The sequence below is a fragment of the Salvelinus sp. IW2-2015 genome, linkage group LG18 (assembly GCF_002910315.2).
Source record: "Salvelinus sp. IW2-2015 linkage group LG18, ASM291031v2, whole genome shotgun sequence".
Taxonomy (NCBI): Eukaryota; Metazoa; Chordata; class Actinopteri; order Salmoniformes; family Salmonidae; genus Salvelinus; species Salvelinus sp. IW2-2015.
In genome coordinates this window covers 5,053,938-5,160,111 of record NC_036858.1, presented here as the reverse complement: position 1 = coordinate 5,160,111, position 106,174 = coordinate 5,053,938, and the positions used below count along the sequence as shown (strand labels likewise).

General features: G+C 41.7%; 6 protein-coding genes across 20 annotated transcripts in view; 2 read left to right on the top strand and 4 right to left on the bottom strand.

Moving 5' to 3' along the window:
* Positions 1-4,113: 4,113 nt before the first annotated feature.
* On the bottom strand, positions 4,114-16,386 carry ptenb (phosphatase and tensin homolog B). 6 transcript variants are annotated; one of them, XM_024008872.2, is given in 10 exon segments: positions 4,114-4,354; positions 4,740-5,000; positions 5,252-5,418; positions 5,799-5,867; positions 10,314-10,455; positions 11,032-11,270; positions 11,398-11,441; positions 12,192-12,236; positions 13,079-13,163; positions 15,635-16,386. In XM_024008872.2, coding segments are annotated over 10 exon segments (1,317 nt in total). In that variant the 5' UTR covers positions 15,714-16,386; the 3' UTR covers positions 4,114-4,168.
* A 1,111-nt stretch (positions 16,387-17,497) lies between these two features.
* atad1b (ATPase family AAA domain containing 1b) lies at positions 17,498-28,280 on the top strand. 3 transcript variants are annotated; one of them, XM_024007587.2, is made up of 10 exons: positions 17,498-17,597; positions 18,324-18,509; positions 18,649-18,747; positions 21,347-21,467; positions 21,606-21,806; positions 21,939-22,045; positions 22,262-22,351; positions 25,935-25,985; positions 26,065-26,201; positions 27,000-28,280. In XM_024007587.2, exons 2-10 carry the CDS (start codon positions 18,336-18,338, stop codon positions 27,115-27,117), a joined length of 1,098 nt encoding a protein of 365 aa, XP_023863355.1. In that variant the 5' UTR covers positions 17,498-17,597; positions 18,324-18,335; the 3' UTR covers positions 27,118-28,280. The 3 variants fall into 3 exon arrangements, with proteins under 3 accessions (XP_023863355.1, XP_023863358.1, XP_023863357.1); XM_024007589.2 differs by lacking the exon at positions 17,498-17,597 and adding an exon at positions 17,615-17,922; XM_024007590.2 differs by lacking the exon at positions 25,935-25,985.
* Positions 28,271-39,919, bottom strand: papss2b (3'-phosphoadenosine 5'-phosphosulfate synthase 2b). 2 transcript variants are annotated; one of them, XM_024007576.2, is made up of 12 exons: positions 39,696-39,919; positions 37,911-38,075; positions 37,573-37,808; positions 37,170-37,308; positions 36,813-36,931; positions 36,552-36,665; positions 36,321-36,432; positions 35,873-36,078; positions 35,625-35,760; positions 35,185-35,453; positions 29,066-29,295; positions 28,271-28,880 (listed from the first exon to the last, which is right to left on the bottom strand). In XM_024007576.2, exons 2-12 carry the CDS (start codon positions 38,062-38,064, stop codon positions 28,739-28,741), a joined length of 1,857 nt encoding a protein of 618 aa, XP_023863344.1. In that variant the 5' UTR covers positions 38,065-38,075; positions 39,696-39,919; the 3' UTR covers positions 28,271-28,738. The 2 variants fall into 2 exon arrangements, with proteins under 2 accessions (XP_023863344.1, XP_023863345.1); XM_024007577.2 differs by having other exon boundaries at positions 37,911-38,025.
* LOC111977849 (phosphatidylcholine:ceramide cholinephosphotransferase 1) lies at positions 39,320-89,383 on the top strand. Of its 4 annotated transcripts, none has more exons than XM_024007586.2 (6): positions 39,320-39,401; positions 84,494-85,331; positions 85,492-85,609; positions 87,253-87,406; positions 87,592-87,758; positions 87,899-89,383. In XM_024007586.2, exons 2-6 carry the CDS (start codon positions 84,721-84,723, stop codon positions 88,076-88,078), a joined length of 1,230 nt encoding a protein of 409 aa, XP_023863354.1. In that variant the 5' UTR covers positions 39,320-39,401; positions 84,494-84,720; the 3' UTR covers positions 88,079-89,383. The 4 variants fall into 4 exon arrangements, with proteins under 4 accessions (XP_023863354.1, XP_023863352.1, XP_023863353.1 ...); XM_024007584.2 differs by lacking the exon at positions 39,320-39,401 and adding an exon at positions 49,112-49,340; XM_024007585.1 differs by lacking the exon at positions 39,320-39,401 and adding an exon at positions 49,901-50,162.
* On the bottom strand, positions 40,169-48,948 carry minpp1b (multiple inositol-polyphosphate phosphatase 1b). 4 transcript variants are annotated; one of them, XM_024007580.3, is made up of 5 exons: positions 48,858-48,948; positions 46,433-46,627; positions 46,209-46,306; positions 45,967-46,097; positions 40,169-43,144 (listed from the first exon to the last, which is right to left on the bottom strand). In XM_024007580.3, exons 2-5 carry the CDS (start codon positions 46,590-46,592, stop codon positions 42,775-42,777), a joined length of 759 nt encoding a protein of 252 aa, XP_023863348.1. In that variant the 5' UTR covers positions 46,593-46,627; positions 48,858-48,948; the 3' UTR covers positions 40,169-42,774. The 4 variants fall into 4 exon arrangements, with proteins under 4 accessions (XP_023863348.1, XP_023863349.1, XP_023863350.1 ...); XM_024007581.3 differs by having other exon boundaries at positions 48,864-48,948; XM_024007582.3 differs by lacking the exon at positions 48,858-48,948 and adding an exon at positions 47,208-47,297.
* Positions 89,384-98,918: 9,535 nt separating the features above from the next.
* Positions 98,919-106,174, bottom strand: part of LOC111977563 (APOBEC1 complementation factor) — a 12,379-nt gene continuing 5,123 nt past the window's right edge. The window contains exons 7-11 of the mRNA XM_024007040.2: positions 103,718-103,997; positions 102,885-103,096; positions 102,443-102,579; positions 101,941-102,077; positions 98,919-101,673 (exon numbers count right to left, since the gene is read on the bottom strand). Coding sequence (XP_023862808.1) covers positions 101,522-101,673; positions 101,941-102,077; positions 102,443-102,579; positions 102,885-103,096; positions 103,718-103,997 — 918 coding nt within the window. The 3' untranslated portion in view covers positions 98,919-101,521. The remainder of the gene's footprint in view (positions 101,674-101,940; positions 102,078-102,442; positions 102,580-102,884; positions 103,097-103,717; positions 103,998-106,174) is intronic.

The following is a 106,174-nucleotide window of genomic DNA, read 5'->3' as shown; positions in this document are numbered from 1 at the left end:
TGTACTTTTTTTATTTTTTTAATCACACGATGCACACTGACTTGTCATTATTAAACAGTTATCGTCCTTTTTTTTTTTTTTTTTTTACTACTAAACATAGAAGCGATTCACATGTGTTGATGTTGGGGTGGTGCTGGAGATGAATATGAAGCATTCAGAAATGTCTCTTAAACATAAGCTCCTAATAGTGAGGCCATTGAATAGATTCATACATTTAAGCTGCTGAACATTCAGAATAGTAAGCAAATGGATACAGATAGTATATTTTTTTGCCCGATAGTTTACCTGCAGAGAGTCTTTACCAGAAAACACGAATACGTCAAATATTCTAAGATAATGGGCAGTTTACACATACAATAACAAACAGACATCTGATTTGTATGAGCATAATTATAACCTGTACACGTCTTTCCATACATCGTGGGTTGTGTATTCTCAGTGCATAGCATTACACACAGAGCAACTGTTGCACAGCTAAATAGTATCCGAACAGGCTGAAATGGAATAAGGCTGTTTTTTTTGTTGTTTTTTTTAGACTGAAAATAGAGTGAGTTAACATACCTTTGCACAAAATTAAACCCAGGGAGAAAAAAAAAAAAAATGGCCAGTGGTGGGAGTCAGGCGGCTAGCCACTTTTGCAGGTAAAGCCTATTTTGATTTATTGCACCCCTTCCATCTACATGCATGACATGTCCTACAACAGTATTTAACAAGCACTTTTTTATTTTATTTATTTTTCTCAATAGTAAACAAGAGGCACTTTGTGGCAACCACAGACAGGCATCATAACATATTGCACAAATCAGCTAAAAACTAGTGACATGAATCTTACACACTGGCACCTTTAAGATGATTTTAATTCTTTTTAGAGCTGAAACTTAAGTTTTGATGCTGCCCGTGAACTCCACACAGGTTTTAGCCCGTGCCATATAAAAAAGGTTCCCGTAGGTTTCCCCTTTACTATATTTGTACTTTATGTTAAGGTACTGTGGAAAATGTTTTTCAAGTGGGGCTACAGATGTCTAGAGGATGGCTTATAGCCTTAACTTGAAGTAACTGTCCAGTGTTTCCAGATTTCTATGAATGATGTCCTATAATTAAATTACAATGAGTGAAATACTTGTCCTTACAAAAATGGGTAATTAAGCATGTTAAAAAGTAGCTTTTCTGTGTTGGAATGGTGTGGGCGTACCTCAACAGAATGGTGTGGGCATATACCGGTCATTAAAAATATCAAATGCAAGTAGACAGCTGATTGGCCAGCTCAGCCAATAAGACAGGATGACATTCTCTATGAGGAAAAGGCAAGCATTTTTTAAACAGTCTAAGACAAGTTTTAGGTGTTGAGTATTTTTTTCCTCCAATGTATGCTTTTGCCACAAATGAGTATAAGACGAGTCAACATTATATGGATAGGAGTTAACTTTTTAAAAAGTTTGAATTTCACTGGACAGTAACTTTAAAATAAGCTCGTTAACAGGGATGCCCTTGAATAGATTCATACATTTAAGCTGCTGAACATCCAGAATAGTAAGCATATGATCCAGATCTACTAATCGGGCTAAAAAATAAATACTACCTGCAGAGTGTCTTTAACAGAATACTGTCAAATAGTTTATTCATGGGGATGCATGGATACAAGATTAAGGTACAACTATCCATATTATTCCACCTTCTTTCACTGATTGCAAGGCATTTGTTTTACGGAGGGGGAGGGGGAAATACTGTGGACCACTGACTGAAACCCTGCAAAAACCTGTAACAGTGCAAAAGTCTAGTACAATATGTTGCTCTATTAATAGTAGCTTTAAATAAGTACTTTAACTATCAAGTCAGTGCTTGGGCAGAATGGTAGATTTCAAAGCAATAGCAGAGTAAGCTTTGTCAACTTCAAGTAAGGCAAAGAATATCTCCCATAGGCCCCACCTTAAAGAACAAAGAAAAAAACTAACAAAAAGAAATAATTATCAAGCTTACTTTTGGCAGGTTTTCAGTGATGTCATAAAATGTAAACAAAAAAAGAGAATTCTAGATGAAGTGTTCCTGGGTTGGCTAGGGTACACTTTACGATGAAGAAAAACAGACAAAAGAACAGACAGACACCTAGGGAAAGTAGTCTAAAAACAAGGCGAGATGAAACGGCATGTGCGATGGATTGTTGAAAAGAGGGAAGCCTTAATGTCAAGAGTACAGGAAAAGGCAGCTTACATCACTACCCTCAGTGCAGATTCCTGGGTCTGGCCCGTGGCATGCCACAGGCCAGGTGTTACAAAAAATTTGGCATGCTGAAAATAAATGATACATATTTAAATATTCGCATATATAGGGCTCTGTATATTTCATGAGCAAGCACAAGACTTTGTAAAATCTGTAGCTGCGCTAATTTCATTCCCCAACGGAATGAAACCTGTTTTTGAAAAGGAGAAGAARGGAAAAACGCAACAAAAAGGGAAATAACCCCAACCAGTTAGGGACAGCAACTGCAGAAAAATGCACGTGGGAGTGCACATTAAAAAGTTCTCACACAGAAGTAGTGTATGCCACTGAAGCTACTTGCACCATAGGATAGGTACAGATTCTTGGCTCCGTTGTTGGATCGTAAGCATGCAGCTTGGCAGTTTAAGCACCTTTTGTTGGATGTACAAGTGATCCGGATCTTATTGGACCAAATACGATAAGGCTGCAAAACAAGTCATTCAAGGAGTAAAAGATCTGATGTCTCAAGAGGGGYAAAAAAACCTAAAGAGCACCTAAGTTCACATATTATCCACTCCTGGGTTGATCAAAACCTGCATTAAACACCCCTGGATCGGTTCAGACAAAGCTRAACATTCAATCCCACTCTGTCGCCTCGGTCTCTTACCAAGCGTCACCTCTATTGGCCTTACTGAACAGGTGTCAAGACTAGGTCAGCATCACCACTTCTGGTGTGTCCATGCACATACTAAGATGACAAAAAGTGCAGTTTGTCGAAAAACTTTCTAGAGACTGAGGGGACACCGACCTAGACGCACTAATGCAGGTTTGGATACATGCTGTAGTACGGCATGTCATAACGTACACATTTGGAACAGATTACCCCTCTATAAGCACATTACACACTGAAAATGAATTCAAAACATGATACCATTGTCCTCTGTGATGATTGCCAAAACTGTATCCGGTTACTGTTAAAAGGGGGGGGGGGGGGCGTGACGCCATGTACTGTATCATAAAACACAAGGCCATTCTAAATGGCTTGCCAAAAGACTYAAGTTATACCTGCAGATACCATGAAAATAAAGGATTCCATTTTTGACCTCCTGGCTAAATAAAATCAGCTTTAGAAATCAATTTTTTTGTTGTTGAAAAACATGGTATACAATTTATTAAACAACGATTCCAATAACATGCACACCGTTTGTCGTTTAACTATAGTGTTCACGTTATTGCAACACTGGCTTCCCTGCCGTTTTGTGTTCTATTTACCTTAACATAAAAACATCAACAATACATGGGACACTGGGTTTCTGCATACCTTGAACAGACATGATAGAAGGTATGGACATTGGTTAGATGTCATGTAGCTTAATAATTATAATAATAATCACAATAATAATCATAAGTCGACTGGAGAAATTCTAACATGCAGTTTACACTGCACAAACTCATGTGAGACCACCTGCAAAAAGCACAAGAAGCATTCACAGTAGACAGGATGGAAGGGGTGGTATGTGGGGTGGTAGGGSCATGGTGGAGGGCAACGAATGAAGTGGGAGAAAGTGACAGAAGCACTGGCCTTGGTTTCCACAGGAGATGGAGCAGTGAAATTTATGATTTCCAATAAGCCTTTCCAATACCAGATCTCACATCTCCTGATAGCYGAAATCTTCTTCTATAGTCTTTGACACAAAAAGGTATAACACTACAGCTACTGAACCTTTTCCCACTCAACAACGGTGTCAATACTTTCCGGATGAACGAGCGGGGAAGGGGCAAAACATTTCAAAAGAACAAAGAAAACTTGGTCAGCATTGTTCRTAAAATTGGTGGCATATTCCGTGACGCAAATGTCCTGCTGCTGTAGGTTGGTGCGGAAAAAGGTACTTGCTTTTCAGTTTATATTCAAGTTCCTTTTTTTCCCCTCTGAAAGGTTTTTTAATTAATTTTTTTACTTCCCATAAAAACCTCACACTTTCGTTATTTGCGTGTGTTGATCTTCGTCAAACGGTTCYTTCTCCGGGTCAGAGTCTGTGGTGTCAGAGTATCGGTAATGGTCCGCCTCGTTGTCACTAACGTCTGGCGTTAGCGAGGTGGAAGTGCTGGCCTCAGAGTTGAAGATATCCTCCACGGTCTTGGTAAAGTACAGCTTCACCTGGAGTTCCAGAGAAAACGTTATTGTCCACATACTGAAACACGGCCATGGATCTATACAAAGGGGAAACTACATTTTATCTGAGCGAAGCGGCGAGAGCATTTGGTCACACTATTTGGATAATCCATCTGTAGATGCTCTACAGATAGTATGACCATCTGTTGATAAGCAACTGCTTGCTGATGTAACAGTTAGGTTTAGAATAAAGGTTAGGGTTAGTAGATAGTCTGTAGAGCATCTACAGTCTGTAGAGCATCTACAGACTAACTATTCAAATAAAGTGGTACCGCGCATTCATCTTGGCACAAAACAGTCAAATATTTCCCCAAATATTCAAAAAATATATATTTTTCCCCAACCCCCAATCAAAGAAAGTCTCATTCACCTGACTGACCTTGAAGTTGGGGGAGAAGTATCTGTTTGCTTTATCCTTGTTGGCCTTGTCCAGGTCGTTCTTCGTCAGTGAGAGGATCAGGTAATCCTTGTCGTTGTCCCCCGTTCCTCCCGTTTGGATTCCTGCCTGCTCCTTTGGTAACGTCGCCGTTGGTAACATCTCCGTTGGTAACGTCCCGTTCTCAACCTTCTCAAAGTTCTCCTCTGGTCCAGGGACAAAGAAGGTATTCACCCAAAAGTGAAACATCTTGTCCTGATGGAAAAATACATGGGGGGGGGTGAATAAAAGGCTAACTTAATAATAACTCAGTTAGTTACAAAGTTACAGTAACTCAGTTACAAAAGCAGTTACATCACCGCAACCGCGACACAGAATGTAGGCTATACTCCAATCAGAACTTGTGTGTTTAAGTTAAATCTCACCCMCCCTCATATTGAATCAGAATAGTCTACAATACCTAATTTAACGTGCATATAAAAATCAAGAACCACAAGGCCCATTACCTTCTTCATCATTTTATTCTGTTTGTGGAAGAACTCCACCTTGATGTCTCCGCACACGGGCAGCGGCTGGGGGAACTCGAAGAACACATACTTCTCCTCCTTCCGCGTGTTCACCGGGTTGGACGTGTGGATCTTTACCTTGAGCTGYTACACCACAAACTGAGGATCTGTGGGTGAGCACAAGTTAACACCAGTCACTCTCCTGGTGGGTGGAGAGACACAGTGACAACAACCAAGTACATATTATTTACATCTCGGTAAATTAGGAACGGAGGACAGAAAAGGGACAGAATTACATAGTACCACTGCCAGGAATATTAATTATAGAAAAGACGGTTACAGTAACATGCTATAAAGGGCCCTAAGAAGAGAAGAGTTGACCAAAACCAAGCTCATTTGAGGGAGTACTTCTGGTCTAGGATCAGTCCACAACGAAGTTTAACACCACCAACATAATCTACAACCTAGTTCAACAACACCACCTCCATCGACACAACCTCCTAGTCAACAGGTAAACATTGGATGAAAAGCTGATCATTATTATTACCCCAGTGCCAATTCCCTTTCCTGAAACCATGTGGAATCTGCTCGCTCTTGTTTTTAACGGAAGTGTCCCCTTAGAAAGAGAAAAGGAGATTAACACAGAGTCCTGCAGCAGCCCTGCCTGGATAGAGCTGGGTTATCAAGGCTATGTACAAACACACTGTAGCATATACATGTTTACAACCAGTCAAACAGATTCTAACTTACCATTTCAACATGCGGACAGCAACTTCCCGTTGTCAAGTTATTAGGACCTTAACCAGTATAACAATTATGGAACGGCCCTTTCWGCAATCATAATATTTATAGTAATGCATTTCCTAACATACAGGCCTTAATAAGCATCAACTAACATTTTCCTTCAAAAAAAGAAAACCGACAGAAAACAAACTTTGTCATCTACTACTACTAATTTTARGAGGGGCAGGGGCTTTGGCGTTGAAATTAAAACCACTTCAATACTTTGTGTGTTGTGCAATGGGAACACACCACATAGTGGTGTGTGTTTAGAATTGGGATAAAATAACAGGGATTGACATTAAAGCCAAAAAGGCACTTGCCACTCGGCAAGTCAAGAGTAGTTTTTGGTTGCCCGAAAATGTCAATTAGCCATTTACAAGCAGAAGTACCATATATTGCCTGCCTAACACCGACACATAAGGGACGAATCAGAAAAGACCAGTACTGGAATTATTTGACTTTAGCTTGTCATCAGTTTTATTATTTTTTAAATCTCAGTGCAGGCTCTACTTGCCAGAATGCCATAAATTGTCKATTTTCACTTAAACAATGGGTTGGAACCAGAAAGATGAGCTTTAAGCTACTGGCATTCTTTTCAGGTTGGATGTTTTCACCAGTTMTTTTTGTTTTTTTAATCACCTGCCCAATAGGCCAACCTCAGAAGGCTGCTCAGTTCACTTGCCCCAGGCAATAGGTCAACCGACAGAAATATGGAATAATGAAGTGAAGAGGTTAAATTCCAGACACAGCTGACAAGACACCCACGTGCACATGGCTGTTGTATTGTAAATATGGTGGTGGTGGAGTGGTGGCCTGAGGSGAACACACAGAATGTGTTTGGTAAGGTGTTATGAAATGTAATGTATTATTTGAAACTGTATGTAATGTTCTTATGTTGCTGGACCCCAGGAAAAGTAGCTTCTGCCTTGGCAGCAGCTAATGGAGATCCATAATAAATAAAWATACAAAAGAGCAGCCACTGATGACAATCACACAGAGTCGGGGGTTGTTATAGCATAGCAGGGCTTGAAACTGCCAGGGACCTCGCAACACGATAATATCACGACACTTAGGTGCTGACACGAGTTGTATTGCGATTGTCACGGTTCTATATGTATTGCGATTCGATACTGCGATTTGATGTTCCAAACATACTGCTCACTATGTCTCTGCTGCAGAGAGATGAGACCATGAGAAAATGTGTTTTGATCAGGGGTAATAAAAGTGCAGAAAACATGTTGGCTCACTATTTAAAAAGAAGATGGAGAACAAGRTATAGGATAAAAATTTAAAAAAGACTTTTGGCCAGTGTTTCCCCTGATTTATTTAGCAGCGGAGGGCTGCTGATGCTAAATCGTTGCCTTCACTCCCCAAAAATATGGTAAAACGTTCAATATAAACTTAAGGACGACTAAAAGCCAGATATAAAGTATCTAGAAAAGATAATGTAGCTATATATTTTAAAATCAGATCATCTTTAAGAACCACCAAAATAAAAAATAAACAGTCAGGGAAAATCTCAAATTCAAAAAACACTTGTTGACGCAGGTACAGRCAACTAGCGATAGCTAACAAAAAAATTATAATTATTGGAGTCAAAGTATCGATATAATATACACTGAACAAAAAAACGATTTTACTGAGTTACAGTTCATGAGGAAACCAGTCAATTGAAATAAATGAATTAGCCCCTAATCTATGGATTTAACATGACTGGGCAGGGGCTCAGCCATGGGTGGGCCTGGGAGGGCATAAGCCCACCCACTGGGGAGCCAGGCCAAGCCAATGATAATGAGTTTTCACCCACAAAAGGGTTTTATTACAGACAGAAATACGCCTCAGTTTCATCAGCTGTCCCAGTGGCTGGTCTCATTCTATCCCGCAGGTGAATAAGTCAGATGTGGAGGTCCTGGGCTGGTGTGGTTACACGTGGTTTGCGATTGTGAGGCCAGTTGGACGTACTGCCAAATTCTCTAAAATGACATTGGCTTATGGTAGAGGAATTAAAATTAAATTCTCTGGCAACAACTGTGGTAGACATTCCTGCAGTCAGCATGCCAATTGCACACTCCCTCAACACTTGAGACATCTGCACCATTGMGTTGTGAAACAAAACTGCACATTTTAGAGTGGCCTTTTATTGTCCACAGCACAAGGTGCACCTGTGTAATGATRATGCTGTTCAATCAGCTTCTTGATATGCCACACCTTTGTGTGTATCGAAKATTTCTGGGATATTTTAAGATCCCATGAAACATGGGACCAGCACTTTACATGTTGGATTTATATTTTTGTTGAGTATAATTACTAAATAATTGTGTGATATGCAATGTATTGTTTTTTACCCTCATCACTATTTGATAGGTCCATATAAGTKTTCTGGCAATCCAGCGAGGTACAGTTAAAGTCAGAAGTTTACATACACCTTAGCCAAATACATTTAAACTCAGTTTAACAATTCCTGAKATTTAATCCTAGTAAAAATTCCCTGTCTTAAGTCAGTTAGGATCACCACTTTATTTTAAGAATGTGAAATGTCAGAATAATAGTAGAGAGACTGATTTATTTCAGCTTGTATTTATTCACCARATTCCCAGTGGGTCAGAAGTCTACATACACTCAATTAATATTTGGTAGCATTGCCTTTAAATTGTTTAACTTGGGTCAAACGTTTCAGGTAGCCTTCCACAAGCGTCCCACAATAAATTGGGTGAATTTTGGCCCATTCCTCCTGACAGAGCTGGTGTAACTGAGTCAGGTTGGTAGGAATCCTTGCTCACACACGCTTTTTCAGTTCTGCCCACAAATTTTCTAGAGGATTGAGGTCAGGGCTTTGTGATGGCCACTCCAATACCTTGACTTTGTTGTCCTTAAGCCATTMTGCCACAACTTTGGAAGTATGCTTGGGGTCATTGCCCATTTGGAAGACCCATTTGCGACTAAGCTTTAACTTCCTGACTGATGTCTTGAGATGTTGCTTCAATATATCCACAATTTTCCTTCCTCATGATGCCATTTATTTTGTGAAGTGCACCAGTCTCTCCTGCATCAAAGCACCKCCACAACATGATGCTGCCACCCCCGTGCTTCACAGTTGGGATGGTGTTCTTCGGCTTGCAAGGCTCCCCCTTCTATTTTTGTTTCATCCCATGTTCTGGGATTGATTTGCACTTTTCGCACCAAAGTACGTTCATCTCTGAGACAGAACGCGTCTCCTTGAGTGGTATGACGGCTGCGTGGTCCCATGGTGTTTATACTTGCGTACTATTGTTTGTACAGATGAACGTGATACCTTCAGGCATTTGGAAATTGCTCCCAAGGATGAACCAGACTTGTGGAGGTCTACTAATTTTTGAGGTCTTGGCTGATTTCTTTTGATTTTCCCATGATGTCAAGCAAAGAGGCACTGAGTTTGAAYGTAGGCCTTGAAATACATCCACAGCTACACCTCCAATTGAGTCAAATGATGTCAATTAGCCTATCAGAAGCTTCTAAAACCATAACATAATTTTCTTGAATTTTCCAAGCTGTTTAAAGGCACAGTCAATTTAGTGTATGTAAACTTCTGACTCACTGGAATTGTGACACAGTGAAATAATCTGTCTGTAAACAATTGTTGGAAAAATTGCTTGTGTCATGCACAAAGTAGATGTCCTAACTGACTTGCCAAAACTACAATTTGTTAACTAGAAATTTGTGGAGTGGTTGAAAAACTAGTTTTAATGACTCCAATCTAAGTGCATGTAAACTTCCGACTTCAACTGTATATGCTGCCTTCAAACAACTGGGAACTCTGAAATGTCAGAGTACAGGAACTCGGGTAAAAAAAAAAAAAAGAGCCGATCGGAAACTTTCTAGAGCGCCGACTTTCTGACCTGAAGATCACGGACGTCATGATTTGACCTTGTCCGCCCCCCCAAGTTCCCAGCTGTCTTGAACGCACGAATAAACCCCTTATTCTCTGATTATACAGCCAAGTCAAATGACCAGTGAGCCAAACAAAATAATAGCAGGGAAACCACACAATTTTGACGAGCATAACCCTCATTACAAAACGGTACGTTCCACTGTAGTTAATGTCAGCTTTGCATGGAGAAAAGGGCAAAAGAACATGCAACATCAAGAAGCAAAGCTGTGCAGAGCAAAGCAGAGGACAGAGACAGGACAATGAACTGAAGCTCACATTGTGAAAGTGTGAAAGCCAGTAGCACACAAGCCCAAGGTCAGGAGGATACAGGAAAGAAACAGGATTGAGACCAATGACAAGGAAATCACTTACGACACGTTCCGCCACTGAACATGGGCACCGTCTCGAACACCATCTTGTGGAAGAGCAGAGCCACTGGTTTGTAATCCAGCTGGTTCTTGAGAAGGTGGCTATAGTAATAGACATAGCGCCTCTGGCTGGGGATTGTCACTCCCTGAATGGGAAAAGAGGAACTCTTAGAGAAACTGAAGTTTTTTTCTCCGTCTGTAGAAGACTTTTACAATTTGAAATATCAAATCACGATGACAAGCCTTTATAGGAGCCTCAAAACTGTTCAAGTTAGGAAGATAAGCCTTAACTCAAGCAACTATTCATAATGTATCCTTCAATTAAGACAATGATTAGAGATATACTAGGATCAACCACGACGACCAGGCCTATGGTGTGGAGTTGACGACTATCATCATAATCCTCCATTTAACCCTTATGTTACCAGCGASGTACGTTGAAAATGGTCTGGGGAAGAGTTACAGGGTTGAATGATCCAACTGGAAAATGTGGATGATCCGTTTCCAAGACAGTATGGCTGCGTTTACACATGCAGCCCAATTCTGATATTTTTTCCCACTGAACAATTGGTCTGTTGACCAATCACGTCAGATCTTTTCACATCAYATCTTTTTCAGAGTTGATCTGATTGGTCAAAAGACCATTTAGAGAACAAATATCATAATTGGGCTGCCTGTGTAAACGCAGCCTTAGAGGGCCAGACTGGAACAATAAAATGTACCTTCTTATCTCTGGTCCTGACTTCTCCATAGAAGTCCAAAGCTTCTTGTGCTTTGAGGAACTTGCCCCGGTGTAAGAGGTATGCACAGATCATGACACCCGTACGTCCCTTTCCAGCTTTACAGTGAATCGCCGCCACGTGATTGTCATCCTCACTTAACCACTGGTCAAGATCTTCGCAGAACGGTTTAATCAGCTCCAGCTGGGGGGGATTGTGATCCTCAAACGGATATTGTGCAACTGGAGAGAGACGGAGAGAGACTGAGCTCAGTTAGATAATGTCACACGTGGGTTTTTAGTGAAAGATTGATTCATTCAATGACAACCTGAACGAAAGTGATGTTTTCACTGCAATGTAATGTCTCACCTCTGCAATTGAATTTGGCTGTGTCATAATGTCGCTCAGCGCACCTATAAAGGGACAAACAAAAATGTTGCTGTAGTAGTGGACTACAAACGGGAGCATTCTTTCATTTGTACAATCGATCTGTCAGCATACAGATTATTTCAACAACCGCAACCTCATGAATTCCAAACAGATTCAGCCAACTGTTGAATAATATATCCATTGTTTTTACTGAGCTCTCTCTACTTCTCTCAATAGTTAAGATGATTGTTATCAATGAGAACCCTGTGGTCCTTAGTATCTTTGTAGCTCGCAGTTAAGTCAGTCAGTGCCAGTCTACTAGGTAATGACTTCATACTGAGTGAGGAAAAGATGGTTGTAAATTCCTTTTCCAGGGTAAAACTATACCAAACGGTTACCATGATATGATTGTTCTGAAACGTCATCACAATGCCTGGGCCCATCTACCAAGAACCACTGGGCCCTGTATTAAAAAAATGATCTGGATTTCACCTATCCGATAGGATTAGACGCCTAGAAATAGAATAGACAAATCATTGCTTGAATGGGGACTCCCGTTCTATGCATTTAATCCTATACGATAGGCGAAATCCYGATAGACAACTGGGCCCTGATGACTTAAGGCAAATAAGTGCTACTGTGGTTTACATTCTAAAACAGAAAGGCTTTTCCTCCTCCAGGGCTATATTCCACAGACATTTTCTGCATTACATCAGACAACTTTGCAGCACAGCAACCGCTGCTGACCATACTGCATATGCACAAGCAAAATAGACAGATACCAGGGTACTCACAGATTATAGATCTTGTAATGATTTTTGTGCTTAGAGTCCAGAAACCTGAGAGAGAGAAGAGGAGAATTACTTTTCCATCCAGAACACATTTTTAGCCAATTCTGATCCGACTTAACTTCCAACATTAAACGGCCCTCTAAATCATTAAAGGACCTCTAAATCACCATCTTCAAACAGAGCATAATGCCAGAATGGCACAGACAGGGGGGCAGACTGACAGCCTCTCAGACAAGCTAAATAATACAGTGTTACAACATTGACTATCAGTAGGGTGTTGGTCGCTCAGATTGGCGCACATATCTAAAAACAACAGCTTCTGGGAAATGAAAAAGGCATTTTTTTCTGTTAACATTTCCAAAAGCCCACACCTATGAGTCTACATCCTCAAATAAATGTTTTATTTGTCACATGCGCCGAATACAACAGGTGTAGACCTTACCCAACAATGCAGTTAAGAAAATAAGAGTAAAGAAAATATTTACTAAATAAACAAAAAGTGTAAACTTTTTCAGTGTAAACTTAAACGACTAAAACCATATAAAGTATGTAGAAAAAATAAATTGAACTATAACTTTCAATAAAATTATCTTTGAGAACATGCCATGGCAGAATGTGTAGAAACCCTGGAAATTAGCTTTTAAAATGCTAAAATATATCTCAGCTCCCTGGAGAAATTCTAAGATTTGTTGGAAATTGGCTTACATTACGGGGCCCTCTAAAATGTTCAGCCTCGCCAACTGCTCACATTGGGTTTGGTTAAGGTAGTTAGGACAAGTTAACTACCTGCTGTTTTCATAGTTTACCTTTTCCCCATTCCTTTACGTTCTAAGAAACCCCTCGTTTATTTGACAGGGACGTCGACATGCACATTTAGGAGAAGTACTTACCGTACTACATCATCAATGTTGTTTCTGTAGACACCCTCAAGTCTTTCAGCAGGAAAGCCCATAGCAATTATGTTCGGATAAATATCTGAGCGCAGGAGTCAAGGAAACCAGGAGGTTGGCTGCTTAAAGGTCAGAGACTAAAGAAAGGAATTACACACACCTAGACCAATACAACAACCCACATACAATGGGTATACAATACAAACAAACAGCTCTTTGATATGCCCAAACATAGATGGCTTATATCAAACATGCATTGCTTATCACGGCAGAGAAGTATGGACAACAGGACAGAGCCTGGGTAATATAGACCAGACKCCCCCACCCATCATCATTACCTCTTCGAAAGAAAAAGCATTACGTCACTCACATCATCAATACAGGTATAAACAAAGCTCAAGTTGCTCTAATTTGCGCATGCCTTTTCACTTGGGAAATATATCCAAGCACAAAAAAATGTATTTAAGCATACAAAGATTCCTTATTTGGTCAAATAATTCATCAGAATTTGCTACTACTATATGAAATGCATACAAAACATGATCTCTAAATTATTCTTCCATGTTTACTGTTCATTTACTGAAACCCAGGCCGTCTTGTCACACACTAACGTATCATGATAGTGTACTACTACATTTGAACTGGCATAAAAATCACAATGACGTCATGCTCCAAAAGTACCCGAGACTACTGCAATGACAAATGCACTGGTCAGCATGAGCAGAGCCTCACGATGCAACTGTTCCAATCAAATAAATCAATCAATGGACTGAATGGGATCAATTCAATTTTGCACAGAACATAGTTATCTCTTGGTTGGACCAAGTCTCTCTTGAAAATGAGATGTTATCTCAATGAGACTAACCTAGATAAAGGTTAAATAAAATAAGCCATTTTCCAGCAACACCATTTAGGAGAATCATTTTCATATTCGTAATAGCACAGTTAAGATCTGGTGGAGAGGRATTGTTGCCGATGTGAAATCTCATCACTATTTTAAAGCCAAACCCTAGAAATGGAGAGGAATCATTACATAACAGGAACAACCATGGCTACACTGCCTTCCCGAACACTACCACAATGACCGACACAATGACTGGCACAATAGTTCTCTCACATCTAAATATGTTTGATGGAACAAGGTGATTTAGCTATAATCCCATGTTTCGCTCATACATTATCTAACTCAAAAAATACTTARGTTAGGCAAACCCAGTTCTGTTTTTTATTTGTATAAAATAAAATGCACAGCAATTCCTGAGATCACTGAACCTCAATCAAAGGGTCATAGCCACAGCAAAGAGAAGTTTACCAATTGAAGTGCAAGACATGACAACTAAACATGCCAATATTGTACAACAGTACTAAGCCACACTTCCTCCAATTATGCTCATAACCTTTAACTGGCTTTTATCTACGCATTCTACATGCACCTACACTTTCACCATTTGAWTGCATACCTTGCAAGGTTAGGTGACGCATTTCAGCTAACTTCTGAACAGTAATTTTGAGAATTCTCTTTTCCTGTCATTTGTCACTAAACACTATCCCCAACAATTGCTCAAATCAATACAAACATGCTGAGCTCATTAAGCTAGACGAAAAAAGTTAAAATATATGAAGACGACCAAACCAATGATTATGTTCATTCAAGCACATTGAAATTGGCACATTCCACTAACTAGATAGCGCTATTATAAATCGTATTAATAAGCTACCATTTCCTCACTCTGATAATGACTCAATGCTTGTAGGTCTTTGTCTGGCTAGAAGGAGGACTGATTGAGAATATAAAGTGAATCTAATCCATTATAGCTTGTTACATTATTATGTAGGCCAGAGGACCTTAATAATGCGTCGCAAAAAGGTTGATRTCTTTGTTCCCCATCCAGGGGAAGCTAACTATATATTAGCCAACTAACCGGTGACATTTTCAGTTGACATCAACCAAATAATTAAGACCTCAACTTATCAAGATCAATTTGCTAGACATAACGTTAACTACCACTACATTAGCCAGCTACGTTATCCATGATGTTGAATCTCTCGCTCAGTTATCATGATGATGATGATGATGATGGACGTGCAAACTACTAGCTAGCGAAGCTAACGTTATGCAAGCTATGAGATTTATCTAGTTATCAAAACTGCGTTTAGTTTCACAGGTCACACACCGTTCTCAAARACTGTAGCAATTTAGCAGAGTAGGTTAGCACAGAACCTGGTTGCTAATTGACCTAGCCAGGTAGTCAGCTAGTTGACCAACCAGTGACGAGTGAGCGAGCCAACCAACCAGACGTTCTGTCATTAGCTGCCTAGCTAGCTTTCACAGCRTGCTAACTATATATATWTTTTTTGAATTAATGCTCACTGACTTCTGTCTGACTAACTTTACTAACATTAGTTCACGTTAACTAGCTAATCTTCTTTTGTAGAAAGGTTAAGTTGGCAATCTAGGTATTATAGCTAGTTAGCAAGGTAACGTTAATAGAGACAGATGAACATGGAAATAAAAACTAGCCAGCTAATATTACGGCCATTCAACAAAAAGGATACAAGTCAAGTCCAAGTCAAACCCATCCTCCTGGTATCTCCTTTTGTTTCGGCTGACAATTTCCTTTATGATTGCAGCCATATCTGTCACAGGAGTCTTTAACGTTTTTATATTAAGATAAAGTATTGTTGTTGCCTTTGTATGAAATGCTGCCAATATTTCTCCCTCGCAATCCCGTTGGTGTCAAACGTTGACAGCTAACGTTAGTTAGCTAAGCTAGCCGTGCTAGCTAGAATAGCTTCTGCTGCTGCTGGGTCATAAAGGAGGGCCTCTCTCCGTTCCACCACAGGCCCGGCTTCCCAGATGCCACAATTTGACACAAAATCCTCCAGATGAATAGGTGATTAATTATCCAGCCCTCGAACCGTTGTATTTTAAGAGCGTACCAAGTATCTGATTTCGCCCAAGGCGCCGTGATTATGCCAGAAAAGCGGAGAGAAATCTCRCCGACGTTCRTTGCCCAGAATAGTGACTGTGACACACACTCGATCTCTGCACACACGTAGCTAGATATGGCTAGCGTATCTAGTTAGCATGTCAATTCTTCAACAACAAAAAAAGAACTCATCCGACAAAACGATCCACGTCGTCGGAACTAAAAAATATGACAGGAAAATTGACAGCCTCCACCTTAAACATAGCTAACAAATCTGTGTAATTATATTACTCGCCCGCACTTCTTCCCTGACACGTCCCTTTCCCTACTGACTCGTTTCTCTCGCTGCTCTCGCAAACTTCCATCATGGCTTCCGTTCCAATTGAGAAAGMCTACGATTGGACATAATGTTATGCCGCAGTGTAAAATAGTTCTTCAAAGACATCTATCCGGCGAAACGCGATTAGGACAACACGTAAAATAGTGCAGAATAAATTGACAAAGCAATACATTATATAATGAAATATGTATCTTTCATTGTATAATTGCATTTATAAGATATTATTTTCGTCGGTGGCGGAAGGACATGGGCACTGAACAGGGAACTAGCTTCTCTATTATAGTCACGTGTTTCTATAATTAGGGAAGTTTCCAATATTTAATTTAGGAATCATGACATTGACATGTATATAATCAAATCAGAGAATTTGCGTTGTGTAAGTATATACACTCGGTGTGCCTGATGCATTTTATGTATCCATTTTAAACAAGTCTCATGGCATGTCTAGATGTTGGATCAAATTGCAGGTGTATTTTTTWAATTMTACCTTTGTTTAAGTCACTCTTATTTTCAATGACTGCCTTGTTCAGTTGCAGAACGACAGATTTTTACCTTGTCAGCTCGAGGATTCGATCGTGCAACCTTCCGGTTACCAGTCCAAAGCRCTAACCACTAGGCTACCTGCCGTCACGACCTTGATGAGGAATCAATACATTGTTGTGTTTCCACTTTGCGTATAGACTATAAAACAAGAATGATAAATAAATAAACAGTACCTGTCACTATATGTTTCGATACTTGACAACTTCAAAGTTGTTGCACATTATGCAGTGTGTTGTAGCGTTTTCACTATGCATATAGACTAGGAAACAAAAATATACACAGTTGTTGCACATTATGCAGTGTCTGTCTTGGTACCTTGACTTTTCCTAACTTTTTACCCGGACAGGAGCTTGTGAGCCAGTAGTTGTGGTCACTGGACTAACGTTAGTTGTGTTAGGGCTCCACCTGTCAGATTTGCTTGGAACATGAAGCACAGAATCCTGACCTACACATTGAGTAACAAAAAAAGTAACGTTTTATGATGGAGAGTAGCTTATTTTGTACCATATGGGTTGTAGCCACATCATTAAATCCATAGTTTTACACGTGTTGTTCTTTACCTTGAAGAATCTTCGTTCAACGCTGTCCCATGCCACAGAAATATTGAGGAAATTATTTTACTGTTTCTATTCCAAAACGGTAGGGGGCATCTGTCAAGCAAATTGCGTCGAGCTTCACGTTACAAGAACAAGAGTGGAAGCGCTAGGTGAGTGTCACGACCAGTCCAGCAAACTGTGATGGTTAATTTGTTTTTGTAAATCATTTAYAAGTTCTAATTACAAATACATGGATCAATACAACACATTTCACAAGGTGTRCTGCTAGTGGGAATTTCTTTCTACAAAGTAACGACTGTAATTCAGGCACGAGGCTGCATGCTAACTGGAGGTCAAAGCTATCAAAATTAAGTCACGGTTTCGGTTTTGTAACATGCAAAGTGAAACTACTATCTAGCTAGTCTTTTCACAGTTTCGATGATTGTCAAACACTTTTTAGATATAMACTTAAAATAACACCAATTCCATCATCAGGTATGTAGGTCATATCATATTACTAGCTAGCTGACAACTGTCAAATGCTGTGTCAAGCAGGACGCAACAGTACAGAGATTTTTAGCCGGCATTGTTAGCTTGCCAGTGTTGTGACAGCTAACATGATGACATATGGCTAACTGCTAACAATATTTATAGGATGGACATGAACATGTYATCTTAGCTAGCTAAACAGGATTGAGTGTACATTTTTAAGAACTGATGTAATTTCTCAGCTAATGTCTAAGCCTATTTTCAATTAGGATTTTCTGAATTTAAGTGGAATTCACACATTGTTCTTGTTGGATAAGAGTGCAGCACTTGTATAGCAGCTAAGCTATGTTGTTCATTTTCAACTGTGATCAAGTTTTGAGAATGTCATTTTGTTTTCCATCCCCCAGTCATCTAAGAAGATGGGGTTGAAGGAGATTCCAACTGAAAGTATTGCCCAGCCCTTGGGCCGGAATGAAGTCTTTAGTTTACTCTTCCGACTGACCATATTTGGTGCAGTCACTTACTTCACCATAAAGTGGATGGTTGATGCCATTGATCCCACAAGGAAACAGAAAATGGAAGCACAGAAACAGGTGAAGTTTTCAATATACAGTAGCCAAGTTTGACCTGTTTGCTTCTGAGTGTTTTCTGTGGATATCTATCATGTTTGTTGGGACTGTATTGTACTGTACAAAGCTAGGTAGATGGCTATTGACAGGTGGGTTTTTTCAGGCAGAGAAACTCATGAAGCAGATCGGTGTGCAGAATGTCAAGCTCTCAGAGTATGAGATGAGCATTGCAGCACATCTGGTGGACCCGTTGACCATGCAGGTAAGAGAGCGGCTTCAATACACCATTGCTTGAACCCAACTATTACAAGCGTTGGTTTTTCCATTTATATTTTGTGGTTGGATGTTAGCACATTGGGTGCACCGGTTGGTGTCACCTCGTTAGTCAGTATGTGTTGAACCTGTGCTGGCTTGGCTTGTCATCTCGTTAGTCAGAAGGCGTTTCATCTGTGCTGGTACAGGGGATATTTGAGTGCGGGTGCTCCAGTTACCTTGAGAGATGTGGAGGGTTAACACCTTTAGTTGGCGCTCCCTCTATGATTTCTAAGAAACTGTCCTTTATCTGTTCTTCCCTGTTAGTTTTGCTCCACCTTTTGGTTTGATTCCTGTCTACGTTTGGGGTGGGTTTTAATTTTGTTTSCCTCTTCTTGGGCAAATTTAGTGGCRGCTCATGGTGGGTCTCTTGTAGGTCCCAGTTGGTGTTGTTAGTCAACTTTCAGTGGACAACATGACGAGTTTCTTTCAGATCCACTTCTAGAACCCCACCTGTTTCGTTTTGGTTGTCAGTAACTCTTTGTTAGTTCCCCCTTCTGTTTGAGTTACACTTTTTGGTGTCTTGCTGGGTAACAACATTCCAACAGAAACGAATATGAAGGAAACACTACATAAAGTGTCTTAAGGTTGTTGGAACAGCTTCAAAACAGCTTCAATGTGCCTTGGAATAGATTCTACAAGTGTCTGGAATGCTTTTGGAGGGATACACACCATTCTTCCACAAGAAATGCCAATTGTTTTTGGTGTTTTGTTAATGGTGGTGGAAAACACTGAGGCGCTGCTCCAGAATCTCCCTTAAGTGTTTAATTGGTTTGAGGTCTGTGACTGACGCACACACACCCTTTAAACCCCTGTGTGCCTTTGAGACCCCTCTTTCAAAGTCACAGATCTCTTCTAGCCATGGTAGCCAAAATAATGGGCAACTGGGCATTTTTATACATGACCCTATTAACTCAGGATCCACACCTACAGTGCATTTGGAAAGTATTCAGACCCCTTTTCCCACATTGTTATATTACAGCCTTATTAAAAAATGTATTACATTTCCCCCCCTCAATCTACACACACTACCCCATAATGACAAAGCAAAACCGTGTTTTTAGAAATTTCAGCAAATGTATTGAAGCACCTTTGGCAGCGATTACATCCTCGAGTCTTCTTGGGTATGACGCTACAAGCTTGGCACACCTGTATTTGGGGAGTTTCTCCAATTCTTCTCTGCAGATGCTCTCAAGCTCTGTCAGGTTGGATGGGGAGCGTCGCTGCACAGCTATTTTCAGGTATCTCCAGAGATGTTCAAGTCTGGGCTCTGGCTGGGCCACTCAAGGACATTGAGACTTGTCCCGAAGCCACTCCTGCATTGTCTTGYCTGTGTGCTTAGGTTTGTTGTCTTGGCTGTGTGCTTAGGTTTGTTGTCCTGTTGGAAGGGGAACCTTTGCCCCAGTCTGAGGTCCTGAGCGCTCTGGAGCAGGTTTTCATCAAGGATCTCTCTGTACTTTGCTCCACTCATCTTTCCCTCGATACTGACTAGTCTAAGTCCCTAACGCTGGAAAAACATCCCCACAGCATGATGCTGCCACCACTGTGGGGATGGTGCCAGGTTTCCTCCAGATGTGATGCTTGGCATTCAGGCCAAAGAGTTTAATCTTGGTTTCATCAGACCAGAGAATCTTGTTTCTCATGYTCTGAGAGTCTTTAGGTTCCTTTTGGCAAACTCCAAGCGGGCTGTCATGTGCCTTTTACAGAGGAGTGGCTTCCGTCTGGCCACTCTACCATAAAGGCCTGATTGGTGGAGTGCTGCACAGATGCGAGAACCTTCCAGAAGGACAACCATCTCCACAGAGGAACTCTYGAGCTCTGTCAGAGTGCCCATCGGGTTCTTGGTCACTTCCCTGACCAAGGCCCTTCTTCCCCGATTGCTCAGTTCGGCCGGGCGTCCAGCTCTAGGAAGAGTCTTGGTGGTTCCAAACTTCCATTTAAGAATGATGGAGGCCTTGGGGACCTTCAATGCTGCAGAAATGTTTTGGTACCCTTCCCCAGATCTGTGCCTCGACGCAATCCTGTCTCGGAGCTCTACGGTCAATTCCTTCGACCTCATGGATTGGTTTTTGCTCTGACATGCACTGTCAACTGTGGAACCTGATATAGACAGGTGTGTGCCTTTCCAAATCATGTCCAATCAATGGAATTACCACAATTACCACAGATGGACTCCAATCAAGTTGTAAAAACATCTCAAGGATGATCAATGGAAACAGGATGCAGCCTGAGCTCAATTTCGAGTCTCATAGCAAAGGGTTTGAATACTTATGTAATTTTTATAATTTGCCAAAATGTCAACCTGTTTTCGCTTTAATTTGTGTGTAGATTGAATATTTTATTTTTTTAATCCATTTTAGAATAAGGCTGTAACGTAAAACAAAATGTGGAAAAAGTTAAAGGGTCTGAATACTTTCCAAATGCACTGTATGTGGAAGCACRTGCTTACAATATACTTAATCCCTCATTTACTCAAGTGTTTCCTTTATTTTGGTAGTCACCTGTATGTCTGTTCTCCATAACTAACTGATGTGATGCTCTCTCTACAGATCACATGGAGTGATATTGCTGGCCTAGATGAAGTCATCACTGAGCTGAAAGACACTGTCATACTTCCKATCCAGAAGAGACACCTYTTCAAGGGATCCAGACTGCTTCAGCCACCAAAAGGTGAGTCTCTTGTTTTCATACAAGATTTGCTTATTGAGACTGGTGCAAAAGCCTAGATAGACACAATGCATATAAAGGTTCAACAGGACCGCCTTCAGTCTTTAGCCACTCCTCTTACCCCTGTCATTATGATAACAGGTGTGCTGCTGTACGGACCACCTGGCTGTGGGAAGACGCTGATCGCCAAAGCAACTGCCAAAGATGCTGGTTTCCGCTTCATCAACCTGCAGCCTTCCACCCTCACAGACAAGTGGTATGGAGAGTCCCAGAAACTGGCTTCTGCCGTCTTCTCTCTAGCCATTAAGCTTCAGCCCTCAATCATCTTCATAGATGAGATTGGTAAATGCTTATTTTACCATTATCTTTAACAGATGCTATACAGTGCTTTAAATCTTGTTTGGGTACTTCAGCTAAGCCAGTTATGTTGTCATCATCCCCGGCTCCAGTCGATCCTGTAATGTTCTGTTCCAGACTCTTTCCTCAGAAGCCGTTCCAGCTCTGATCACGAGGCCACAGCCATGATGAAGGCTCAGTTCATGAGCTTGTGGGATGGGCTTGAGACGGACTATAACTGCCAGGTGGGTCCATTATGAAGGAYAAGCAAAAAGGTGCGACAGGTCCGCACTCCAAAAGATGTTGCGTAAAGCTTATTAATTTCACTGCATCAGGGATAGCGTACACAGACGTTTCGGTTTTGCAGCATTTGTTGTGTTGGTAATTAAATACATTGATCATCATGTGACTCCTGTCTGGTTGAGTCTCTTTCAACTGCCTCTCACCTTTTCCTCATGTAGGTCATCATTATGGGGGCCACTAATCGTCCACAGGATCTCGACTCCGCCATTCTGAGGAGAATGCCCACAAGATTTCACGTAAATCAGCCTGTGAGTCTATTCACAAACTGTACACGTTTTTCAGTATATACACAGTACTATGAACATGGTTGTGACGGTCCTGGAATTTTGGATGATTGTAATTGGCCAGACAAATGACCACTGTCTCCGTAATAACTGTTCAAATAGCAAAATCTGGTCTTGGCTGCATGTGCTACCATAGAAATAGAATGAATAGAACAGATGTCGCCATTCAAGTCAATAATGGCATAATAGGTGGACTGGCCGCCATTGTGAGTGTACTCATAGGAGCAAAGCAGGAAGTGTACCCATCAATATGTGCTGTAATTTGTTGATTCAATTCAATTGGCATGACAAAAAATACATTACATTGCATGAGCCACATCAGTTTACATCATTGAAATGAACATTCTATATTACCATGGGAATTATTGCGTCACAATAGTAGGCAGCCATTGCGAGTGTACCCARGAGTAGGGCTGTGGCGGGCACGAAATTTCGTCAGTTGGTGATGGTCAAGAAAATAACCGTCTGTCTCACGGTGATTGACCGTTAATTAACAAACACATTTAGCATCTCCTGGCTTCCGCACACAGCCTACAAGCCACTGATGCAGACCTTTTGGAACAGTTCCCTTTTTTAAAAAGTCTAATAAATCCATGTAATATAGCCTACACCTTCCAAATAAATCCATTACTTATTTTAGACAAGTCTCAAAGAAGCATGATATGAAGAAAATGTAGTCTATTTCAGAAGAACAAAATGGCATACTCTGAGTTGTCTTGTTAGGTCCAGATCTGGCTATGCCATATGGCTCTGGGCTACACTAGTTCATTTAGCAGACAAGATTTGCTTAGAATTCCGTGGCATTATTTTYTAGTATGAAGAATACAATTGAACAAGCGAAATAAAATGRTAAGGATATTTTCTCCAAACGATTTGAGGGAGTGCGCACATGCAGCTATTCTGTGTTGAGCAGTTAACAAAGAAATAGGTATTCTTATATGCTTAATTGAGAGTTATTCATGTAACTTTAGTTGTTCTACAAACTTTGGGCAATATGTTTTGATTTTTAATACATTGTAAGGCTCTAATGACTAATGATTTGTAAAAAGTTGCTTGAAAGGCATGAGCTCTGCTTTGTTTTCTGTGCAGGCTTTGAACACTACATCAGTCACTCATTCACAATTTGACAAGCACTTGATAATGCCTAGAATTTCACGGCGGCATCCCGTTTGTGTGGCCGTAATGCACCCTAAAACAATCCATGCCTTTTGCGGCTAGTGGCTGTTGTGCCCTTCTCCTTGAGTGCTGCGCGCTCCATCACGTGATTGGGTCTTTCTCACAGGCTACAAGTGAAGACAGACACATCGGGGACGCAACTGCATGCATCCTTATCCAATTCTTAGGTGCATATTGAAGATATTGGATGAACTGTCCACATTTTACACTTCGTCAGCCAACAAGATGTAGGCCTAAKGAACAGAAAAAGCACTAGCCTATGTCAATCTACTATCCCCCATAGTATAGAAGTCGACCTATTCTGTACGAGAAATAAATATTCCAAACATAGTTGTGGGATGCAATAGATCCCAAATMAATACAACCACTAGCATAAAAAATWAAAWWAAYAAAATTACGCAATGTGGCTGATTCAACAGATCAGAAAGTTTAGCTTAATGTTGAGAAACAATTTCTTCACATAAGCGCAGCAATGTGCACACTGCAGTAGGCTAGAAGCGCGAATGTTCCCTTAGTGGAAAACACCATTATCAAAAGTGACCACAAATGTGATTATGCATGTAATGGTTCTATAATACAGGTGCATTTTTAAGGTGATCTTTATGGTATTTTTACGTCCGGTGAACAGGTCAGGATTCCATAGCCGCAGGCAGAATAGTTGAAACTGGAGCAGCAGCACGACCAGGTGGACTGGAGACAGCTAGGAGGTCAGGTAGTCCTGAGGTATGGGCTCAGGTCCTCCGAGAGGAGAGACAGAGAATTAGAGGGAGCATACTTAAATTCACACAGGATACCGGATAAGACAGGATAATTACACCAGATTTAACAGACTGACCCTAGCCCCCCCGACACACAAACTATTGCAGCATAGATACTGGAGGCTGAGACGAGGGGTTGGGAAGACACTGTGGCCCCGTCTGACAATACAAGGCAAACAGCCCCACACCACTAGAGGGATGTCTGTAAACCACCAACTTACTACCCTGAGACAAGGCTGAGTATAGCTCACGAAGATCTCCCCCATGGCACGAACCTATGGGTGTGCCAACCCGAACTGGAAGATCACGTCAGTGACTCAACCCACTCAAGTGAGGCACCGCTCTTAGGGWCGGAATGGAAGAGCACCAGTAAGACAGTGACTCAGCCCCTGTAATAGGGTCAGAGGCAGAGAATCCCAGTGAAGAGAAGGGGACCGGCCAGGGAGAGACAGCAAGGGCGGTTTGTCACTCCAGTGCCTTGCCGTTCACATTCGCACCCCTGGTCCAGACTACACTCAATCATAGAACCTACTGAAGAGATGAGTCTTCAGTAGAGACAAAAGTTGAGACKGAGTCTGCGTCTCTCACATGGACCATTCCATAAAAATTGAGCTCTATAGGAGAAAGCCCTGCCTCCAGCTGTTTGCTTAGAAKTTTTAGGGACATGACCAAATCGGAGAGATGGGTAGGAGTAAAACCTTGAAATCAGCCCTAGCCTTAACAGGAAGCTAGAGGCTAGCACTGGAGTAATATGATCACATCTTTTGGTTCTAGTCAAGATTCTAGCAGCCGTGTTTAGCACTAACTGAAGTTTATTTAGTGCTTTACCCGGGTAGCTGGAAAGTAGAGCATTGCAGTAGTGACAAAAGCATGGATTAGTTTTTCWGCATAATTTTTTGAWTTAAAGTTTCWGATTTTTGCAGTGTTACAAAGATGTATGCCAGTTAGGCTCTACACCCCTTGTTAAGCGGAGTAATGTGCTTAATTTTAAAAGTTATTTGGCTCCTTTAGTTGTGATACAAACCTGTTAAAACATATAGGCCTATGGGCTAGGCTAAATGAGGTGTGCGACTATGATTTTGAAATGGTCACAAAAAAGGCATTGTTTCTATTGCTGTGAAAATATATAATTAGGCTAATATTGTCACCTGTCAGAGTTTTCTTGATTTAATCTTGTTTTTACATATACTAAATAATATATGTGGTGGTAAAACAGTCACCACAACAGCCCTACCCGTGAGTTTACCAGTTCGATTGCCATGGTTAGAGGTGCCAAGCCCATTCTATTCATTGTTTGCTACAACACCTTGCTTGTTTCAGCAAGGGGCYACACAGTTTCATCATGTTGTTTAGAGTCCATGTTATCGCAGAAACGGACTCAACAGTACGAATGCCAGCCGTCCTGTCTTCAGTCAGCTGTTCGCCCTGTCCTCCCCAAAAATATATAGATATTATGACGGTTATTTACTTTTCATGACYGTCTTCATCCATAACCGTCAGTAACACGGTTATATGGTAATTGAGCCAGCCCTAACTATGGTTATTTATGCAGTACTATATGAGATTACCTGAAATGTATTACATTCCTGCTAAAAACTATTATTGTCTTGCAGAATTGCATGCAGAGGGAAGAAATCTTGAAACTCATATTGAAAAATGAAAATGTAAGTTTTACATGGTAATTWAATTACACAATTACACATTTGTCTGTGTTTCCACTAAACTTCCTCATGTATTTTCCAGGTGGATCCTAGTGTTGACTTTGTTGACATGGCGAAGGAAACTGACGGATTCTCAGGAAGTGATCTCCGAGAGATGTGTCGGGATGCTGCCCTGTTATGTGTGCGGGATTTTGTCCATAACACCCATGCCGATGAAAGGTACCACACCCCTCTGACTGCGTTTACTATAAGGAATTTGTGTCAATTCAAATCTGGTATCAGGACAAAATGTGATTCAGAGTCACCGAATATACTTTAAGTATTTTTATTAAACTCAAGCGATAAATGGTAAATGCAATTTTCGTATATACGGGTTCACTGTACCACCCCGCAGGGTAGAACAGGGAACTGGCAGGATGTAAGTAAACAGCTGTTCTTATACTGTGACAGACTAGTTCCAACCCGTRTGTTGGCCTATCACAGTAGAGGCTGAGCGTGGTTTAAACTCTGCTCAGCCTATCGCCGGCGCTCAGGCTAGTCCCAGCCTCTTGGCGCTCTTTGGTGTCCCGGCGCTGTTGCTGTGTAGATTACGCTCCCTCACCCCAGAGACTGAGGTCAGACAGCTCTGCAACATTGTCTGAGCTATTTGCACCTCTATACAAAGCACACTGTTCTCGCTCAAGGCTAACCACAGCTTCCCAGCACACTTATCTGGGGCTAACTGTTACTTCCAGCACACACACACAGACACCCAGGCGCCCAGGCCAACAGTTGCTAATATTCAATCACGTGATGTAGTATTGGGTTATAGTGCAATAAACACAAATCCTAACATTACACAGGCAGCCCAATTCTGCCCGTATAAACACATACTTCTTGAGACCTAACTTGATCTCCCAATACCAATGTCTTTACATTGGCTTTTCATATGAGCATTAGTAGTGATTAGTGATTTTCACACTATTAGAGTGTCTTCTGTAGTTACCAGCAAGATACTGACTTTGTCTTTGTCTCCAGGATCCAGGATCAAATCCGGTCCATCAATCAGGACGACATGCAGACTGCCAGGCAGAAGATGAGGAAGTCGAAGTCGGCAGACGGACAGACGGTTCTGATTCATTCTACTCTGGATTGAGTCTTAACATGCAAAGGAGAACTATTAAGCGCCTGGATATGCTTTCCTTATTATTTTCTATGTATGTAGAGTACTTACTGGTGGAGAGAACTTGAAGAGATATACATAAGTGTAATGTCTATCATAACATCACTTTGTAACGTCTTAGCTCATCATTTGTTATTTTAAGAACATTTAGTTCAATGCATTCAACATGAAATATTTCTGTCAAAATGCTATTTGTTATGTGGAAGTTAGGCGTTACATGATACTTATGTTGGCATTAGTGTCTTATGTATCTGGCCAATCAAGGTCTCACTGAAACTGGCTCTGAGACTGCAAAATATGGGCACAGCCATGGATCCTTTCAGGTTTGATAGTACATAATCACCTCCCTATTACTTATGACACACAGCAATATTGACTTAGCCTTGGGCTTTTATCTGAACATCACATGTTGCTTCTTTTGGTACTGTATGTTTAGGGCTGTTTTTCTTCAGGAAAGCTGTTTATCGAACTAGTGTAACATCTGTAATAAAATTTGCCACTGTCATCGTTCAACTATTAGCTAATTGTACATTGAGTGGTTCTCAGAATTATGAATTAGATCACAAGTTTTATCAGAACAATTCAACTCCTATTTGAAAGTGAATTATCACTGTGGATGTTGTGAAGAGAGCATGGTACCAGATGCAAAGATGTTTGAGTAAAGTGACATGGCCTTCCATTTCCTCATAGTAACTTACTGTAGATTTATTTACTTCAATATCATGAGCTGCTTATGTTAAGGTGTGTACTTCGGTTTTTAAAACTTCAATATATCAGGAAACCTGCATTGTGCTTTCAAGTCCTTTATGCCCAGGATTCATTTACAGTAGAATCTAATAACTGCTTTTGGTGATTGTCATGTCTTATAGTTTCTGTTTATCCCTTGTGATGACCAATGGTTGATTATTTCTACATGACAAACTTCCAGTATCTACCACATGCAACAGCCATTGCAATCTATTGAATGTGTGAGTGACAAGTTTTCTATGGATGTTTTGGGGGGTTGGGATTGGTGGAACTTTGGTTTAGGTAAAATGCTTGCTTTGCTTTTTATATTGACTAATTATTTTTTAGAATTTGTTTTACCCTGAATTCTGGGTATCTGCTAAAATAAATTACACCAATGTTGTTCGTAATCATTTATTTGCTTGAAACTTCTTGATATAAAAAGGCTAAATGCAGTATAAGAACATTTAGAAATTAGGTACCATGGCATCACTAGATAAATAGTTTCATTCATTACACAGGGATAGTTAAAACCCCTTCCACTCAACTACATAGTCTTCTCACAGCTTCAAAAACATACATTTTAAGTTACTAGCTTGGAAGTAAAGATACATAGGTAACAAAAGTGATCTGTTAAAACATTCATATTGATTTCTTCACAACTCTGACTCTTTTTTTTTACACTGCTTACAGATTTATTTTGACCCACACATCAAACTAGATCATTTCCGGTTTACATGATATTCAGTTTAGTAAAAAAAAAAAAAGCTCAGGCATGCATTTCATTAATGCCTAGATGTCTACAGTACTTGATATAAAATAGAGAAGCTTAAAATTGATGTGTCTGTTAGACCCAAGGTGTGCGTGTTCATTCGTCCTTCTGCAGGGAGCTATAGTACTCTGTGAGGACCTTCCAGGCCTTATTGGCCATGAAACCATCCGGGGGGTTCTCTCCGCTGCGTGCCATTCTCCTCATCTTGGTCCCAGATATGAACTCAAATTCCTGGTGTCTGGAAAGGAAGGTAAGACAAAGTGTGTGAAGCAGCTTGACTCAATCTCTCAGTTACTTTTTGACATTGTAGGGAAGTTTTTCCTCAGCCCTAGTTATTGCTTACAACCAGAGCCCAGAGATTTTCCTGGTCAGGCTACATAGTCCGGAAAAACGTATGGGCCAAAATATTAGCTGTCAATGTACCTCTCCTTATCATAGAAGTCCATAGATCTTTTAGTCTTGTTGTAGGCAGCCACTCTGAAGGGGATGATCTCTACAGAGGGGAGACCAGGGGCCATGGTGAGGACCTTGGCCCCGTGGGTGGGCTCATACAGGCTCTGCTTGGTCTCAGGGTGAGGCATGCCCGCAGGGTCGCGACCAACGATGTAGAAGTTGGCACCAGCTATCATTCGTGCCCGGCAGTGCCACTGTACCTAACGGGTAGAAAGACAAACACTTGTCTAGTGACTACAGATATGACCTGATTCTACTGAATAAAACAATGCTTAGAAATACATTTTATACAGAGATTAGTGTCCAGCAGTGGCAACCCATCATTCAGGGAAGTTGGGGCAAAATATATATATAATAATATACAGTACCAGTCAAAAGTTTGGACACACCTACTCATTCAAGATTTGTTATTTATTTTTACTATTTTCTACATTGTAGAATAATAGTGAAGACATCAAAACTATGAAATAACACATATGGAATCGTGTAGTAACCAAAAAAGTGTTTAACAAATCTAAATATATTTTCTATTTGAGATTCTTCAAAGTAGCCACCCTTTGTCTTGATGACAGCTTTGCACACTCTTGGGATTCTCTCAACCAGCTTCACGAGTCACCTGGAATGCGTTTCAAATAACAGGTGTGCCTTGTTAAAAGTAAATTTGTGGAATTTATTTCCTTATTAATGTGTTTGCGCAAATCAGTTGTGTTGTGACAAGGTATGGGTGGTATACAGAAGGTTGGTAAAAGACCAAGTCCATATTATGGCAAGAACAGCTCAAATAAGCAAAGAGAATCAAGAGTCCATCATTACTTTAAGACATTAAGGTCAGTCAATGGCGAAAATTAAAAAAAACATTGAAAGTTTCTTCAAGTGCAGTCGCAAAAACCATCATGCCCTATGATGAAACTGGCTCTCATGAGGACCGCCACAGGAAAGGAAGACTCAGAGTCACCTCTGCTGCAGAGGATAAGCTCATTATAGTTACCAGCCTCAGAAATTGCAGCCCAAATAAATGCTTCAGAGTTCAAGTAACATTTACATATTTATTTAGAATTCAAGGCACACTTAACCAGCATGGCTACCACAGCATTCTGCAGTGATACGCCATCCCATCTGGTTTGCGCTTAGTGGGACTATCATTTGTTTTTCAACAGGACAATGACCCAACACACCTCCAGTCTGTGTAAGGGCTATTTGATCAAGAAGAAGAGTGATGGAGTGCTGCTTAAGATCACCTGGCCCCCATAATCACCTGACCTCAACCCAATTGAGATGGTTTGGGATGAGTTGGACCGCAGAGTGAAGGAAAAGCGCTCAGCATGTGTGGGAACTCTTTCAAGACTGTTGGAAACGCATTCCAGGTGAAGCTTGTTGAGAGAATGCAAAGAGTGTGCAAAGCTGTCAAAGGCAAAGGGTGACTACTTTGAAGAATCTAAAATATATTTAGATATGTTTAACACTTTTTTTGGTTACTACATGATTCCATATGTGTTATTTCATAGTTTTGATGTCTTCACTATTATTCTACAATATAGAAAATAGTAAAAATAAAGAAAACCCCTTGAATGAATAGGTATCCAAACTTTTGACTGGTACTGTAAATATATATATTTGCTGTGCCTTTTTTGTATGTTATTTTGGCATTAATACGTGTCACATATCAGTTTGCAAACAATGTAAAAAAAAATATATGATTGAGTTTATAAACCCGCATACAAACCCGTACATCTGCAAGACAGAACAGCTGCCTCTGGTAAGACAAGGGGTGGCGGTCTGTGTCTATTCGTCAATAACAGCTGGTGTGCAAAATCTAATATTAAGGAAGTCTCAAGGTTTTGCTCGCCTGGATTAGAGTATCTCGTGATAACTATAGATAATAGTGTGGTCTACAGCTTATCTATATTTTTCGTAGCCGTCTATTTACCACCACAAACCGATGCTGGCACTAAGATTGCACTCAACGAGTTGTATACGGCCATAAGCAAACAAGAAAATGCTCCTCCAGTGGCGGTGCTCCTAGTGGCTGAAGACTAATGCAGGGAAACTTAAATCCGTTTTACCTCATTTCTACCATCATTTTACATGCAACTAGAGGAAAATAATCTCTAGACCACCTTTACTCCACACACAGAGACGCATACAAAGCTCTCCCTCGCCCTCCATTTGGCAAATCTGACCATAATTCTATCCTCCTGATTCCTGCTAACAAGCAAAAACTAAAACAGGAAGTACCAGTGAATCGCTCAATACGGAAGTGGTCAGATGACCAGATGCTAAGCTACAGGACTGTTTTGCTAGCACAGACTGGAATATGTTCCAGGACGCATCCGATGGCATTAAGGAGTATACCACATCAGGGGGGGGTTTACTTGGCTCATCACGCTCTAGTGGGCCGGTCGCCTGCAGGCCGAATTCGGTTGTCAGTTGAATGGTGTTTCCTCCGTCACATTGGTGCAGCTGGCTTCCGCGTTAATTGAGCGGGTGTTAAGGACGGCTTGGCGTGTCATGTTTCGGAGGATGTATGACTCGACCTTTGCCTCTCCCGAGCCCGTTGGTGGGATGCAGCGTTGAGACAAGATCGTAATCACGAAATTGGGGAGAAAAAGGTGGTCAAATAAATAAAAAATATTTAAAAATCCCGCTATGCCCTCCGACAAACCGTCAATACAGGTCTAAGATTGAATCCTACTAAACCGGCTCTGACGCTCGTCGGATGTGGCGGAGCTTGCAAACTATTAGGAACTACAAAGGGAAGCCAGTCGCGAGCTGCCCGGTGACACGAGCCTACCAGACGAGCTAAATTACTTCTATGTGCGTTTTGAGGCAAGAAACACTGAAGCATGCATGAGAGCATTAGCTGTTCCGGACGACTGTGTGATCACGCTCGCCGTAGCCGATGTGAGTATGACCTTTAACTTCTTATGGCTGCAGGGGCAGTATTGAGTAGCTTGGATGAAAGGTGCACAGAGGTGCCCAGAGTAAACGGCCTGCTCCTCAGTCATAGTTGCTAATATATGCATATTATTATTAGTATTGCATAGAAAACACTCAGTTTCTAAAACTGTTTGAATTATGTCTGTGAGTATAACAGAACTCATATGGCAGGAAAAACCTGAGAAAAAAATCCAAACAGGAAGTGGAAATTCTGAGGCTGGTGGATTTTCAACCAAGCTCCCATTGAAATCCCAGCGAGATATGGATGAGTTTTCACTTCCTACGGCTTCCACTAGATGTCAACAGTCTGTAGAACTTTGTCTGATGACTCTACTGTGAAGGGGGGCCGGATGAGAGGAGAATTAGTCACTACTGCCATGAGGTGACCATGCTTTGACCATGCGCGTTCACATAAGAGGGAGCTCCGTTCCATCGCTCATCTGAAGTCAATGTAATTCTCCGGTTGGAACGTTATTCAAGATTTATGTTAACAACATTCTAAAGATTGATTCAATACATCGTTTGACATGTTTCTACTGACTGTTACGGAACTTTTGGACATTTCGTCACGTTTTAGTGAACGCGCTTTGTGACTTTGGAATTGTTTACCAAACGCGCTAACCAAAGTAGCTAATTGGACATAAATAACGGACATTATCGAACAAATCAAGCATTCATTGTGGACCTGGGATTCCTGGGAGTGCATTCTGATGAAGATCAAAGGTAAGGGAATATTTATCATGTAATTTCTGGTTTCTGTTGACTCCAACATGGCGGCTAATTTGACTATAGTTCTGAGCGCCGTCTCAGATTATTGCATGGTTTGCTTTTTCCGTAAAGTTTTTTTGAAATCTGACACAGCGGTTGCATTAAGGAGAGGTATATCTATAATTCCATGTGTATAACTTGTATTATCATCTACATTTATGATGAGTATTTCTGTTTAATAAATGTGGCTATGCACTATCACTGGATGTTTTTGGAACTAGTGAACATAACACGCCAATGTAAACTCAGATTTTTTATATAAATATGAACTTTATCAAACAAAACATACATGTATTGTGTAACATGAAGTCCTATGAGTGTCATCTCARGAAGATCATCAAAGGTTAGTGATTAATTTTATCTCTATTTGTGCTTTTTGTGACTGCTATCTTTGGCTGGAAAAATGGCTGTGCTTATTCTGTGGCTTGGTGGTGACCTAACATAATCGTTTGTGGTGCTTTCGCTGAAAAGCATATTTGAAATCGGACACTTTGGTGGGATTAACAACAAGATTACCTTTAAAATGGTATGTCTGAGGAATTTTAATTATGAGATTTCTGTTGTTTTGAATTTGGCGCCCTGCACTTTCACTGGCTGTTGTCATATCATCCCGTTACCGGGATTGCAGCCATAAGAAGTTAAACAGGTCAAAATTCACAAGGCTGCAGGGCAAGACGGATTACCAGGACGTGTACTCCGAGAAATGCGCTGACTAACTGGCAAGTGTCTTCACTGACATTTTCAACCTGACCTTGGCCCGAGTCTGTAATACCTACATGTTTCAAGCAGACCACCATAGTCCCTGTGCCCAAGAACACCAAGGTCACCTACCTAAATGACTACTGACCCATAGCACTCAGGTCTGTAGCCATGAAGTGCTTTGAATGGCTGGTCATAGCTCACATCAACACCATCATCCCAGAAACCCTAGACCCACTCCAATTTGCATACCGCCCCAACGGATCCACAGATGACGCAATCTCTACTGCCCTTTCCCACCTGGACAAAACGAACACCTACATCAGACTGCTGTTTATTGACTACAGCTCAGTGTTCAACACCATATTGCCCTCAAAGCTCATCACTAATCTAAGGACCCTGGGACTAAACACCTCCCTCTGCAACTGGATCCTGGACTTCCTGATGGGGCGCCCCCAGGTGGTAAGGGTAGGCAACAACCCATCTGCCACGCTGATCCTCAACACGGGGCCCCTCAAGGGTGCGTGCTTAGTCCCCTCCTGTACTCATTGTTGACCATGACTTCTTGGTCAAGGACGACTCCAACACCATAATTGCGTTTGCCAACGACACAAAGGTAGTAAGCCTGATCACCGACAGCAATGAGACAGCCTGTAGGGAGGAAATCAGAGACCTTGCAGAGCAAAGGGGTTGGTAATCTTTTCTAGTTGCATAGTGATTGGCTCAGTGTTCTGTTATTCATTGGGACACTATGTTGTCGCAAAATCTTCGGGGAGAGATAGAAAGTTCAAGCCCCCTTGGGTGCTGCCATAGATTTACATTAGAAGTGCCCATCCAAGAAGGCTCAAGGTCATTGGTCACAGATAAAATTACGTCAAATCACGTGACATCTACCATAGCTTAGCTAGCAAACTAGACAACAAGTCATCATCATGAATCACATTGACAAATCCTTGTCATATGAAGAGAAATAAAACGTATAGGTGCTCATTGGACATAAACATTACACAACAAGTTGGAAATTGCAAATTCTTCCATGAGTGGTTTGGAAGGAATCAGTGGCTAACTGCAAGCATTGCAAAGCAATCACTATGTTGCTTCCCCTGCCTGCTATTCGGTGGAGAGGGTGTGTGGTCCAAGTCTGCGTTTAAGAGACTCTTTTCCAAGCTTTAAAAGGATAAACAGAAAAGTTTGAATACATTGGCCATGCTGTCAAGCCAGCATGAATTCTACCGCGTTCAAAACAACTGGAACTCGGAACCTGGAAATCTCAGACTTCAGTGAGTTCAAGACAACTGGGAACTCTGGGAAAAAATTAGCTCTGACTGGGAAAATAAGTTTTGAACGATCATCCAACTCGGAATTCCAAGTTGGGAACTCAGGCCTTTTTCTAGAGCTACGACCTGAAGATCACTGACGTTATTATTCGACCTTGTTTTTTCTGAGTTCCCAGTTGTCTTGAAAGCACCATAAATCCAGAGAATGCCAGACATTGATGACAAAGTTCCAGGACAAAACTTGAAGGACCGCCGCACCACCTTCCTGTTCAATTGAGCAAAGCACAACGTTGAGTCCAAAAAAAAGAAAAAGATTTACATTATAAAACCGCCACTTGTATCCAGTTAGATTTCACTTACACTGTTTGAACTATCTAAGATGTAGACCAGGGGGAGCCATTGCCCTACCTCAGTGGGTCCAGCATACATCATGGGGGAGGGGAATATGGCCACGATGGTGCTGGCTGGGTCCAGTACCCCCTCCTCCAGTACGGCAGCATGCTGTTTTATGCGCCAGTCCAGAGGCACGTCATCGTCTTTGGTCCAGCCTCCCAGCGGGTGAAGCAGCAGGACAGGGTTCTTGTAGCCTCGCTCCAGCAGCCGCCGCTTCGTGTCTTGCATCAGGAGGACGTGGCCATTGTGGATCGGGTTGCGAAGCTGGAAGGCGAAGATGGCGTCTGGGGGAACGCAAAAAAGGCGGTTCCTTATTAAGTGACTGCTAAGTCTTCTTCATCATCACTGTGTTTTTTCAGCGTTTGCCTTAAGTAGACATTAGCATACACAATGCAGCACTAAGAGAGACAGCGGACAGGAAGTGAGAATTAAACAGAATATAATAAGCTATTCACCTGCTTTAATTTCCTTGAACTTTTGCTTCAGTTCTCTTGGAGTGAAGCGGTATTGGTCCAGACCATCGTTCCATTTGATTTGCTCTAGCACCTCCAAATCTCCACCAACCAGCCAATCACCACCCTCCATAACCATCTGTGAGATTTTATTTTTTATTTTTAACATTTCTGATTTTTCATTCAAGTATGTTCTGTTGACAAGCAAGTTCATGATATTAACAGGGACAGTTCTAAAAGGCAATTCTAACCTTGATGTAAGGATGCTGAGGACATGTGGTTCCCCACTGCCTGGCACAACGCTCTTCCTTCCGATGTTCATAAAACTCAGGGTTGCGGAGAATTGCCACTCTGCAACCTTTGAACTCAAGTGCGAACGCTGCGCAGCCGTCCAGCTTCTCTTTGCTCTCTTTGGAAACGGGCAGGACGATCGGCACAGAGAGGTTGATGTTTCCACCTGCCAACCACATGTCATTCTATGTCACTGACAGAAAAGTCAACAGACCTCTGTTGGCTCATTGTGAGCGCTATTGACTTTATGTGAGGTAGACGTAGGTGTTGTTACATGTGCATAACATGTCAATAGAACATGACATTACAGACGAACATGGGCCCTATTAAGAACAATCCATTCAATTGATATGAGCATATGCTACATTAAACTGTGTCGTCTATGAAGTTATAAAATACCAGTATTACCATCCAGAAGAGTGTCGAAGTGCAGAACCTGCAGGAACTCCCTCTCCCTCATGAAGCCCTTGAGGGGACTGGCCCAGCCCTCTGCCAGCACCTGCACCCACTGGAGGTCCAGCTACAGGAAATACAGAACAAAACGTCAGTAGGGTGTGGTCCCATCAGGTGTTACCACTCAACATGAAGGGTCAGATTGTGTGTGTCAAACCCCAAAATGTGCATAGAAGGATTTGTTACCTTGGTGATGCTGACGGTAGGCAGTGTCTTGGCGTCGCTCAGTGCCAAGTCCAGCTTGTTCTCTGGCACAAAGAGCTCAGTCACTTCCTCTGTCACACCAGTGGGCACAATGTTCTACAAAACAAAAGGATCAATGTGATAGTACTTTAACAAGTCAATTTCCAACGACTAGGACATTTTCCTCACGGTAGAGATACAATGAGGAATACACCACAGACAGGCGAGGCCCAGCGAGGTCTCAGGGACCATAGATAGACTCACCTGTTCCTTAAGCAGCTCGACCACCTGCTGGATGCACTCATTCGCTGAGATCTCTCCAGTCTTCAGCACAAGATCAGGTGACTCAGGCTTCTCAAAAGGCGAATCAATGCCCGTAAAGCCTAAGGGGATGGGGTCAGGAAACCTGTTAAGGACTTTGTCAATCATTTACACTACTTTAGTGCGGAGTCAATATAGTGCTTTGGCTGTACATTATATAACCCCACTCTTTTTGCTTGTTTAACAGCATGTTAAGTAGTAGACTTTGAAGCCATGTGATCTATACTTGTAAATGTAGCTGTGTGTAATGTACTGTAACAGAACTGGAACACTGGAGGGCAGAGACAGTCTGATCAGTACCTTTAATCTCTCCAGCACGGGCCTTCTTGTAGAGGCCTTTGACATCCCTGCTCTCACACACCTCCAGGGGAGCGTCGACGAACACCTCGAAGAACGGCAGCCCAGATTGTACATGGATCTTTTTGGCTTCTTGCCGGTCCTATGCACAGGAGAAAGAGACTGGGTAGCAAAAATCAACATGTTTGCCATCTTGATTTTAATTCCATAACAAAAAAGAGGTTCTCAAAACCAAATACCAAAGGAAGTGAATGCAGTCAGACACAGTATAGCAGCTATACAGGCCAGAGATCGGATCAATCACAATGGATGACTTAGAGATGCTCCTTTAACAATTTTCCAATTGATTATTTTATAACAAGTAGAATTTGAACCGTGTATGTTTAACTGTCAATCACTCACTCACCTTAGTGAATGGAGAAATGAAGCTGGTGATGCAGACCAATCCTGCGTCTGCAAACAGCTTGGCCACCTCAGCGATGCGCCTGATGTTCTCCTCCCTGTCCACAGAGGTGAAGCCAAGGTTCCTGTTCAGCCCCTGTCTGATGTTATCCCCATCCAGGGAGTAGCAGGGAATACCATGGGACACCAAGTACTCCTCCAGTGCAAAGCCGACGGTTGTCTTTCCGGCACCTGACAAACCTTTAGTCCACAGTGACAGTTTGCAATACATCCATTATCCAACATAACTTATGTGAAACTCTGTGGTCTAGTATTGGAGAGATAAAGAGGGCATTTGCTTACCAGTGAGCCAGACAGTGCAACCTCTGAAGCCCTCTCTGGTGCCCACCACTTGGCCTCGTTTGGACCGGCTCACATGGTGAGCCTGGTACACGACATTAGTGGCCCTCTGAAGGTCCTGAAACCACAGAGACTGCACGATTGCACATCTGCACATTCCTAATTGAGCTATTAGCACAGGACAAAGAAATGCTGCCTTAGGGGTTTGCAACTGAACACAGTATTTTAGTCAGCTGAGAAACACTGAACTGTGCTGTAATTTGTAGTGATAGCTTGATAATGAGTGACTTGAGTCCTCTGCAAGACATGTATACTTTCCCATTTGTTTGAATGCCAAGCAAAACAATCCGTCTGAAAGCCATTCCTCTCAGTTTACAGCTCATCGGGTCATCATTAGAAGTAAAACCGCAGAGCAGTTCAATTCCCGTCCTGGAGAGTCGAAACACTTCTGGTTTTGGTTTCTACCTGGTAGTTAATTGCACTTACCTGGTGGCCCGGGTCTGAATCAGTCCCTGATTAGAAGGAGAGGATGAAAACCAGAAGTGTTTTGGCCTTCCAGGACTGACATTGAAGAGCCCTGTGTAAAAGGGATTCGACTACTGATCAGGCACATACAGATATTAGAAAGATATAAACCCTAACCCAGGGAAGCTTTAATTGTACAGATCATCTAGATACAACAAGGTATACTCATGTCACTCTAGCCTCTTCTAATAAGTCCTTGTCCAGCCTGCCTAATTGCATCTTTGTGGCTTCCCATACTGTGTGGTGTGTAGGCGGACCAGGTTGGTGGGGGCTGCAGAGGGACAGGGGGAAACAAACAGGCCTATTCATTCATACAGTCCTGCAGTGTGGCAGTCAGGCCCAATGCTCGCTGGTTGGAACCCCTCAAAGGCCAGGCTGTGCCTCTCCCAGGCCTGCCCAGACACGTGAGATCTGAGCTTCATTCATTAGTGACTCTCATAGTGGCTCACTGTTACTGTAGCCTCGCTCCAGCAGACCTAACTCCTCAATGAGCCCTTGTTGTTAGGGACATGGATAAACTTAATTAAAATCAGTCCAACTGGAACAACTTGGTTCATTGTTTAGAGAGGCCATAAGACAGATCCAAATGTATAGCCTAGATACCATCACTAAATATGTCACAAGCATTAATTACATCTCAGCTATTTGAAATTGTGAAGCACATCATACACTATCATATAGTAAGACTTATAATACATTCTATACAATAAACACGTTATTATACAATATCTATAGGCTATAAAATGCAAATACTGTAAAGAACATCGGTGGAATATTATATAATGTGGACGTATAATCTACCTATTGTTATAACTAGAAAAGCAATTGATTAGCCAAGAATCAGTTTTGCATTGCAGTGATTTCCCGAGAAGTGGTCAGTCAATCCACAGGTCTACTGAACCCCCAACGCTGATTTGTGGCTGAAACTGACTGGGTCACTTTCTTGTGTAGACCACTAACTAAAAACAGGTAAGAATGATTCTTCTATGCTATATTTTTCTATACACAACTGGTGAAAAATGGGAGGTAAGGTAATTGTGTTTAACATAGAACATTCCTACAGAACTTTCAGTTTAGAAATAATGCTAGCTATAGAATAACTTTCGACTCTGCTCCAATGTATCTCTTTCGGTGCCCTACATGTTTAGATAGAAAAAAAGTTATCAAATTTGATACACTGTCTGCCCCCCACCCAACAACCACAGATCCGAATGAAATAAGTAACGTAACATACCAAAAGTCAAACATAATGACATAGCCTACCGTTCTTTGTTTTTTGATCCCAGACATCGCCGCTTCTTCTGAAACGTTTTAGTTTGGTGACCTAATAATTTATATGTTGGTAACGATTAAGCTATATTCCCTTCTAAAAAAACGAGTTTGTGATTTATCGGAAATAAATCTGACGGGAGACGTCCAATGAAGATTTCTAATCCGACACGTAGCATATTCATAGCCCTGCCTTTTTCGTGCCCACTCAATTTCACAGAACGTCAGAGCCACGACATTATACTGGGTTGAGCTAAAGAACTGCAAAACCATGAAATCGGAGAAAGCATTAATGGCATTTGAAGATTTATGATATTTGAAGATAATCATTAAAAAAGCATATTTTAATTTACAAATAATCACTGTTTGTCATGGAACATTTGAACGTTATTTGACAATTTACTGATTTTGAAATGGGTTGCTAAATTTGTATTTGATACAGAATAAAATGTCAAAAGAAAACAAACTCAAGGCATTTACTTTAATCTGAAATATTTCAACGCAAATCATATGACAATGTAGAAAATAATCAAGTAAAGTAACCCCTAATTTAAAAACGTATTGTTCACAAAGCAGTCCCAATAATGTTTGAAACAAAAAAAAAAAGGCAAATTTTGGAATAAATGTTTCAAAAAATGAGTACAAATATAAAATCACAAATTACTCATATTATTGAGCAAAAAATATATATAATAACATTGCAAAGGGTCATTTTCAGCAAGGAAACCCAACGCATATACAGTGAGCTTCAACAGTATTGGGACAGTAGCAAGGTTTCCATCCAATTGAGACAGATTTTCATGAGAATATTCTAAAATCCACATAAAAACAAATAAACGCCTTTTCCCTCCAGATGTGTTTATCAAATTGACTTGTTGCAGATAAATGGCTGTGCGTGATGACGTGGTGCACATAAAACAAAATTGCTGTTAAATTGCCACGTACCAAATAAAAAAAACAACGTTAAAATGGGTTTCCGTCACATTTTCAACTCTACTGGTGGTTCTTACCAAAACAACGAGTTATTAGCGAGTGTAGCCAGTATTGGCACGTGCTGCACGGTGTTGGCTAGAACGCACTATAATTAACAAAATAGATCATTTTGTATTTGTCAAACAGTAGAGCATAGATTATCATGTCACCAGAATAAGACCCTCGATATTTATTTGAAAGGCGCATCAAGCTCATCGCCTTGCATTTTCATCACCCTGTGAAGTCCATAAAGTGTTCATCTGTAGCCTAATAAACTGCATGCTTTACCGAAGTTATAATGGGACGACCACACGACGTTGTCGCGTGACTCCCAAGTTAACTTCGATATGGTTATTATATCAATATTTGCGCATAAAAGCGTTTCCACCGACTTTTCTCGTATAAATKATTTTACCGGCACAAAAATATCCCACCTTGTCTAGGGTATTGTGTTTGGTCGACATTTGTTAAGTTTACCTAAAAATGTTGTTTCCATTAGGCCTGTCATTACATGTTTTATCCGACATGTGCTTTACTTGCATAAAAAGGTTGGATGGAAACCTGGTTAGTGACATGTTTTTATACAATGACTGAGGTTATAGTGGAGACTGTCATTTTTTATTTTCAGGGTATTTTTTTATTTATTTTAGAAATGACCATTTAGAAATTACAGCACTTTTTTAAAAACTTAGTCCCATTTTAGGAGACCAAAAGTATTGGCACAAATTCACTTATGTGTATTAAAGTAGTCAAAGGTTTAGTATTTGGTCTCATATTCCAAGCATGCAATGATCAAATCTTATTGGTCACATACACATGGTTAGCAGATGTTATTGCAAGTGTAGCAAAATGCTTGTGCAATGATTACATCAGGCTTGTGACTCTACAAACCTGTTGAATGCATTTGCTTTTTGGTTGTGTTTCAGATTATTTTGTGCCCAATAGAAATTAATGGTCAATTATGTATTGTGTCAATTTGGAGACAAATTTTATTGTAAATAAGAATAAAATGTTTGTAAACACTTCCACATTAATGTGGATGCTACCATGACAATGGATAGTCCTGAAAAATTATGAGTGAGACAGAAGCATAAATATCATACCCAAGACATCCTAACCTCACCATTACAATAAAACAGGGAAGGTTAGCATTTGTAGAAGTGTTTATGAACAATTTCTAAAATGGTTCACCTGATATGGATGAAAATACACTAATTAAAACCTGACAGTCCACACTAACCTCAGTCATTGAATCACTTCAAATCCCAAATGGTGTACAGAGCCCCCCCCCCCCCAAAAAGGTGCTGTAATTTCTAAACCCTTCACCTGATATGGATGAAAATACTGTCAAATTAAAGCTGACAGTCTGCACTTTAACCGCAATCATTGTATGAGTTAAAATCCAAAGTGCTGGAGAACAGAGCCAAAAACAACAAAAATGTCAACGTCCTAATACTTGAATAGCTCACTGTATCCAGTGGCAGACATACAATTCTATAAGGTGTTTCTTTCTGCTTTTGGAAAATGCATACTGTATGCCAACACAAAGGCACCTGAAAAATATGTTATAATATAAATCAATACAAAATTGTGAAATTACATAAATATAAAGCTCCCACGCCTCTTTTAGAGTGCTCAATGACGACCCTGGATTCTGACACTGGAAAAGAATGCAATCATAACTCATATGCTAAAGTCAGGTAGCCTAGTGGTTAGAGCGTTGGACTAGTAACCGAAAGGTTGGAAGATCGAATCCCCGAGCTGACAAGGTAAAAATCTGTCATTCTGCCCCTGAACAAGGCAGTTAACCGACTGTTCCTAGGCCGTCATTGAAAATAAGAATGTTCTTAACCGACTTGCCTAGTTAAATAAAAGGCCAAGAAAAAAAAAGTGACATCTAAAAAAAAAAGGGTGTACCTGTAAACACCATCTGTGAAACCTGTATATCTGTAAAACCTGACTTGAATACTTAAAAAAAGCTAGACCATTAACAAAGGAACTGCTTTGGCCAAAACCGTTAAAACCACTCTCTTGCATGACACAGACATTTGAATCCTCCAACCCCTTTAGAGAGAGCCCTTTACGTTCACATGCCCCAAACTCAAAACTCAGAGTTGGGACTGGACAGCTCGCACTCTTTTTCAAAATTGCAGCCTTGCAGCAGCTCTCTGTAGGTCTCTCTGACCATATCGTAGAGTGGAGCCTGGTGCATTATGTCAGGGAAGTTCTGAGGTGTCTCGTTGAGGAGGAACTGTAGCCGGAGTCCTTCGCTGCAGTCATACAGCACAAAGAGCAGGTTGGCTGCGTAAGGCACAATGCGGCTGGTACGGAAGGTGCGGCCATTTTGCACGTCAAAGTTGTCAGCAGTCAGGGCCGTCTCGTCTCTGAAGAAGCCCATGAGGGCCAACAGGGGCAGGAGGGTCTCGGCATGACCCACCTGGATGCTCACAGCCTCAGATACATGCCCAAACCTGAACGAAAAAAAGTGTGACAATCCACAGTTCAAAAATCATGATAATAACCAGCCACACGGGCTCCCGAGTAGCGCAGTGGTCTAAGGCACTGCGTCTCAGTGCAAGAGGTGACACTACAGTCCCTGGTTTGAATCCAGGCTGAATCACATCCGGCCTCGATTGGCGCACAATTGGCCCAGCGTCGTCCGGGTTTGGCCGTCATTGTAAATAAGAATTTGTTCTTAACTGACTTGCTTAGTTAAATAAAAAACTACTAAGGGAAGTGATGTGAAATGCATCAGAGGGAGAAACAATCTATTCAATGACATTCCCCTTTGAAAACAGGTGTAACACAATCCATGGGAGAGGAAGTGTTGTATATACCCTCAGGGTCCCAATAGTTTTTCAATAACAAGCAAGGGGACTGTCTTCAGAAAGTATTCACACCTCTAGTTTTCCACGTTGTGTTACAGATTGAATTTAAAATGGATTAAATTGAGATTGTGTCACTGATCTACACACAATACCCCATAATGTAAAAGTGGAATTCCAACACAATGTCACGGAGTACCACTTCATATTTTAAAGCATGGTGGTGGCTGCATCATGTTATAGGTATTCTTGTCATCGGCAAGGACTAAGGAGTTTTTTGGGGATAAAAATAAATGGAATAGAGCTAAGCACAGGCAAAATCCTAGAGAAAACCTGGTTGTCTGCTTTCCAACAGAAACGGGAAAACAAATTCAACTTTCAGCAAAACAATAACCTAAAACAAGGTCAAATATACAGTCGTGGACCAAAAGTTGAGAGAATGACACAAATATGAATTTTCACACAGTCTGCTGCCTCAGTTTTGTATGATGGCCGTTTGCATATACTCCAGAATGTTATGAAGAGTGATCAGATGAATTGCAAAGTCTTTGCCTCTTTGCCATGCATATGAACTGAATCCCCCAAAAACATTTCCACTGCATTTCAGCCCTGCCACAAAAGGACCAGCTGACATGTCAGTGATTCTCTCGTTAACAGGTGTGAGTGTTGACGAGTACAAGGCAGGAGATCACTGTCATGCTGATTGAGTTCGAATAACAGACTGGAAGCTTCAAAAGGAGGGTGGTGCTTGGAATCATTGTTTTTCCTCTGTCAATAATGGTTACCTGCAAGGAAACATGTGCCGTCATCATTGCTTTGCACAAAAAGGGCTTCACAGGCAAGGATATTGCTGCCAGCAAGATTGCACCTAAAACAACCATTTATCGGATGATTAAGAACTTCAAGGAGAGCGGTTCAATAGTTGTGAAGAAGGCTTCAGGGTGCCCAAGAAAGTCCAGCAAGAGACAGGACCGTCTCCTAAAGTTAATTCCGCTGGGGGATCGGGGCACCACCAGTAGAGCTTGCTCAGTAATGGCAGCAGGCAGGTGTGAATGCATCTGCACGCACAGTGAGGCAAAGAGTTTTGGAGGATGGCCTGGTGTCAAGGGCAGCAAAGAAGCCACTTCTCTCCAGGAAAAACATCAGGAACAGACTGATATTCTGCAAAAGGAACAGGGATTGGACTGCTGAGGACTGAGGTAAAGTCATGTTCTCTGATGAATCCCCTTTCCGATTGTTTGGGGTATCCGGAAAAAAGCTTGTCCGGAGAAGACAAGGTGAGCGCTACCATCACTCCTGTGTCATGCAAACAGTAAAGCATCCTGAGACCATTCATGTGTGGGGTTGCTTCTCAGCCAAGGGAGTGGGCTCACTCACAATTTTGTCTAAGAACACAGCCATGAATAAAGAATGGTACCAACACATCCTCTGAGAGCAACTTCTCCCAACCATCCAGGAAGTTTGGTGACAAACAATGCCTTTTCCAGCATGATGGAGCACCTTGCCATAAGGCAAAAGTGATAACTAAGTGGCTCAGGGAACAAAACATCGGTATTTTGTGTCCATGGCCAGGAAACTCCCCAGACCTTAATCCCATTGAGAACTTGTGGTCAATCCTCAAGAGGCGGGTGGACAAACAAAAACCCACAAATTCTGACAAACTCCAAGCATTGATTATGCAAGAATGGACTGCCATCAGTCGGGATGTGGCCCAGAAGTTAATTGACAGCATGCCAGGGCGGATTGCAGAGGTCTTGAAAAAGAAGGGTCAACACTGCAAATATTGACTCTTTGCATCAACTTCATGTAATTGTCAATAAAAGCCTTTGACACGTGTGAAATGCTTGTAATTATACTTCAGTATTCCATAGTAACATCTGACAAAAATATCTAAAGACACTGAAGCAGCAAACTTTGTGGAAATTTATATTTGTGTCATTCTCAAAACTTTTGGCCACGACTGTACACTGGAGTTGCTTACCAAGACAACATTGAATGTGTGGCCAAGTTACAGTTTTTACTTAAAATTGGTTTAAAAAAATCTATGGCAAGACTGTCTAGCAATGATCAACAACCAACTTGAGAGCTTGAAGAATTTTTAAAAGTTATAATGTGCACATTTTGTACAATCCAGGTGAGCAAAGCTCTTAGACTTATCCAGAAATACACACCGCTGTAATCGCTGGCAAATGTGATTCTAACATGTATTGACTGAGGGGGTTGAATACTTATGTAACCATGATCTAGATATACAAACGTTAGAATTTTTCTTCCACTTTGACAGAGTACTTTGTGTAGATCATTGACAATGAAATCCATTTTAATCCCACTTTGTAACAACAAAATGTGGAAAAAGTCAAGGGGTGTCAATACTTTCTGAAGGAACTGTAAGAACTTGTCCAAGTTACATGATTATGGTGGACAATAAAATTAATGTAGACTGTGGTTTAACTTTACAACCAACTCACCTGATCTCACGAGCAGCCTGATCAAGACGATTGAACAGGTCATGAAAGAGATTGCAACTGGACTTGCGGTTGATATCATGACCATAGCCCCTCTTCCAGTACTGTTTCAGGTCATTTTTGTACTCCAGCACCTGAAAAGGCACAGGTGATTGCATTAATGAACATTTGATCTTTATGACAGAACTGGGTTCTTCATTGCTTGTGGCAGAGGCAATAGCGCTCCCATGATGTTGTGTACATACTTGGGCGTCAGTCTCATCAAACAGGTTGCACCAGGCAGAGTTCAAAGATTTGATGGCAAACTCATATGAGCACAGGAAGAATGCAGCCTCCACCAGATCTGGTGACAAAAAAAAAGGAGGATTAGTGAACAAATGTAACTGGCACAATAGGATAGTAAGTTTCAGCCGTAACATGATTAACTCCCTCCACTACACAAAGTGGCAAAGATTTGGAACCAAACAACCTGGTGTGATGCGATTGTATGGCACTTGCAGCTGGTCAGCCATCTTCATCTGCACTCTTTTCATCTCTGCTGAGGCCTTGAAGAGGTGGACCTCTTCCAGGGCAGTTTGGTTGTTCTCTACGTCCTCAACAAATTTCTGACACTGGTCAAAGAACCTCATCAACTCATCGTTGATTTTGTGGCTGGGTCCAACTTCTGCAACAAGACAAAAACAGAATACAATAAGTCCAAACATTGTACATTGTCTCAGATCTCACCCCCAACAAATCCCTCTCAGCTGTAACAATAGTAATCAGTGTAAGAGTGAATATCATTCAAGGAATAGCAAAACGACAAAACTAGCTAGCTTTGCTGTACAAACAAACGCCCCTGTCACTTTCCAAAGGTTGAGTAGGCCCTCTTGAAATGCTACAATGCTGTCCACGCATCTGTGTTTAGAGCTAGTGATGAAACGGATACGGTGGGCTCTGAGGTTTTCCTCGGATATCAGAGATGGAAACAGTGTTGCCAACCTGACAGCCAGATGCCTATGGTCATCTCGCCCCTTCTCCACAAGCTTGCCATCCATGTCGTCAGTGTACCACATTTCCCACTTGGTTTTGATATCCTTCAGCCATTTATCAGTATTCATTGCCTCGTTTAGAACAAGGTCGTAAAGCCGTTGCATAATTTTTATATTTTTGGTCGATGGATATCGTGTACCATGCCGAATAATAGCGGTCACATGAATAGCCGTGCTATTGGTACATACTGGTTTTAAAATGGATTTGTTTACCGAGAGAATGTCATTAATGAGATAACGGTTAACCTCCTCATATCTGCCTTTCGTTCCAAAATGATTTGCAATCGCAGCTATGTTTGAATTGACGTTAGCATTTGCAACTGAGCAGTATGAAAACCTGGTCAAAGCAAGACTAAATGTCATGAACAACAAACTTTGTTTAGATAACGCAGTTGTCATTTCGTCAAATTAGTTGAGGTAGGAACAATTGATTATTTAACTACTAAACTAAGTTAGCTAAGCTATCGCATTGTTTCCTGCTTTGTTGTTGTTTCGCTGCGAACTTTGAACACAAAAAACGGAGCTCCACCAGCCGGCCAACCGTAATATATCGCTGCGTTTTCGTGTGCGACGAGGCCCACCCTAAAACCAGATGTTTAACCAGATGCATACATCTGATGCATCCGCTTGGCGTTTGTACCCACCACCAAATATGGTGATGAGAGGAAGCCCAGTGGCCGGCATTGGGAGAAGATGTTATTTATTTTTTAATCTATGAAACATTTAATGTCAATACAGTTCTTTCAAAAACTAGAATATGTTACTAACATAGTAGGCAAGTTTCGTAGACTTTACCCTTTGCCAAAGTTTCTACAAATCGCAGTGTCTAGGAGTGCAAGGGCAAATTGAGTTATTTTGCACAGGCGTACTTCAGAGTATGCGTTGCCTAACCTAACGTAAACATATTCTAGAACGCGCCAATAGGATCTCGCTAACTCATGCTTGGCTCTGCCGACTATGATTCATTTTGTCCCATTGGAAACAACAGGCGGTGGTCCCTGTTTAGTTCTAAAAATATATTTGGTAAAACCCTGGATCAATGACCTTTTTAGAAATTGGACAGAAATCAAGATTATTAAACAAAAGTTGCTCAGGGATGAAGGAAATCAAAACAATATTCAAAAAACAGCCCTGTGGTTTCAACATCATTCTTTAAGAGTTTATGGCGTACGACGGGGACTCAACCATATAGACCCTTTTCCAGTTCATGACACACTGCCGTTCTGCACACGACTCTTGGTTGCAGTAAGAAAGCCATTGCCATCTGCGTCCATTCAACATAAATCTAGTATGTTTTTATTACTTCTAAACAAAATCAATGTTTTTTTGTGGTTCTCATATACTTACAATTATGTTTGGATTCTTGTTTGAACAGTCGCTAAGATTATATTTGGTTGTGTTTGCAAAATAACTATTTTGGATGCAGCGGTTGTTAGCTAGAATGCTAACGCTCGTTGATATAGGCTATAGCAAAAGCTAGCCAAAGAGCCATTTTACTGGTTGAAGTATGCAGTCGATTTGCGATGACGAACATTTTATTGAGTAAGACATTCATACGAGCCTTAAAATACAATTATAATCCAAAAGTAGTGTGAAATGCAGTCATAAACAACATGTAATTATAGGCTTTTTTTTGCTGGCGTTCTACAAGAACTCCCACTTGTTCTGCCACCAACTTGCGTGCATCGCCCTGGTTTGGAAATGTTTGTAAACACAGAAAGGGCTCTATACCTTAGTGGAGACAATGTCATTGAGGTTATTACCCCCAGTCTTCAAATTATGTAGACAATATCATATACATTTACATAGAAAAATCCTAAATGTCCCTGGTCTGTCAGGAACGTAGAATAAAAATATATTTACTCTTACTCAGCCAGTTGGTCCCTCAGCAGTTTGAAATTTGAGAGAAAATATACACAGGAAATTATTATTAAACCAACTTCAAAACCTAGGTCTACACACATGCTGCTTTTAGACAGCCAGCCCAATTCTGATCTTTTAGTTTTTCATTAATTGGCCTTTTGACCAATCAGATCAGCCCCCAGAAAAGATAAAGTGTTATTGGTCAAAATACCAATTTGTGGAAAAAATATCAGAATTGTTCAGCCTGTCTAAACACAGCCTATGTGTGTGTGGCAATCAATATGTGTTTTGCTCTTGCACACGAGCCATTCATAGTATACGATGTCTTGCAGGTTTTTACATGATTTTGCGCATGTGCCAGGTGATAGAAATTTCAACTTCAGTACTGGCGCTCTTAAAGGTCGGGTAAACAATACTTTCCTGTGGATATTTTCTCTCAACTTTCGACCAGCTGAAGGACCAAAACTACAGACAATCGGCAGAGTAAGTTAAAATATAATTGTATGCAACATTCCGGCTTGTAAAGGACAATTTCCAGAATCAAACATTGTCATGTTCCAAACGGTGTATTTAGAAATTCACCATCTGGTCCACAGGCAAGATTACCCGCTATGGCCCCCAATTTAAATTCAGCAGTGGGCAGATTTTTCCTTGGGTGAATGTTCGGGGTCTGGAACATAGTTATACATCATTCGTACACTGCAAATTGACCGCAAGAATACCAAACGGATATAGTTTGGCAAAAACAGAATCATTTCAAACCTTGATTACAATGGGATACGCTCACATATGCCTCTCTATTTATGCGTGGGAATACTTGAGAACAGATTTCCTAACTTAATATCATTTTGAACTGATTACCCGGTGATTTTTACAGTCGTTTATGTCCAACAACGAAAATTATTTAAAATGTATTTGTATTCTTTTTTTGCTCCCTGCCATATGGTTTCTATCAGGAAAATACCGCTTCTCTCCACCAGAGGGGGACTACCATACAGTATAAAAAGAGCACTGTGAAAAGCTTTTGATGTGCTTGAGCATGAGGCACATATATTCTCCCGAGATTTGCACATTTCCAGGATTTTACAGTTACGTAGCTGCTCGTGATTAGTAGCTCAGTAAAAACGAGTACTGGGCTGTGCATTAGTGAAACTGCCGTAGGAATATAGGGCGCCTGCATTTTCTCCATTTATCGGAGGCAAGGACTCTTCTATCGTACGCCACACAATCTATTTCTGGGTCTGTTTGACAGGTTTCGTGACTCGGGGAGCTTCTGACTGCACACCTGATGCATTTCAGGTCAAGGTGAGGATGAAATAAGATGCCAAACAGCTTTCATGCATAAACTTTTGCTGGCTCGCTAGTTTAACGAGAGTAGGCGCTGCGAGGGCATGAAGGTAGGTGATTTGACTCGATAAATCTGTCTTTACTCGGCGCGCCCGTGGCAGTGATTTCTCGATCTTTTTGCCAACTACATGGCTAATTCTGTCAATGACATTAATATTCAGTCATTGCAATCAACGTGACTGTAAATACAGTTTGGTCTAGTGGCTGATAGCGAAGAGGCATTTCCCGTTAGTATTATGCCAGGAGTCAGTGGCTATCCATGGCTCATTAGAAATCACCAAGGTGTATTTAGTGGAGGACACCTTTCATCAACCACTCCTTACCTTCGTTTCCCAGGCAACAGAAAGGGGTGCAGCTGGATCCATCTCCAGAGAGAAGTGACACTAGTGCAGTGAAATATAGGATCTTTTATTGTTTATAAAGAATGAATCCTGCAATGATAAACATATCACATGATATAGATTTTCTTAACATGATAAAGGTGTAGAGCACGGTTCCCCAACTGACGGGTGGTATTATTTGGCCCCCACGTTTTCAACAACAACCAAAAAAACTTGTTTAGAATTTTTGTTGGACATAAGACTAAAAACACCAGGAAGTCAGCTCCAAGTTATTTTAATTTTGGCAATGTGTTCCCAAGTATTCCCACACATAATAGAGACGTGATTGTATACAAATGTAAGCAAGGCTTGAAATTATATTTTTGCCCAATATTATACCATTTTGCTTCTTGTGGTCAATTTGCAGTCTACAAGTTTATTCCGCTCAAGAAAAAATCGTCCTGTTGCTGAATCTAGTTGATGATCATAGGTGTATAGATATAAATTACTTGCATTGTCTTTTAAAAATGTTTTTGTTCACAAGCATGAAAGACATATCACAGATAAATGTTCCTCAGGCAGGCAATCAACTATTCCAAATTGTAGCCTAAGTGGATGTTTAGCAGCATATTTGGGCTTTAAAACAGAGGCGGTATTAATTTCCAAGGCAACTTTTGCCTCCTTTAGCCATCCAGAATGAGATACCAAAGCCCCTTGTGTGGTCTCCTTGTGGTTTGTTTTAATGTGGTCATTGAGAGCTTTGGCTTTTGTGTGTGGAAAAAGTGAGACACTCGAGGCCAGTGAGGTATAAACTGTCCTTGGAGGAATGGATCCATTGTATGATTTGTGGGTCTGCAGCTGTGCCAAGATTTAAATATTTTTTTTCTTCAAATTTTATAACTCAACCAGGGCACAGATGCTAGGTGACTTAGAGCATGTTTCGTCTACACGTGGTAAGCATTTACAATTTAGTCATTCAGCAGACGCTCTTATCCAGAGCGACTTACAGGAGAAATTAGGGTTAAGTACCTTGCTCAAGGGTACATCGACAGATTTTTCACCTAGTCGGTTGGGGATTTGAACCAGCTACTTTTCGGTTACTGGCTCAACGCGCTTAATAACCACTTGGCTACCTGCCGCCCATGACAAGCAACTGAACACGCCGAACATTAGCCATGCCAGAAAACACTGCTTTCAATGATTCTACACATTGCTTACCTGCTTGCAGAGCACATACACGGGAAGCATGAGGTTTAAAATGATCAGGACCCTCTTGAAGAAGAGCTAACATTTAATTACTATCCAAAATCAAGGTAGCCTCCTATACCATCACAGTTCAAGGACAGATCAGCAGAAAACCATTTCATATATGATGGGCCATTGCTATTTGGGACCCTTGGGACATCCCTACACTAACTATAATTACAACCTTTATCTAACCCTTACATTTTTTAGAAAATTTCAGCAGGGTAGGGATGTCCCAGGGATCCATATAGCACGTACCTTACAGTGGCAAGACAAAGTATGTGAACCCTTTTGGAATTACCTGGATTTCTGCATGAATTGGTCATAAAATTTGATCTAATCTTCATCTAAGTCACAACAATAGGTAAACGCAGTGTGCTAAAACTAATGAAACACACATTATTCTATCTTTTTTGTCTATTGAATACAACATTTAAACATTCAGTGTAGGTTGGGAAAAGTATGTAAACCCCTAGGCTAATGACTTCTCCAAAAGCTAATTGGAGTCAGCTAACCTGGAGTCCAATCAATGACACGAGATAGATGTTGGTTAGAGCTACGTTGCCCTAAAACCCCAAATTTGAGTTTGCCATTCACAAGAAGCATTGCCTGATGTGAACCATGCCTCGAACAAAATAGATCTCAGACCTAAGCTTAAGAATTGTTGACATGCATAAAGCTGAAAAGGGTTAAACGTATCTCTAGAAGTCAGTCCATGGTAAGACAAATGGAGAAGTTTCAGCACTGTTGCTACTCTCCCTAGCAGTGGCCGTCCTGCAAAGATGACTGCAAGAGCACCCCGCATAGTGCTCAATGAGGTTAAAAGAATCCTAGAGTGTCAGCTAAAGACTTACAGAAATCTCTGGAAGATGTTAACATCTCTGTTGACGAGTCTACAATACGTAAAACACTAAACAAGAATGGTGCTTATGGGAGAACACCATGGAAGAAGCCACTGCTGTCCAAAAAAAAACATTGCTGCATGTCTGAAGTTCGCAAAAGAGCACCTGGATGTATTCTGTGGACAGATTAATCTAAAGTTGAGTTGTTTGGAAGGAACACGCAACACTGTGGAGGGAAAAAAAGGCCCAGCACACCAACATCAACCTCATCCCAACTGTAAAGTATGGTGGAGGGAGCATCATGGTTTGGGGCGGCCCTAGGGCCTGGACAGCTTGCTATCGTCGACAGAAAAATGAATTCCCAAGTTTATCAAGACATTTTGCAGGAGAATGTAAGAGGCTCTCTTACATTTTGCAGGAGAATGTAAGAGGCTCGGGTGGAATGTTTATGCATGCCCAGGATATAGGCCTACTTGTTTTCTTCTAACTGAAGATAATGTAAACTGAGTGTCTGCCTATAGCCTAGAATCTAGATAATGTAAACATTGTATTTCAAAAGGCTGTAGGGTAAAACAATGAAGACAGATGGTGTTGGTTTTGCCAGTAAGACCAACCACTGTCGCCAAACAGATAATGATTAGCCTATATTCTGTGAGCATTTAATTTCTTCTCAATCAAAACTTTGATCGTGTAGCTAGTTAGGCCTAGATTTCCAGCGTGCATGAGTCTCCACCATCACATGATTGCTGAGGATATGAATGAGCACTCAGGACAGAAGCTGCAACAATAACTTGCCTCTTAAGCTTTAATTAAATTAGAGATTCAGCCCTGCTGTCTTGTCTTCACATCCCTGATTATTTTCTCTCTCTCCCGTTAGGATTAATTAAACTTGGACAGGCCCCGGTGCCCCTGGGCTCTTGGATGCAGATTGACTTGCACCTTCAAAGTTTGAAATAGTATAGGCTTAACTAGTATAGCAGTTCATTCTGCGGCTTCATGTTGTTGGCCTTGAGCAGACTCTTTCTGAAGTTCCTGCCCGTCTTCTTGGGCTGCTGCTTCTGCACAGTCTTAATTAACTTAAGGCTCCAGCAGGGGAAAGGTTGTGATTGGATCTACAATGTCTAATTAGCTATTACCAAATAAACATGCAGAACAGAGAACATGTATTCTATTCTACAAGGTCTGGTGCTATTTTGGACAATAGGGCTGTTGGCCTGCTCTTGTATTTCATCTGGATGGAATAATACCATGCCATATATTACAAAATTTGGTGTCAATTTCCAGGCTGGTCTCATGGACTAGACATAACATAGTAAACAAAAAATCTGGGACACTCATTAATGTGTTACATTTGGTATGGTTACATAAGACAGAAGGTTAATTAAGGCAAAAACGTCAACGTCTAGCAACCCAAAGGTTGCTTGTTCGAATCTCATTCCAGACAACTTTAGCATTTTGGCTAGTTAGAAACTTTGATACTACTTTTTAGGTACTTTGCAACTACTTAGCATGTTAGTTAACTCTAACATTAACCCCTAATCCGAATGCCTAGCTAACGTTAGCCACCTAGCTAACGTTAGCCACCTAGCTAACGTTAGCCACAACAAATTGGAATTTGTAACCTATATGTATTGCAAATTTGTAACATATTGTATGAATTGCCATTTGTACGATATCATACAAATGGTATTCTGTAACCTATCATAAGAAATGGATGATGGACATCCACAAATTTAATACATAACACATCATACTAATTTGAGTGTCCCAGATTTTCATTTACTATGTTACGTCTACCCCTGAGTCTAGATGGCAGCAATTCATTGTGTTCTTAGGAAATAGTAATAGAATATGCAAATTGGGGAAATTTCAAAGTGTCCTCTGATTTTGCCCTCTGGCCGGTTTCAAATTGAGTTGACTTCCATGTGGCAGAACAATGACACAATGCCAATATGAATGGTCTCACATAGGGCTGTCCCCGACCTAAAGAAAATCTTGGTCAACCGAAAATCATCTGTTCTTTTATGTGTATTTTTCCGTGTATGTATATGACACACCCTATGTGCTTTAATGAAATCAACTATAAGCATTGAGCTTGTATGATGCTTTAAGCTTACGGTTTGATGAAATAAGATCAATGCCTCAAGAGGGCGTCAGAGATCTAGATGACCAGAAGGAAAAAAAAAACTTTACCTGACCCAACTATTCTCCTCCTGCTGGCTTTTGCAGATTCTGCCATTACTCTCCTGAAGTTGCCGGTAAAGGAGTCGGCAACCTTTCTCATGTTGAATACCAATTTATATTACCATTTCTATTTATATTACCATTTCTACTGATCTATGTGCCAGTTATGGTTTTCATTTGCACATTTTACATTTTCGTGAAACAGTTTAATTTGGTTAATTAAAATGCTATCTAAATGAAAATGATACAAACCTAAAGTAACTTCTATTGCCAATGACAACTATAMGTAAAAATAGCCTAAATAAAAACATTGCAGCTTGCATGTATAAAATATCCTGATAAAAAAAAAWAAAAAAWWAATAATCTTGATCCCATTGAGGGAGAGTTGTTGTCCTTGCACCACACGGTCAGGTATCTGAACTCTGTATAGGCTGTCTCATCGTTGTCGGTGATCAGACCTACCACTATTGTCATCAGCAAACTTAATGATTGTGTTGGAGTTGTGCCTGGCCGTGCAGTCGAGTGGACTGAGGACGCACCCCTGAGGGGTCCCGTGTTGAGGATCAGCATTGCGGATGTGTTGTTACCTACCCTTACCACCTGGGGGTGGCCCGTCAGGAAGGCCCGGATCCAGTTGCAGAGGGAGGTGTTTAGTTCCAGGGTCCTCAGCTTAGTGATGATCTTTGAGTCCACTTGAACGCTGAGCTGTAGTCAATGAACAGCATTCTGAACACATAGGTGTTCCTTTTGTCCAATGTGAAAGGGCAGTGTGGAGTGCAATAGAGATTGCATCATCTGTTGGTGCGTAATTCAAATTGGAGTGGGTCTAGGGTTTCTGGGATAATGGTGTTGTGCGCCATGACCAGCCTTTCAAAGAATTCTATGGCTACAGACATGAGTGCTACGGGTCGGTACTCATTTAGGCATGTTACCTTAGTGTTCTTGGGCACACTGCTTGAAACATGTTGGTATTAGACAGGGAGAGGTTGAAAATGTCAGTGAAGACACTTGCCAGTTGGTCAGTGCATGCTCGGAGTACACGTCCTGGTAATCCGTCTGGCCCTGCGGCCTTGTGAATGTTGACCTGTTTTAAAGGTCTTACTCACATCGGCTGCGGAGAGCGTGATCACAGTCGTCCGGAACAGCTGATGCTATCATGCATGTTTCAGTGTTACTTGCCTTGAAGCAAGCATAGAAGTTATTTAGCTTGTCTGGTAGGCTCGTGTCCCTGGGCAGCTCAGCTGTGCTTCCCTTTTGTAGTCTGTAATAGTTTGCAGGCCATGCCACATCGGACGAGCTTCGGAGCCGGTGAAGTATAATTCAATCTTAGTAATGTATTGACGCTTTGCCTGTTTGATGGTTCGTCAGACGGCATAGCGGGATTTCTTATAAGCTTCCGGGTTGAGTTCTTCTCCTTGAAAGCGGCAGCTCTACCCTTTAGCTCAGTGCGAATGTTGCCTGTAATCCATGACTTCTAGTCGGGGTATGTACGTACAGTCACTGTGCGGACGACGTCCTCGATGCACTTATTGATGAAGCCAATGACTGATGTGGTGTACTCCTCAATGCCATCGGAAGAATACCGGAACATATTCCAGTCTGTGCTAGCAAAACAGTCCTGTAGTTTAGCATCTGCTTCATCTGACCACTTTTTTTTTTTATAGACAGTCACTGGTGCTTCCTGCTTAAATTTGAGCTTGTAAGCAGGAATCGGGAGGAAAGCATTATGGTCAGATTTGCCAAATGGAGGGCGATGGAGAGCTTTGTACGTGTCTCTGTGTGTGGAGTAAAGGTGGTCGAGTTAAAACATTTATTTTATTTTTTTATTGAAAAAATAAGATTTTAACATGCTGGTAGAAATTTGGTAAAACTGATTTTAGTTTCCCTGTATTAAAGTCCCTGGCCACTAGGAGCGCCACCTCTGGATGAGCGTTTTTCTGTTTGCGTATTGCAGTATACAGCTCATTGAGTGCGGTTTTAGTGCCAGCATCGGTCTGTGGTGGTATGTAGACTGCTCTGAAATATACAGATAAACTCTCTAGGTAGATAGTGTGGTCTACAGCTTATCATGAGATACTCTACCTCAGGCGAGCAAATCCTTGAGACTTCCTTAGATATCATTGACCATCATGCACCAGCTGTTGTTTACATAAATGCATAGGCCCCCGCCCCGTTTCTTACCAGAGGCTGCTGTTCTATCCTGCCGATACAGTGTATAACCCGCCAGCTTTATGTTCTTAATGTTGTCGTTCAGCCACGACTCTGTGAAACATAAGATATTACAGTTTTTAAATGTCCCGTTGGTAGGATAAACGTGCTTTCAGTTCGTCCCATTTATTTTCCACCGATTGAACGTTAGCTAGCAGGACGGAAGGTATGGGCACTCTGATCTCTTTCCGCGAAATCGCGTTTCCTTCTCCAGCGAATAACGGGGATCAGGGCCTGGTCGGGTGTCTGTATTATATCCCTCCCGTCCGACTCATTGAAGAACTCTTTGTCCAGTTTGAGGTGAGCAATCACAGTTCTTATGTCCAGAAGCTCTTTTCGGTCATAAGAGACGGTAGCTGCAACATTATGTACAAAACAAGTTACGAAAAACGCGAGAAAACAAAATGGTAGGTTAAGAGCCGATAAGACTGGAGCCTTCCCATCCGGCGCCATCAGATATTATAGAATATTAGCTCAAAAGTAAATATAAACTGTACCAACACCCAAAATGAGGACCGGAACCTATTTTAGTCCAAGTCAAGCACTGATAAGAAGTAATCAGGTAGGCCTATTTTATGACATTTCCTCTGGATTAAAGCATGACATTTTTTCCCTTACACGCTGAGTGGTTATCGAAAGGGAGAGTGCTGGAACAATTTCTCAAATACATTGAGGAACTATTGTAATTCTCAATGGATGTGAAACTAGGTTTCATTTGCTTGCTGTTTTGAAGTGAAAACATTACTTTGAGAAGTGCCACAGGTCATTAGTGATGATGCATTAAACCAATCAGAAATACCATCAGATGGGCCTCCCGAGTGGCGCAAGGCACTGCAGCGCCGTGCTAGCTGTGCCACTAGAGATCCTGGTTCGAGTCCAATTAATTAGGGCCGATTTTCAAGTTTATAACAATTGGTCATCTTGCCTTTATAAAAATCAATCAATCTTAGCATAATTACTAGTTAACTGCACATGGTTGATGATATTACTAGTTTAACTAGTTTGTCCTGCGTTGCATATAATCTATGCGGTGCCTGTTAATTTATCATCGAATCACAGCCTACTTCACCAAACGGGTGATTTTAACAAAAGCGCATTTGTGAAAAAAGCACAATCGTAGCACCAATGTACCTAACCATAAACATCAATGCCTTTCTTAAAATAAATACACAAGTATATATTTTTAAACTTGCATATTTAGTTAAAAGAAATTCATGTTAGCAGGCAATATTAACTAGGGAAATTGTGTCACTTTCAGTGTAAACAGAGTCAGTGTATATGGAGCAGTTTGGGCCGTCTGGCTCATTGCGAACTGTGAAGACAATTTCTTCTTAACAAAGACCGTAATTAATTTGCCCAAATTTTACATAATTATGACATTGAAGCTTGTGCAATATTTAGACTTAGGGTTGCCACCCGTTCGATTAAAATACGGAACGGTTCCGTATTTCACTAAAATAATAAACGTTTTGTTTTTCGAAATGATAGTTTCCGGATTTGACCATATTAATGACCGAAGGCTCGTATTTCTGTGTGTTTATTATAATTAAGTCTATGATTTGATAGCGCAGTCTGACTGAGCGGTGGTAAGCATTCATTCAAACAGCACTTTCCTGCGTTTGCCAGCAGCTCTTCGCAATGCTTGAAGCACAGSGRTGTTTATGACTTCAAGCCTATCAACTCCCGAGATTAGGCTGGCAATACTATAGTGCCTATAAAAACATCCAATAGTCAAAGGTATATGAAATACAAATGGTATAGAGAGAAATAGTCCTATAAGTTCCAATAATAACTACAACCTAAAACTTAACTGGGAATATTGGAGACTGATGCTAAAAGGAACCACCAGCTTTCATATGTTCTGAGCAAGGAACTTAAACGTTAGCTTWTTTYCATGGCACATATTGCACTTTTACTTTCTTCTCCAACACTGTTTTGCATTATTTAAACCAAATTGAACGTTTATTTATTTGAGACTAAATTGATTTTATTTKTGTATTAAGTTAAGTGTTCATTCTGTATTGTTGTAATTGTCATTATTGTACATATATTAATCGGTATCAACTTTTTRGGTCCTTCAATAATCGGTATCAGCGTTAAAATTATAATCGATCGACCTCTACTCTCCACATATTGTATTAATGGGGACCAGGTTAAATCGAACTTTTGTCGGGACCCATGCACAGTGTACCTAACCTTGGGGCTAACAGTTGTATTACACATTTGAGAATGCCTCAAAAATGGGGTCCCAGAGGCCACTCAAAGATTGGCATGGCGAAAACATGTGTACCACAGTCGCTGGACTCTCAAAGATGATGGCATCTCAAACACTTTGGCAAAAATATACCCAAATGTTGACTATCTGTCATTTGAGTAATGGAGACGGTGCAAAACCTTAAACTGGCACTTAGTAGGCTTGAATGGAAATGAAGGGAAACAATTTTTGTCAAAGCTGTGAGTTTCCAGGTATCTAAAAAAAAAAAAAGTGCTTATTGGAAATATTATGGTCAACCCTCCGTATCGAATGAGTTATCAACGAATAGGACACAAAAAAACACCAGACCGTTCCTATGCCAGAACTGGAATGCCATGTCAATCTGTAACGCTGAGAAGAGATGATTAGATGTTAATGAAGAGATGATTAGATGTTAATGGAGAGAAGCCGCTTGCTTGTTTAAGGCTAAAGTGACTTCGGAATAGGGAGTTCTTAACAYTGGGGTTCAAAACATGGGTTCCAAGGTTCATGGGCATTGGGGAGCACAGGAGTGAGACCGGAGAAGTTGGAAGGCTMGACTAACTCCGTGATGGCCATCCTTGTTTTCAAATGTAGAAACCCAATAAACACATTTAGATGTATWWKMKSWGKYYSCTWAGSRRMCWSMKMWWATACATTTCTCATTTGTGGATTTGACTTATTCCAAATGAAYTTGGAAATGTAGCTGTCCAGATGTTTGAACATTGACTTTGGCAGAAAAATGGGAATATTTGGTATAAGTACAAAAACCTAAGTAGTATAGTCATCTTAACAGACTTTATGCAACCTGCTAATGAAATAGGAAGAGGTGACCACCTTATGAAATCCTGCTTCGTGCGCTCCAGMAGTGTTTTGAAGTTKTGTTTAAACAGAGCCTTAAATGAGTGTGACCTTTATCCCCAAATAAGTAAAGATCTGATGCRCCACCTTAAATGGGAGATTGGCATACCCAATTCCTTCTGCTAACTGATTAATGGGGAGGAGCACACTTTGTTAGGTTTAACTTATAACCAGAGAATGTCCCAAAACCTTCTAGCATGTCCAAGAGATAGGGTATAGCCTCCACAGGGTTAGAGATGTATAAAAGATTGTCTGCATATAAGGACATCTTGTGAGTTATGTTGCCCCTTAATATTCCCTTAATCCTCTCCTCCGCCAACAGGGRGATAGCAAGTGGCTCAATAGCCATATAAAATAGGAAAGGGGATYKACAYCAACCCTGCCTGGCCCCCCTGTGGAGAGGGAAGTAGCTGGAGGTAACATTGTTGGTGCAAACAGAAGCCACTGGGGACAAGTACAAACTCTTAATCTAGGAAAMGAATGARGGGCCAAACCCAAATCTCTCTAGTATTGTAAATAGATATTCCCACTCAACCCGGTCAAAGGCCTTCTCAGCATCAAGAGACATGACAACCTCTGGCTGTAGAGTTGAGTAGGCAGAATAAAGAACATTAAATAGCCGGCGCATATTATAGAAAGATAAATCCAGTTTGGTCAGAGTTAATTATATTAGGTATCACTGTCTCTAAACAGCACGAGGACCTTAGTGAGAATTTTATAAATCGCAGCACGAAAGGCTTATAGGGRGGTATGAGCCACAGTCTAGGGGATTCTCTAGGGGATTTTTTTTAAAGCAAAACCGAAGTAGTTGCCTGGGTAAGTGTCTGTGGCAGTTTGACTTGAAAGGATTTCATTGTACAATGAGCTGAGGATGGAGGAGAATTTAGAGGAGAATGTTTTATAAAATTAAATAGGGAAGCCATCAGGCCCAGGGGCTTTACCACTCTGCATGGACTGGATTGCCAGAGTAGCTTTGTCGTCACTTYGAGGCATCCATGTTGGTTTGTTCATCTGAATTGAGACAGGGGATGTCCAGATTGTATTGAAATGCATGCATACGAGATGTCAGGAAGTGCCTCTGGTGAGCAAATAGCAGAGTAGGATTGCTTAAATTGATTTCTTTGAGATTGGTAGAAGTTAAATCAGCTGCAACACAGACTTCAGGTATAGTGCTGCTGGCAGCAGATTGATGAAGCTGGTGAGAACTTGGCACCTTTCTCTCCGTGTTCATAGAATTTTTGCCTRGACTTAAACAGAAGCTGCTTCGTTTGTTTGGTGGAAAGATTGTCAAATTTCGATTGGTGTCGCAGTCTCTCTTTGAAGAGTTCAGAAGTCGGAGAAGAGGCARATCTGTTGTCCACATCTAGAATGAGTTGAGATGGCTCCGATAAGCGTTTGGTGCACTGTTTGTTGTCATACGCTGTGTATGAAATAATTTGGCCCCTTAGAATGCGTTTAACGACTCGCACACAGTAGAGACACGTCATGGGTGCAGTTGATCTGTAAAAAGACATCAATGTAAGTTTACGTATTTTATGTATTTTTTTAAAGGCACTACAGGATGGTAGTAGTGGGTCAAGTTGCCACGCTCGTTGTGACAGTACTGTCCGGAAAGCGGATATCTAGCTGGACAGGGCTATGGTCTGAGATAACAATGCTGTGATATTGGCTATTAGTTACAAAAGGAAMAATTATTTTGTCCAGCAGGAAAAAGTTAATCCTAGAATATGAGCGGTGGACTGGAGGGYAAAAAAGGAGTACTGTTTAGCATTGGGATTGCTCCTTCTCCATGGATCAGACAAATTGTAGGATTCTAGAAATGAGTTGATGACTGTGCCTGATTTTGAAATGACATAGTTGGGCTTCGGTCTGGATCTGTCTAGACTTGGATGCAATACACAATTGAAATCTCCGCCCAATATCAAATGATCAGAGTTAAGGTCAGGAAGTGTCATGAGGTCAGAAAAAATTGAGCGTCATCCCAATTAGGACCATGGAGTTTAGCCAGATMAACCTGTCTGCTAAACAATTTCCCCATCACTAATATATCTTCCATTAGTATCTGAAATTACTTTGGAGGAGACAAACTGGGTGCCTTTTCTGATAAGGATGGCTGTTCCTCTGGCCTTGGCARCAAAGTTGGAGTGAAATAGTTGGTCTACCCATCCTCTGTTAAGTTTATCACGGTCGCTGGACAGGAGTTAAACAATGTCCGGACTTAAGATGAGCATACACTCCGCTACGCTTGATCACCTGGTTAATTCCCTTCACGTTCCAGCTGATAAAGCATGTGGAGCCTAGAGTATGTGAATTAGGCATAGTCATAGTAATCAGAAATGTATGATCACATGGCCAGTGTGCTGAAAGGTCAGAGTAAGAAAAAAAAAGAAAAAAATACCTATAAAACCTTAGACCCCTATGCTGGCCTTCCCCCCAGCTAGTTGGTAAAAACTAATTGTGCCATGTACTGTAAATAAAATACTATTCAAACGATATTGTCCTTGTGAGAACATGTCACCCTATACATACCCTAATTGTTCATAATGTTGAATAATTGTCTTTTTTTAGCAGCAGGGTGGAGGCACGTTTCTAATCAAGAWATGAATTCACTAGTTGGTCCTTAGTCGCGTTAGCACGGCTAGTGCAGGGTCATAGTATGAGCCCACAATGGCTAGTTAGTATTATGTCGCCTATTCTAGGCCTAGAATTTCCTGTAGCAGTTTAACTATGGACAGGGTAGGCCACATTCCGCCTATGGTCTCGAGTCCCTATCTCACACCGAAAAATGCGACCGTTCCCCCGGAGTTGTCTGTTCTCGAAGTCCTCAACCTTGGAAGTGAGTTTGACGACATCTGATAGCCGGGTGACTTCCTCTTCCAGTGTCACCACTTTGTCGGAGTAAATATTTGCGCCAACTTCCAGGCTATTCAGACGGGTGTCATGTCTCGCCAAGTCTTCGTTTACGGAGTTGACCTTTATGTTGACCTCGGTGGAGAGAATAGCTACTTGTGCCAAACATTTCTGGGAAAAAAAGCCAGATTTGTAAATTGGTTTGGATTCCAAATTTAAATGTTACAAAATGAACACGGTGGGGGAGGTGTTGGTCAAATATTAATAGTAAATTGTTCGCRCTGGATCGGAGCACCGAGAAAACGCATGTTCACATGTTGCTGCTCACCAGCGCCCCCATAGGCCTATTTCTATGTGTGTGTCCTTAACATTGACAGGAGCACTCCAAACAAAAGACAATGACTGAATTGACAAAACTTGTAAATTGAATGAAATAAACCAATACTTGTTTCTCAGAAGTGTTGCGTAGGTTGTGCACTCTGCAAACAATGGGAAGACCCGTGTGGCTCAGTTGGTAGAGCATGGCGCTTGCAACGCCAGGGTTGTGGGTTCATTCCCCACGGGGGGACCAGGATGAATATGTATGAACTTTCCAATTTGTAAGTCGCTCTGGATAAGAGCGTCTGCTAAATGACTTAAATGTAAATGTAAGACTGGAATAATAATATTGAATGCATGAAAATAAATGACCATAACCAAAGTAAAACATTGTACATTAGAAATGATAGGAATTAACAGTAAATGTACTACTGGTGATATACAGTTGAAGTCAGAAGTTTACATACATCTTAGCCAYGTACATTTCAACTGGGGAAGGGCTTGTTTTTATTTTCACACTTCCTGACATTTAATCCCAGTAAAAATTCCTTGTCTTAGGTCAGTTAGGATCACCACTTTATTTTAAGAATTTGAAATGTCAGAATAATAGTAGAGAAAATTATTTATTTCAGCTTTTATTTCTTTCATCACATTCCCAGTGGGTCAGAAGTTTACATGCACTCAATTAGTATTTGGTAGCATTGCCTTTAAATTGTTAACTTGGGTCAAACGTTTCGGGTAGCCTTCCACAAGCTTCCCACAATAAATTGGGTGAATTTTGGCCCATTCCTCCTGACAGAGCTGGTGTAATGGAGTCAGGTTTGTAGGCCTCCTTGCTCGCACATGCTTTTTCAGTTCTGCCCACAAATTTTCTATAGGATTGAGGTCAGGACTCTGTCATGGCCACTCCAATACKTTGACTTTGTTGTCCTTAAGCCATTTTGCCACAACTTTGGAAGTATGCTTGGTGTCATTGTCCATTTGGAAGACCCAGTTATGACCAAGCTTTAACTTCCTGACTGATGTCTTGATGTTGCTTCAATATATCCACATAATTTTCCTACCTCATGATGCCATCTATTTTGCTAGTGCACCAGTCTGACCTGCAGCAAAGCACCCCCAAAACATGATGCTGCCACCCCCGTGCTTCACGGTTGGAATGGTGTTCTTCGGCTTGCAAGCCTCCCCCTTTTTATTCCAAACATAACAATGGTCATTATGGCCAAACAGTTCTATTTTTGTTTCATCAGACTAGAGAATGTTTTAAAAAAAGTACGATCTTTGTCCCCATGTGCAGTTGCAAACCGTAGTCTGGCTTTTTAATGGCAGTTTTGGAGCAGTGGCTTCTTCCTCGCTGAGTGGCCTTTCAGGTTATGTCGATTATAGTACTCGTTTTACTGTGGATATAGATACTTTTGTACCTGTTTCCTCCAGCATCTTCACAAGGTCCTTTGCTGTTGTTCTGGGATTGATTTGAACTTCTCACCAAAGTACGTTCATCTCTAGGAGACCGAACGCTTCTCCTTCCTGAGCAGTATGACGGCTGCGTGGTCCCATGGTGTTTATACTTGCATACTATTGTTTGTACAGATGAACGTGGTACCTTCAGGCATTTGGAAATTGCTCCCAAGGATGAACCAGACTTGTGGAGGTCTACAATTTGATTTCTTTTGATTTTCCTATGATGTCAAGCAAAGAGGCACTGAGTTTGAAGGTAGGCCTTGAAATACATCCACAGGTATACCCCCAATTGACTCAAATTATGTCAATTAGCCTATCAGAAGCTTCTAAAACCATTACATTTTTTGGTATTTTCCAAGCTGTTTAAAGGCACAGTCAACTTAGTGTATGTAAACATCTGACCCACTGGAATTGTGATAGTGAAATAATCTGTCTGTAAACAGTTGTTGGAAAAATGAATTGTGTCATGCACAAAGTAAATGTCCTAACTGACTTTTCAAAACTATAGTTTGTTAACAAGATGTGTGGAGTGGTTGAAAAATGAGTTTTAATGACGCCAACTTAAGTGAATGTAAACTTCTGACTTTAACTGTACTGTGCCTTTGGAAAGTATTCAGACCCCTTGATGACTTTTTCCATATTTTGTTAGGTTAGCCTTATTCTAAAATGTATTGTTTTCCCCCCCTCTTCAATCTACACACAATACCCCATAATGACAAAGCAAAAATAGTTTTTTTGAAACGTTTGCTAAAAATGATATCACATTTACATAAGTAAAAATTTACTCAGTAATTGTTGAAGCACCTTTGGCGGTGATTACAGCCTCAAGTCTTCTTGGGTATGATGCTATAAGCTTGGCACACCTGTATTTGTAGTTTCTCCCATTCTTCTCTGCAGATCCTCAGGCTCTGTCAGGTTGGATGGGGAGCATTGCTGCACAGCCACTTTTAACTCTCTCCAGAGATGCTTGATCGGGTTCAATTCCGGGCTCGGCTGGGCCACTCAAGGACATTCAGYGACTTGTCCAGAAGCCACACCTGTGTCTTGGCTGTGTGCTTAGGGTCGTTGTCCTGTTGGATGGTGAACCTTCGCCCCAGTTTGAGGTCCTGAGAACGTTGGAGCAGGTTTTCATCAAGGATCTGTTTTATTTTTTATTAACTAGTCAGGTCGGTTAAGAACAAATTCTTATTTTACAATGACAGCCAAACCCTCCCCTAACCCGGACGACGCTGGGCCAGTTGTGCGCCACCCTATAGGACTCCCGATCACGGCCGGTTGTGATACAGCCCAGGATCGAACCAGGGTCTATAGTGACACCTCTAGCACTGAGATACAGTGCCATAGACCACTGCGCCACTCGGGAGCCCCCTTTACTTTGCTCCGTTCATCTTTGCCTCGATCTGGACTAGTCTCCCAGTCTTTGCCGCTGAAAAACATCCCCACAGCATGATGCTGTCACCACCATGCTTCACCGTAGGGATGGTGCCAGGTTTCCTCCAGACGTGATACTTGGCATTCAGGCCAAAGAGTTTAATCTTGGACCAGAGAATCTTGATTCTCAAGGTCTTGAGTCTTTAGGTGCCTTTGTCAAACTCTCATGTGCCTTTTACTGAGGGCTATCGTGCCTTTTACTGAGTGGCTTCTGTCTGTTCACTCTACCATAAATGCCTGATTGGTGGAGTGCTGCAGAGATGGTTGTCCTTCTGGAAGGTTRTCCCATCTTCACAGAGGAACTCTAGAGCTCTGTCAGTGACCATCGGATTCTTGGTCACCTCCCTGATCAAGGCCCTTCTCCCCCTATTGCTCATTTTGGTCGGGCAGCCAGCACTAGGAAGAGTCTTGGTTGTTCCAAACTTCTTCCATTTAAGAATGATGGCGCCCACTGTGTTGTTGGCCCTTCAATGCTGCAGACATTTTTTGGTACCCTTCCCCAGATCTGTGCCTCGACACAATCCTATCTGGGCGCTCTACGGACAATTCCTTTGACCTCGTGGCTTGGTTTTTGCTCTGACATGCACTGTCAACTGTGGGACCTTTTTATATAGACAGGTGTGTGCCTTTCCAAATCATGTCCAATCAATTGAATTTACCACAGGTGGACTCTAATCAAGATATATAAACATCTCAAGGATGATCAATGGAAACAGGATGCACCTGAGCTCAATTTCCAGTCTCATAGCAAAGTGTCAGAATACTTTAGTAAATAAGGTATTTCTGTATTTATTTTTAATAATTTTGCAACAATTTCTAAAATCTGTTTTTGCTTTGTTATTATGGGGTATTGTGTGTAAATTGAGGGTTTTTGTTTATTTTATTCATTTTAGAATAAGGCTGTAATGTAACAAAATGTGTAAAAAGTCAAGGGGTTRGAATACTTTCCGACYGCACTGTATGTAATGGGGAATTGATATACGCAAACAACTCACAATGAAGCTATGAAACAATGAATGTGCACATTGGTGGGAGAGAGCACATTCTGGAGAGAAGTGCATGYTCAATARGACTTTTATGGTYATATGGTCTCAGCAGAAGTCAGGGCATTCATACTTCTTGTGGAGCAGTGCAGAGTTGTCAAGGAAGTGAGTTTGTGTTTATACAGGATGTACCYCTCCCACCTACCGTCAACCAATCATGTCAATGCYGAGCTATACAYAACTCTGCATTGTTAKAAKATTTGGGAYGCACATGGRGATGCGSTATGGAGCTCAATTTTGCCTCTGCATYCCACTAGAGGCTCCGCAATTGCGTCAAACCCTCCAAATGGAGCCTCCGATCTCATTTTCAGATCAAGCATAAATTGGCTTTTAGTTCTAGGCCTCCACAATGGATTAGTTCACTGAGGTGTGTGTGTGCTCGCGCATACATACAGTACCAGTTAAAAGTTAAGGGTTTTTCTTTATTTTTACTATATTTTCTACATTGTAGAACATCAAAACTATGAAATAACACATGGAATAATGTTGTAACCAAAAAAGTGTTAAACAAATCTAAATGTATTTGAGATTCTTCAATAGCCACCCTTTGCCTTGACAACTTTGCACACTCTTGGCATTCTCTCAACCAGCTTCATGAGGTAGTCACCTGGAATGCATTTCAATTAACAGGTGTGCCTTATTTAAAGTTAATTTGTGAAATGTCTTTCCTTGATGCATTTGAGCCAATCAGTTGTGTTGTGACAAGGTAGGGTGGGTATACAGAAGATGGCCCTGTTTGGTAAAAGACCAAGTCCATATTATGGCAAGAACAGCTCAAATAAGCAAAGAGAAACAACAGTCCATTACTTTAAGACATGAAGGTCAGTCAATACGGAACATTTCAAGAACAAGAAGTTACTTCAAATGCAGTCCCAAAAACCAAGTGCTAGGATGAAACTGGCTCTCATGAGGACCGCCACAGGAATGGAAGACCCAGGATAAGTTTATTAGAGTTAACTGCACCTCAGATTGCAGCTCAAATAAATGCTTCAGAGTTCAAGTAACTGACACATCTCGGCATCAACTGTTCAGAAGAGACTGCGTGAATCAGACCTTCACGGTCGAATTGCTGCAAAGAAACCACTACTAAAGGACACATAAGAAGAAGAGACTTGCTTGGGCCAAGAAACACGAGCAATGGACATTTGACTGGTGGAAATCTGTCCTATTCGTCTGAAATTTGAGATATTTGGCTCCAACCATTGTCTTTGAGACGCAGAGGAGGCGAACAGATGATCTCTGCATGTGTGGTTCACTCCGTTAATCATGGAGGAGGAGATGTGGGGGTGCTTTGCTGGTGACACTGTATACGATTTATGTAGAATTCAAGGCACACTTAACCAGCATGGTTACGACAGCATTCTGCAGTGATACGCCACCCCATCTGGTTTGGGCTTAGTAGGACTATCATTTGTTTTTCAACAGGAAAATGACCCAACTCACCTCCAGGCTGTGTAAGGGCTATTTGATCAAGAAGGAGATTAATGGAGTGCTGCATAAGATTACCTGGCCTCCACAATCACCCGACCTCAACCCAATTGAGATGGTTTGGGATGAGTTGTGTTTTAGTCGAGCACTAACACAATCTCGGTCAACCAACAGCCTAACTACCAAACATTGGGGTCAGCCCTAAACTCTCACAATGATCCAGAGAATCATTATAACAGGAAACTAAAATTGTCTAGGAGCCAGATCAATGAGAAGGGATCATTATTCTCAAATTGTTGCCTGACAAGTCTGCTGTTGATAATCACTAGAAGGTTATGGTAAGAGAACTTCTCAGCATTACTAAAATGCCAGAGATTGTCATAGAACCCATCTCTTGGATTAATAATTAACTTTTGCTGTGCTACAATGGATCAGATTATTCACAGAAAAATGCTTCGTAACATGGTATATCACCAGCACTGTAACCTCCACTGTTTTACCTTGGAGGTTGTTAAAATGGAAACACAATTAGGCCAGGTAGGCTGTTGTCCTGTGCTTGTTAGGCTCAGGCCTAACCATCATTTATCTATTTTTTTGGGATGGTTAATCCTACTTTGAATGGGTGAATTATACTTACTGRGTCTGTAAACTAGAGTAGAACTAAGGCCTAATGTATTTCTGTGTCAACACTTAAAACCACCATTGGTTATTTTAGGCTTGACAGATGGATAAACACAAGACTTGCATGACAGTGAGGGTTGAGCTTGATGTCCCTGGTTTGGTACAGATGCTCTGTAAATAGAGGTGGTGTCTGTGTCTCTGCCGTCAGTTCCTATTGTGTTCTGGCATTTTTTCACTGTCCTCGGACCTTGTTAGGAAGTCCTCGGTGCCACTGAGACAAAGTAAGGTAATGAATGATGGTAATTGATCCCTGTGTTGTGGTGAGTAAAACTCCTTGACCCATGAGTGTAGTTATCATTACTTGTGGCTGTTCTGTGATTTTTGTTTTTCTCATCGGATAATGCCTARGCTACTAGGAGACTGGCTGAAAGACGATGCCTTTGTTTGGTAGGTAGTCTACTATGCTTTGAATGTAAGGCTGTAGACGGTGAGGTTTTGAMTCGATTGTAGCTGTGCATAGCTTCCAATGGCATCAGTAACAAAATCTGAATTCCTTCCTTCCATTGTCTGAAACTGGCCTGATCTTTTCACGTGTTAGCGTACTGTATAATTTAACCAAACAAGCTCGATTTATGTTGGAAGTGGTTTGAGATGGAGATTCATGCATTCAGCAAATTTAATTTCATGGTCGGTCAAAGGCCAAAAGGACACACTGCTGTGGTGTCAAGATTGTTTGTTGTGACAACATGAGCGCTGATAAACTTMCTTGCCGGTTTTCGATAATCAAAGGTCACGCACTGCACTTTTCAGGCTCTCACAATGTCTCCAATCTTTGAGTTTTGATCTTGGCTAGCTTTTGTTGGTAAAGAAGCACTGGTTTGTTCAAATAGTATGGGGGAATCGACTGAGCAAATTCCTAAAACACAAACCCTGTGTCTGTTGGCAGTTTAGCCTATGAATGGCATTACCAAGAGCTGTCCTGTTGGCCCGCAAAACTAATGTATTTGTAAAGTGGATGGAAATCAGTTTACCMTGGCGATGTTGAGGCATTGTTTAATTTCTGTCTGTGCCACAGTAGCACCTTCAGCACCACGGTTTGTTGAAGGAATTTAGAGAAGTTTGAAATCAGCCATTTGGATTGCAGTAATGTCATGACTCATTTATGACCTGAAACCCCGGGGTCATAACTGAGAGTGTGGACCGAAGTCGAACGTTCAGTTGCTCGCTCCCACATAAATGCCTGTGTGAAGTGCATGGGCAGTTATCCATACTGTCTGAAAAGTATGCAATGGTCCTCCGCTGTTCAACTGGAAAGGTCACTGCAGAGATAGGCGAAGAAACTGGCAAAGTTCCCCACTTTTTATCTCTCAGCATACTTCATTCCCAATGTTAGTACTGTACTTTATCAGAGAGCCGGTGCAGATAGCGTTGTAGACCTCGAAGTGACCAAAGGATTTTTATAGCTGCTGAATTTTTCCTCTTCAATGTCTTATATTAAGAAGAACATTGTCAATAATTTTCTTCTAGGTATTAGCCTATCTGTCCGGAAGTGTTAATTGGTTTAGAAAGTCTACATCTGTGTCATACACTTAAAGGGATGTTCCTAATATTCAAATTCTTTAAAGCTAGTGTTTTGGTGCCCCGGTACCACTGCTAAAAGGCCTGAACCAGTCCACAACCCTTTGGCCTGCCTCTCAGGTGCAGCCTAAAAGGTGTCACCATTCTGGTATGAGGGTAGTTGATCCTAGATTCAGAAAAGTTTTAAAGTAGGCCTATATTTCCATGTAGGCCAAGACTAAATCTTGTCCAAGTACCAGAGGTTACCCTAAATCATGGCTGAAAGTGTGAATTCACCATTAATTGATGAGACACAGAATACACCCTACCTAGCTATCATGTTTGTTAAAATAACTTAATCAATAGTATCAACATGGAAGTTTCATTTTACACACAATTTCTGTCTGCATGACACTCCAGTGGAGAATAAAGGAAATGTGCAGTTTCTTGTTGAAAAGCTGAGATGAGTTTTTGAATTGCCATTGAATTGTGAGAGCCGTAAAATGGTCTAACACTCCTACCTATGATCTTTTCTAATGGCTATTAGATTGAATTGAGTGACCAGAAGCTGCCCTGAAATAGAATGTGCTTCTTTAATGGACACCACAGTGAAAACGTCTCATCAGTCTGAGTAGAAAATGACTTATTCACTAGTTTCTCCCTGTGGACTCCAGTCTGTTTCCTATTGATTTGGGCCAAGTGAGTAAATGTCACCTGTTAGGTGGCTGGATGCGAATGCTTTGAATGTACATACTGGTAAGCTAGGTCTATTTCCATTGAACATGAGAGGAGGGTTGAACAYCTAAAGCCTACGTGTCTCATTGCTGCTTTGTTTTTGTGCAATAAGCAACTTCTTTGTAAGCATAGGTGAGTATGTAGACATGTGAAATTCAATACAGGTGAGAGTAGTATGTATATTTGTGCTCAATGCAAGATACTATTTGTTAGCTTCATCTAATTTCTGTAACAGAGAACCCCTTTTGTAAACAATTCCACGGGGAATAAGAAATCTGAAGACTGATTGAAAGTGGGTGTGACATTCCTGTGGCCAAGCACTTGACTAGGCATACATTTTGACTGCTGTAGGAATCCTTTATCTAATTGAACTTAAGGTACCACCACTACGAACTCATTTTGGCTTGAGAAAATGTTTGACTTTGTTCAGGGTATCAATGGGTTAAATCACCCTGTCCCCTATTCTTTTAGAATTCCATATCAGCCTTCATTCCTAATTGATTCATTTACTCGATTGTCACGGAATATCCACTGTGTTATCCAGAATCTCTCGTGGACAGATTCSCAGATAAACGTTAAATGGGATGTGACATTTTTAARAAGAAWTTTACTTCTGGGTAACAGTTTATCACCCAGATTAAACGGTGAGCTCAATAAAGCAGTATAGAGTTACTGCAGAGCAAACAATGTGCGCTACACTTAACCCTGGGAAAGCACATCCTGACTTTGGGGCATAGTTAATATTAAAAGATCCCTTTCTGTGTGGTTACTGATTATGCAAGGCGTAACCAGGCAACTCGCTAACAGAGCTTAACAGCTTCCCCTACACGCCTTCACGATTCTTATGAAAGTAGAAATGCTGCCTGGGCTGTGAGCTGGCCAGCCGGGGATGCTTACACCAACTGAGCGTTTCCCGAATGACTGTTCAGCAACGGATGGGTGGGACTCACTGAAGTGCTCAGCTTAGTGTCACTGCCCAACACAGCCAGGGGGAAATTCTGAGGAGTTGAGTGATTTAACATTTTCTGTCTGGTTGGGACAGCTTTTTCTCAGAGCTTTTCTTGTTGTATTGTAGCGCCTCTGAGTGGGAAAAGGAAGACCACAGCAGGCAGCTCAAACTCTAGATATCACAGGTACAGTGGCTTGCAAAAGTATTCACCCCCCCCCTGGCATATTTCCTATTTTGTTGCTCAACCTGATTTATTTATATTGGGGGGGGGGGGTGGGTTGTATCGTTTGATTTACACAACATGCCTACCACTTTGAAGATGCAAAATATTTTTGTTGTTGTGAAACAAGCAAGAAATAAGACAAAAACAGAACTTGAGCGTGCATAACTATTCACCCCCCCTAAAGTCAATACATTGTAGAGCTACCTTTTGCAGCAATTACAGTTGCAAGTCTCTTGGGGTATGTCTTTATAAGCTTGGCACATCTAGCCACTGGGATTTTTGTCCATTCTTCAAGARAAAACTGCTCCAGCTCCTTCAAGTTGGATGGGTTCCGCTGGTGTACAGCAATCTTTAAATCATACRACAGATTCTCACTTGGATTGAGGTCTGGGCTTTGACTAGGCCATTCCAAGACATTTAAATGTTTCCCCTTAAACCACTRGAGTGTTGCTTTAGCAGTATGCTTAGGGTCATTGGTTAAATAAAGGTGAGAAGAAAATCTAATAAATTGTCCTGCTGGAAGGTGAACCTCCGTCCCAGTCTCAAATCTCTGGAAGACTGAAACAGGTTTCCCTCAAGAATTTCCCTGTATTTAGCACCATCCATCATTCCTTCACTTCTGACCAGTTTCCCAGTCCCTGCTTATGGAAAAACATCTCCACAGCATGATGCTGCCACCACCATGCTTCACTGTGGGGATGGTGTTCTCGGGGTGATGAGAGGTTTTGGGTTTGCGCCACACATAGCATTTTCTTTGATGGCCAAAAAGCTCAATTTTAGTCTCATCTGACCAGAGTACCTTCTTCCATAGGTTTGGGGAGTCTCCCACATGCCTTTTGGCAAACTCCAAACGTGTTTGCTTATTTTGTTTAAGAAATTGCTTTTTTCTGGCCACTCTTCCGTAAAGCCCAGCCCTGTGTAGTGTACGGCTTAGTGGTCCTATGGACAGATACTCCAATCTCTGCTGTGGAGCTTTGCAGCTCCTTCAGGGTTATCTTTGGTCTCTTTGTTGCCTCTCTGATTAATGCCCTCCTTGCCTGGTCTGTGAGTTTTGGTGGGCAGCCCTCACTTGGCAGGTTTGTTGTGGTGTCATATTCTTTCCATTTTTTAAATAATGGATTTAATGGTGCTCCATGGGATGTTCAAAGTTTCTGATAACCCAACCCTGATCTGTACTTCTCCACAACTTTGTCCCTGACCTGTTTGGAGAGCTCCTTGGTTTTGGTGGTGCCCCTTGCTTAGTAGTGTTGCACACTCTGAGGCCTTTCAGAACTGTGTGTGTATATATACTGAGATCATGTGAGATTTGATTGCACACAGGTGGGCTTTATTTAACTAGTTATGCGACTTCTGAAGCTAATTGTTTGCACCAGATCTTATTTAGGGGCTTCATAGCAAAGGGGTGAATACATATGTAGGCACCACTTTCCTGTTTTAAATTTTTTAGAATTTATTGAAAGAAGTAATTTTTTTCACTTCACCAATTTGGACTTTTTTTGTGCATGTCCATTACATGAAATCCAAATAAAAATCCATTTAAATTACAGGTTGTAATGCAACAAAATAGGAAAAACACCAAGGGGGATGAATACTTTTGCAAGGCTGTGTGTGTGTTATTTGTATACATTTTTTAAAATGTATCTCACACACACTGTTTTTATTACTAAGGATAGGTTCCCAACTGAGATTCTGTCATCAACTAGTTGTCTCCATGTGAGGTCACTGGGAATACTGTGTGTGCCAGAGGAGGCTGGTGGGAGGAGCTATAGGAGGAAGGATCATTGTAATGGCTGGAATGGAACGGTATCAAACACAAACATATGGAGCCCACATGTTTGACTCTGTTCCATTCTTTTCATTCCAGCCACTACAATGAGCCCGTCCTCCTATAGTCCTTCCCACCAGCCTCCTCTGGTGTGCGCAATGCACGTGTTCAGTGGTTTTATTTTCCTTACATGGTTTGAAGAGACCTGAGTAGGAAATGAACTGAAGTTTGTAGAGGCTACTACTTCAACTTTGTACTAAGGTTAGTTTGTACTTTTAGGTGTCGGCTTCCAGTAACAACTGATTCATCCTATGAAGCAATCGGTGCTCATAATTATCCCACTGGGCGCTGACGTCAGTTCAATGTCTAGTTTTGAGTTACATTTGGTTGAGTTACATTTGGTTGAGTTGTCAACTAACGTCAAATCAACAAAACATGTCATTGGATTTGGGTTAAAATACTTTTTGCAAATCGAATCAGTTTTTCACGTTGATTCAATGTCATCACGTTGATGTTTTTGTTTGAAATGACGTGGATTCGCCCAGTGGGATGATTCTGACTCATCATGAATTATGTTGTGAAACTGCTTGATCATGTTAACTCTTTTAGATTTTCAATAGGGACAGTAACTCAGACTGATAATGTTGCTAGAATTATCTTAGATATCCTAAATCAATCTTGCCTCACATAACTATTCAACAAGGGGTATAACTTCATTATTTTATATCCTCCTGTGTTGTATGGTCCAGTGTACTGGCCTATGAGGCCTACAGGGTTGAAGGCTTAAAATCAGTCCATTTGGGCCACCGCTTATGTTTAGAAAGATAACTACTCTCCCTGCTGTAGGCCTATATGTTATTACTGATCTCAATGGTGGTGGACACAGCCAAGTCAGACCCTTTTTTTGGCATTCAGGTTTCTTTCCCACGGCTCCTCTGTGGCTTGTTATTCACACTGATTTGAGGGCACTTTAATCATCACGTTTGTGGCACGTACAATTTAATAGGCCGCATGTCAAGGTGACAATATGCCCACAATTTATATTGTATTTTAATGACTTTTAATGACTTTTAATGACTATCTAAATTTTGTTAAAAAAATAAATTTGAGACCAACAGCTCGCAGTTGTTGATTCATGCTCTTGGCAAGCTTTAACTAGTCTTGCAAACACCAGCCTCTCTAGCTCACTGTGTATTTAGGCTAAGCGTTACCCTGAGTTACTCACACTTAAAAAAATGGATTTCCTGTTATGGTGGTAACGTTGCCTGGCATTGCATCATGRATAAAAACAGCCCTTAGCTGTGGTATATTGGCCATATACCACACCCACCCGGGCCTTATTGCTTAACTAATGGTATATCAGCACGGTAGAATTAAATGGCTATAGTTTATTCTTACATGTTCTATGTTTGAGCTGCTTTTGAAAGCAAGTCTAATTGAAAACATTATTGGCATTGTTGAATTCGATTTTCATGATTGCAAGCTAGGACTAATGGTTTGATTAGCTAAACTAGCAACAAAGATTTGTATAACTAACCCAAGATGGACCTGAACCCGTCGTTTCCAATGGGYGCAAATTAATCATAGTGGGGAGAACAAGCATGGAGGTGGGCAGAGCCAAGTACGAGCTAGTGAGATCCTTTTGGCGCGTTCTAGCATTTAGGCGCGTTCTAGCATTTATTTGCATTTTTCCATTAGGGAATGCCTACTCTGAAGTGCGTGTGCAATAACTAAATTTGCTCTTCCACAATTTTTGGAACCTTTGGCAATGGGTAAAGTCTACAAAAAGTAGTCCACTCTGTTACATATTTTAGTTTTGGAAACTGTATGAAGGTCATAGTTTAATTTAAGGAATGTTTAATTGATGAGAAAATGTGTTGAATGTCGGCCAAAATCCATCTCGCTCCATCTTCTCCCACTGCCGGCCACTGGACTTCCTCTCATCACCATATTTGGTAGTGAGTGGAAACGCCAACCGGATGCTTCACATTTTATACATACTGTGAAATATCTGGCTCTAATAAGAATTAATAGAATGGGCTTGGAACCTCTAAKCCTGTCAGTCTAACTGGTATTCTCATGGCGGACCTGGTATTGTGACGCAGGATTGCCACAGTTACCAGGCTTTGGCTTCCTCCAGGCGTCTGAGTCTTGGACGGCATGAATTGGAAATTGCTCGCTAATGTTTGAATGAGTTGATAAAGTAGAATAAAATTTTTGCTAAAATGGGCTGATGAGTTTGCAGACTAGATAGCTAGCTGATTGGGTCATTGATTTAGCAAGCGCAATGCTAAAAACATAGCTAGCTGAGCAGGTAAGATAGCCAGCATGGTTAAATAAATCATGCAATCTGTAAATCTTTACTCACCGTGACATTAAATAACTTGCTAAAGGAAATGTTTGTCAGTCTTCTGCACTATAACTGTACTTTAGATACTTTTGGACAGTGACAGCCTGTCATTTTAGCATTTTAGAGTCCGTCTGTGTCACGTAGAGTAAAAAAATAAAATAAATCAAGTTTGAACTTGTATTTTTCAGCCAAACCCGTTGCTGACAGGTGTTTAAAATCGAGCACACAGCCATGCAATCTCCATAGACAAACATTGACAGTAGAATGGCCTTACTGAAGAGCTCAGTGACTTTCAATATGGCACCGTCATAGAAWGCCACCTTTCCAACAAGTCTGTTCGTCAAATTTCTGCCCTGCTAGAGCTGCCCCAGTCAACTGTAAGTGCTGTTATTGTGAAGTTGAAACGTCTAGGAGCAACAACGGCTCAGCCGCGAKGTGGTAGGCCACACAAGCTCACAGAACGGGACCGCTGAAGCTCGTAGTGTGTGAAAATCGTCTGTCCTCAGTGCAACACTCACTACGGTGTTTCAAACAGCCTCTGGAAGAAACGTCAGCAAAATAACTGTTCGTCGGGTGCTTCATGAAATGGATTTCCATCGGCCGAGAAGCTGCACACAAGCCTAAGATCACCATGCACAATGCCAAGCGTCGGCTGGAGTGGTGTAAATCTCGCCACCATTTGACWCTGGAGCAGTGGAAACGCACTCTCTGGAGTGATGAATCACGCTTCACCATCTGGCAGTCCGACGGACAAATCTGGGTTTGGTGGATGCCAGGGTAACGCTACCTGCCCGAATGCATAGTGCCAACTGTAAAGTTTGGTGGAGGAGGAATAATGGTCTGGAGCTGGTTTTCATGGTTCGGGCTAGGCCCCTTAGTTCCAGTGACGGGGAATCTTAACGCTACAGCATATAATGACAGTCTAGACGTTTCTGTGCTTCCAACAGTTTGGGGCAGGCCCTTTCCTGTTTCAGCATGACAATGTCCCTGTGCACAAAGTGAGGTCCACACAGAAATGGTTTGTCAATCAGTGTGGGAAAACTTGACTGGCATGCACAGTGCCCTGTCCTCATCCCCATCGAACACCTTTTGGGATGAATTGGAACGCAGACAGCGAGCCAGGCCTAATCGCCCAACATCCATGCCCAACCTCACTAACGCTCCTGTGGCTGAATGGAATCATAGTGGAAAGCCTTCCCAGAAGGGTGGATGCTGTTATAGCAYCAAAGGGGGACCAACTCCATATTWATGGCCATGACTTTGGAATGAGATGTTTGATGAGCAGGTTACTTACACTACTTACACTACATGACCAAAAGTATGTTTTAGATTCCCAGGAATGAGAAATGGCAGTGTCACTACTTATGCAGCAGGCATTTCAAAATACAATGAATMATTAATTTAATAAGAATGAGTCCTATTAAGAGTTCAGAGGCACTCATTCGCAGCCTGGAGCATGACCTGTAAGACCCTATACTTGACTTGCAAGACCATATTCCAAGTCCTACACCATCAACTCCCTCAACTCCATACCCTGTAAGCACTCTATAGATACCTACTACACATACAAAAATTAGAGGCTAAGTCATAGCGAGTCACTAGTTGGCTCCTTGTGGAGCCTTCTCGCCCGGGCCATAATGAAAGCATTTGTATTTAGTGTCTTTTATGTATTATTCCGTTTGCAAACATCTGTGGTGCCTATAACGTTACATAATCTACCTGTGATTGTTGTTAATTAGAATGTGTACCAGGTTAGCTAGGCGCTAATGTCTTATCTCTGAGTAATTAATTTCCCTACAATTTTCCCAAGAACAAACTCACTGCACCACATAACATTAGCCTTCTTCAACATCGTCCTCCATATCAATCAGGCTAGCTAGCCAGCTGGTTTAATTAATGTGACTTTTTTTTACCCAGGATTTTTTTTTTTTTTGTGCTGAAAAAATATAATTATGATTTCTAATAAGGTACACAACAGGTGCACATAGACAGAACCAAGTGACAACCTAACCCAAGCTAATGTTATCTACGTCTCAGCTAGCTAAGTTAACYTTAGCTAGCTAGCTACATTAGCGATAATTTAGCTAACATTAGCCAGACGCCAGTTATTGTTAACATATTAGCTAGCCAGCTTATTAATAATSTATCAATCGACGTAACAATGTTGTCTGGCTTACTAACTAGCTATGTTAATTAACAAGCTAGCTAGAAAATATCTTTACCTTAACGTAAACTCGTACATCGCCTTGGTCTGTAAATACCATAAATGTCAATACCATTGTAAAGCACAATTTCTCCCCTTTCCAACATGATCAATTACGTGACCTAAACGCTGCCCGTTTCTGCATAATTCAAGCAGGCAATGGCGGGTGGGGAAGCGAAKCTAATGCGTTATAGTGAGAAGGAGAGATGTTGTGTGGGAAAATTGCTTTTTTTCCACTCGATCTGTCCAACTTATCACCTTATCGCCTCTAAAATGGAAATAAAACACTATAAAGAGTTTATATAATGTGTCATTACATACCTATTTGAAGGTTTGTCGAATTTGAATCGGGTTTAGGGCGGTGCTTAAGTGATCTTAGACGTAAACAACGGCTTTGAGAATGATGATCGCATGCAATGATGACGCAAAAAATGACTAGGTATCCCCCCCTTACCCCTGTCACTGTCCATTTCTTGTTTTTAAACGATGAGAGAAGTGCTACACCTGGTGGAGAGATTGTAAGACAAAGTTGCTTTATGCGTGCTGTACATTACGACATGACACGTCACGATGTAACGGAGGGTCCGTTTTTTTTCAACTTTTCTCCAATACTATAGAYCCATTACCATGTCGATCAACGCTTGAATAGAAACCTCACACCCCCGTTCACACCCCCGATTTTGAAGTCAACACAGTCGCTTCAGTCCCATTAGTTTTCTMTGTAGCTTCGTTTGAATGTTGCGGTTGTGCACATTTGTACGGAATGGGGTGAGTTTACGTTACTGATTTGATTCAAGCAAGAGGGGGGCAAAAAAGTAAATTTTACTGTTTCGTTCGACGATSGCAATGTTACAAATGTGGGGTAAGGCTGGTTTGTACTAGACAATTAGAATGCGACGTGTCACTGGTCAAAACAACATTTTAATTTCTACTCCCGTGGAATGTCTGTAGACCGTTGCTGCAACTGTCGGTTTCATTTTTATGTCATTAATTTCATTATTCTTTTGGCCAAATTTCATATACACAAATGTGAATTTATTAACAAAAAAACACATTTTCTTAACCTACAAAAAGAAATTGAACTGTATTTTAAGACAGTTAAACACTCTACTAACAAAAAAGCTGTTAGAATTGTAATTCTATGTCCCTTAAGGTCCTTGTGTAATTGTAATGTGATATTGTACCCCGTAGCTCGATTGTCCATTATATATAATCTATCTATACTTGTTTCCTTATGTACTTTCTGTATTGATTTGTTAATAAAATAAAAAATAAACTGTCGGTTTCCCTGTCGCACACAGATGAGAAGTTCAACTTTGACCATGTCACTGCGTCCATTGTCATGGTTACGTGACTCAGCCAGCAAGGAGACAGTGCTCAAGTTCTAAAATTCTCCAGTAGAATGCTCTGCTTTTATTTCGTCATACTTACAACCTCAATCTATTTTCTGTAATTAGCTCGCCATTAACTGATCTTGTTATGAGTTTTTATTTTCCTGTCATAATGAATAAAAATGTGCTAAAGTTAAGATGTTGTCAGCTATGATATGGTCATTATTTGAACTGGCTAGCCAGCTAACATTAGTTATTTAGATAACAAGTTATAAACAAACAAACAAACATTGTTTATTTTAGTTGCCTGGTTTGCTAGATTGACATATAATAAATACATTTTTAAACGGATGGGTGTGTTGTTAAAATACACCTGTTATGCTAATTTGAACCACTAGGCTGCTGATGTCATGCAGCCTGTCATTTTTGTGTTTATACTTTTTCATAACGATGTCAGACGYCAATAAAATGTTAATGTCAGTGCGACAACTGTCTACAGACATGAAGTATACACTGAAAGACAAACAAACTGACAGCACAAAAACAATCTCACTCCATAACCCCTACAAATTTACCACCCATTATTTCTCGACATCAAGCTAGCAGGATTTGGTGCCCGTGCTCAATTTGTGTGCGTCGGGGGGAAAAGCAGGAAGAATAGAGGGTTTAGTTATATTTTAAAAAAATCGCACAGGGCACCATACATGGTAGAACCGCCACATGCACGTGAAACAAATAGCCAAACCGAAAATTTGCAGACAAATGCTTTCTGCTACTGAGAAGTGAYATGTAGGCTAAACTGACAACGGCGTGAAGAGCAGAAATTTAAACTAGCAAGCAAGTCGCAGCAATGAAGCACGCGAAGGGGGGAGAATTATGGCAGGGGAGATTTGATTTTCGGCACAACACCGGAAAATGAACACATTTTTATCTCGGGCAAATGTGTTAAATTATAGCCATAATCAACTCTGGGTTCTATGCGTTCTCGAAAATAATGCAACTCTGTGGAAGGTGTGTTCCACGACGCGCTATTTCCCAAAGAACGCATTGCCCCTCGATCACACCGACAGTGTTTACGCAGTTTGCTACACCAGAAGTGTATTAATTCACAATGGAACGCTTGCAGCATTGAGTTCTGTGTGGTGCATATGTTGGATTTATCGAACGTGTGTGTCAAACTGTATGTGTACACGGCTTGACAGAAATGGTAGCAGAAGGTGAATGTTGAACTTTTGTTCCACACATATCCAGATGAWGCTGTTACATTTTGCTCAAAACACAATTGGTCTATCGTTGTGATCGAAGGATTAATTGATTATGGGCGACACTTTAGCGCTTACTTTGTTACTGTCAGTTTTATCAGAGCTATTGTGTGTATCACGGATACCGTGTGACGATATGGGTGTCATCCCATCCACATAAAATAAGTGAGGCTTCTTTTCTGATGTAATTTTCTGGAGAAGTGGCACAATTATGGCCTTTTTAAGCCTTTTGCTAATATAAACAACCATCCCCCTCCCTCAAAGACCGATTTGTAAACAGTGCCCCACCCTGTGAGCAAACTGTTGGAATGTTCGATGTTTCCCCATACCCGCGCTTCACATACGTTGCCTCAACTTGCCTGTTGGTTCATTTCTTATGAGGAGTAGCATATTGTCAAACCGGATTTGTTCATTCCGCAACACAGCAGCAACAAGGTAACACGTTTTGTCGTCAATTATTCCACAGAGCGTGCAATAATGTAACCTACACATTTTAAACGTATACGACTCTCAACACGGAATTTGCGTTCTCCATTATACTGTATTGATACGGCAATAATATAAGAAATGTTTGAAATGGTTACAAAGTCGTAGACGCGGTGTGTTTTTATGAAATAACAGTTTTACTGAGCTGTGGGCTAATTCCTCACCTGAAAGTACTTTTCGCTGGTATTTGAACGGATAGTTGAGGTTTTGTTTTCTAAAAGTAGCAGTCTCGTATCCTGAACGAGAGAGCGCTTGCTTGTGTCGTAATTCTGCGGTCCTGTGTGCAATATGTATGTATCATACTTGAGGAAAAGGAAAGCCACCTTACTTTTACTTGAGTCGTGTTTCTTTGAGTCACCCAGTAAAATACTACTTGAGTAAAAGTCTAKAATTATTTTGTTTTAAGTGTACTTAAGTATCAAGTAAAAGTTTTAAATTCCTTATATTAAGCGAACCAGACGGAACGGTTGTTTTTATTTACGGATAGCCAGGGGCACGCTCCAACACTCAGACATCATTTACAAATGACTCGTGTGTTTAGTGTGTCTGCCAGATCAAAGGCAGTGGGGATGACCTGGGATGTTCCCTTGATGTGTAGGAATTGGACCATTTTCCTCTCCTGCTAAGCATTCCAAATGTAATGAGTACTTTTTGATGTCAGGAATAATGTATGGAGTAKAAAGTACATAACTTTGCCTTCACTACATTCCTAAAGAAAATTATCAAAAATATAAATAGTAAAGTACAGATGCCCCCAAAWACTACTTAAGTAGGACTCTAAAGAAGTTTTACTTAAGTACTTTACGTGTGTGCGTGTGTATGCTACCATTAAAAAGTTTGGGGTCACTTAGAAATGTCCTTGTTTTTGAAAGAAAAGCYAATTATTTGTGAATTAAAATAACATCAAATTMATCAGAAATACAGTGCAGACATTGTTGCTGAATMAATTMTATTATATATATTTTTTAAATGGAATATCAACATATGCGTACAGAGGCCCATTATCAGCAACCATCACTCCTGTGTTCCAATGGCACGTTGTTAGCTAATCCAAGTTGCTAATTTTAAAAGGCTAATTYATCATTGGAAAAGCTTTTTTGCAATTWTGTTAGCTGAAAACTGTTGTTCTGATTTAAAGAAGCATTAKAACTGGCCTTCTTTAGACTTGTTGAGTATTAGGAGAATCAGCATTTGTGGGTTCGATTACAGGCTCAAATGGCCAAAAACAAAACTTTCTTCTGAAACTCATCAGTCTATTCTTGTTCWGAGAAATGAAGGCTATTCCATGCAAGAAATTGCCATGAAACTGAAGATCTCGTACAACGCTGTGTACTAGTCCCTTCACAGAACAGCGCAAACTGGATCTAATGAGAATAGAAAGGAGTGGGAGGCCCCGGTGCACAWCTGAGCAAGAGGACAAGTACATTATAGTGTCTAGTTTGAGAAACAGATGCCTCAKAAGTCCTTAACTGGCAGCTTCATTAAATAGTACCCGCAAAACAGTAGTCCCTATGTCAATAGTGCAGAGGCGACTCCGGGATGCTCCTCTGTCCTCTGTCCAGTATCTGTTATTTTGCCCATCTTAATCTTTTATTTTTATTGGCCAGTCTGAGATATGGCTTTTTCTTTGCAACTCTGCCTAGAAGGCCAGCATCCCTGAGTCGCCTCTTCACTGTTGACGTTGAGACTGGTGRTTTGCGGGTACTATTTAATGAAGCTGCCAGTTGAGGACTTGAGAGGCATCCGTTTCTCAAACTAGACACTCTAATGTACTTGTCCTCTTGCTCAGTTGCTGATGCTCCAGATACTKAACTAGTCTAAAGAAGTCCAGTTTTATTGCTTCTTTAATCAGAACAGTTTTCAGCTGTGATTACATAATTGCAAAAGGGTTTTCTAATGATCAATTAGCCTTTGTAAAATGATAAACTTGGATTAGCTAACACAGCGTGCCATTGAACACAGGAGTGATGGTTGCTGATAATGGGCCTCTGTATGCCTATGTAGATATTCCATTAAAAATCAGCTGTTTCCAGCTAGAATAGTCATTTACTACACTGTATTTCTGATCAGTTTGATGTTATTTTAATGGACAAAATGTGCTTTAATTTCAAAAACAAGGATATTTCTAAGTGACCCCAAACTTTTGAATGTGTGTGTGAGAATCTGTTGAATGGGTGATTTTAATGCACTCTACATTATGAATATTTTGACTTTTACCATTATAAATGGATTATTTGTTTGTTCTACAATTAATACATCTGCTTTGTCATCACACTATTCAATAGATTATATACATTATATAATAGGCTTTGTAACACACAAAAGTTTGTCAAAGTAATGTGTTATGAATTGTTTTAGATTTTTTTTCTCTCTCCCATTTTAGGACAAAATTGTCACAGCAAGTTCAATCCCAAACCTTGGTAGGATGGCTTAACCTCTAGATTTGCCTGACTGGACACTCCAGGTGTCGGCAGCACCCAATGTCCTTTCTACGTGATGAGTGTGACCTGAGGAGGACTCTGGATTTGTTAGACCGAACCGCTAACACCTCTGGACTCTTCCACCCAAGTATCTCCCTCTGTTTGCCACTCGTACGGCACGGGGACTGACATGAAGAAAGTGGCCCAGTGGTCAACGGAGGATGTGCGCCAGTGGCTGACCAATGAGGGAATGCAGGAATACTCTGAGGCCTTCCGCCACCTGGACGGCCAGGGCCTCCTGCAGCTCTCCAAGGCGGACTTCCAGARGGCCACTCTGGTCCTTGTCACCTCGGACACAGGCAGACAGCTTTTGGACAAGATGGAGACTCTCAGAATAGAGCACCACATTGAAGCACATAAAAATGGGCACGCCAACGGACACTCCATCTTGACCGTCATCAATGAGGTAAATGGGAACAAGCCCAAGAGTAATGGTCTGATCAATGGGTTTCACAAGGAACGGGTTCAGATCCCCATGCCTGAGATCAACCGCTCTCCGTTCCCTGAAGAGTGGGGGAAGACTGCCGTGGCTTGCATCTACGCCATGGTCTGCTTCGTCTGCACCACCATCATTATCTCCGTGGTCCACGAACGRGTGCCTCCCAAAGAGGCTACTCCGCCCCTGCCAGACAAGTTCTTTGACTTTTTTGACCGAGTAGACTGGGCTTTTTCCATATGCGAAATCAACGGCATGATACTGGTCGTCCTGTGGCTACTACAGTTGACACTGTTAAAATATAGGTAAATGAACAAGATAAGTTACAATAATTTGATAACMACTTGAATTCTAACATCCGGAACGTATTGAAGGATCCACTCCATGTTAAAGTATGTTTTGCCATGTGCTGAATAAGCCCCTTAGCAAGTCTTGATTCTGCATGTACTACTTTCTCGTCCTCAGGTCCATCGTTGGTCGKCGTTTCTTCTTCATCGTTGGCACACTGTACCTATACAGGTGTATCACCATGTACATKACCACACTCCCTGTGCCAGGAATGCATTTCAAGTGCTCTCCTAAGGTACTTGCCTCTTCTCCCTGGGCTCAGAAATATAGCCTTTTTGTTGCATTATTTAATTATGCAAAAACATACAGGTAACTGCCAAAAATAAAGAAAATACTAACATAGTTTCTTAATAGGGCGTTGGACCAACCCGAGCCAGAACAGCTTCAGTGCGCCTTGGCATATATTCTGCTAGTGTCTGGAACTCTATTGGACGGATGCAACACCATTCATCCACTAAATTCCATAATTTAGTTTTTTGTTGTTGTTGTTGATGGTGGTGGTGGAAAATGCTGTCTCAGGCCCCTCTCCAGAATCTCCCATAAGTGTTCAATTGGGTTGAGATGACGGCCCTGGCATATGGTTTACATCGTTTTCATGCTCATCAAACCATTCAGTGACCACTCGTGCCCAGTGGATGGGGGCATTGCTATGGTAGCAAAAATAATAGCAAAAAGAAGGACCTGCCAAGCATGTTTATACATGACCCTAATCACGATGGGATGTTAATTGCTTTATTAACTCAGGAACCAGACTTGTGTGGAAGCACCTGCTTTCAATATACTTTGTATCCCTCAATTACTCAAGWGTTTCCATTATTTTGGCAGTTACCTGTAGCATACTAAGTGAAATGTAGTTAGTAGCTTGTCTTAACATGTCTGTGAACCTCAGAGGTCAATGTTGAAAGTGCTGACTGAGAAGGCCCTGAGAATAGCATTTTTTTATGTGGATGATGAGAAAAGKAAAATTATTTTCCAGCTGTTGACCCCCTATGGTCCCAGTTTTCCATTGCCGGCAGGATTTTAAATGGCAGTTAAAAAAAAAAAGAACTGAAGATGTTCTCACGTTAAATGACAACAGATGATTTATGCCTCTTTGAAGGTTTTTTATTTTTATTTGTGGCATGTTGGTCATATTTTTAAGGATATTAGATGGCATTTGTCAATTTGATTTAGACCCGTTTCTCAGCCATGCTATAGTAAAAGCTGATATATTCCCTCACATTAAGTTGATGATATATCTGTAGCCAACATTTTAAATGGTCTTAAGACTCAATGGCTGTGAAKATTTATTTGACTGCGTATGACCACATTGTTCACCTACTGTGACAACCGCTTACCTCAATGCTCCCTYCTTTTAGCAGGTCTGTTCAGTCATGAAGCAGGGCTGTAGCGTTACAGTTCCTCTTGAGTGTTCCTCACGTTAGTGGGAGGCATACAGTAGAGAACTAGTGAACAAGGCCAGGATCCTCACCCCCCTCAGCACACCACAGGCCAGGATATCCCCTTAGAGGAAACCATTCTTTATCAGTCCAAATTTGCCGGCTCACCTATTTTTGACAATTCCACATTTCCTATTTAATCTAACTGAATTAACCAAATTAGTGATAGCTTTCCAACTGTTGAAAGCAATTGGCTGTGGGCCAGTGTTTCTGACTGGAGGCCWTGTTCCAAGTTAGAAGCTGATCATGTATGATCAGACTAACTGGCGAACAGTTAGTACTGTTCAAGCTCCTAATAGTAGGCTAACACATCCCCTTTCACAGACACAAATGTTGTTACTGTATTATTGTTGAATAAGTCTGWTTTTACGTTTTTATGCCTTTCTGGAGCACACTAATTTGACATACTTGTGGTGTTTTATTTTTTATTCTGTTGTAGCTGTTTGGTGACTGGGAGGCCCAAATGCGGCGAGTCATGAAGATGATTGCAGGAGGAGGCCTCACCATCACTGGCTCGCACCACATGTGTGGGGACTACCTTTACAGTGGCCACACAGTCATGCTGACACTCAGCTATCTCTTCATTAAAGAATGTAAGTAGGCTACACAACACTACGGCGTAGCCTCTCTTAGTGAAAGCCTGTGATGTTTGTTTTTGGAGTGGAGGAGACACTCGGTGGTAAACTGTACGAGCTGTTGGAGTTMATGTATGCCTGTTGAGAGAACATACATCTAATTGGTCACATTGACTTAAAGGTATTTTCTGTGTTTCTCGCAGACTCTCCAAAACGGTTCTGGTGGTACCATTTGATCTGCTGGCTGCTCTGTGCTGTAGGCCTCTTCTGCATTCTCTTGGCTCATGACCACTACTCCATAGATGTGGTGGTGGCTTACTTCATCACCACACGCCTATTCTGGTGGTACCACACCATGGCCAACCAGCAAGTAAGTCTATWTTTGGTCACACTTACCAGTGGAATAACCAATGTAATTACCCTGTAATAGACTAGTATTACTTGCATGTTCAACGRGTATCAACAATTAAGGCATGGTGTTGTTCATGAACATTTTAATTTGTTTCTCAGGTGCTGAAGGAATCATCGCAGAGCAACTTTTTCTCAAGGGTGTGGTGGTACCGAATTTTCCAGTACCTGGAACAGAATGTCACAGGCATCGTCCCTCGGAACTACCGGATGCCGCTGTCATGGCCACTGGCCCAATGGAGTCAAGTGAAGTACAGCCGTATTGACACACAGTGCCCGTGACAGCGGGAAGTGACCCCCCCCCCCCAGGAGGACATGATGGTGGGTCTCTTAACAACACTCTTTAAAGTGCCACATCTAATCACAAGAAGATGCCCTATCTATTGAACTCTGATGCTGTTCCATCTCCCTTTAACTTTCTCCTGTAGCATACACTCCAGTCCAACTGGCTAGTACTGTGACAACCATCGTTTCAGCCAAAACATTTCACATTGGAAAACAATCAGTCTATCCTCTCGAGGCTACTCTGAAAGTAATGGTTTCCAGTGGGTGGATCGCAAGCATTTCAAAAGTGGGTCCAGATCTATTTCAGCTCGCAACAGGAAATCTATAGTTAAAGGCTAATATCTCCCTCTGTAACCGGTTACTGAAATTTTATTGAATAAACATGTTTGTCACCGCGATTGGGCTGTTCCAAAAGTTTGGTGTTATCATGCTCAGATGTTTTACCAAGTTTTGGTTCAAAATAGCTTTGAGGACTGACCTGTCTTGAAGCAGGAGGCGTTTTTTGTAGTGACTTACATTTTTGTAGTTGTCTAAAATAAGCTTGGCCAAGGTGTAAACTATTTTCTAAGCATATAACAGGTTTATTATTCAAATTAATGCTTTAGATTTTTACAGTTAGGAGACTAGAGCAAAAAGGAGATAATAAATTAGTAACAATATTCCTCAGTGCCTTTCTTGTTGTGATTGTACAGTAAGTGTATCAGTGTCCTCATTAATGTTGACTTGAATGATCGTTTTTAAAGTGCTACATCAGTATTTCCACTTGAACAGATAGGAGGGTGCTTAAATGAACCTGACGCTGATCACCGATTACAGCATAGACAGTTGAGCAATTATGACRCCATAACATTTTCTCCCTGTTTCTGAATGTAAAGAATCATGTAATTCTTTTAATCATGTCAGTGTCTTTCCAAGGCAGTCATGTTTGCTTTAAAAAATCCTGAATAATTTCTTATTTTCCATTMATTTATTTATTACATTGATAATTTCTTGTGTTTTTACTTGGGATATTGGATTCCCATGTCATTTCTTGCCTATTATGCCAAATAGCTGCATTGTTTGGGCTGTCCTTTGACCCAAATGTTAGGTCAGTGTGATGGAGAGAGGTTAAAAGCAAGGTTTTATTAAGTGMTCCTGACAATTTCTCAGCTTACTGATGATGACTGACCCAAATGCCCCTCTCCTCAACATATGTATACCTCAGAAGTGTCGCGTTAACCACCCAATGAGAAGAGCTGATTATGGTGTAACCATGGAAGAAATTAATCCAAAAGGAAATAAATAATATTTAGCACACCTTAATCTGTCCTTCTTTTGTTTTATTAATYTACTGGAGAAGTGATCTTTCTGTACACAATTTGGTCATGTGTCTAATATAATTTCACTCTGTAATCCACCATATATATTACCTGTCAGAAGTTTGGACACACCTACTCATTCCAGGGTTTTTCTTTATTTTTACATTTTCTACATTGTAGAATAATAGTGAAGATATCAACTATGAAATAACACATATGGAATCCTGTAGTAACCAAAAAAGTGTTAAACAAATCAAATCAATTTTTATTGAGGTTTTTGAGATTCTTCAAAGTAGCTACCCTTTGCCTTGACAGCTTTGCACAGTCTTGGCATTCTCTCAACCATCTTCGTGAGGTAGTCATTTCAAGTAACAGATGTGCCTTGTTAAATTGTGGAATTTCTTTCCTTATTGCGTTTGAGATAATCAGTTGTGTTGTGATAAGGTTGGGTTGGTATACAGAAGATGGTCTTTTACCAAATAGGGCTTAGTTCATATTATGGCAAAAAATATAAAATAAGCAAAGAGAAACAAACGTCCATTACTTTAAAACATGAAGGTCAGTCGATGCGGAACACTTCAAGAACTTTTTAAAAGTTTCTTCAAGTGCAGTCGCAAAATCCATCAAGCGCTATGATAAACTGGCTCTCATGAGGACCTCCACAGGAAAGGAAGACCCAGAGTTACCTCTGCTGCAGATGATAAGCTCTAGAGTTCACTTCACCTCAGATTGCTGCCAAAATAAATGTTTCAGACTTCAAGTAACAGAAACATCTCAACATCAACTGTTCAAAGGAGACGGCGTGAATCAGGCTTTCATGGTTGAATTGCTGCAAAGAAACCACTATTAAAAGACACCAATAAGAAGAAGAGACTTGCTTGGGCCTAGAGACATTAGCAATAGACATTAGACCGACGGAAATCTGTCCTTTTTGATCTGATGAGTCGAAATTTGAGAATTTTTGGGGTTCCAACCGCTGTGTCTTTGTGAGATGCAGAGTAGGTGAACGAAGGATCTCTGCATGTGGGGTTCCCATCATGAAGCATGGAGGAGGTGTGGGGGTGCTTTGCTGGTGACAGTCTGATTTATTTAGAATTCAAGGCACGCTTAACCAGCATGGCTACCATAGCATTCTGCAGTGTTACGCCATCCCATCGGGTTGCACTTAATCCCACTATCAGTTGTTTTTCAAAAGGACAAAGACCAACTCACTTCCAGGCTGTGTAAGGGCTATTTGACTAAGACGGAGAGTGATGGAGTGCTGCATCAGATGACTTGGCCTCCACAATCAGCTGACCTCAACCCAATTGAGATGGTTTGGGATGAGTTGGATAGCAGAGCGAAGGAAAAGCAGCCATCAAGTGCTCAGCATATGTTGGAACTCCTTCAAGACTGTTGGAAAAGCATTCCAGGTGAAGCTGGTTGAGAGAATACCAAGAGTGTGCAAAGCTGTCATCAAGGCAAAGGGTGGCTATTTGYAGATGCTCAAATTATAATATATTTTGATTTGTTTAACACTTTTTTGTTTARTACATAATTCTATGTGTGTTATTTCATAGTTTTGACATCTTCACTAGTCTTCTACAKTGTAGACAGAAACCCTTGAATGAGTAGGTGTTCTGAAACTTTTGACCAGTAGTGGAAGTATTCACACCCCAAATTGAGATTTGGTGCATCCAATTTCCTTTGAACATCCTTGATGTTAATACAACTTGATTGGTGTCCACCTGTGGCCAATTCAATTGTTTGGACATGATTTAGAAAGAATCACACCTGTCTATATAAGGTCCCACAGTTGACACTGCATGTCAGGGCAGAAACTATAGCATGAAGTACAAGGAACTGTCCGTAGATCTCTAAGATACAATTGTGATGAGGCATATATTTGGGGAAGAGTATAAAACAATTTCTTGAGTGTTGAAAAGCCTAGTGGACTCCATCATTGGGAAATWAAAAAAATATGGAACTGCCCAGACTCTGCCTAGAGCTTACCATCCGACCAAACTGAGCAACTGGGCAAAAATGACCTTGATCAGGGAGGTGACCAAGAACCCAATGACCACTCGGACAGAACTTGGCTGAGATGGGAGYAACTGCCTGAAGGACCAGTCTCTGAAGCACTTCACCAATCTGGGCTTTATGGGAGAATGGCCAGATGGAAGCCACTCCTGAGAAAAAGGCAAATGACAGCACGCCTGGAGTTTGCAAAAAGGCATGTGAAAGACTCAGAGCATAAGGCAAAATATTCTGTGTTCTGAGATAAAAATGAAACTKTTTGGCCTTAATGCAAAGCGCTATGCCTGGAGAAAACCAGTCACAGCTCATCACCCGTCTAACCATCTCTACCATGAAGCATGGTAGTGGCAGCATCATGCTATGGYGATGCTTTTCAGCAGACTGGWAAGGATAGAGGAAACAATGAATGGAGCCAAATACAGGCAAATCCTTAATGAGAACCTGCTTCAGAGTGCCAACGACCTTAGACTGGGGTGAAGATATCAGTTCTAACAGGACAATGACCCCAAGCATACAGCCAAAGCAACACTGGGATGGCTTCAGAACAAGAATGTGAAAGTCCTTGAGTGGCCGAGCCAAAGCCCAGACTTGAATCCCATTGAAAATCTGTGGAAAGACATGAAGTTTGCTGTTCACCACTGCTCCCCATATAACTTAACATAGCTTTGACAAAATAAATCTGAATGGGAGAAATTCCCAAATCCAGATGTGCAATACCCAAGACAATTCAAAGCTGTAATCYCCYCCAAAGGTGCTTCTACAAAGTATTGACTCACGTGTTTWAATACTTATGTAAATTTGATATTCCTGTATTCCATATGCAATAAATTTGCTAAAATGTCTAAACATGTTTTCACTGTCATTATGGGGTATATATTCAATACCTTTTGAATTCAGGCTGTAACACAATATGTGGAATACTTTAAGTAGTTAGAATACTTTCTGAAAGCACTGRATGTCATTCTGTACCATACTTAAGCAATAAGGCACGGGGGGTGTGGTATAGGGCCAATATACCACGGCTAAGGGCTGTTCTTAGGCACTACGCAACGCCGGGGWATATTGGTCATATACCACAAACCCTCGTGCCTTATTGCTATTATAAACTGGTTACCAATGTAATTAGAGTAGTACAAATAAATGTTTTGTCAGACCTGTGGTATATGGTCTGATATACCACGGCTGTCAGCCAATCAGKATTCAGGGCTCGAACCATCCAGGTTATAATAGAAATTATTCTGCTTTTGACTGTTGCTATCTTGAAATGTCATTGAATATTAGACAGAGTGTGAGCTAGGTGAAGTATTCACTCAGCTGATACTGATCCTTCACCATTTGATTGTGTCCATGCAAAAGCATAATGTAGCATTATCTCATTTAATTACCTCAAGCAGGGCTCCCTTGTCAAAGAGACCCTGGTCTCAATTGTGACTCCCTGCTTAAAGAAAGGTTAAATATATATKTTTTCAAATAAGCGTTTATGTTTTTCAAGAACCAGCTCTTTCTTCTATTTGCTGTAATTGGCTAATACAGCTTATCATTTCAAATCAAATCAAATACACATATTTAGCAGATGTCATTGCGGGTGTAGCGAAATGCTTGTGTGCATCAGTCAGGTGTGCATCAGTCAAGGTTTAAGCTGAATGACTTGCATTCATGAAGCACTTCTCACATGCCCAGGAAGTGCTTTTATTAACAATATTAACACCATGTTGGTTACGCGTAGCGTTGTGCCATGGCTCGGAGGAAGACTGTGTGCTGTGCTCTGAGCACACTGGAGGTCACCCTCAGGGTTCTGTTTGTGGTCATAACCTCATAACCTCAGTATCTGTGGGYTTAATCTGTCATGGCTATTCACTGGAAAGACAGATCACGTAAGAGTTTATCTATGTTTGTCTCATTTTGCTCGTGGGTAACTTTGTAGTTTTTTTAGTGTGAGAAGCAGGGGTTTGTCACGGGGTTCATTTACGAGTAACGTTCCTTCACACATGACGGCCAAGAATAAAATCTTCATTCGGTTTATTTATAATAGTCTAATTCATAAAAACTGGTTTATTTTTGATAGTGTTAACAACTGATGTGTAATATTGTTTTTGACTTCAGAGGAACCAGTGCCTACGGTCAGTCCTACAACAGGACCACAGGAAACAGCCCATTATCAGTTTGAAAACTTCACCCTGGCACGTTTTGAAAAAAACGGCAAGTGTCACAGTAGCTGATGTTTTTCTCAATACATTGCAGTCAATGGGAAAAGATGAGTGTCAGAGAGTTGATGTGATTGAAATAGAAGTGAGAGAGAGATGGGGGGGAGAGAGGGAGGGGAGAGAGAAGGGACAAGAGAGAGGGAGAGGGTGAAGGAGGGAGAGCGAGAGGAGAGAGATGAGAGGAGGTCGAGGGAGGAAAAGAAGGAGCGAGAGAGAATGGAGGAGGAGGGAGAGAAGGTGTAGAGTGATGGCAGGATGGAGAGGGTGAAAGAACGGGGAGAGAAGAGAATGAGGGGGGGTAAAGAGGAGGTTAGGGTGAGAAGAGACAGACATGAGATAAACGACAAAAACGTCAACCCTGTGACACTCATCGTTTCCCATTGACTGCAATGTATCAAGAAAAACGTCAGATAATGTGACATTTTACCTTTTTTTGCGAGAAACGTGCCAGGATGACGTTTTCCTATGATATTATGTTGGGTGAGCAGAGCAGACTGAACCAGACCCCCTGGAGATGTCCCCCTGGTGAGTGGCAATCGTCTGTCAGCACTCCAAAAGACCATTTCCCCTGCAGCGCTCCCTGGACTCTCCCAACTCACACTAGTGTTAGTGCATCGCTGACCTACAAACCACAACCACTAGTGTCCCTCTATTCCTGTTTGGTTGTGTGTATGACTGTTTGGTGTGTGTGACTGTTTGGTTGTGTGTGACTGTTTGGGTGTGATGTTTGGTGTGTGTGACTGTTTGTGTGTGTGACTGTTTGGTGTGTGTGTGTGTCTGTTTGGTGTGTGTAGTGTGTGTGTGTGTGTGTGGTGTGTCGCGTGTGTGTGTTGGTGTTGTGTGTGTGGTGTGTGTGTGTGTGTGTGTGTGTGTGTGTGTGTGTGTGTGTGTGTGTGTGTGTGTGTGTTGTTGTGTGTGTGTGTGTGTGTGTGTGTGTGTGTGTGTGTGTGTGTGTGTGTGGTGTGTGTGTGTGTGTTTGGTTTGTGTGTGTGTCTGTTTGGTTTGTGTGTGTTGTTCGGTTTGTGGTAATAAAGTGTGGATTGTATTTGTAATTTATTTTATTTAACCTTTATTTAACTAGGCAAGTCAATTAAGAACAAATTCTTATTTACAATGACGGCCTACCCCGGCCAAACCCAAACCCGGACGACGCTGGGCCAATTGTGCGCCACCCTATGGGACTCCCAATCACAGCCGGTTGTGATACAGCCTGTCTCTTGCTGGTCATTTACATTCTCTAACCGGGACGCCGGGACAGTTGCATCCATATCTAAAGCACCACCTTTATCAAAGTCCACACCCACATGGTGGCGCTCTTTTTCAGTACTGTGTCTGTGTTCCAGGGGGCCGTATGTGTGACACTGTGTCTTGTTCCAGGGGGCCATATGTGTGACACTGTGTCTTTTTGTCCAGGGGGCATATGTGTGACACTGTGTCTTGTTCCAGGGGGCTATGTGTGGGCAACTGTGTCTGTTCAGGGGCCGTATGTGTGACACTGTGTCTTGTTCCAGGGGGCCATATGTGTGACACTGTGTCTTGTTCCAGGGGCCGTATGTGTGACACTGTGTCTTGTTCCAGGGGGCCATATGGGTGACACTGTGTCTTGTTCCAGGGGCCGTATGTGTGACTGTGTCTTGTTCAGGGGGCCGTATGTGTGACACTGTGTCTTGTTCCAGGGGCCGTATGTGTGACACTGTGTCTTGTTCCAGGGGGCCGTATGTGTGACACTGTGTCTGTTCCAGGGGCCGTATTGTGTGACACTTTGTCTTGTTCCAGGGGCCAGTATGTGTGACACTGTGTCTTGTTCCAGGGGCCGTTATGTGTGACACTGTGTCTTGTTCCAGGGGGCCGTATGTGTGACACTGTGTCTTGTTCCAGGGGGCCGTATGTGTGACACTTTGTCTTGTTCCAGGGGGCCGTATGTGGCGGCCTTTGCTCTTACCTGGGAGATGCCAGCCCAGACACCAGAGGGTCCTTCTGTGCCAACACTGGACTCCCCTGTGATTACCGTAACAGCTCCTGTCCTATTGGAGGGACAAAACTATAGGAATACATGGAATACTGTAGCAGACTCCTATGCAAATTCAAAAGTGTACTTTATAGCAGAGTCCATAGCAACAAAAAAATACTGCCTGCACCAACATGTGTACATCACCTCTCTGATGCTTTCCATCAAAAAATGTGTTGCGCTGTCCAGCAGGATCTGACATGTTTGACACCACCTGCATCATAGGAGAGAACATTTACAAAAGTGCAAAGGTAAGAAATCTTACCAGTCACTAGGAGTGAGATGCCGATTATAATTCCATGATCTGTGGAACCAGTTACGTGTACAGATGTTTGTTGTCTTCTCCATCAAGYCATCATCCACATCTACCATTGTCTTATGACTGCTGTGTTGCTGTGTTTGCCCCCTACAGGATCTGCATGGTAAGGCCAGTCAGGAGGTGTGGGATTCTGTGATTTTGTGATTCTGACCCAGCAGGACCTGTTAACCAGCTCGGGGCCACAGCTTCACCGCAGAAACTATAAACGGAGGAGGAGATCTCAATTTCAAGGTTAGCAACCCTTCTCCGCTTTTCATTGTACTATATTTAGATCATTGTCATGTAGATAACCCCTCTTCAATGTATTGAATTGTTCTGAAACGGGGGCTTTTTGAGGGTGACCCGTTRTGGCAAGGCATTAGAGATACACTGCTTGGAGCTCCTTCCAATGAGACACAGGACTGCCACCACCCCAAACCTGTTTTCTTCAGCACTGGAGAGGTGTGAGCACTGTTCTTTTTCAGCCTTTTTCCATTGTAGCCCCAGCGCAGCCTAACACTTTCCATGGGCTTAAACTGTGGTGTTACCCTAGGGGAGTTGTGTTTCCAAAGCTAGGACTGTGTGTCAGTGTACTGTAACATGATGTCACCATGGAGATGTGACCGTGCTMTTCTCTCTGGCCTAGCTGACCTGGGCCCTCCCGTGTCACACAAACATTGTGGGCGTCCAGATGATCACCACAGGACCTGTGGCCATCGTGGCCATCCCTGGAGAAATGACGTGAGTTTCCGCTGCAGTCTGAACGTGTGTGAGTGGTTGAACTTCATAAACKCTCATTTGATTTTCCTTCCAATGCTGTCATGGAAAATGTGATTAAGGAACAGATGTGTTGGACTTGGACTTGAGATGGAATAGGTTGTGACTCGCAGGTCACGCGTTAAGGCACACATGAAAGTACAATGAAAATCAATGTTGTTTTGAAGAGAACAGACAGGCCGCAGTGTTTGTTTAGCTGACGTGTTGAAGGACATGTTGGTTGAATTCTGTTTACTTTACTCGTGTTTTGCAGCACCATGTCAGGGGAGGCCGTCAAGCACGTGAGAATCAAATATCACACACACACACACACACACATACATGCACACCCACTCATTAAGGCAAATATTCTATTTGCATTTTTTTGGTATTACATTTGAATGTGTTATACAGATTACCTTTGTTTGTTGATAAGGAACTGGAGGCTCAGGGAACGTTCAGTAATGCAGAGGTGGTCGTTGCTGGCCTGTGTAGCATCTACTCATTACATCACCACCTATGAGGAGTACCAGGTGTGAGAGAAGAAGTGAGATTTTAAGTGGTATCAGATCGCTGCTCCGGATCTGATCGCAAAATGGCTGACAATCACTTATTACGGTTATTCCTCGAAGATCCAGCGTTGCAGAGGAGCATCCACCATCTCTGCATATATCCAGAAGTTTTGAGGCCATTGCAGAGGTGAGGACCACATACTGCACAGTAAACTGGGATGACGTTCGCACAGATGCATCTTGGGAGACAAGGTAGAGTACTTCCTGTTTATTCAACGTCCTCATTTCATATGCGCTGTATATCAGACACAATCCATTTTAGTAGGACGTGATATCCTTTTAATGGCCGCTGTAAATTAATAAATAAACAACTAGCAGCGCCTGGAACTATCTGGTTGGTTTGATTATTTGGCTTATTTAGCATCAGGCCTTATTTCTCAATGACATCTTATTGATAAAATTGTCAGTGTTTTATAGCTGATTATCACCCCACAGCTTAAAGGTCCAATGCAGCTGTTTCTATCTCAATATCAAATCATTTCTGGGTAACAATTAATTACAGACTTTACTGTGATTGTTTTCAATTAAAATGGTCAAAAAGAAACAAAAAATGCTTCTTAGCAAAGAGCAATTTCTCAAGCAAGAATTTTGCTCTGACTGTCTGGGAGAGGTCTGAGTAGGGTGGGGGGGGGTGTCTCAATTAATTGAAAGCATACGACATATTTTTGAGAGAAGCAGTGGCAGATTGGGCCAGATGGTTGCTAAGGGGTGGTTTTTAGAGCTTGTTTTGCCCAATTTGGGTTAGATTTAGCCCTGTACAATGAGGTCAGTATTGGTCTACGGTTCACCTCCGTGGTGAGTATGTTCTAAAGATCAGAACTCTCCTGTGCCAACAGCCTGATGTCTCTCTGTGCGACAGTAACGAGGTCACAGTCTCTTTGATCAGCTCAGTCAACATCAGCATGACAACATCAGAGGTAGAGGTGGGGGGGGGGGGGGGTGTGTGAATGGAAGGTGACACTGAGCCCTCATGTCTTTAGTGTTCTTGTCTCTTTTTCTTGTCTTGTCTTTTCTCTTCTCTCTGTTTTCTCGTCTCCTCTCCTCTCACAATAGGTTTAACTAGGTAAAGAATGGAGCAGAGAGTAATGTTAGCATTGAGTGGCACATCCTCCTGTCAGCCCAGACGTTCTCCTACCGGATCAGACACTTTGCACACTACAAACAGAGGAAGGGGATCACAGATCCTGTGATTCCAGTGAATGGGGGTGTGTCAGAGCTCTTCAGAGTCTCCAAAAGAACGTATTATTACTATCCGCTGGTCATTGAGTAAGACCAAATAGGGCACATTATAGTGTACACTTCTAGTGACCCACATTTGATGATGTATTAATGTTCTCTATTTCAATGCAGTTCAATGTATGTACAGCATTGAAGCACTACATAAGACCAGTGCTTCGATACGCAACCGGCCTTTGGGTTGACGGGCAACAAGCCATTGCGCTGAATGGAGGCTGTGATCAACAGGATGACGGCGGAAATATGTTTTGAATGTAGGGCAGCTTCAGTGCTCTTCCATAGCTCATCTCCCATGGAAATTAAGATCATTTGTTTATGATCAGTTTATTCACGTTTTTTTTGTGTGTGTAATTATGTACAGTGCTTATTTTGAATAGAATGAAATTCTTTAAATATTGTGGCACACTTCTTAGTTTTATGTAGAAGGAATAAAGGGAAGAAAGCTCGTCTCAAAATGCAATTGGTTCATTTATCACAGGCAATTACAGATCATGAAACGTTAGAATTACCAAGCTGTACTGCACGTTGTTTCACAAAAGTGTTCCCATTTCTCCTTACATTTCAGATTGGTATTTATTTCTCTCCTTTTTGATTTTTTTKGATCAATTATTGAGGCACAAAGAATTTGAAATAACCAAAAACAATATAACTATACAAATATTGTCGGATTTCTGGTATAAAAAATAAGTTTGAAGTGCTATACACACTTTAATACTGTCACTGCTTAGGCATTTATGTTTATCAGAGTGTCGTTTTGTACGCTGAGAAGTGTGTTAACACTTCCTATGTCCATGTTCGCAGGCCTAGGTTTGGTGTAAGGCAATAAGAGAAATAAGCGAAATAGAATGACACGGATCTTTGTCAAGATGATTGACATATTACTCCAATGTAAAACAAWACTTTTTGACAATAAATATACCATGACTCAAACACTTTTCCATAGACGACAAACCCTTAACATCTTAAAATAGGCAGTTCAGTTTCACAGCAGCTTGTGGATGGATTTCATTTTCCGCACACTATAACATCAGAAAAGAGAGGGAAACAAATTCTGTGTTTGCATTTGTAAATACTGAGACACAAATAGCACAAAAGAAACCCCTCACTATCAAAAGTGACTGAACCCCGCCAGTGTTTTTAGTCTAACAATGTACAACCGTGCAACAACATCAAAAGGTACTTGCAGCACATTTAGGTAGAAAGTAAAAGTCATCCTTGAAACTAGAAATCCCTGACATTTAAAAACTATATTTCTATAGATGATTTATGAGGAAATCTAAATAAGACTTTTAGGGCAAATTTAATCAACTTAAATGGGGAAACTTCAACTTCTACACTATTGGGTCAAAGGAGACCACTAGTCCGTCACTATGAACTAGCAGCTGTGTCATAAAATAGACAATGAGTATAAAAAAAGTATTGGCTGTCAAAATAATGATAAAATACATAAGAACCAATCAAAACTATCTCTGACAATTTTCTGACTCTACAACATCCAATTAGGGCCCTCCTCTACAACTAAATAGATCCACACAATCAAATGAAAACACATAATGGATACTACGTACACTGAACAAAAATATAAACGCAACATGCAATAATTTCAAAGATTTTACTGAGTTACAGTTCATATAAGGAAATCAGTCGGTTAATTATGCCCTAATCTATGGATTTCACATGACTGGGAATACAGATATGCATCGGTTTGTCACAGATACCTTTTAAAAAAGTAGGGACGTGGATCAGAAAACCAGTCAGTATCTGGTGTGACTGCCATTTGCCTCATGCAGTACGACACATCTCCTTCACATAGAGTTGATCAGGCTGTTGATTGTGGCCTGTGGAATGTTGTCCCACTCCTCTTCAATGGCTGTGCGAAGTTGCTGGATATTGGCGGGAACTCGAACARGCTGTCGTACATGTCGATCCAGAGCATCCCAAACATGCTCATTGGGTGACATGTCAGGTGAGTATGCAGGCTATGGAAGAACTGGGACATTTTCAGCCTTAGGATTTGTGTACAGATCCTTGTGACATGGGGCTGTGCATTATCATGCTGAAACATGAGGCGATGGCGGTGGATGAATGGCACGTCAATGGGTCTCAGGATCTCGTCACGGTATCTCTGTGCATTCAAATCGATATCGATAAAAGGCAATTGTGTTCGTTGTCTGTAGCTTATCCCTGCCCATACCATAACCCCACCACCACCATGGGGCACTCTGTTCACAACGTTGACATCAGCAAACCGCTCGCCCACACCACTCCATACACGCTGTCTGCCATCTGCCCGGTACAGTTGAAACCGGGATTCATCCCTGAAGAGCACACAGCGTGCCAGTGGCCATCGAAGGTGAGCATTTGCCCACTGAAGTCGGTTACAACGCCCAACTGCAGTCAGGTCAAGACCCTGGTGAGGACGACGAGCACCRAGATGAGCATCCCTGAGACGGTTTCTGAGAATTTGTGCAGAAATTCTTTGGTTGTGCAAACCCACAGTTTCATTAGCTGTCCGGTTGGCTGGTCTCAGAAGATCCCGTAGGTTAAGAAGCCAGATGTGGAGGTCCTGGGCTGGCGTCGTTACACATGGTCTTCGGTTGTGAGGCCAGTCATACTCTAAAATGACGTTGGAGGTGGCTTAGAGAAGTGAACATTCAGTTCTCTGGCAACAGCTTTGGTGGACATTCCTGCAGTCAGCATGCCAATTGCACGCTCCCTCAAAACTTGAGACATCTGTTTCGCATGACAAAACTGCACATTTTAAAGTGACCTTTTATTGTCCCCAGCACAAGATGCATCTGTGTAATGATCATTCTGTTTAATCAGCTTCTTGATATGCCACACCTGTCAGGTGGATGGATTATTTTGGCAAAGGAGAAATGCTCACTAACAGGGATGTGAACATTTTTTTTTTTGAAATATATGCTTGTTGTGCGTATGAAACATTTCTGGGATCTTTTGCATGTTGCGTTAATATTTTTGTTCAGTGTAGTTTTATATAGTCTGAACTACGAATGAATGCTGGTGAATGAGATGACGTTCCAGGATGGCCCTAGAACACTCCATAACCGTCTCCACGGGTTGCCACGGTGAAGGCGGGATAGCCTTCGTAGGTAGTGTATGCTGCCATYTCCTGGTGCAGGGAGACGGCCTGTTTGAGCTGGGAGGCAGCTACTGAGGCTGAGGTGTTRGCTATTGTGTAACCTGCAGATCAGGAGACAGGACATGGGTTAGATAGCTATTCAAATTGCATTTCAGTTGTTCAAGCTCATATCTTGTCGTTATTGTGGAGTCTGTATGATGTTCAGTTTGAACACGTTTTTTTAATCTCAAACTTTCACTTGCCAGCACATGTAATTCATGAACAGCCTTTGGTTTGTATTTGTAGTGTATACCGTCATGTGGTTCTAAGCAACCTACTCTAGAGAGAGGGTGGTATGATGGTTAGTCTTACGGACATTCACAACATACCTGGGAATGCGGCAACGGCTGCAGCGGAGGCCTCAGCGCCCTCTGTCTGCAGACCCAGGGTATGCAGGGCGTGCTCCGCAGCATGAACCTTGGCTTCATCCACAGATGTACACAGCTTGGCTGGGGTGAACGGATGCCTGGAGGGAGGGAGGGAGGAAGGAAGGAAGGGAGAGAGAGAGAGAGAGAGAGAGAGAGAAGGTTAGAGGGTTATATTATCCAAGGGATCCTTGGATAGAGGAAGCCGGCAGGTTGACTAGCGGTTAAGAGCGTTGGGCCAGTAACCGAAAGTTGCTGGTTTGAATCCCCAAGCCAAGTAGGTGAAAATCTGCCGGGGTGCCCTTGAGCAAGGCACTTCAACCTAATTGCTTCTGTAAGTCACTGTGGATTAAAGTGTCTSCTWAATGATTGCAATGCTAGAGGAGAAGGTTACAGGGTTATATTATCCTTTGATATAGGAAGTGAAACATATTAGATGTGGCTATTAGGTGGCTGTGTTTCTTACACATTAGGATATTGGGTGGACAGAGCCGGAATGGTGACTTTGTAGAGGAACAGTTGGCTTTGGTCAGGTCCGATAGCAGAGTGAAGCTGATAAACTGGCTGCCCCCAGTTGTTCTTCTGACACACATCCTCCAGGATCTGGAAGAAGACATGAAACATCAATAGATGTGTTTTTCTGAAACATTTCAATTATTGTGTCAGCAGAATGCTGAATACCTTATTTACGGCTAATAAGTAATTAAGTGCGTGTGAGCAGAATGCTGAATACCTTATTTACGGCTAATAAGTAATTAAGTGCGTGTGAGCAGAATGCTGAATACCTTATTTACGGCTAATAAGTAATTAAGTGAGTATGTGTTTGTTGTCCCGTCAGTTCTCATTAGGTCTGGATGTGTGTGTGTGTGTGTGTGTCTGTGTGTGTGTGTGTGTGTGTGTGTGTGTACCTGTGGTGTGTGTTTGATACCGGGAGGCTTCACGGGGTTCATGGGCGTGAGCTCCATGCCTGGCAGCATGTCAAAGAGCTTGTCCTCGGGGTGCTTGTCTGTCTTTAGCTGGTAGGTGGCACAGCCTCGGCCTACACCTGCGTAGGCAAGGTATCCGCGACCACCCATTCCGCGCACCCCCGCTGCCCCTACAGGTACATTCATGTAAATTTCTAGGAATGCAAGAAGGCATTATATCGAATCAAATCACCAGAAATCACCTGGGAGGCAATCAATACCTTGTAAAGACTGATCGTAGGTCATCCAGGCAAGCACAGTACAGCGATTCCATTTTTGACATGTTAAATTTCCCCCCATATCCAACTTGATTGAATGATCGTACTTGTCATACTAGATTGTAATATGCAGCCATGYAGAGCAAATTCTGAATGACAGTCAGGCATCCTAAATCTCTTACTGCTGTAAATAAAGCAGTACAGCATTATTCATAGCGCTCAATGCATGAACATAGGTACGCTATCTCTATTAGGAGATCAAACATTAATGAAAGAACATACAGAGTATATCATTGCAAAATGTGGATTTGGCTCCAGACTGAATTAAGTACTTTATAGCTTTCTCTGATTCAAACAAACAAAACAATTTCAGTTGAATCCTGAAACTACTCATTAAAGGCTGGTTTGCATTGGATTTGGATATCTCAAGTGATTATAGCAGATACCATTGACCTTATCAGCTACTCAAAGACACAGATTGGTAGATAAATGCCATATATATATATGTGTCTGTCTCACTGATTAGCTGTGGAGAGGAATCAGAGAGAGGGTACCCACCTCTGACCGAGGGCGTGCGCACCAGGCCACGGCCCCCCACAAGCCCCTTGGCAATGGGGAAGCGGAACTGATTAGGAATAGCAGCATATATCTGGGGGGCGTAGAACACGGGGGCACCCAGGTATGCTGCTGAGGGGTCATACACCTGGCCCAGTGTGTAGGCGTACTCCCCCTGGGGCAGGGCCCCACCGCGGCCACCTGTACCCCGGGTGTAGCGCACGTAGTTGTCCTTATCCACCGGCTTAGCCAGGGTCACCTCCACGGGAGAGCCATCCACCAGCTAGGGGAGAAGTTGACATTTGGATCTATTCCGTGTAGAGGCAGGTTGTGGCTGGATAATGCATTGTTGTATGACATTGCTTGGTTCTGATGGTTTATCGTTCGGCTGGAGCCTGGTAGGGATGAGACTTTGATTCCCACATGAACTGAATGTGCTCAATATGTGCTAACTGTGAGTCACTTAAATAAAAGCATGTGTCACCATGACATTACATGTCCTGGGATAGGCCGGTGAGAGAGAGAGGCCAGTGAGAGAGAGAGAGAGAGAGAGAGGAGGTACACAGTCACCGCGCTGTGCAGCCATGCCAGGAGAATACGCCAGGTACTAACCGTATTATAACTATTAACAGTCTTAGTACTGAGACAACAGTCAGTCAAGAACAACAACACGTTGTAACATACCCTATGGAAGGACACAGTAAATCATACTGGACCATGATGACTTTGAGGCTTTGAAGAAAACGTTGTACCTTATCCTGACGAAGGCCATGCAGCCGAAACGCGTCGGTTTGTTTAAACAACTTTGTTTCTATTTGAAACATGCCATACTAATAAGGCATTTTAATTAATTATATGAAGAGTGCCTTGGTCCTCCTTCTCTTTTTGATGACCAATTTACACCTTTTACCAAAGAGCACCTTCTTATCTACCAAAATATACTATAGTGTACCTTAGTAGCGCTTCCCTTCCTCCCTTTCTAAGTGTACCTTATTAGTTTGGGTGGGCTAATTGGCTGAAGTGTTGAACTTTCTGATCTCCTTCCCCAGGGAGGATCCTGCTGTGGGGGCACGCCATCGCCGTGGACTGGGCGGAGCCTGAAGTGGAAGTGGACGAGGACACCATGGCAACGGTGAAGATTCTCTACGTGAGGAACTTAATGCTGGCCACTACAGAGAGACCATCGAGAAGGAGTTCAACAGTATCAAACCAGGCAGGTTCAATTACAGCTCAGTCGGATAGTGGGTCACGTTTGGGTTCAACAACGAGTTTCCGTATGTGACTGTGTTATAATGGGTAGTAAGCAGATGTATGCTGATGATCTACAGGTGCTGTAGAGAGAGTGAAGAAGATCAGAGACTATGCCTTTGTCCATTTCACCCAGAGGAGGACGCGATAAGCACCATGGACGCACTGAATGGAAAGGTATAGTCTCCTCTCTCTCTCCTCTCTCTCTCTCTCTCTCTCTCTCTCTCTCTCTCTCTCTCTCTCTCTCTCTCCTCTCTCGTCTCTCTTCTCTCTCTCTCTCTCTCTCTCTCTCCTCTCTCTCTCTCTCTCTCTCTCTTCTCTCTCTCTCTCTCTCTGCTCTCTCTCTCTCTCTCTCTCTCTTCCTCTCTCCTCTCTCTCTCTCCTCGCCTCACTCTCTCTCTCTCTCGCACCGGCCTCTCTCTCTCACTCTTCTCTCTCTTCACCGCTCTCCTCCTCACCGGCCTCTCTCCCTCACGCCTCTCCCTCACGCCTTCTCTCCTCACCGGTCCTCTCTCTCTCAACCGGCTCTCTCTCTCTCACCGGCCTCTCTCTCTCTCTCACCGCCTCTCCTCTCGCCCCCTCTCTCTCTCTCAACCGGCCTCTTCTCTTCTCACGGCCCGCTCTCTCTCTCACCGGCCTCTCTCTCGACTGGCTCTCACTCCGGCCCTCTCTCTCTCTCTCCTCTCTCTCCTAACACTCACCGGTCTCTCTCTCTCTCTCTCTCACCGCCGCTCTCTCTCTCTCTCTTCACCGGCCTCTCTTCTCTCTCTCTCACCGGCCTCTCTCTCTCTCTCTCACCGGCCTCTCTCTCTCTCTCACCGGCCTCTCTCCCTCACCGGCCTCTTCTCCCTCACCGGCCTCTCTCTCCTCACCCGCTCTCTCCCCTCACCGGCCTCTTCTCCCTCACCGGCCTCTCTCCCTCACCGCCTCTCTCCCCTCCACCGGACTCTCTCCCTCACCGGCCTCTCTCCCTCACTGGTCACTCTCTCTCTCACCGACCTCTCTCTCTCTCACCGGCTCACTCTCTCTCTCTCTCACGGCCTCTCTCTCTCTCACCGGCCTCTCTCTCTCTCCACCGGCCTCTCTCTCTTCTCACCGGGCCTCTCTCTCTCTCTCACCGCCTCTCTCTCTCTCTCTCTCTCCACTGCCCGCCTCTCCGGCTCACCGTCCTCTCTCTCTCACCGGCCTCTCTCTAAAATCTCCACCCGGCCT

Excerpts from the sequence above, each read along its gene's own strand:
- papss2b (XM_024007576.2), bottom strand. The coding sequence starts at position 38,064 with ATGTGCAGATGTGCAATCGTGCAGTCTCTGTGGTTTCAGGACCTTCAG. Across the intron at positions 36,666-36,812 it reads TCGAGCTGCTTAAGGAACAG|AACATTGTGCCCACTGGTGT; the intron begins GTGAGTCTATCT and ends TTTGTTTTGTAG. Across the intron at positions 35,761-35,872 it reads CTCAGCATCCTTACATCAAG|ATGGTTATGGAGGGTGGTGA; the intron begins GTTAGAATTGCC and ends AAAATCTCACAG.
- minpp1b (XM_024007579.3), bottom strand. The coding sequence starts at position 46,996 with ATGGCAAGCTTGTGGAGAAGGGGCGAGATGACCATAGGCATCTGGCTG. Across the intron at positions 46,628-46,944 it reads CATAGGCATCTGGCTGTCAG|AAGTTGGACCCAGCCACAAA; the intron begins GTTGGCAACACT and ends GTCTTGTTGCAG. Across the intron at positions 46,307-46,432 it reads ATACAATCGCATCACACCAG|ATCTGGTGGAGGCTGCATTC; the intron begins GTTGTTTGGTTC and ends TTTTGTCACCAG.